We start from the raw sequence: 113,695 nt of genomic DNA, 5'->3' as shown, positions 1-113,695 counted from the left end.
GGCAAAAACAGCAACCCTTATGGTGAAAGGAAAATAACTACTTCAGGGTCTCAGAGGGAGTGACATAACCAGTTTAAATGTTAGCTAGGCCTACGGCTCTTAGTGACGAGCCATTTACACTTCGACCCCAATGGTGGAACCAGCTTCTCCTTGAGGCTAGGATAGCAGAGCGTTTGCTCATTTTCCAACAACATCTGTAGCCCCACCTTTTAAAAGAGTACCTAAAAGTACTCCATCCATTGCCTCAATGAACTGACAACTGCTATGCTGTAGGTATATTATGTGCAGTGATGTCTTTGCAGCATGGACATTTGCCAGTTAATAATTTCAGTAGAACTACTAAGTTATGAAGTTGTTCCACCTAGTTATCTTAAAATGTATTCACTAAATGTAAGACTCACTGGAAAAAAGTGTCTGCTGAAGTGTTAAAATGTAATGTAAAAGGCTGGATAGTGAATATACAGAACATCATTGATAATGAACACAACATGACAGATAATGAATATAAAACATGATGACATTGATCTTGAATACAGAACATAATGGATAATGAATATAGAATATAATTGACATGGACAATGAATAGAGAATATTTAAGCTTTGAAAAGGAAATCATTGCGAGTTTACAGAACACGTTCCATTTTCACAATACTCACCCTAAGAACATGATGGATGGTGAATATAAAAGGTGATGGGTAATGAATGCAGAACACAACTGTTAATGAAAATATAACATGATGGTTAATAAATATAGAACAAAATGAGTGAACAGAACAATGTTGAGGAGCTGGCAAATTAACCATTCTGCTGTACACTGCTATAACATCTGCTTCACTGTATGTACGATTGATTGGCTTATTTTTAATGTTGAACAACACAACTAATTAAATCAAAGATACAATAGCTGTAAAATAATGTAAAATAACATCTGAACTTATTCACTACAGTTCAAAGGTTTGGGGTCACTTAGAAATGTCCTTGTTGCTGGACCGCGTAAGCGGAGCCGGCCAAGAAGAGTGAATGTCTCTTACTGACTGACTGAGTGAGTGAGTGAATGAGTGCATGACTGACTGATTATCCCTTGTTAAATGTTTACGGTGCAACAGGTCCTGCGTCCGACAGCCGTCACAGTCAAAACACATTATGCCTTAGGATTTGTTCAGGACAGACAAAAACTTCGCTGGCTACAACCTTCAGTAGCTGCGTAATAGGAAGCCGAACAGGATAGACAAACACTTCGCTGGCGACACAATTCTCTCGTCTTTTCACTTGACAATAAAGTCAGTTATCGTCACCTATGTTGATAGATACTGTATCAGTGTCATTCACAAATGGCTAATTAGCTGTTAAAACGGCCTGTGGCAAAAGAGGATTTGTTCTGGATAGACAAAAACTACTCTCATCCTTTCACTTCATCCTTTTCAGTTATCATCCCCTATATTGATAGTTAAAACGGCCAGTGGCAAAAGCCATACAGTTCATAGACGCTATTTGTGGTGGAGGTAAACTTAATAAGGAATGTCAGTCAGTTTAACACAATGCCTAATGGTGTCTAGCAACATATTCAAACTCGGTGTGATGTCAATGCGCGACAAAATTATCACATTTTGAAATGCTATACCAACTCTCGGCAGCTCTTTAGCTCTGTGGGGTATTGTTTAAAGACTCAGACTCTTATGTGGGAGACCTGTGTTCGAATCCAGGGGTAGGGCAACAATGTTCATCACCATTTATTGCGGGCTGACTGAACTAGGCTTGCCTAGTTTCTTGTTTTCGAAAGAGAAGTAAATTTTGTGTCCATTCAAATAAATCAAATTGATCAGAAATACAGTGTAGACATTGTTAATGTTGTTAATTACTATTATAGCCAGAAACAGCTGATATTCAATGGAATATCTATATAGGTGTACAAAGGTCCATTATTAGCAACCATCAATCCTGTGTTCTGAATTTTATAAGGCTAATTGATCATTAGAAAACCATTTTGCGATTATGTTAGCACTGCTGAAACTGTTTCTCTGATTAAAGAAGCAACAAAACTGACCTTTAAACAATTCAGTATCTTCAGCATCAACGTTTGTGGGCTTGATTTCACGCCAGAAACAAAGAACTTTCTTATGAAACTTGTCAGTCTATTCTTGTTCTCAGAAATGAAGGCTTTTCCATGCGAGAAATTGTAAAGAAACTCAAGGTCTCATACAATGTTGTGTACTACTCCCTTCAAAGAACAGCACAAACTGTCCCTATCCAGAATAGAAAGAGGAGTGGAAGGTCCCGGTGCACAACTGAGCAAGAGGACAAATACATTAGAGTCTAGTTTGAGAAATAGAAGCCTCACAGGTCCTCAACTGGCAGCTTCATTAAAAAGTACCCACAAAAAATATCAGTGTCAATGTCAAAAGCTAATGACAGCATAGTGAATATTTTGAACAGTTCATGAAAACACAATACATTCAAGTAACCATTTATGAACATTTAAGGAAAGTGAGGAACAGCTTGCAACAACATATTCAAAATATGTAACAGCTCATGAACACAACGGATGAAATTGGCGGAGGTTTTGGAGGTGCTGGATAAAATAACTAATTAGATGGAAGAAAACAAAAGTCATATTAGAAATACAATCCGTTTCCCAAAAGGTTGAGACATATCAAATGTTGAAACTGAGAAATGTTATTGTTCTTGGAAAATAATCAATTTTAAATGTAATCCCAGCAACATGCTTCAAAAAAGTTGGGACATGGGCATGTTTACCACTGTGTTGCATCACCTCTTCTTCTAACAATACTCTGTAAGCATTTGGGAACTGAGGAGACCAATTACTGTAGATTTGAAAGTGAAATGTTTTCAAATTTTTGCTTGATATAGGATTTCAGCTGCTTAACAGTTTGGGGTCTCCTTTGTCATAGTTTTCGATTCATAATGCACTAAATGTTTTCAATTGGTGACAGGTCTGGACTGCAGGCAGGCCAGTTTAGCATGCAGAGTCTTTTACTATGGAGTCATGCTGTTGTAATACATGCAGAATATGGTTTGGCATTGTATGTGCTAAAATAAGAAAGGCCCTCCCTGAAAAAGACTCCAAAACATGTATATATTGTTCAGCATTAATGGTGCCTTTACAGATGTGCAAGTCACCCATGCCATGTGCACTAATGCACCCCCATACCATAACGGATGCTGGCCTTTGAACTGTGCGCTAAAACAAGCCGGATGATCCCTCTCCTCTTTAGCCTGGAGGATGTGGCGTCCATGATTCTCAAAAATAATTTCAAATTTAGATTTTTCAGACCATAGGACAGTTTTCCACTTTTCCTCAGTCCATCTTAAATGAGCTCGGGCCCAGAGAAGGCAGCAGTGTTTCTGGATCTCTTTAATATATGGTTTCTTCTTTGCCTATAGTAGAGTTTTAACTTGCATTTGTGGATGCAGCAACATACTGTGTTCACAGACAGTGGTTTTTGGAAGTGTTCTTGAGGCCGTCCAGTGATGTCCAGTACAATATCGTGTCTGTTTTTAATGCATTGCTGCCTGAAGGCCCGAAGATCACAGCCATCCAATATTTTGGTTTTAGGCCTTGTCCCTTGCATACCGAGATGCATACCGTTTCGCAATTTTATGTTGAGAAACGTTATTCTTGAATTGTTGCACTATTTGCCTGTGTGGTCTTTCACAGAGTGGTGAACACCTACCCATCTCATCCTCTCTGGGATGCTCTTTTTATACCCAATCATGTTACTGACCTGTTGCCAATTAACCAAATAAGTTATGAAATGTTCTTCCAGGTTTTGTTTGCATTACACAACTTTGTTGTTGCTGGCATCAAATTCAAAATGGGCAAATATTTTTTTCAAGAAACAATAGCATTTCTCAGTTTCAACATTTGATATGTTGTCTCTATACTATTTTCTGTTGAATATAGGTTTAAAATGATTTGCATATCATTGTTATTATGTTTTTCTTTACATTTTCCACAGGGTCCCAACTTTTTTGGATACTGGGTTGTAGTACAAGAATCAGTCGACTGAGTATATTGTCTGTCTTTTGGGAGGGTGCTGTCTGTCAGAAGGGGGTGTGTCGTCTGTCAGATTGGGGTGTGTTGTTTGTCAGATTGGGGTGTGCTGTCTGTCAGATGGGGGTGTGCTGTCTGCCAAGTGGGGTGTGCTGTCTGTCAGAAGGGGGTGTGTTGTCTGTCAGAAGGGGGTGTGCTGTCTGTCAGAAGGAAGTGTGTTGTCTGTCAGATGGGGGTGTGCTGTCTGTCAGAAAGGGGTGTGTCGTCTGTTAGAAGGGGGTGTGTAGTCTGTCAGAAGGGGGTGTGTCGTCTGTCAGAAGGGTGTGTGCTGTCTGTCAGATGGGAGTGTGCTGTCTTGCAGAAGGGGGTGTGTTGTCTGTCAGAAGGGGGTGTGATGTCTGTCAGATGGAGGTGTGCTGTCTGCCAAGATGGGTGTGTTGTCTGTCAGAAGGGGGTGTGTTGTCTGTCAGATGGGGGTGTGCTGTCTGCCAAGTGGGGTGTGTTGTCTGTCAGAAGGGGGTGTGTTGTCTGTCAGATGGGGGTGTGTTGTCTGTTAGATGGGGATGTGCAGTCTGTCAAATGGGGGTGTGGAGTCTGTCAAATGGGGGTGTGCAGTCTGTTAGAAGGGGGTGTGCAGTCTGTCAGAAGGGTGTGTGCTGTCTGTCAGATGGGGGTGTGCTGTCTGCCAAGTTGGGTGTGTTGTCTGTCAGAAGGGTGTGTGTTTTCTGTCAGATGGGGGTGTGCTGTCTTGCAGAAGGGGGTGTGTTGTCTGTCAGAAGGGGGTGTGTTGTCTGTCGGAAGGGGGTGTGCTGTCTGTCAGAAGGGGGTGTGTTGTCTGTCAGATGGGGGTGTGTTGTCTGTCAGATGGGGGTGTGTTGTCTGTCAGAAGGGGGTGTGTTGTCTGTCAGAAGGGGGTGTGTTGTCTGTCAGATGGGGATTTGTTGTCTGTCAGAAGGGAGGCTGCTGTTTGTCAGAATTGAGTGTGTTGTCATGTTATGGAGCTCTCCTCTGTCTGAATCTTTTAAATGTCCTCTCCTATCCTGACAATAGTGTCAGGATTTTACATACAGGAAAGCTGTTCTGTATGCATGTATTCATATGTGTTTGTGAGTGTGTGCATGTATGAACAGCAGTAAATGTGTTTGTGCCTGTCTGCTTGTTGGTGTATGAGTGCACTTGCGTGTATGTTTCTGAGTTAGTGTGTGCTTGTGTGCGTGTGTGTGTGTGTGAGGGTGTGTGTATGCTTGTGTGTGTGTGCGTGTGTGTGTGTGAGGGTGTGTCTGTATAGTTTGTGCTTGTGTTTTTCTCTCTGAGCGTGTGAAGCACTTTTGGGGTCGTCCACTCCATCAGGGGAAAGAGGACAGTCGCATCACCTTATTGTCCTGTCTCTGGGACATTTTCAGTTTCTCTTCCTTTTTTCAAATACTTGCATTTAACACAGAGACTGGTTCAGGTGATATTTGTATTTCAGAGAGAAAGAGAGAAAAGACCATAGAAAGGGGGGTGGAGAGAAGGGAATAAAGAGAAAGGGGGGGGGCAGAGAAAGTGAGTGGGGTAGAGATGGAGAAAGGATGGAAAGAGGGAGATACAGAGAGAGATGGGGTGTAGAGAGAGATGGGTGGAGGGAGGGTGTGATAGGGAGGAGGGGGAAGCAGCAGAGTAGGAGGGAGCTAAGCAAAGGAAGGAGGGAGGGAGGCATTACTGATTGGATTGGAGAGAGAGAGCGAGGGAGAGAGAGTGGAGAGAGAGGGGGTGAGTTAGTGGATGCAGTTTGCAGTCAAGTGTTGTGGAATCAAAATACACCGGCAGCAAGGATAATGAAAAACCTTTAACCACTGAACTAAAGCACCAGGAGAACAGGAGAAAATACACTACAGAGAAAAATTAGAAGACAGTCTGGTCTTTCGTCTTATCTGGGCATCAGACAGAGGAAAGGAGAGGAGACAGAGAAACAGAGCGGATGCTTATTCCTGTTTAACATGAACCTACCCAGAACAGACTGCTACTGCAACACATGACCAGAATCGTCACTGGAATACTGCGTTACACTGGGATTGTGTCACCGGTATATATGGTGAGTCTGTGTGTGTGTGTGTGCAAGAGAGTGAGTGATTGAGTGTAAGCAATTACGCGTGTGTGTATCGCAGCATATTTAGATGTATATATGTTTTTTTAAATGTGTAATGTCGTATCTGTTTCCATACAGAAAAAGAGAGAGATAAAAGGGTGACTGGGAGACACGGAGAAACATTTTGACATAAATTAGACAAGGGTTAACTCAGTTTTTTACCTCGGAGAGTCGATATGAAAAGTGTTAACCTCAGAACAGACTTTGTGTGTGTGTGTGTGTGTGTGCATGTGCGCATGCATGCGTGTCTGGTGTTCTTCTCTTCAGTGCCGGTGTGTGTGTGTGAGCTGATCATAGCAGCCCTATTGGTATTCTGAGGAGGGAGCTCCAGGATCTCTCCTTGCTCCTACCCAGGATGGCATCACAGAGACAGGATTGTGCTCGCCACTGGAATGGGTGAGCGTCTACCGTCTACTCCTCTTCCTGCTTTCGCTCTCGGTCTTGTTTCTTCTGTTACTCTCTCTCACTTCAGCCCTTCTGTCTTTTACTCCCTTTTCCCTCTTTCTCCTTTATTCCTCTTTCTCTCTTATTCTCTATATCTACCCGGACCTTCCTACTTGTTCTCTTTTTCGGTATTCCTCCTTGGTCTCTCTTTGGTCGTTTGTCTACGACATGCATCCATCCATGATTTGTTTTTCATCCTCCATTTCCTTGCTTCCATTCCAACATCTTGCAGCCCGTTTCCCCTAAAGCTCTGCTATTTCTCCATTCATCTATCCTTCTTTCCTTTTATCCTCCTTTCATCATCCATACACCCGCCCTGCTCTCTTCCACCACACAGACTGAAACAAGCCTGTCTGGTGTGATGTATGTTTATCAAATCTAAATAGCTCACTTCAAATTGTTGCTCTCCTCTCTTGCCTTGGCTATTCATCCCCTCCCCCTCTTTGCCTCCATCTCTCCGTCTCTACACATTCTATTTGAATCCACATTCACAGATGCCAGGCCAGTCTACACTGACACAGCCAGAACAGTGGCTGTAAAACCTGTGGATATACCCTTCATGTTTGATTTTATGAGAATCATTTTGTGTGTGTGTGTGTGTGTGTGTGTGTGTGAATGGTCTGTGAGTGCTCTGGTGATGACAGAGGATGCTGGGTTTCTGTTCTGTGTTATTTGTTTAAAAAGATGTGATGAGAGATCAGTGGGTGTTACTTGCCTGGTTTGCTTGCGACATGCCTGTTCTCTCGTCTTCCTCCACCTCTGAACCCCAACCAGGAGCCAAGCCAACAGGGTTTATTCTACTAACTGTCCCTGTGTGTGCTGGGTCTCAGCTGGGAAACATCCACACATGGGTATTGATTGGAGTTGATATCCTGACGAGTCTGTATTGTTTCACCTCAAATGAAGCGTCTCTCCCTGGTGGCTGCACGCAGAGAGGAGGTGTCAGTTAGCCCTTGTTAACGTTTCACTGTCAGATAGGCCACTTCAACAGAAACACACATTTGTAATCTATTAAAGGTTTTCTAAAATGTACACGCAGAGAATTGGCTGCAGGCGAATGGGCTTGTTTAATTAAGTTTGATCAAAGCTGAATCAGTGTCTGTAAGACCACATCATGACCACAGTATTTTTACAAAATGTATTACATAGTGTTACTGTAAGACAGAAACACTGCACTCCTCTCTCACATGGCCGTAACTCAACAGTGCATGCCGCAAGGGAAAATACACAGGTAGGCCATGCTACAGTTTAACACCATCTGTTCTAATATCCGTTTGCTGAACGCCACTCAGCACCGTAGGCTATTTAGAAATAGCAGTGAATCATTTAAGATCTAAATGCATATCACTACGAAACAATGGTCACCTTGCAGAATGCTGCTGCATGGATGTTTCACCAGTAAAACCTGAATTTGGGGGTGTCTTTGTCTTAATGTAATGTTGTTATATACTCTTATACATGGTTCTGTTATGTGGAATACTATGATCATTATATGATCTCCAGATATTGATTCAGCTTTTATCTAACTTTAAATAAGCACAATTCAAACCTATTTCCTACAAATATATCAGAGACTGCACATAAAGTAGACAATAAACCAAAGAAAAGATCATGGTCTGCACATGCTCAGAAGCCTGGAAAAAGCCTGATACACAGACACTGCTGATTAATGTAGGGGATCAGTAGACCTAGTTTAACACAAGCTGTGCATATAGAACCCATCCACTGGTGCAGGGCATCCAAAACTGAAGGAACAGAACCGAGGATGGCTTCACAGTGGTACTCAACCCAGTGGTGTTGAGTCAACCAGGGTTGAGTTTTTCCCCCCATTGTTTCCTCTTCATTATTGGTTGTTGTTTTACAGTGGTTTTAATCTGGGCTGAACCACAGTCTGGAAGCCTTATCTGTCTGCCTCAGTCAACTGCATCGGCATTGTCGTGCTTTGGCATGGTTGATACTGTTGGCTTAAGCTATAGCCGATCTGGCAAGCACGGTTAGGTGGGACTAAGGCAGAGCTAGAGTTGATCCTGGATAGAATAAGGGTAGACAGGGGTTTTATGCTGGGGAGAGACAAGGGCTCGGAACATGGCTGCATGTGGAGGTAGTATTTATTTGGTTCAATCTTGGACTGTGGCCTGAATAATGGTTTTAACACGGCTGTGTATGTGGAGGGGCCACAGGGAGGTGCTCATTCTGGAAGTGGAATTTGACAGTACATGGAGCAGGGATTTACTGTCTGGGTCCTGAAGTAATGCGCCCTCGTGTCACGTCTGAAAAGCCATGGTTATCAGTGTAAACCTGCCGTATGGATATTTGGAAGTCAGGGCCATGTTCACAGGCTGACAGTCGGAGGCCTTCATAGGGCAAGGCTACTTAAGTCAAGGGTGAAGTGGTACTGTTATGTCGGGAGTCAGCAGTCAGCCTTTGAGATGTGGAGAGGGAGGTGTTATCTGTTTAGCTAGATGTCTTCACAAACAGAGAAATTGATATATATGGTAAATCGATAGTATATTTGATTTGTCAACTCAAATACAACAGTTTGCATTTTTATTTGATTTGGTGGACTATTGGAATGTAGTCTTTATGGTGGGGAGAGCTGAGACAGATGTTGTTAACATGGCTGTACATATGAGGACAGAAGAGACAGGTGGTTTTAACATGGCTGTACATATGAGGACACAAGAGACAGGTGGTTTTAACATGGCTTTATGTATGAGGACAGAAGAGACAGGTGGTTTTAACATGGCTTTATGTATGAGGACAGAGGAGACAGGTGATTTTAACATCGCTGTACATATGAGGACAGAGGAGACAGGTGGTTTTAACATGGCTGTACATATGAGAACAGAAGAGACAGGTGGTTTTAACATGGCTTTATGTATGAGGACAGAAGAGACAGGTGGTTTTAACATGGCTTTATGTATGAGGACAGAGGAGACAGGTGATTTTAACATCGCTGTACATATGAGGACAGAGGAGACAGGTGGTTTTAACATGGCTGTACATATGAGAACAGAGGAGACAGGTGGTTTTAACATGGCTGTACATATGAGGACAGAGGAGACAGGTGATTTTAACATCGCTGTACATATGAGAACAGAGGAAACAGGTGGTTTTAACATGGCTGTACGTATTGAGGACAGAGGAGACAGGTGGTTTTAACATGGCTGTACATATGAGGACAGAGGAGACAGGTGGTTTTAACATGGCTGTACATATGAGGACAGAGGAGACAGGTGGTTTTAAAATGGCTGTATATATGAGGACAGAGGAGACAGGTGGTTTTAACATGGCTGTATATATGAGGACAGAGGAGACAGGTGGTTTTAATATAGCTATATATACGAGGACAGAGGAGACAGGTGGTTTTAACATGGCTGTACATATGAGGACAGAGGAGACAGGTGGTTTTAACATGGCTGGACATTTTGAGGACAGAGGAGACAGGTTTGTTTTAACATGGCTGTACATATTGAGGACAGAGGAGACAGGTGGTTTTAACATCGCTATACATATGAGGACAGAGAAGACAGGTGGTTTTAACATGGCTGTACATATGAGGACAGAGAAGACAGGTGGTTTTAACATGGCTTTATATATGAGGACAGAGGAGACAGGTGGTTTTAACATGGCTGTATATATGAGGAAAGAGGAGACAGGTGGTTTTAACATAGCTATATATACGAGGACACAGGAGACAGGTGGTTTTAACATGGCTGTATATATGAGGACAGAGGACACAGGTGGTTTTAACATGGCTGTACATATGAGGACAGAGGAGACAGGTGGTTTTAACATGGCTGTACATATGAGGACACAAGAGACAGGTGGTTTTAACATGGCTGTATATATGAGGACAGAGGAGACAGGTGGTTTTAACATAGCTATATATATATGAGGACAGAGGAGACAGGTGGTTTTAACATGGCTGTACATATGAGGACAGAGGAGACAGGTGGTTTTAACATGGCTGTACATATTGAGGACAGAGGAGACAGGTGGTTTTAACATGGCTGGACATATTGAGGACAGAGGAGACAGATGGTTTTAACATGGCTTTATATATGAGGACACAAGAGACAGGTGGTTTTAACATGGCTTTATGTATGAGGACAGAGGAGACAGGTGATTTTAACATCGCTGTACATATGAGGACAGAGGAGACAGGTGGTTTTAACATGGCTGTATATATGAGGACAGAAGAGACAGGTGGTTTTAACATAGCTATATATACGAGGACAGAGAAGACAGGTGGTTTTAACATGGCTGTATATATGAGGACAGAGGAGACAGGTGGTTTTAACATAGCTATATATACGAGGACAGAGGAGACAGGTGGTTTTAACATGGCTGTATATATGAGGACAGAAGAGACAGGTGGTTTTAACATGGCTTTATGTATGAGGACAGAAGAGACAGGTGGTTTTAACATGGCTTTATGTATGAGGACAGAGGAGACAGGTGATTTTAACATCGCTGTACATATGAGGACAGAGGAGACAGGTGGTTTTAACATGGCTGTACATATGAGAACAGAGGAGACAGGTGGTTTTAACATGGCTGTACATATGAGAACAGAGGAGACAGGTGGTTTTAACATGGCTGTACATATGAGGACAGAGGAGACAGGTGATTTTAACATCGCTGTACATATGAGAACAGAGGAAACAGGTGGTTTTAACATGGCTGTACGTATTGAGGACACAAAAGACAGGTGGTTTTAACATGGCTGTACATATGAGGACAGAGGAGACAGGTGGTTTTAACATGGCTGTACATATGAGGACAGAGGAGACAGGTGGTTTTAAAATGGCTGTATATATGAGGACAGAGGAGACAGGTGGTTTTAACATGGCTGTATATATGAGGACAGAGGAGACAGGTGGTTTTAATATAGCTATATATACGAGGACAGAGGAGACAGGTGGTTTTAACATGGCTGTACATATGAGGACAGAGGAGACAGGTGGTTTTAACATGGCTGGACATTTTGAGGACAGAGGAGACAGGTTTGTTTTAACATGGCTGTACATATTGAGGACAGAGGAGACAGGTGGTTTTAACATCGCTATACATATGAGGACAGAGAAGACAGGTGGTTTTAACATGGCTGTACATATGAGGACAGAGAAGACAGGTGGTTTTAACATGGCTTTATATATGAGGACAGAGGAGACAGGTGGTTTTAACATGGCTGTATATATGAGGAAAGAGGAGACAGGTGGTTTTAACATAGCTATATATACGAGGACACAGGAGACAGGTGGTTTTAACATGGCTGTATATATGAGGACAGAGGACACAGGTGGTTTTAACATGGCTGTACATATGAGGACAGAGGAGACAGGTGGTTTTAACATGGCTGTACATATGAGGACACAAAAGACAGGTGGTTTTAACATGGCTGTATATATGAGGACAGAGGAGACAGGTGGTTTTAACATAGCTATATATATATGAGGACAGAGGAGACAGGTGGTTTTAACATGGCTGTACATATGAGGACAGAGGAGACAGGTGGTTTTAACATGGCTGTACATATTGAGGACAGAGGAGACAGGTGGTTTTAACATGGCTGGACATATTGAGGACAGAGGAGACAGATGGTTTTAACATGGCTTTATATATGAGGACACAAGAGACAGGTGGTTTTAACATGGCTTTATGTATGAGGACAGAGGAGACAGGTGATTTTAACATCGCTGTACATATGAGGACAGAGGAGACAGGTGGTTTTAACATGGCTGTATATATGAGGACAGAAGAGACAGGTGGTTTTAACATAGCTATATATACGAGGACAGAGAAGACAGGTGGTTTTAACATGGCTGTATATATGAGGACAGATGAGACAGGTGGTTTTACATAGCTATATATACGAGGACAGAGGAGACAGGTGGTTTTAACATGGCTGTATATATGAGGACAGAGGAGACAGATGGTTCTAACATGGCTGTATAGATCAAAATATTAATACCACACAGCCTTCTGACTTGTTGATGAGCATGTAATAGAAATAAAAGCGTACCTCAGTCTACAATCTACTTGAAATGTCTTGAATCGGGCCATTTTTTGTGGCTCAACCCATTGGAGGATTGTGAAGCAGAGTACCACTGTTTTGACCCCAGTGTCAGGCAGTCAAAGGGTGGAAGAAAGTATATTCTCTTACATACCCATTTCACATGCACATTATTTGTGTGGTGTTGTCAGACAAACCGTATCGAAGCACTGTTCCTTTAACATGCCTTTGCCACATTTAAAAGACAGCATCCCACTCTCTATCTCTGTCAAAGCACAGCTCCTTTCAGACAATCTACAGAAAGATGGAGAGATAGATTAAAAGATAAACAGATAGATATTGAGGGATGGTAAAAGAAAACAGGGATTAAAGGAGAGTTGAGACAGGTTAGATACTGTAGATGGAAGAGAATGAAAGACTATTAGAGGAGACAGTGGGGAGACAATTTTTGGGGAAAACGGGAGACGAGGGGAAAATCGCAACGGAAGGTGAAGTCAGTGGAAGAGTGACAAGGACAGAACAGACAGGAAGAAGACAGGCAGAGTTGAGTTGGATGAGAAGAAGAATGACACGTGTGATAAGCCAGACTGACACAAATGTCACCGTGTTAACCTCTCACATGCTCTCTCTCTCTCTCTTTCTCTGTTTTGGTGTCTCTCACACAGGGGTGAAGCACAGTGACATTACCTTTCTGAATCCTTTCCTCGTCCGTGAAGAGTCCCCGTTCCCAGCATTGGGATTAACGTCCAACTGCTAGGGTGGAGAACCCCGACAATGACCCCACTTTCCTTGGAGGGTGAGCCCCCCATTGGGGATCCAGCAGCCAGGGCTCCCATTGAACCAGTGAGAGAGGTGTCCGATGCACCGGTCTGATTACAACAGCAGCCAAATGGGATGTTGTGAAACCTAGAGGTTAGGAGTTTTGATGTAGAGGACCTTGAGCTTCATGGATGCGTCTCACTGGAAGCAAATGCTCGACAAAGAAACTTTTTCAAAACAACTCGGTGGATTTATTATCTGCACATCCTGTCCAGATTACAACACATTAGTCTGCTCACTCCAAAGTTCGGTGCCTGCTGCAGATTGTTTCCTGAGCTGAAACCAGTCATTGAAATTTGCCCCCCCACACCCGGGAACCTTGATTTGTTTGTTTTTTAAATGAGCGATTTTCAGCCTTCATTTCTTAATTTCTGGCTTATTTTTCAGCTTGTCATCTAGTGAGCTGGAATATATGGTCCATCTTTGCTCATCCTCGATTGGGGCCAGAGAGGGAAAAGTGACAAACTGTCCTGATAATAAAGTGGGAAAGGCAGAGGGATCAGAGAAGATAAGGAGATAAAGAAACTGGTAGAAAGAAAAAGAGGGACAGACAAAAAAACACTGAGATTTGTCAGAATCCAAATTCCTGCCTCTTTGTAATTCCGCCTGTCTGTCTGGTTGTCTGATTGGTTAAGACAATGGGCAGGGTAGGGGGTAGGATTCTGACCGGGGGGACAGCTGTGCGCACTGTACACCTGTAGGCCCGAGCTGGGTGGCAGTTAGACAGTCAGATAGGGTGTGTGTGTGAGAGAGAAAGGAAGAAGCAGTCAGTTCTGTACTGTGTAGGGTGCTGCCTGCCTGACAGCGACTGAGAACGAGCGGCACAGCAATTAAAGGATCTGACTGCTTGCCCCTCAGCCTCGGCCTGCAGGCCCAGACACAAACAGACAGCAGGGGGACGGCTAAAAGAATAGAAGGATACACCGCGGTAGTGAAGAAGAGAGAGAAAGAAAATCAAAGAGGGAGAGAAAGAGAAAAGTAGGGAGGGGATAGGAGAGGGATTGAAACTAGGTGTTGAAAATCCTCTTCATCTGCCTGCCATTTCCTCTCCGGTTTTGCCGTCATCTTCTGGGACATTGGATTTAGACACTGGCACTAAGAGGCACCGAGGCCTTCTCACGGCCCAGAGGAACAGAAAGGCATGGACTGGGGTCCTGTTGGATTGCACATTTTAAGAGACTCATTTTTCACCCCTTGTCTTTTTCAAATTTTATTAAGTGGCTTCTTCTGCGTCTGTGGCGCGACCGAAGAGACAGAGCGAGAGATAAAGAGAATAATAGAGCGACCCAGCCTTTCTCTGTTGCTTTCCTCCCCTGACTACTGAAAGGAGTATTGTTGCTCATTGTACGAGCACTGGAATCTTTCACCGTCCTCTCTCTCAGCCCTCCATCCATTAAGACAATCTGGAACGCTGTGACAGGCCCCCGCGAGTCCCCCAAGTCCCCCTCACCCCACCCCTGGTCTCTGATCACCAGTGGATTCCATCTCTATGCCTGTCCAGGGCTGTGCTAACCAGCCGCTACACTCACGTATGGTGGATGACTGCTGACATCGTCTAACTCATTCTGTAAGTACATTTCTTGTGTGTTAGTTGTGTTGTGTGTGACAGATATTTGTCGCGGCCAAACCTATTGGCATTCCGGCATTTTCTTCAAATGTATATTTGAAAAAAATACGTAGAAATTTACCATAACATTTGGTCTCTGCAATTCTTCATTTCACTGTTAATATTATGGAACCTCTGATTTTGATTCAGAGCCTCATATATCCTTATAAATCCGTACATTTAAATATATCCTATGGCCCATCTTCTGCTGCAACCATCTCCAGTTCTCCCAGATTTGAAGGTTGTCTCAGAACTGATATTTTCAGATCTCTCCACAGGTTTCCAGTAAAATCTAGATCTGTACTTATTGCTGGACACTTTTTTACATTAAACCATTCCTGAATGGCTTTTGAAGGGTGTTTGGGGTCATTGTCCTGCTGGAAGACCTTTGACGGAAACCCAGATTTCTGACGTTGGGTGTGACATTTTGCTCCAAAATGTGTTTGGTATCCTTATTTCATGATTGCATCAGTGATGCCATGTAAACATATAAGTCACCCAGACAGCAAAGCAACCCCAAAACATCACTGAATCTCTGTGGGGTATGACTGTGGGGAAGTTGTTCTTTTCATTTTGTTTTCTGTAAACACAGAGATGGTGTGCTTCACCAAAAAGCTCTAATTTGGCCTCATCTGGCCATGAGAGATTGTCCCAGAATGATGGTGACATGTTCAGATGTGTTTCTCCTTTCTCTCAGCGGTGGGTCTCCTACTATACAACCCCCTTTCATTGAGTTGGTGACAGATGGTGCATGTTGAAATGATCATGCCTTGAGTCTGAAGGTCAGCACACTTTCTCCTTCTCTACCATTTTCCATCAACCTATCTCTTATGGCCACATCCAAGGAGGTTGGCTACAGTGGCATGGTCTTTTTAAACTTCTTGAAAACAGTACATATGTTGGAAACAGTAACATCATGTTTTCTGGAATCACGTTTTCTTGAGACCCTTGGCTACAATCTGACCTCTACAGATAATGTTATTCTGTATTATCATGCTCATCGAAGTTCACACAGTTACAGAAAACACAAGTCCTTTTCTCTATTCAGACTGACTTGAATGAGTGATTTCCCTATTGCAGTCAGGTGAGTTCAGTTCCAAAGTAAAGGACAATCACCTGCTTGAAATCAAATCATTTCTAACTAGAAATTCCCCAAAAAGCTGCGACGCTGTGTAAAATGCTAATAAAAACATAATGCAATGATGTGCATTTATCCTTATATTTAATTTAAAAAAGTTTCAATTTACCATTTAAAACTGAAATGTTATCGTTTTTGGAAGAATACATTTAGAATTTGATGCCAACAAAACATTTCAAAAAAGTTGGGACCGGGGCGTGTTTACCACTGTGTTGCATCACCTCTTCTTTTAACATTACTCTGTAAGGGTTTGGGAACTGAGGAGACCAATTGTTATAGTTTTCAGCTGCTCAACAGTTTGCGGTCTCCCTTTATTTTCATAATGCGCCAAATGTTTTCAATGGGTGACAGGTCTGGATTGCAGGCAGGCCAGTTTAGCACTCTTTTACTAAGGAGCCATGTTGTTGTAATGTGCAGAATGTGGTTTGGCATTGTCTTGCTGAAATAAGCAAGGCCTTCCCTGAAAAAGTCATTGTCTGGATGGCAAGCATATGTTGCTCCAAAACCTGCATATATTGTTCAGCATTAATGGTGCCTTCACAGATGTGCAAGTCACCAAGCCATGTACACTAATGTACTCCCATACCAACATGAATGCTGGCTTTTGAACTGAATGCTGATAACAAGCAGGATGCGGCATCCTAGATTTCCAAAAATAATTTCATATTTGGATTTGTCAGACCACAGGACAGTTTTCCACTTTGCCTCTGTCCATCTGAAATGAGCTTGGGCCAGGAGAAGGCAGTGGTGGTTCTGGATTTTGTTTATATATGACTTCCTCTATGCATGGTTTTAACTTGCATTTGTGGATGCAGTGACGTACTGTGTTCACAGACAATGGTTTTTTGAGGTGTTCCTGAGCCCGTCCAGTGATGTCCACTACAGAATCGTGTCTGTTTTTAATGCAGTGCTGCCTGAGTGCCCATAGATCACGGCCATCCAAAATTGGTTTTCGGTCTTTTCCCTTGCATACAGTGATTTCTCCAGATTTTCTGAATCTTTTATTTATATTATGTAGCGTAGATGATGAGATTCCCAAATGTTTAGCAATTTTACATTGAGAAATGTTATTCTTAAATTGATGCACTATTTGCCTGCATAGTCTTTCACAGTGTTGTGAACCCCTCCCCATCCTCACTTCTGACAGACCCATCCTCTCTGGAATGATCTTTCAATACCCAGTCATGTTACTGACCTGTTGCCAATTGACCTAATTACAGTAGTTGCGTGATATTCCACCAGGTTTAGTTTTTTAGGATTACACAACTTTTCCAGTTCTTTTTCAAGAAACAATAAAATCTCTCATTTTTAACATTTGATATGTTGCCTTTGTATTATTTTCTATAGGGTTTAAAATGTATTGTTTCCCAATCCTGGTCCTCGGGACACAAAGGGGTGCACGTTTTTGTTTTTGCCCCATCATTCACATACCTGTTGTAAATGTTACCCTACCACTAACACACTTGATTGACATAATAAACCTGTCATCAAGTCTTTCATTTGGATCAGGTGTGTGAGTGCTAGGGCAAAAACAAAAACATGCACCCCTTTGGGTCCCGAGGACCAGGATTGGGAAACACTTGTTTAAATGATTCATCATTGCATTCGAGAGCAAGGCGAAGCTCTCGATTTACCGGTCAATCTACGTTCCTACTCTCACCTATGGTCATGAGCTTTGGGTCATGACCGAAAGGACAAGATCCCGGATACAGGCGGCCGAAATGAGCTTTCTCCGCAGGGTGGCTGGGCAATCCCTTAGAGATAGGGTGAGAAGCTCGGTCACCCGGGAGGAGCTCAGAGTAGAGCCGCTGTTCCTCCACATCGAGAGGGGTCAGCTGAGGTGGCTTGGGCATCTGTTCCGGATGCCTCCTGAACACCTTCCCGGGAAGGTATTCCGGGCCCGTCCCACCGGGAGGAGACCCCGGGGAAGACCTAGGATACGCTGGAGGGACTATGTCTCCCAGCTGGCCTGGGAACGCCTTGGTGTCCCCCCGGAAGAGCTAGAGGAAGTGTCTAGGGAGAGGGAAGTCTGGGCATCTCTGCTTAGACTGCTGCCCCCGCGACCCGGCCCCGGATAAGCGGAAGAAGATGAATGAATCATTGCATTCTGTTTTTATTTCCATTTTATGCAGCGTCCCAAAAAAAATACAATTTAGTAAATTATAGATACCAAAAACACATATGTGGATACCAAAAAATGTCAACAATATTCTACATTTATGGGTGGGATATTTAAATAAATGTGCAAGGGTGCCAATACTTTTGTCCACAACTGTTGTTGTTTATCGTCTGTGTGCGTGCTTAATAAATGTCATGCACTTTTTCCGAGCCATAGCTGTTCAGCAGCTTTTCCACTGCCTTCAAAGAGATGTGACTCTGGCTGCCTTTGCAGCCTCAGCTCGAGGGGCTTTGAGTAGTGTGTGTGTGTGTGAGCATGTGTGTGAGCATGCATGTGCAAGAGTGAGATTGAATGTGATCTAGTGGGAGTCGGGCAAGCAGCAGAATCAGCGTGGTGTGACTGCATTTCTGTGTGTGTGTGAGTGTGTGTGTGTGTGTGGACTGGTGGACTGCATATGAATCCTGGGGTTAATTTAGACTAATTAGAGCAGTTTTGGGGTCTATGTCAGTGCATGTGTTCATTCTAGAGAGAAAAAGATGAATAGATTGTGGGAGGGGGAGAAAGAGGGAGAGCATGACTGATTCTCTTTTTCTCTTTCTGGCTAACTCTACACTTGCTTTCCACTGCCCAATCTTCCTCATCTGTGGTAGACTACTATTTCTATGTCCAATATTTCCAAGAGAAAATCTGAAATCTCCTGAGCGCTTCAATGTGTCCATGGTGTTGTTAGTTTCCCTCGTCTGTACCATTGTAACCAGTTTTCAGTGTTGTTATCAGATTATAAGCTTCACAAACACAAACATGACAGCTACATCCTGTTTGTGTATGTTCCCAGGCCCATTCATTTACACAGGCTCCAACACATCTCCATACAGTCCTTCATCCACCCGCTCTTGCCCTGGGCTGAGAGATGCTCAATCAAGAAAGTCCCTTCAAACAGACCAATGAACTGTGAATAACACCATTACACACACCGAGAGAGTAGAGCGAGGGTGAGACAGACTGTTCAGGAAGGGATGTGAGGGAGGCAGAGAAAGGGTTTGAGAAGAAGAGAGGGAGTATGAATAAACTAGGGGGAGGGAAAAAGGACTCTTTTGGCGCTGTGGAGCAGGAAAAGACCTCTGCTCTCTGGGAATACTCTGATGAGCTTAGTATGGCCCTACTTTGTTCACACTGCTGGTCAGCCCATGAGAATTAAGATTACAAAATAATACCATTACTGCATGAGCACAGAGATAACCCAACTCTGCTTCAGAACAGGCTGGAGGGGAAGGGAGGACTGAGCTTTGGGTGGATGTGGCATGGATGTCATGAGGCCTATATGTATTTAATACTTTCAGACGTAGTGTTGTAATTTTGACTTGTGACAGTGTTTAATTCTGGAAGTAGGTTGTCAAGTTGTTTGACAGATGCTCAGTGACATGAAAGCTTCATTCTTTTGGATCAATTTTGGGATCAATATTTTGCAAATTGGATGCTGTTTCTTTTATCAGTTCTTCTGACATCGTTGACAGGCATTTGAGTGGTGATAGTAGCAGTATTATATCTTATAATTAGTGCCCCAGGTTGGGTCTGGTTAAATGGTTAGATAAAAAAAACTTTTATTAATCTCTTCATGTAGGACACATAAGCAAAAAATGCCTGCTTAACCTACGCACAGTATCTCTTTGTGAGATCTCCAGTTAATTCTATCATCTGTGTTTTGACAGCTTTGACACACATTTATGATACGTTCACAATGCAGGTTAAAGTGTAATGAAAACACAACTCCTAGCCATGTTGAATATCAATATGTTCAACCTAAACTTGAGATGCTGATAAAATGTGTGACCAGATAGCCCAGTGGGTAGTTTGACCAGATAGCCCAGTGGGTAGTTTGACCAGATAGCCCAGAGGGTGTGAGAAGAGCACAGCATTGTCAGGGCTGAACCTGTAGCTTACAGAGAAGCTATACCAGTGATGGGTCTTCACCCATGCATCTCTCAGCAGGTCTTACCATTTTTTCTTTTTTATTTTGGTTTACTTTTCTATTAGGATTCCCATTAGCTGTTGGGGTCCAAACATAACATAATACAGGCACAGCAGACAAGACCAGCTCTATGACAGAGCATATGTCAGCTCACCAATGTCATTTTTTGCAGCTTCTGGCCATTTGACTGGGCAGTAATTAAGATAAAAACAGAACTTACAAGAACTTGTTTTGTAGAATGAGCTGTAAAGAAATCAGCATCTCCTTGACACAGATAGACCACTTTCCATCTTTGTCACCATTGAATCTGCATTTTAACATGATTGTCTGCATGATAAAACAACAACAAGCAGTTTTGTCTCTTCTAATTGCTCAACAATCACATTATTCATGGTCATATTTAACTGAGGTCTTGAACTTAAGGTAACGTTTGCACTAAATACAATGAATAACACCAGTTTATTGCTGGTCATACATTTTAAAATGTACTACTATGTTTTGTTTAAGGTTTTGGTTATTTTACAAGCTGTGGGTGCTGAGGTGTAAATTGTTAAATCGTCAGGATATACAGCTCTGGAAAAAATTAATAGACTACTCCAAATGTTTCTTAAATCAGCATCTCTACATGTATGGGAGCCATCCATTTCAGTATCTGTTCAATTCCAACACAGGCTCACCTCATTTTATTTAATGTGGTACTGATTAGGTGATTACCTGAACCAAATCTAATTTAATCAGGAAAAGTATAAAAACCACTGCAAAAACAGTGCAAGTGGTACCTCAAAGGTAATTTAAATAAAAAATAACTATTCAGCATGACAAAAGAGTTGAAAAGAAAAGCTTTGAGTGAGGAAAAGAAGGGTTCAATTCTGGCTTTACTGGCAGAGGGATATAGTGAGCGTCAGGTTTCCTTCCTGAAAATGTAAAACACAGTGCTTTATAAGAACAAGGTCAAGCAACAGACATTGGGGACAACAAAGCTACAGACTGGCAGAGGGCAAAAACAACTGTCCACTGACCGAGGTAACCGTCAACTCATTCGATTGTCACTCAACAACCGTAGGATGACATCAAGTGACCTACAAAAAGAATGTCAAAAAGGAGCTGGGGTGAAGTGCACGGCGAGGACGGTTCGAAACAGTCTCCTAGGGGCAGGTCTGAAGTCATGCAAAACTAGAAAAAAGCCCTTTTTTCTCATTTGCTTCTCAATGAGAAGCAAAGAAGAGCCAGGCTGAAGTTTGCAAAAGACCATATGGATTGGACCGTAGAGGAATGGAGTAAGGTCATCTTCTGTGACATCTAATGGTTAGACGGAGACCTGGAGAGGCCTGTAAGCCACAATGTCTTGCACCCACAGAGAAATTTGAAGGAGGATGGGTGATGAAATGGGGATGTTTCAGCAAGGCTGGAATCGGGCAGATTTCTCTGTGAAGGACGCACGAATCAAGCCAAGTACAAGGTTATCCTGGAACACTTGCTTCTTTCTGCTCTGACAATGTTCCCCAAATCTGAGAATTGGTTTTTCCAGCAGGACAATGCTCCATGCCACACAGCCAGGTCAATCAAGGTGCGGATGGAGGACCACCAGATCAAGACCTTGTCATGGCCAGCCCAATCTCCAGACCTGAACCCCATTGAAAACCTCTGGAATTTGATCAAGAGGAAGATGGACAGTTACAAGCCATCAAACAAACAAATGGGTCAGTGCAGTACATAATGAGTGACCTTGTCTATAGCAAAATCTCCATAACATGTGCCATAACAAACAGACTATATAAACAACAAAAACCTCCCACTTCAATAATGTGCAAGCAAGCTCAACACATAACATCCCATAGACCAGTAAGTCCGTTTGCCAGTTTGCTTCGTCTATATCATTAAGAGGTTTGCGGAGCCATTAATCACTGCTTCCGTCCATGTACAGGACTGACCTCATGTAGTGGAACTAGAAAAGGACTTATGTCGTGTGGTGTTACTGCATTGCTCAGAACTAATCGTTACTTCCCCAGCAGAGACCCTCCAACAACAGCCCGCCGTATGACTCACTGCTTGTTTCACTAATGTAGACGGGGTTCACTGCAGCGCCACCAACCCAAGGCCCTGCAGCGTACTAAACATGAGCCAGTCCAACTGAAGATCACCACCATAGTGTGTACATTAAATTAAAGCTGCGCAGTGGGTGAGGTTGTTTGTTGATTCATTACATTACTGTCACACGCGTGCAGCCGTACAGACTATGACATATGTAATGAGAATGTCTGTCTCTCACATCCACTCCTAGATGAACCCAGGCTGGTATGTTATCTAGCAACGTCTTAATTGCTGTCTCCATCATTAAGAGTACAATTCACCGGTTTTGCGCAATGTCCACTGAAGTTTGACTAACTGTTCACAGGTGGTATTATACTGAGTCATCTAATCTGGCAATTGTTACAATGCAGTATTACAACGGGCAGGACAAAATAATGGAAATGCCTACAAATACATTACTATCACAGACCTGAATGGGACCACCCTTAGCCTTCAGAAAAACTCCAATCCTTGGAATGCTATACTGAACTGTCTGTAGTGGGATATTGCACCATTCTTCAGGAGGAAAAGACTCCAGTTCTTTGAGGAACGAAGGAGGTAGAAAAATACTTGTCACTGTGCTCCTGAACATCCCATGAAGGTTATATTCAGAGTTCAGACCTGGTGGTTTGCCTTGTAAGGTGTTTGACATCATCCTGGCTTTCATGAAACCACTCTTGCATTTGTTAAGCTATGTGTACGGAGGCATTTTCGTCCTGGAAAACTGGAACATCCTGAGGGAACAGTGTTTGCATCATTGGATGCACCTGGTTCTGTGAAATGGCCTCATATTCTTGGGCTGTTATACGACCACACAGAGAAATCATCAGACCCAATGACTCCCACGAGATGGCTGACCATGGAATTATGGATCCCCCACCAGGTTTAACATTTGGCAACAGCCATGTGGGCTGAAGGCATCCTTTGACTTTTTCTAAATGTTTACTTGTCCAAATGTAGGAAAAACAGTGAAAAATTACTCATCAAAACATATTACATTTGTTCCTTAGCTCAGGGGTCCTTGTTTTGTAACCCTTTGTAACACCAAGTTATGCATATTTGTGCGTTACAAGCATTTTTCTAAAGGCAGCCATGTCATTCTTGGTTAGGATTGGATCACAGAAGTGCTGATTTAATTCTGAGAAATGTTTTACGCCTGTACTTTTGAGGCATTGAGCAACTATCATATTAAGTGTCTGGCCAGTTTCAACTTGTGACTACTGTTGCTCATTACTGATGGAATTTATCAATTTTCTGCATATGCCGTCATGATATTGCCCCATGACACATTTAATTACTGTGCAGTTCCCAAAACGTCTTCGAAAACTCATATCAATTTGCTAATTGTCAAACTCTTCAGCTGTGTTTGTAATTGTGATTTTGATACTTCATGTGGGGTTTCCATTATTTTGTCCACCATCTGTATCTACTGGAAGTAAGATCTACAGTATAATACAGAGATGCCTACAGATGTAATAGAGATAGAGATATCTACTGACAGTAAGAGCCATGGAGACATTGAACCAACCTACACTGTAAAAAAATAAATCTTTAAATAAAAGATATATTTCTTGCAGTACAGAAAATGACAGTAAAATACAGTTAAAAAAATTATTTATATTGTAAAACAAAATGACATTATTAATCTGGAGGAATTCGGAAATTTACCATAGTTCAATCAAAGTATATTCCTGTAATTTCATAGCAAGAACCAATTTTTGCAACCAAATTCTCGCTTATGCCGCTGCCATCTATTGCTTTAAAAAATATATATCTTTCAAGGTAATTGCATTTTTACATCAGTTATTTGTATTTTGACAGCTTATGCGTGCCAATGTCTACCATGCACAAGATTGGCAGAAACACAAAAGAGTCAGAAATATGCTTTGTCAGAAAATACAAGAACAGTGCATTAAGCAGCAAATCACACCAAACAGAATTGTCTTAATTTCTATGGTTGGCACACAAATACGACCATAATCCCCCAAAAACATACCAAAGGGTAACACTGTACATAAATTACAAGATGGCACAAAAAACTAATCTCTGTCACCTTCCTATCATTTACAACAAACATAAACATTAACAAAATGAACAGCCGCAAAGCATGCTTGGAAATCGATAATAAAAAAAGAAAACCTTTAGTTTTATAAACATCTGTATACAGTTTATTTTTATAAAATCAGTGTTTCTTGATAACAGACTTTTCCAGTTATTTTACAGGACAAACATTAAATGAAGGTTTTATGAATAATTTAATACAGAATATTACTGTCATTCTGAAATGCCAAAAATGTTAAAAAGTTACTGTAAAATACTATATATAAATATATATATATATATATATATATATATATTCTTTTTTTTTTTACTTTGTATCCATATGGAAGATCCTACAGGCTAATCTGATGAAGTGGATACTAATTGGTGTTGGTCTCTGCGTGGTCTCTCTGCACTGCAATGCAGCGCCTGGCTGCTGTCTCCTGTCAGTGGCACCCTCACAATGCAAGGCTGGCTGTCCGGCGGCCCATATAAAAACCCAGCTTCTCATTGCCTAATGGAGCAGAAGGAATGGGCCTGCTTGTATATCTGGCCGTGAGCTCCTGCCTGGCATGACTTCCTCAGGGAGAGACTAGGGGGACAGAGGAATTTGGGAATGGCCATTAGGACCCAGCACCCTGTAACATGGTGCTCCCTACTCACTGGCTTGTGTGGTATTATGACTGGATGGTGGGCAGCCCGCGCGTGTGTGTGGGTGGGTGTGACTTGGTCGGTATGTCTGTTTAACTATTGGATTTTTAATATGTGGATCAAGAGGAGCATTTTGAAGTAGTGTTTCTTCCAGACATGCCGTGTGCGTGTCTGTGTTAGTTTTTGTTTGTGGTCGTATAAGGGGAGCTGTGCTGTTGAAGAGGTTGTGAGGTTGTGTTATCCTCCAGACATGCAGCAGTACAGTTCATCTAATAAAGCCAAAGCCAGAGGTATATTCTGGCCAATATACCACAAACCCCTCTGGACGGTTATTGCTATTATAAACTGAATCAATCAATCAACTGTATTTTATAAAGCCCTTTTAATATCAGTTGTCACAAGGCGCTAGGTTACCGGCTGGTTGCCTGCATCTGGTCAACCATGTCCATCCTCCCTCAAGCCGTGTTATTTACTCTTGACCTTTGACTTTAACAACTGAAATTATTAAACTCTGGCTACAAAAAGTTTCACTTTTTCAAGTGCTTTGAGATTATTTTAGTGGAATAATATGTGTTTCATAACATTTAGCAGAGTGGAACTAAATCTTCCATTGAGTAGGGAGTTCGGAACGGCACTAGGCAAGCCTTTTGAGACCCAAAATAAATGCATCGGGTATTTCTTTTGATCTTATAGACCTCCGCGGCAATATACAGTGCCACTTCATCTGCCCTGCAAGGCAACAAGAATGAAGCAAACATAAGAGAAGACTAAATACATTTCAACCCACTATTATTGGACCCCTGGGAGCTTTAGCTGGCAAAAGAAATTAGGCCCTTTTGTTATTACTAAAGGTATATGACCATTGGCTATATACTCACGTATAATAATATAGTAATAAACCATGTGTATGGATGTCTTGCTGCTGTAACTACAAATGCGCACTCATTTTGCACAGGCATTGAAATATTTAGGTGGGTACTGTCAGAATTTCTCAGACACGATGAGCATTAAATCAGCATATGTTCACAGAAGTCAAAGGTGAGTTACTGGCTGACAGACTGGGCTGCGCTATGTCAACTGATTAAGTAACTCGTGTTTTTATGTCACGGCTCGGTGACCTCTCTGTGGCCTAGTGACCTCTTTGTGACCCGGTACCTATCAAGGCTCGGTATTTGGAAAGTCTTGTACTAGAAAGCTACAGTATTTGCCTTGGTAACCAAATAAACAGACTTGCTGAAAATAGAATTCAGCGTTTGAGCTTCAAACCTTTTGAACATGGTAGTCCTTGGATATGTAACACGTTTCTAATATCGATGAAACCCACACCTTGTTTGTGGTATACGCATCTTTAAGCCAATCTTCATTCAGACTCCAAACAACCCAGTTAATAATACGTTTATAAAGAACTGTAAGCACGGCTGGTTCCTCTATTAGAATTCATAAAGAAGGTTATTATATAATTAGTTTAATCTGATATTTGCCGAGCTTGCTGGGATAGACCATCTCACTCCAGAATATAGGCCTTATCTCTGTGGATAGATTAGAAAAGTCTGGTTCACTGGGGTCAAGACAGAAAGAGGTTGATGAGTCTAATTCCAGTTTTATGAGGAGAGAATGGGTAGTTGGAGCATTACAGTACATCCTAATGTGGTGACAGTGGCTTCATAGAGTAGCTCATTGGGAGAAAGTCTCTTCAATTTCAAAGATTCAAGAATATCCAAATCACACCAAGATTAAACAAACTGCATTAGAATGGGATTCTTAAATTACAAACAATAAAATAAAAATCATAATGGGCATCATAAGGACCTTGCAGTTATCTATGGTCCTCGCCTTGAGAAAGACACATGGGGTAGTTAAGGTCATTGTGGGTATAAAGGTGTGATGTTTTGGTGGCGGCTGGCCTGCTCCTCATTAGCTTCAAATCAACCAGTGTTTTGAGCCTAAAACAGAGGCGTAAATTAACAATGTCACGGTTAATTTAAAAAGTCATGGTTGGGTCTACAAGCGTGCTGTTACTGCTCGGTTTGTTCAGAATGTATTTTTTTTTATAGAAATGCATACACAGAGGGATCAGTCAATTGATTAGATCGTTAGCGCATTATTACCCAGTGTGGTATAACAACTGGGAGGTTGATTATACACCTAGACTTCCCAGTCTGCTCCGATCTGCAGACATTGATAATGAAAGGACAAAGAGCAGGGCAACAAGAGGCTGATCTCAGGCTACAAAAAAAAACATGTTGAAGAGAAAGTGTTCGCAGGCCTCTGGTTTTAGCAGAGACTAGATGACAGGCAGTGGTTAATAGCTATGCTCATCATGTGGTCCAGAGATACCGTCTCTCTCCGTCATTAGCTTCACAGCTTCACGTCTCCCCGCTCCTCCCTTCTCTTCCCCTTTTCAGGTGTCATTCATAGTCAGATCTCACACTGACCACCAAGCCTCATACTGTACAGCTTTTTCTGTAATGAAAAAGTAAACATGATCTGTTTATGCACTCGTGTGACCATGTCGACAGCATTTCTTAAACCACAAACCAACCCCTGCCCGCTTCGTTCAGCACAACACCGTGCCCATTCAGTTGAAGATTTTAGGGCATAAAAGCAAACTCAAAGCAGCTCTGATATTCGCTACATCCCAAAGGAGCCCCTCCTTCCTCTACTCCACATTTGGCCGTCCATTTGCACGTTCACAAGCACCTCTGTTATTTGCAGAAGAGTCCCCGTTATTGAAAGGGCGAATGATCCAGGGTGTAGGGCTTATGAGACACTTTAGTGACCCCTTAAAGTGATCGTAGGGATAGACCAGCCTAATTATATGAGACGTGCATATGTTTATGTTTTTTTACTTGACACATATGCAAAACAAAACACTTTCTGAATTAAATATTTGTTTTAGAGATGTATTTTTGTATAACCATGGGAGGATTTGTAAATTAGAATGCAATGCCCATTTGAGGCTCACAGATTAAGTTGCCACATTGATACAGGTGTGCCAGCTCCAGAATACCAAAGAGAGGTTTGAAATATCCATATTTTGTGAACACTATGGGTACAAAGGTGCCTGTAGCGTCACCACACCTCCAGATTTACTGAAGTGGTACAAAAAAAGCCTAATGGATTTTATTTCTATAGTGCCTTTCAATTGGACAAAGCTAAATTCCTTTCCTGATATGGGGGTAACTCCTCCCAGTTGTAATGGAGTGGTATAATTGTGGATGGAATGACACAGCCAGACACACTGGTTTGAAAACATTGTATGGGCTATGCAACCCACCCAACCCACCCGCGTCCACCCAGGCAGTCTGAACTGTATTTGTGGGGGTGTGTGTATGCATGCACATTTCGAAATGTGTGAGAGATGCAGTCCATGGGTGCAATCGACTGTGTGTTCTCAGGTGTGTCAGAAAAAGCTGCACAAAACGAGAGTATGGGTGATTAGGTGAACAGGGAGTGTGTGTGTGATTACCATCAATGTGGTGTGTTTCTGCCTGGAAGAACCACCCATCGATTTGTTTGTTGGAAACATCAGTAAGCACCTTTTGGGACATTTAGAAAAAGCACAGTGGACATAGTATTTAGTTCATTTAGATCAGTGTCAGTTGATTCAGGAGGCTGCTATAATGCTATCCACATCTCCACTATAGGATTCTCTGCAGACCTATGAGACGTCTTCACTCTGATATTGTTTCTTGGCAGATCATTTAGAAGATGAAGAGATAACCGCATAAAACCTTCCACATGTGATTTTTTAGGCTGATTATTGTTTATTTACAAATACACTCTCTTTTTAAGCCTAGTTGTGGCAATTTAATTCAATTATATCCTCTGCTGTATGGATTTTGAGGTCCTCTGTTTCCATAGCCAGATTGATTTCTCTTGTTAGATGTGCTCTCGCCAAACCTATATAAGATGTCTCTGATATCTAGGAGATATGGTGGTTATCTGCCGTGTTATCTAGTGGTACTTTTGGCTAGCTATATAAGAATATGTGGCATGTAGGGCTAATATTGTAGACAAAATACCGGAAACACTACATGGAGAAGGACTGTTACTGTAACTAAATCACAATAAGAAATTCAACTGCAGAGGTCATATTAGGTTATCTGCAAATTAGCCGTTCACATGTGTGTGGAACAGAAGTCACAAGTCAAAACGTGACCAACAGGGATAGACAGAGATAAAACAGGAGTAGATCCATCATTTGCCTTCAGAACAGCTCTAATCCTTCATGGAATGCTGTCACACAAGTCCTGAACTGTGTACAGTGGGATATTGCACCATTCTTTAAGAAGAAAAACCTCCAGTTAATTTAGGGATGGTGGTGTAAACCTGCTTCTCACTAGGTGCTCCAGACCTTCCCATAAAGGTTCAATGATGTTCAGATCTGGTGATTGAGGATGCCATGGATGGCTTTGATGTCATCCAGGTGTTCATTAAACCTCTTTTACATTTGTTTAGCATTGTGTGTGGGTTCATTATCGTCCTGTAATATTGGAACATCAAGTGTTTGCACCATAGGGTGCACTTGGCCCTGTAAAATGGCCTCATATTCCTTGGCTGTAATACGACCAAGCAGATAATCATCAGACACAATGACTCCCACGAGAAGACTGAACGTACAATACCAAAATGGATCCCCCACCATGTTTAACCGTTGGCAGCAGACACTGTGGGCTGAAGGCATCTTTTTGTCATTCTCCAAACATAAACCCATTCAGATGTAGGAAACAGAGTAAAATATGACTCACTGGACCATATTACTTTTTCTTCCATTGCTCAGGGGTCCAGGTTTTGTTCTCTTAATACCAAGATATGCGTCTTTGTGTATTGGCCTTGGATACAATACAATTTGAATATCATGACATACATTGAGCAACTATCCTTATTAGGTCCTTGATATTAATATTGTTATGTGTTTCCGTTATTTTGTCTATCCCCGGTATATATCCTGTATATTATCTATACGTAAAGTCTGTTATATCTGGGGTAATTTTTGTTATATATATGAGATGTCTGTGGTATCTAGATTATTATTAGTTTATATATTTGAAAAGTCAGTGAAATGTAAGGTTTGGGAGAGGTCTGTATCTAGGAGGATATCTTAGATTAGATTAAACTTTATTGTCATTGAACAGTACAAGTACAGTACAACGAAATGCAGTTAGCATCCAACAGGTGGAAGGTGGTATGTGCAACTGAAATGCAGGGATAGCAGCAGTTTATGCTATATAGGAGTAATAGATTAGATTCAACTTTATTTTCACTGAACACTACAAGAACAGTACAAACAAATGCAGATAGCAACTAACCAGAAGTGGAAAAAGAAGAGGGAAATGTACAAGTATTAAGTAATGCATATGTTACAACTGGGATGAATAGTTGTGCAAATGCAAGTACAAATGGCAATTCTAAATGTACACTTGAGGCAAATTGAATGGTATAAGGTAGCATAAGCAATGTGATTTATTTATTTATAAAGTCCTCCTGGCTGTGTTGAAGATCAAGACGATACCTGACGATTCCAGCTGCCAGTCTGCTGACCACCCCCACCTCCGGTTGTCAATGTCCTTGTCCATCTGGTCATGCTTCTGACCTGGATTAAGTTTTATAGACCCTGGACACAGCCCAAATGCATGTAATATTTATTACAAATTGAAATGTTCACCTAGCACAGCCAGATGAGGACTGGTCACCCCTCCGGGCCTGGTTCCTCTCTAGGTCTCTTCCTTGATTTCGGCCCCTCTTAGGGAGTTTTTCCTAGCCACTGTGTTCCAACACTGTTGTTGCTTGCTCCTTGGGGTTTCCGGCTGGATGTTTTGTAAAAGCACTTTGTGACAACTGGTGATGTAAAAAGGGCTTTATAAATACATTTGATTGATTGACCTGTAACGCCTGCCTGATGGTAGGCTGACTCTTTGTAGGCTGACTCCTCATTGTCACTGATCAGGCCCACCACTGTGGTGTCGTCTGTGAACTTTACGATGGTGTTGGAACTGTGTACAGGAACTCAGTTGTGGGTTAAGAGGAAGTAAAGGAGGGGGCTCAGCACGCAGGCTTGTGGAACACCAGTGTTCAGGATCAGGGTGGAGGAGGCCAAGTTGTCTAACCTGACAGACTGGGGTCTGTTGGTTAGGAAGTCCTGAGTCAAGTTACAGAGAGAGGGGCTGGTCCCTAGGTCATGGAGATTTTTGACTAGCCTGAAGGGGATGACCGTGTTGAATGCTGAGGTAAAGTCTATGAATAGCATCCTCACATAGGTGTTGCTCAGGTAAAGTCTATGAATAGCATCCTCACATAGGTGTTGCTCAGGTAAAGTCTATGAATAGCATCCTCACATAGGTGTTGCTCAGGTAAAGTCTATGAATAGCATCCTCACATAGGTGTTGCTGAGGTAAAGTCTATGAATAGCATCCTCACATAGGTGTTGCTGAGGTAAAGTCTATGAATAGCATCCTCACATAGGTGTTGCTCAGGTAAAGTCTATGAATAGCATCCTCACATAGGTGTTGCTCAGGTAAAGTCTATGAATAGCATCCTCACATAGGTGTTGCTCAGGTAAAGTCTTGGAATAGCATCCTCACATAGGTGTTGCTCAGGTAAAGTCTATGAATAGCATCCTCACATAGGTGTTGGTGAGGTAAAGTCTATGAATAGCATCCTCACATAGGTGTTGGTGAGGTAAAGTCTATGAATAGCATCCTCACATAGGTGTTGCTCAGGTAAAGTCTTGGAATAGCATCCTCACATAGGTGTTGCTCAGGTAAAGTCTATGAATAGCATCCTCACATAGGTGTTGGTGAGGTAAAGTCTATGAATAGCATCCTCACATAGGTGTTGGTGAGGTAAAGTCTATGAATAGCATCCTCACATAGGTGTTGCTCAGGTCAAGTCTATGAATAGCATCCTCACATAGGTGTTGGTGAGGTCAAGTCTATGAATAGCATTCTCACATAGGTGTTGGTTTTGTCCAGGTGGGTCAGGGCAGAGTGTAAAGCTTTGAAGATGGCATCTTCTGTAGACCTATTCTACCAGTAGGCAAACTGGTAGGAATACCCGTGTTGGGGGGAGGCAGGACTTAAGGTGGGCCGGGACTAGTCTTTTGAAGCACATTTGAAGCATGATTGTGGGGGTGAGTGCGACTGGTCGGAAGTCATTCAGGCTAGAAGCAGTCGACTGCTTTGCACTGCTTTGTTGTTGAAGTGCTCCTCAATCCGCTGTTTGTGGTCATTTTAAATATTGGTTATCTATATGAAAAGTCTATGGTATTTAGGGGTAAAATTAGATATAGACTGTATGTCAAATGTTTTTACTCCGATTTAACATTTTGTTGTTAAAACATTAAATCTAATTGGATTTAATTGGGAGTTTTTGCCACTGATCAACACAAAGAAGTGCATTAAGTCGAAGTCTATAAATTGTTTTAAATTATTTACAAATTTAAAAAAGTATATTCCACACTTTTTTTTTTCTGTTAAGAGCTGTCATTATGGCAGGCAAAGTCCTAAATTATCCCTTATTACTCAACAGAAATGTTGCAACACATATTTGCCTTAAAACTTTTCAACTCAACAGAGTAAGCTACATTACATAAGGTCTAGTGTATAACAGTTATATAGGTATAATAGCTATTAGGGCAGACATAAGTCTATGAAATCACTTCTGAAGATTTTCACTCAAAGCAAATGTTGGTATAATTGCCGTCATCTAACTTCATACAGTATATATTTTTTTACTGCTTGCTTTTAAAATCAGCGATTCCAGCAGCCCAGACCCAAGAAATCAACTTTTAGGGATACTCACTCAATATGAACAGGAGCCTCGTATGGGCGTTGACAAGTGAGGTGAAGTCAGGAGTCATTTCTGTTGAAGCAGTGTGCGGTTCTGTTGAAGAAGTGTGCGGTATTGCTGCAAGATGTTCATCGGTGAGGCTACATCTGCGCTTGGACTTGTTGAATTGTAGTATCGGGTGACAGTTTTTGTATTTCGTTGTATGTTTGCTCAGGAAGTGCCTCTGCAAATTCTACTCTTTAAAAACTGTGACCTTAGCTCATTAAGCAAGTTGCTTTACCTGCGACATCTGCAAATAAATATTTTCCTGTCAATAGTTTTTTAAATACCCTGCTTTCGTAATCAACTTTTCTTAGGCTCATTTCCAGAGATCGCTAGCCATCAATTGCGAATAGTACGTACAAATGATAACTTCCGCGCTTGGATTCAGGTGCTGGACCTGAATCCAAGCGCTTATTACTGAGAGTGCCACGGGACTTTTAATTAGAAAAATAAATATGCAACAGTAAATAAAGTAACGTAATCTGCAGACCTCGTCAGGTATTTTTTTTATTATTTTAAAAGTTTTGGATGTATCGCGAGCCGGATAGAATGACTCAACGGGCCGGATCCGGCACGTTGGCATTATCTTGCCCAGGTCTGATCTAGTTGGATGGGGACCATTGTGAACAGCTCTTTTTTTTGTGTTGTGTGAGGAAATTGTGAAAAAAAAAAACGTATTTCTCTATAACTAAAGGTAAATGAAAATAAATAGTGCCGCAGTGAAATTCCCCTTTAAGCCAAAAAAGAACAGCAATTTTCAAAAATGGGGACAGAGAAATTTTCTCATATTGTGTGATGTTTGTTCACTAAAACATTGTTAAGAAAAATTTATTTACAGACAAAGTCCAGTATTACTAACCTTCTGGGGATGCAAAAATAAAAATCTATTTTCCCCAACTATTACCCTAAACCTAACCCATAATGCCTGAACTAAACCGAGCACTAAAGAGTAACCCTAACTGGAGGTTTCACTCTCAACCGTACCTGTGAGTCAGAAAATAAAAATTTATTATAGTGGGGAAATACATTTTTCATGTTTTACTGTTTGACTTTAAGACTCCAGAAGGTAAGTAAAGCATGCCCCCCCACGCACACACACAGCCAACAAAATTTGGACTCTGTATGTATCCTGGTGTCAGTCATTATCAGTTTCATTGTTCCTGTGTAAAGGAAACCTACAGGCCTTTGCGGTCAGCTGGCAGCTCTGTAGAAATCTCCCATCCATGCCAGTGTCAACATTACGCTCTCATAGTGGAACTGGACACCCTATTTATGTCCATGTAAAGCATGTTGTCTCTGTGCCTCTAGGCCATATCTGACTAATCACATGTCACTACTGTACATTTTCCTGTTTCATCTGGAACACAGCCAATCAGGGAGATGTTGCCGTGGAGATCAATCTGGTGTGTTTTTGGTTGGGAGGGGTTGAGTAGGGAGTTTAATTGGTCTGAATGCTCTACCTGCTCTGGTTTCTGCAGCCCTAGCGACTATATCCATCTCTATCATATTCACCACTCTACCACAGGATCAATTCTGCTGGATCTCACCTTTGAATAGGCAGGCATATTCACTATTCACATATTTCACCACCCTTGTTTGATCAGTAAATCTTATAAATCTTATAAACACTGCATACACCAGTGGAATCTGCTCTGTTGATCTATTTTTATAGAATCTGCTCTGTTGATCATCCTTTTTTTTCTTGGTTACATTCATAGGACAGTACAGGGGACAAAAATACAGAAGAAAATTTGTTTCAACAGTGAGATGGATTTGTACCCACAGCGACACAGTACGTGAGTGCCCTGGGGGGCGGCGCCACTAACCACTAGACCTGCACAGACCACCTGAATGCTGATACAAAAAGATAACACAGAAAAAGCCTACGTAATTCATACTGTCACTGTGCATCAAACCCAAAAAAGCCTACGCCACTTATGCTGTCATTTTGGATCATGCTGTCTGAAACTGTCATACCGCAGACAAAACAAACATTACCCAGCTAACACATAATGTTCGGAGAACCATGTTTTTTACAGCTTGGTGAGGGCATGATTGTCCTATGGTTATTTCACAAGGTTCTGGGGATGGTGCTTGCTTGGGTTGGAACATTCTCTGCATATATAACAAAACTTTATTTTACCAAACATTCCTAAGATGAAATTCCTTCTTAAAACCCACTTACGCAGTTTCCGTGAAGATTCTGACGTTCATTAATGTTTTCTTATTTGGGATTTGTTCTTAGGCAAGAACAGAATCTATGCACACTCAAGAGCAGCCTTACGCACATTTGAGTGCTGACCTGTTTGTGCTAAATAATTGGTTATTGTGTTTTCTCCAATTCTACAGTTATAATATATAGGATTGAAATTGCAAAAATATTTAATCATTTATAATATAATTTTTATAATTTCAATTATTCTTCTGTGTTTGGCAATACTTATTTTGGCCTAAGATTTGAGATTGAACCTATTATTTTCTTCCTCAGTTGTGCACCCTTCTCTGGATGCAGCATTCACTGAACGAATAATAGCATCCCAGGCATCATTTTTATTTTTATTTTATATCCACTACTGACACTACTGAATATGACAACTTGTTTGCTGTTCACTTCCTGCAGGAGTACCTCCACTTTTTTCATCTTTGGACTGCCCTACTAACTTTAGATTGTGGTTTGGGCATCCTTGGCCTCTCAAATTTTCTTTTGAATTTCTATGTGGGATTTCTGTGTGCACACAGTCCTGCAGTCTCATGCCCTTTTATGGGGATTGGTGGGGCTTTTACCTAGGCTAATTAGGAACAACTGGCAAATGCTTTCAATTTACGAAGACAATGAGATTCATCTGTATAAGAACACAGGTGCAAACAATTCTGTGGTTTAAGAACGCGTCATGACATTGACTTTTTTAGTTTTTCTTTTCAAGGATATATTTAAGAAAAAAAATTTACTGCAGGTTTACTCATGGTTTTTATTAAAAGTCCATAAATATTTACTCACAAATTTAGTATTTCCAATTAGGAACCCACAAAAAAAACAGAAGTGACTTTCTCATATTATTTATCCTATTTTAGTGGTCATATAATCTGTCTACTTAGTCTGGGACCTGTAACAGATTTTTGGGTTTCTCATAAGCTGCTTATTCCTACATTGGTAGACATTCATGCTAGCAGTAGTGTTTACAGTCATATGCAAGGAAATGTATGGTTTCCTCCCCACAACCAATATGAAACTAAAAACATTTGTTCCCATTACGTCCAAGGAACTTCCAAGGAAGCAAACACTAGCTAGGCAGCAGGAGTTATTGTAATAACTTTTGCAATAACACTGCCATCTTATACCTGCCTTCTTTGAAGGATATCCCAGGGTTTGTAAATGTAGCCACTGAGAAACAGGCAGGTAGAGAGATAGGGCTGAATCGATTGAGCGTGGAAGAAAAGAGTATGAGAAGGAAAAGCAAGAGAGTTAGAAAGACAAGAGACAGGAAGTGACAGCTCAGCAGAATGAAGTATTGTAGTATCTCTAATCTGGCCAGCTTAGTGGTGGCTCTGTTTCTCACTGTGTTTCTTATTTTCTGCTGGGTGGGAGAAAAGCCCAGGGTAGCCCACCACTTTCAGGCCCACTGGGCCATGGTCAGAGAGGGAAATCCAAACACATTGATTGGCCGTCAGGGGGGAAGAGCCAGTGGAGAGAGGTGAAGTACACTACCAGCACTGGGCTGCATTAAACTAACCTTCTCTCTGATCTAACTCACTGCCTTTCTGCCTCAACAGACCACCCCAGATACCAGGCCTGCACTTTCTCACGGGAACAAAAAACTAGGAGAGAGAATGTATTGTAGGCAGACAAGAGAATGTTCTGCAGAGAAGCTAGAAACAGATACAGAAGAAGGTAAAGATACAGATTAAGGTAGAATAGAGAGATAAAAATGAAGATTGAGAGATACAGTTGACGCTAGAATAGGGAGATACAAATTAAGGTAGAAAGATACAGATAAAGGTAGAAAATAAAGAAGACAGAGAAAGATACAGATGAAGGTAGAAAGTGATAAAGATGAAAGCAGAGACAAATACAGGTATATAAATACAGATAAAGGTAAATAAATAGATAGAGGTAAATGAATACAGATGATGGTAGAGAATAGAGATAGAAAAAAACAGAAGAGGGATAGCCTTGTATTGGTCTTATCATAAACCAGTGAGTGTGGGTATATGTGGTTGTGCGTGGGTGTAGATGGCTGTTATCAGTGTTATTTTGTCGGTGCGTCTGTATGTTTGTCCAGAGTGTGGAGGTAAATAAAGCACACAAAGCAGTGTACTAGCCCCTGACAGACAGACAGACAGTTGGAGGAGGGTTGGCCAGCATAGTAGATGTCTTGCTTCAGTGCTAAATAAAGAGTACAAGAGAGAGAAAATGAGGGTACAAGGTAGCGAAAGGGGACAGAGAGAGAAAAGTGATGGCACCTCTGCACTGGGCCAACTGGACATTCTTTTTAAATATCGACATTGGAAAACACAATGTAATGCAATGCAATGTGGCTTTCCAGTCAATCTACTACATGGAAAATGAAACTGAAACAGAATGCAATGATATACTAATATTTTATTCCTATATTTAATAAAAAATACTACAAAGACAACATATCAAAAATTTAAACTGAGAAATGTTATTGTTTTTGGAAAAATACATGCCCATTTTGAATGTGATGCCAGCAACACGTTTCAAAAACTTTGGGACAGGGCCATGTTTACCACTATGTTGCATCACCTCACCAATTACTGTACTTTTGAAAGTGAAATGTATTCCCATTCTTGCTTGATATAGGATTTCACTGCTCAATAGTTTGTGGTCTTTGTCGTATTTGTCATTTCATAATGCACCAAATGTTTTCATTGGGCGACTGATCTGAACTGCAGGAAGGCCAGTTTAGCACCCAGACTCTTACTATGGTGACATGCTGTTGTAATACATGCAGAATGTGTTTTGGCGTTGTCTTGCTGAAATAAGCAAGGCCTTCCCTGAAAAAGATGTAGTCTGGATTGCAGCATATGTTTCTCCAAAACATGTATATTTTGTACAGCATTCATGTTATTTTGTTCAGTGTTTTTTCCAGATGTGCAAGTCACCCATGCCTTGTGCACTAATGCACCCCCATACCATAATGGATGCTGGCTTTTGAACTGTACACTAATAAGATGCTGGCTAATTAGCCCTGAGGATGTGGCATACATGATTCCCAAAAATTATTGATTTGTCAGACCACAGGATAGTTTTCCACTTCGCCTCAGTCCATCATAAATGATCTTAGGCACAGAGAAGTTGGCGGCATTTCTGAATCTTGTTTATATCTGGTTTCTTCTTTGCATGGTAGAGTTTTTGTAACTTGTATTTGTGGATGCAGTGACATACTGTGTTCATAGAAAATGGTTTTTGGAAGTGTTCCTGAGCCCATGCAGTGATGTCCACTACAGAATTGTGTCTGTTTTTTAATTGCAGTTCTGTTTGAGGGCCCGAAGATCATGGCCATCCAATATTGGTTTTTGGTCTTGTCCCTTGCGTGCCAAGATTTCCCTGGATTCTCTGGATCTTTTACAAAACACCCAGCCTGAAAAGTATTTCACAGAGTGGATAACCTCTCCCTATCTTTACTTCTGAAAGACTCATCTTCTCTGGGATGTTCTTTTTATACCCAATCATTTTACTGACCTGTTGCCAATTAACCTAATTAGTTGTGAGATGTTCCACCAGCATTTTCTTTAGCATTACACAACTTTTCCAGTCTTTTGTTACCCCTGTCACAGTTTTTTTTAAATGTGTGGCTAGCATAAAATTCAAAGTGGGTACATATCTTTTCTTTGGTACTATTTTCTATTGAATATAGGGTGTAATGATTTGCACATCATTGCATTCTGTTTTTATTTACATTTTACACAGCTTCCCAACTTATTTGGAAGCGGGGTTGTATAATATTCACTGTCATTTTGGTTTATTTTTATTAATCTTTTAGTTGTTTGCTTGTTTATAAAATTACAAAGAAACTGTGACTTTGTATTTTTAGTCAACCTTCCTGTGTAGTTATCAGTGTTTAGATGCAGGCAGATAAATACCTATTCAATTTATGTAGAGGTCTATACATTGATGTGGATGGACAAGAAAGTAGCTATAACTGTTATTAAACAAACAGTGTTTTAAAATTTTTAGCTCAGAAATGTAACAAAACTCCAGTGAATGTTTTAATAATAAACTTAGTCTAATGCCTATAAGATACAGGGCCCACATCAATTATGAACAACTAATTAACAATGGCAACTTGGCAGTGCCAATAGTCTTTGTGCTGACCCAGGAATAGTGTTTGCTGTGAGGGGAGGCTCATCCTAAATCACTGTAGGGGTCCTGTCAATCAATGTGCTGTTTTTATTTAGTTATCCCCTTCCAATGCACAAGCCTTCATGTTGCCTTCATTGTTTTCCTAAATAAATGTTAATATTGAAAACTTTAAAGAAATCAGAAACACCCTTATGTCTTTCTGGGGCAGGCCTCAGTGGAGATTATGTCTGTTAAAGGGAAAATGAACAGTGGAAAATGTTTTGGTCTTGAAGACATCTGACAGTTCTGCAATAATGTTAATCCTCTTGAAACAGCTTTATCTCTCACTATCTCACTCTCTCACTCTCTCGCTCTCTCACTCTCTCTTGCTGTCTCTTTCTGTCTCACTTTCGTACTCTCTGTATTACTGTATTCCTTTCCTGCCTCTTCATCAGCTTCTATCTTCTCTTCACTTCCCCTCCCTCTCCCTATCTTTCCATCTCTTTCTCTAGTTTTTTTTCTCTCCACCTGTATCCCCCATCTCTCCCTTTCCCTAACTGCGTCTGAACAGGAAGTCCAAAGTATAAACCCAGACATAGGGCATGGGCCCTTTGATGTGACAAGTGACAAGTTGGGTTCCACTTTGAATGAACCATTCACCGTAAAGGTCTTTGATTCTGTATTGTGACTCATGTGAACGACATGACACCTGTCACAACCAGTCACTCAGCCGTACTTTGGCTTCCATCCAATGCTAATGTCTCAACGCTGTCATCACATAATTTTCTTTGGCTAGCTCAGACTTGCTAACCATTAGCGGGAAAACTAGCTATGATTTGCAGTGAACTGCCAATGGCATGCACCCTAACTCCAGACTGACAGTAGTGTGAACCACTTAATCACAAATAGACTTGTCCTGAGTGAATATAACAGATGTCCCTTCATGTTGGCCTACACATTGCTGGATCAAGCTAATGCCTCCCAACCTCTTTTACCTCGAGAAATGCTGTGTGAATGTTCACAGTGATGAGTTTTATCCAACTGCTTGCTCACTTGATTAAAAATTAATTGATATGTGACATGTCATATCCCATTGTTGAATCACTTTAATATCATTGAATTGACAGAATCAATTTAGCAAGTTAGGGAAACATCTGATGCATAAGTAATGCGACCCCCATCTAATTATGTCCGTCATCAAAGAATCTGGTTGCTCAGACAGCTATTAAAATGGCTAAACCTCTTCGCCTAGTTTTCTCCCTTTTATGTTCTTTTTTCCATCCCCAGGACTATGGCCCTGTAGAGTTCAACTGCTGTTGTTTTCAACCCCCAATCTCTTTCTCTCTCTCTCGTTTCGTCTGGGGGAACTTTCAAAGTAGTAATTGTGTTTTTCTCTCTCTGTGATAATGTAGTGTTCCCGTTTGCTATTGTGTCTGCACTGAAATCTTTATCCTGTCCCAACACACTGTGTATCTGACTCCATATCTAAACAGAGATGTTATCTTCCTCCCCATGTCAATTTGCTCTTTTCTTCTCACTGAAATATCTTTTCTCTCTTCTGGTTCTTTCTCTCAAACTTCCCGTTTCAGTTGTCTTCTTATCTCCCCTCATCTCTTCCTCAGTCCCACAGTCTCTCTCTCTTTCTGTTTATTGACTGTCACAGTTCTCTAAATACCTGCGCCTTATCTTTCTCCCTCAATCAAACCCTTCTCATCTCCTTCTACCATCTAATTTGCTCCTTTTTGTGTCCTTTGGAACGATCTAAACCCCACTTTTCTCCTGGAGAATAATCACAGTGCAACCCGCTAAATTGGAATGTTATGTCATTGCAACACACATGCATGAGGGACCTTTGAGTTAATGGACCATTTAACTCACAGCATTGTTATTGCCTATACATCTATTAATTGCCTTCCTCTCTCGCCGCTTCACTCCTTCACTCTCCATCTCTCCCAGACGACATTTTCTATATTCCTTTCATTATCCTTGTCTATTTTCTTCTCGCTCCTCCTTTCTCTCTCACCTAGTTTTTCTTCATCCATCACTCTCCATCTTTACACATCTCCTGTCCTGGACCTTATCCTCTGATAAACAGGCCATACAATGTTGTGTTGTTGGCTTTTCAGTTACTGTCGACTTCCCCGTTCAATTCAGTCCAGTTGTTTCTTTCTCGTATTGTCAATAGTGAAAGGAGAGTAACGACCAAGCATTAACAAACCAAATAGAAAAACAGCTTGAATGCAGTCTCTCTCTTTCCTTTTCACCTCTGTTCTTTTGGTGTCCTTCACCTTTGTCCAAAGTGGGAAAGGGAGTGAGGGATGGATAGAGACAGAAGGGGTTGATAATGGAGAGAGTGTGTATGGCTTGGAAGGAGGGGAATAACAGGGGGCGGCGTAGAATTGGAGGAGGGGTTCTTCTATGAACCGCTGCAGCTAGAGTCAAGGGGAGAAATAGAGTGTAACACCTACAACTCACTAACATCAAGTATCAAGGTACACAATGCAGAAGTGTATGACTGTAGGCTTGTTATGTTTAGATAACAAAAGAGCATATTTTTATCCATGCACAGGAATTCACGTTTAGTCAAAGTGCGACAGTAATTAGCCAATGGGCTTACAGTACTGTGTTGTGTATTTTGGGTTACATTGTCTATAAATTAAAGATTTGACCGGAGGTTTCTTTGAGATTGAGTTAGACGAGATCGAGTCTGTAACATCATGAACAATAGACTATCAAATGCTGCAATAAATAGTTGAATGACTCTCTCCCTTGACGACCGGGTACGCGATCATCATTTCAACCACTATACGAAACGACTGATTTCTAACAGCAATGACGAGAACTGCTGTCAAGGTAATTTAATGGCCATATACAGTGGGGCAAAAAAGTATTTAGTCAGCCACCAATTGTGCACGTTTTCATCATAGGTACACTTCAACTATGAGAGACAAAATGAGAAAAAGAAATCCAGAAAATCACATTGTAGGATTTTTTATGAATTTATGGGTAGATTATGGTGGAAATTAAGTATTTGGTCAATAACAAAAGTTTATCTCAATACTTTGTTATATTTTCCCCTTTGTTGGCAATGACAGAGGTCAAAAGTTTTCTGTAAGTCTTCACAAGGTTTTCACACACTGTTGCTGGTATTTTGGCCCATTCCTCCATGCAGACCTCCTCTAGAGCAGTGATGTTTTGGGGCTGTCGCTGGGCAACACAGATTTTCAACTCCTGCCTAAGATTTTCTATTGGGTTGAGATCTGGTGATTGGCTAGGCCACTCCAGGACCTTGAAATGCTTCTTACGAAGCCACTCCTTCGTTGCCTGGGTGGTGTGTTTAGGATCATTGTCATGCTGAAAGACCCAGCCACGTTTAATCTTCAATGCTCTTGTTGATGGAAGGAGGTTTTCACTCAAAATCTCACGATACATGGCCCCATTCATTCTTTCCTTTATACGGATCAGTCGTCCTGGTCCCTTTGCAGAAAAACAGCCCCAAAGCATGATGTTTCCACCCCCATGCTTCACAGTATGTATGGTGTTCTTTGGATGCAACTCAGCATTCTTTCTCCTCCAAACACGACGAGTTGAGTTTTTACCAAAAGGTTATATTTTGGTTTCATCTGACCATATGATATTCTCCCAATCCTCTTCTAGACCATCCAAATGCTCTCTAGCAAACCTCATATAGGCCTGGACATGTACTGGCTTAAGCAGGGGGACACGTCTGGCACTGCAGGATTTGAGTCCCTGGCGGCGTAGTGTGTTACTGATGGTAGCCTTTGTTACTTTGGTCCCAGCTCTCTGCAGGTCATTCACTAGGTCCCCCCGTGTGGTTCTGGGGTTTTTACTCACCGTTCTTGTGATAATTTCGACCCCACGGGGTGAGATCTTGCGTGGAGCCCCGGTCCACCAGAGCTGTTGCCCGTGAATTGAATGCTCATTTCTCTACCATAAGCCATCAAATTGCTAAACCATTCCCTTTTTGGGAGTGGTCTTGATGTTTCCATTGCACCTGTTGTCACTTTCATTTGCCACAAAACAGGTGACAGTGATTCGCAACTGCTTATGCTTCCTAACTGGACACATTAATATCCCTGAAGTTTAATTTAATTGGTGTTGTGCTGTGATGATTACGTTTTCCCATAATTTTTGTGAGCGGTTTACACCAATCAGCCATAACATTATAACCACCTGCCTAATATTGTGTATGTCCCCCTTTTGCCGGCAAAATAGCCCTGACCCGTCGAGGCATAGACTCCACTAGACCTCTGAAGGTGTGCTGTGGTATCTTGCACCAAGACGTTTGCAAGTCCTATAAGTTGCAAGGTGGGGCCTCCATGGATCGGACTAGTTTGTCAAGGACATCCCACATATACTCAATTGGATTTGGATCTAAGGAATTTGGAGGCCAAAATTGAACCACCTTGAACTCGTTATGTTCTTCAAACCATTCTTGAACCACTTTCACTTTGTGGCAGGGCTCATTATTTTGCTGAAAGAGGCCAGTGCCATCCGGGTATATCGTTGCCATGAAAGGGTACACATCGTCTGCAACAATGCTCAGGTAGGTGGTACGTGTCAAAGTAACATCCACATGAATGGCAGGACCCAAGATTTCCCAGCGGAATATTGGCCGCCCATGACCCTGTCGCCGGTTCACCGCTTTTCCTTCCTTGGACCACTTTTGATAGGTACTGACCACTGCAGACTGGGAACACCCCACAAGGGTTGCAGATTTGCAGATGCTCTGACCCAATCGTCTAGCCATCACAATTTGGCCTTTCAGGACAAACACTTGCTGCCTAATATATCCCACCCTCTGACAGGTACCACAATAAAAACAATTATCAGTGTTATTCACTTCACCTGTCAGTGGTCATAATGTAATGGCTGATTGGTGTATATATACACACACTACCAAGGATACTAAAACTGTCCTTCTTGGGCTAGTTGAGTATCTGGCGCATCAGAAATATAGTACGTAAGAAGTGTCCATCAAACCCACTTGTGGGAGGTGCTTCAGGAACCATGGGATGAAATCTCTGGGATGAAAGGTCTGCAAGGCTGTAATTGCTGCAAATGTTGGTTTCTTTGATTAATGCAAAGTTTGAAGCACACAATTATTATTTCATTTCTGCCTTTTTCAAAATGACTAAATTTCCTATTCATTTTGCTACATTTATTTTTCTATGTATAACCCATGCACCGATTTGTCCAAAGAGAATGCCCTGCATGCTGAAGCAGGCTTCTCCACAGAGAAAGTCCTAGGTGTTGAAGCAGGTTTGTTCAAAGAGAATGCCCTGCATGCTGAAGCAGGCTTCTCCACAGAGAAAGTCCTAGGTGTTGAAGCAGGTTTGTTCAAAGAGAATGCCCTGCATGCTGAAGCAGGCTTCTCCACAGAGAAAGTCCTAGGTGTTGAAGCAGGTTTGTTCAAAGAGAATGCCCTGCATGCTGAAGCAGGCTTCTCCACAGAGAAAGTCCTAGGTGTTGAAGCAGGTTTGTTCAAAGAGAATGCCCTGCATGCTGAAGCAGGCTTCTCCACAGAGAAAGTCCTAGGTGTTGAAGCAGGTTTGTTCAAAGAGAATGCCCTGCATGCTGAAGCAGGCTTCTCCACAGAGAAAGTCCTAGGTGTTGAAGCAGGTTTGTTCAAAGAGAATGCCCTGCATGCTGAAGCAGGCTTCTCCACAGAGAAAGTCCTAGGTGTTGAAGCAGGTTTGTTCAAAGAGAATGCCCTGCATGCTGAAGCAGGCTTCTCCACAGAGAAAGTCCTAGGTGTTGAAGCAGGTTTGTTCAAAGAGAATGCCCTGCATGCTGAAGCAGGCTTCTCCACAGAGAAAGTCCTAGGTGTTGAAGCAGGTTTGTTCAAAGAGAATGCCCTGCATGCTGAAGCGAGCATGTTTCACTGCATTACCTCACACATAATGGACCCAGAGTCATTACAAAAAAGACAGGTGCTACTGATTTTGCCTAACTCAAATTGTTTCTGTTTCTGGTGCAGCAGCCAGGACAGCTGTTCTAAGGTAATGTTCCTGGATAGAAAATGCAGAAGTGAGGAAGATGTTGTGGGACAGAAACAAGGGGCCACAGGATACAGGAAGGAGGCATTAGTAAGGAGGAACAAGGAGGATGGCTGATGTAAGAGTAGATGTGACATGTACACATATGGACACTCATACACCTGTGCCGACACATAGACTGAACAGTGTTATCTACTTACTGTGTGCAGCGGAGTGGGGCCTAGGGCTTTTATTGGTTTAATAAAGGCAGTCAGCAGCTGGGTTTTTGTCTTGGGTCTCTTACAGTAGAGATGGTGTTCGGTGACAGTTGCTAGGTCGGTGATTATATTCAGGTGAAAATGAACCATTTATGTGGCCTAGAATGGTCCAGCCATCTGGACAACTGCATCCAATACACATGTTATTATTAAAATGTAAAGATATACATTGAAAATATAAATATCCTAACCCATACTGCCAAGTACCATGCCACAATGTCTTTCACACAACACACACACATACAACCACACACACAGACACACACAAATGACCAGAGAGTACACAGTTACTCTCACCACACATGCTAAAAGATTCTCACCCATCTATTTGTTGAGTCTCTGTCATGTGAATTGGACATGAATATACTGCAGAGAGAAGGAGCACATGGATGATGGGAAGGGCAATGAAGATGCATATGGAATGGATGAATGAGGGGTTAGGTGGAGGAGTGAAAATGAAGGGATGGGAGGAGGAATTAAAATTGAGGGATGAGAGTAAGGGGAGGAGAATTGGAGATGAAGGAATGAGTGTATAGGAAGGGAGGAGTGGGGAGGGTTGAGGATGTGTGGATATGGTAAGGATGGAGAAGTGGTGATGGGGACTAAGATAAGGGAGTGGAAAAGTATTGATTAGGTAAAAAGTGTTGGGTATATACAGGCGCTTGGTAATTGTTCCGATGTGAGAGCAATTGTTGTGCTCACTCTGGATACTTCTCAGCATGTAATGATGTGCAGACTGTCAGTTTTGTGCTCTTGCAAGAAATACCCTCTTGGTGCTTTCTTGTTGACCTGATTTCTTCTCTCGTTTTCTGATGGACTCTGGGATGATGTCTAGCGAGTAGCAATTCAACAAGACAAAACGCCTAGCGCTAGATGGTTGACATAGGTGGGCATCAAAACAAAGCATGAGGTGAGTTAGCAAGTGGTAAAACGATCACCAAGTGGTCACAGGGTCTGCAATCGCTGCACTGTGCCACGTCTTAGAGCGGGATGAAGGATGATGAGTGGTGGGAGAAGGGAAGGGATTCAGGCTGGGAGAAAGAATGGAAGGTGAAGGGATGAGGTTAAGGGAGGCGTAGTTGAGATTAAGGGATGAGGGCAGGGAGAAAGAGTGGAAATAAAGGGATGAGGGCTGGGGTGAAGAGTGTAGATGGGAGGATATAGGCTGAGATGGAGTGAAGATTAATGGATGAGGACTGGAATCAAGAGAGGAGATGAGGGGATGATGGCAAGGGACGATGAGTGGAGATGAAGGATATGGTGAGGGGGGATGCAGATGAGGGATGTGAATGGCATCAGAGGACAGGGATAGGAACCAAGGAATGGGGAGGGATGAAAAGGAGGAATGAATGTCCTCTGTAGTGAATCAGAGCAGATAGAGGAGAGGATGGACTGGGTGAGTGTGTGATGGCCTGTGGCAGTGTTCTCTACATCTCCCTCCATTCCTTAATCAAGGACAGAAACAGAACTCCACATGTTATTAAAGATCAGGCCTGCGAGGAAATAAATAAATAAATTATAGAGTCAGTTAGTTATACCCGACTATAAATTTTGTGATATCCTCCAGCCATTCTCTCCTAGCTTTTCTCTCCTATTACATTCCAGGCCATGGAGTATTTTATTTTCTGTTTAATTAATTTTTTCATATGAGAATTATATGGTGTAAGGTTTCCATTGTTCCTTTTCTCTCTTCATTCCTCCTACTCCGATCTCTGCCTGAGATACATGTACCCACTGTGGCTGTTCAGGGTGGATTGGGTGCGTTCAGGGACAGGTGAGGGTGGGTTGCTGCGCAAGGCAGGTGTCAGATGAAGACGCTGTGTCATCTCTAATCATTGTTACTTTTCTCTAAACATATTATCACAGCTAATTACTACTGCTGGGACATTAAATATTTACATCAGTGGATAATTAGAGACACTCCACTGCTAACCCACTGAGCAAAGGACATTGAAAAGATTAATTTCTGGTTGAAACATTGAACGATTTTTTAAAGTCGTTTCAAATGGTTTTGCTCAGTGGGAAGTTCCTAGTATTAATACAGTCCCTTCAATACAATAAATAATAAATAAAATAAAACATGTATTTTGCCTTGGGGACCTAGACCAATATATATGGAACTGTTTTAGCCTGGGGGCCAACATTTGTGGGGCCCTTCCTGGAAAACATTGGTAGCATTTGTTTCATAAAACATGCCTAAACAATAAAGGCATTTACATTTTTTATTTACTATAAAATCTGTGAATTGGTCCTCACTGTGTTTTTACATAACCTGATTTAACCCCTTTACCAAAGAGCATCTTCCACCTGCCACATTCTACTTCCACTGGCTACAATTTAATCCCAGTGGAGCTTTCATTCATTATTCTTTCTACGAGACACAACTTGAAATGCAAAAATATGGCCTGAATTTTATAGGATTTCAAACATGCATATTTTTACCATTCATTTCTGCCAAAGGCTAACAAAACAGAGATGAAAAGTATAAAATGGGATCACATTGCCATGGTCAACATAGGACCAGTTGCATGTGTTTGTTCTGTACAGGCTTCCTGGCCCAGGTGTTTAAAGGACTGGTTAGTGTCTCTCTCCAGGTGTGAGGTGTAAATATGCTGGTAGCCCTACCTCGGAAATGTTTCAAAGAAGACAGGAATGCTATTTTGCAGCAAATAAAGGGGATGCATAAAAGGACACAGCTGTTTTTTTAATTTATTTCCAATCATCTACATGGGACTGAAGAACTTCTGTCTGTTAGTAATAGTGGCTCAGGCTGAATATAGATGAGTATAGATTTTGAATCAGCACTCACCTTCAATGTCCAGATAGGTGCTACATCAACACTAACCTGCCTCCCTCAGTCTCTCTGGTTGATGCTAGAGCTAACTGTTTGACATTCTACAGACAACCCCTCCCTGTTGGGTAATACAGCGTGAAACATATCAACATGCCCTCATTAAAGATGTCTGGAATAGGTGGGGGGAACATTCATGTGTGTTCTTGTTAACCCAATTAGCTTGGTTTACCCCTGCCATGTGCACATTCCCTGCACTTAAAAATCAACAGCCGGGCTGCCTGTCAGTGGGTCTGCTCTGGTGTCAGAGTGCTGGCACCAAGCCACAAGACTGGTCACACAGATGAAGACCATTTGAACTGAATTGAGTTAGGAGGAAGGAAAAGAGACTGATGGGGTTGGAGAGGGTGGAGATACCACCGCGGTAGAAACACCCAGGACGGTAGACACCCAGGAGAGTAGAGACACTCAGGGCAGTAAAGATGCCCAGGACAGAAGAAACACCCAGGAAGGTTAAGACGCCCAGGACAGAATAAACACCCAGGACAGTAGAGACACTCAGGACAGTACAGACACCCAAGTCAGAAGAGACAGCAGGACAGTAGAGACACCCAGGAAGGTTAAGATGCCCAGGACAGAATAAACACCCAGGACAGTAGAGACACCCAGGATAGAAAAACACCCAGGTCAGAAGAGACAGCAGGACAGTAGAGACACCCAGGAAGGTTAAGACGCCCAGGAGAGAAGAAACACCCTGGACAGTAGAGACACCCAGGAAGGTTAAGACGCCCAGGAGAGAAGAAAAACCCTGGACAGTAGGGACATCCAGGACAGTAGAGACACCAGAACAGTAGAGTCACCAATGACAGTAGAGACACCCAGGATAGAAAAACACTCAGGACTGTAGAGACACCCACAACAGTAGAGACAACAGGGCAGTAGAAACATAAGAACAGTAGAGTCACCCAGGACAGTAGAGACAGCAGGGCAGTAGAAACAAAAGGACAGTAGAGTCACCCAGGACAGTAGAGACACCCAGGACAGTAGAGACAGCAGGGCAGTAGAAACAAAAGGACAGTAGAGACACCCAGGACAGTAGAAACACCAGGATAGTAAAACATTTGGCTTTTAGAGTTTCTCAAATGTTTTTCCCTTCCCCTTTGTCTGCCTCTTTTGTCTCTCTCTGTTCTTTTCTCCTCATCACCTCTCACTCCTTCCCTTTTTAGACAGCCAGTTGTGCCTGGTCATCCCTTAATGAGACAGACAGAAAAGCCCACAGACAGGCAGACAGATGGACAGGCAGGCAGGCAGACAGACAGGGAGTAGGAGGGAGGCAGGAAGGGTGGAGGCCAGGGCTTCTGCTGGGGCTAGTCAGCGCGGAGGGAGAGAGGTAATGTCAGTGGTGCTGTCTCTCTGCCTGCAGGCTACACTCTCCTCAGAGGACAGCCGCTGTCCACCATCATATGGTGCTGAATTCTAATTGAGTTTCTCTCCACTTTTGTGGTGCTGAATATTACAGATATTACAGTTTTGGATCATTTTTACTGGCCACAGGTGGAAGAAAAACAACACAGAGTTCACAAAAGAAGATTTTTTGCTAAAGACAAAAAATGCAGAGGTAAAATAGAAACATACATTGCAAAACAACAGCATATGAAACAAAACTGAACCAAAGAAAGGACCCCCACACATCCCCTCCACCCAGAAGAGATATGTTTTGTAGAGCTAATCATTCCTCCGTTTTAGATTTCAAAGGCCATACCTATACTCTGTATTTTATAATCCCAGATAACTGTATTGAGAATTGAATCCAGTTGGTTACAGTATTAAATCATTTACATATGATATACTGGAGTATAGGGATACACTGGGAAACCATTTTAATGGAGTTAACTCTTTCCAGACTGGATAGTGGGAGGTTAAGACAAAATTGTGCTTGTTTTGAGTTTGTTCTTTAGATGGGAAATGTTCCCTTGTAATATTTATGCACACAGACCTGATTGGCTGATGGATGGTGTAGAACTCATCGCCTCATCCAGATGTAAGGTCATTGGAAACTCACATTTCTGACCTCACTGGGAGTTTAAATTAGGTAATTAAAGACAAAGTCTTTAGGGAGGGTCAAAGATGACTGTAAATAGAACTCTATGTCAGCATGTGTCAGGGTGTATCAAGTTCACACCTTTATGCTGTGATGTTATGACTGGTGTCCTTGCTTTTGGCCTAATGTTTACCAGAGGTCTTTCGCCATATTCAGCATTCAGCACATTGCAACAACAGGATGAACACAGACATCTAGACAGATACACCCCTTCACAGACAGACATCTAGACAGATACACCCCTTCACAGACAGACATCTAGACAGATACATCTCTTCACAGACAGACATCTAGACAGACGCATCCCTTCACAGACAGACATCTAGACAGACACATCCCTTCACAGACAGACATCTAGACAGATATACCCCTTCACAGACAGACATCTAGACAGACGCATCCCTTCACAGACAGACATCTAGACAGACGCATCCCTTCACAGACAGACATCTAGACAGATATACCCCTTCACAGACAGACATCTAGACAGACGCATCCCTTCACAGACAGACATCTAGACAGACGCCTCCCTTCACAGACAGACATCTAGACAGACGCATCCCTTCACAGACAGACATCTAGACAGATATACCCCTTCACAGACAGACATCTAGACAGACGCATCCCTTCACAGACAGACATCTAGACAGATATACCCCTTCACAGACAGACATCTAGACAGACGCATCCCTTCACAGACAGACATCTAGACAGACGCATCCCTTCACAGACAGACATCTAGACAGATATACCCCTTCACGGACATACAGTGGGGAGAACAAGTATTTGATACACTGCCGAATTTGCAGGTTTTCCCACTTGCAAAGCATGTAGACGTCTGTACATTTTATCATAGGTACTCTTCAACTGTGAAAGAAATTAATTTGCATTTTATTGCATGACATAAGTATTTAAAACTCAGAAAAGCAGAACTTAATATTTGGTACAGAAACCTTTGTTTGCAATTACAGAGATCATACGTTTCCTGTAGTTCTTGACCAGTTTTGCACACACTGCAGCAGGGATTTTGGCCCACTCCTCCATACAGACCTTCTTCAGATCCTTCAGGTTTCGGGGCTGTCGCTGGGCAATACGAACTTTCAGCTCTCTCCAAAGATTTTCTATTGGGTTCAGGTCTGGAGACTGGCTAGGCCACTCCAGGACCTTGAGATGCTTCTTACAGAGCCACTCCTTAGTTGCCCTGGCTGTGTGTTTTGGGTCGTTGTCATGCTGGAAGACCCAGCCACGACCCATCTTCAATGCTCTTACTGAGGGAAGGAGGTTGTTGGCTAAGATCTCGCGATACATGGCCCCATCCATCCTCCCCTCAATACGGTGCAGTTGTCCTGTCCCCTTTGCAGAAAAGCATCCCCAAAGAATGATGTTTCCACCTCCATGCTTCACGGTTGGGATGGTGCTCTTGGGGTTGTACTCATCCTTCTTCTTCCTCCAAACATGGCGAGTGGAGTTTAGACCAAAAAGCTCTATTTTTGTCTCATCAGACCACATTACCTTCTCCCATTCCTCCCCTGGATCATCCAGATGGTCATTGGCAAACTTCAGACGGCCCTGGACATGCGCTGCCTTGAGCAGGGGGACCTTGCGTGCGCTGAATGATTTTAATCCATAACGGCGTAGTGTGTTCCTAATGTTTTTCTTTGAGAATGTGGTCCCAGTTCTCTTCAGGTCATTGACCAGGTCCTGCCGTGTAGTTCTGGGCTGATCCATCACCTTCCTCATGATCACTGATGCCCCACGAGGTGAGATCTTGCATGGAGCCCCAGACCGAGGGAGATTGACCGTCATCTTGATCTTCTTCCATTTCTAATAATTGCGCCAACAGTTGTTGCCTTCTCACCAAGTTGCTTGCCTATTGTCCTGTAGGCCATCCCAGCCTTGTGCAGATCTACAGTATTATCCCTGATGTCCTTACACAGCTCTCTGGGCTTGGCTATTGTGGAGAGGTTGGAGTTGATTGAGTGTGTGGACAGTTGTCTTTTATACAGGTAAATTCAAACAGGTGCAGTTAATACAGGTAATGAGTGGAGAACAGGAGGGCTTCTTAAAGAAAAACTAACAGGTCTGTGAGAGCCAGAATTTATACTGGTTGGTGATCAAATACTTATGTCATGCAATAAAATGCAAATAAATTATTTAAAAATCATACAATGAAATTTTCTGGATTTTTGTTTTAGATTCCGTCTCTCACAGTTGAAGTGTACCTATGATAAAGATTACAGACCTCTACATGCTTTGTAAGTAGGAAAACCTGCAAAATCGGCAATGTATCAAATACTTGTTCTCCCCACTGTACATCTAGACAGATATTCCCCTTCACAGACAGACATCTAGACAGATATTCCCCAGACAGATATCTAGACAGATACACCCCTTCACGGACAGACATCAAGACCAACACACGCATTCACAGACAGATATCTATACCCACACAGATACACAGATTCACCACGTTTCACAGAGTCACACCAAGATAGACACAAACATGCCTACACAGATAAACACCTTCTGAAACACATCTTCACAAATACACCTCGTCACCGATACACACTTTCACAGATAGACACCTTCACAGACCACACACCTTCCAAACACACACTCATGCCTGCAACACACCGACTCTGTACAGTTACAGACAGTTTCCTCACTGTTTGCCCCCCCCCACAACTCCTCCTCCCTCCCTCGCACCTCCCTCCCTCCTCCCTAACTCTTTCCTTACTCTGTCTTCCCTCACTCTATCATCCGTCCCAAGGCACAACCTCAGCCACAGTGTTTTCACCCAGAGATAACGTGTCTTCCCACTTTCTCTCGCTCGCCCTCTCTCCGCCCCTATGTCCCATTCTTTCCCTCTGTTCATCATTCTATGTCAGTTTTTCTCCTGCTGAAATAGATTCAATCTATTTCTTCTCTATTGCCTCACCTATTTGGTTTTCACCTCAGTCATTTCTCCTCTGAGTTTCAAACAGCCTGCATAGAAAGCTAGTGAAATCTATTGCTTCTTTTATCCCTGTGGCGTCGGCTCACACATTCACCATAGCTGACGTGGGTTGGTTTCAACATCAGAAATGCAGTACAGAAGAATCCCATTTCATCATGTGAAATGCCTTTCGCTTTGTTTCCCTTTGTCTAATCGAAGTAATCATTATACTCAGAATTAGCTTGGTGGCTCAGTTGTGAGGTATGTAATCATTATAGCATATTGTAGTAAAATTATACACGGATGAGCCAAAACATTATGACCACTTGCCTAATGTACTGTTAGTCTTCCACGTGTCGCTAAAACAGCACCGACCCTCCGAGGCATGGATTCTACAAATCCCCTGATTGAATTATCCTGGGGTATCTGAAACCAAGAAATTAGCAGCAGATCCTTCAAGTCCTGCAAGTTGTGAGGTGGAGCCACCGTGAATTGAACTTGTTGGTCCAGCACATCCCACAGATGCTCAATCGGACTGAGATCGGGGGGAATTCAGAGGCCAGGGAAACACAGTGAACCCTTCATCATGTTCCTCAAACCATTCCCGAACAATGTGTGCATGTGGCAGAGTGCATTATCCTGCTGAAAGAGGCCACTGTCATCAGGGAATACCAGCACATTCACATTCCCTCCACCGGCTTGTCACCTTCCCACAGTGCATCCTTGTGCCATCACTTCCCCAGGTAAACGGCACACATGTGCATGGCCGTCCACGTGATGTGAAAGGAAACAAGAGACTCATCGGACCAGGTGACCTTCTTCCCCAGAGCTTGAAACGTGACCTTGTTAGGAGATGATCAATGTTATTTGCTTCACCTGTGAGTGGTCATAACGTTTTGGCTCGTCGGTGTATAAATGTACTAACACTAAAAGTTTTTTTTTTGGAGAAATTTCTCTCTCTGACGCTTTTCTTCACTGCAGTTGTGATTGAATGACAACCATTTTGTTGACATGGTGCTAGTCCTCTGACTCTCCTTCACACCTTCCTGATGCAGGGAGTAGCTGTCAGCACAGAGACAGAAGCAGGGCTTTTCAGTGTTCCTTCAGTAATCATTTGTGAGGCGGTAACATAGCTTTGCATGATTCTAACTGCCAGCCACTCCAACCCCCCTCAGTGGGGCATTGTTGCCTCCCACAACAGCTGAGTGTTGGATGAGAGAGGGACTTTACTGCAGGGCCTATATGTGTAGCTCAGGCTACCAAACCAACCCCTACCTCATTATTCTTATAGCAGATGTCTCTGTGTGTGCATTTGGTTGAAGACTGAGTGTGTGTGACTGTGTGTATTTATGTATAGTACAGCCCTCACATTTTTGTAAATACTTGATTATATCTTTTCATGTGACAACACTGAAGAAATTACACTTTGCTACAATGTTAAGTAGTGAGTGTACAGCTTGTATAACAGTGTAAATTTGCTGTCCCCTCAAAATAACTCAACACACAGCCATTAATGTCTAAACCGCTGGCAACAAAAGTGAGTACACTCCTAAGTGAAAATGTCCCAATTGGGCCCAATTAGCTATTTTCCCTCTCTGGTGTCTCAGGTGTAAATGGGGAGCAGGTGTGTTAAATTTGGTGTCATCGCTCTCAGACTCCTTCGTACTGGTCACTGGAAGTTCAGCATGGCACCGTCATATCCAGAGGTTGTCTTTGGGTAATAGACGTATGAGTGCTGCCAGCATTGCTGCAGAGGTTGAAGGGGTTGGGGGTTCATCCTGTCAGTGCTCAGATCATACGCTGCACACTGCATCAAATTGGTCTGTAAGGCTGTCATCCCAGAAGGAAGCCTCTTCTTAAGATGATGCACAAGAAAGCCCGCAAACGGTTTGCTGGAGACAAGCAGACTAAGGACATGGATTACTGGAACCATGTCCTGTGGTCTGATGAGACCAAGATAAACGTATTTGGTTCAGATGGTGTCAAGCGTGTGTGGCGGCAACCAGGTGAGGAGTACAAAGACAAGTGTCTTGCCTACAGTCAAGCATGGAAATGGGAGTGTCATGGGCTGCATGAGTTCTGCTCGCACTGAGGAGCTACAGTTCATTGAGGGAACCATGAATGCCAACATGTACTGTGACATACTGAAGCAGAGCATGATCCCCTGCCTTAGGAGACTAGGCAGGGCAGTATTCCAACATGATAACGACCCCAAACACACCTCCAAGACGACCACTGCCTTGCTAAAGAAGCTATGGGTAAAGGTGATGGACTGGCCAAGCATGTCTCCAGACCTAAACCCTATTCAGCATCTGTGGGGCATCCTCAAACAGAAAGTGGAGGAGCGCAAGGTCTCTAACATCCACCAGCTTTGTGATGTTGTCATGGAGGAGTGGAAGAGGACTCCAGTCCCAAGAGGGTTAAGGCAGTGCTGGAAAATGATGGTGGCCACACAAAATATTGACACTTTGGGCCCAATTTGGAACTTTTCACTTAGGGGTGTACTTTTGTTGCCAGCAGTTTAGACATGTATGTCTGTGTGTTGTGTTATTTTGAGGGGACAGCAAATGTACACTGTTATATAAGCTGTACACTCACTAATTTACATTGTAGCAAAGTGTCATTTCTTTAGTGTTGTCACATGAAAAGATATAATAAAATATTTACAAACTTTGAGGGGTGTACTCACTTTTGTGAGATACTGTATGTATGTATGTATTTACAGACCTATTCAGTAAGACATTCAGTCTATGCTGTATATAATTTATAAACATTGAAGTTATCTTCATTTTCCTAAGATGTGCTTTGAGACCAACATACAATTCCTTGAAAAGGTATTCCACCCCAAACAGTTATTTAATATTTTGTTGTGTCAGATTAACAATATTAAATTGGATATTTTCCCTAATCTACAAAAAAGCTTTGAGCACTAAGAATAATTCTCAAATCTTTGACATATTCAATGTTGTTGTAGTTTAGAGGGGTGGCTTGATATAGATATTGTTGTTGTACTGTACACAGGTAAAGTCCATTAGCACATGTAGTCCATCAAACTTGGTTAATGAGGTTTAGAGTATGAATTGGATAATGTTATGTTTTGCAGTATTTGTCCTGGGCTCAAGGCATTGTAGATTGTTTGCGAAAAATAAATAAATCCCTGATACTCAAAATCAGAATCTGAGAAAACAAAATAATTAAAAGGTGGTGTCTGAATATGTTTTCCAGGCACTGTGTTGGGTTACAGTGGTCTCGAACAATCTAAGTAAAACATGACACTCCACTCTCCCTCGGAAAGCATCTTGTCTCTGTGGTGTGTTCAGTGCAGTGTTGGTCACTTGACTTTGTCACTGCCGAATTCATCTGCTATTTTGGTTTGCCTCCATCGTCTGAAGCGTCTGCTGTCTGCCTGACTGGGTCTAATGTGTATGATCCAAGCACGTCTAGTCCCTGCCTCTATCTCTGTGACAGCCAACTCCCGGGCAGTTCTCCTTCTCTTTGTTTAGCATGTCACAGAAGCTTAACTGTTAGAACTCTCAGAACCACTGGCCACTGTCATTTCATGGTTTCATCCACTTTGGAATGGAATTTGCTGCACATATTCTGTTCTGTAAATGTGTTTGGCGACTATGAATGGAAATGGTGATTTGCATAGATATGTACATTGTAACAAGACACCCCAGGGAGCAGCAAATGAGAGCAGTCAAATGAATGGCTGTTCTTTTTGATTAACATTTGTAATCTCAAAAGTCTCCAGCAATAAAATATTCTATCTAGAGTGGACTAATATGCTGTCATCACACAGTAGTTCCCAGCTGGTCATGAAAATCTACTGATTTATAGTTTATTACCAAATAAAGAACATGCACTCTGAGTATGACCCCAAACTCATGTCCCCTGTACATGTAGACATATACTGCCCAACTCCCATCATCTTCGTAGGGATGAAGATGTCAGTGGAGGGATGCTAGTAGTGACATCAGACATTCAGTTCCATTGGGATCCTGGCTCAATCAGTTTCAGTTGCTCAGTTCCATTGGGACACTATTTCAGTTCGTTTCAGTCGCTCAGTTCCATTGGGACCCTATTTCAGTCAGTTTCAGTCGCTCTGTTCCATTGGGACCCTATTTCAGTCAGTTTCAGTGGTTCATGTCTGTCGGTCTGGAGAGGGTTTATATGTCTAAAACACACGGAGAGGGTTTTTTATGTCTAAAACACACGGAGAAGGTTTAGATGTCTAAAACACACGGAGAGGGTTTATATGTCTAAAACACACGGAGAGGGTTTATATGTCTAAAACACACAGAGAGGGTTTAGATGTCTAAAACACACGGAGAGGGTTTTTTATGTCTAAAACACACGGAGAAGGTTTAGATGTCTAAAACACACGGAGAGGGTTTATATGTCTAAAACACACGGAGAGGGTTTTTTATGTCTAAAACACACGGAGAAGGTTTAGATGTCTAAAACACACGGAGAGGGTTTATATGTCTAAAACACACGGAGAGGGTTTTTTATGTCTAAAACACACGGAGAGGGTTTATATGTCTAAATCACATGGAGAGGGTTTATATGTCTAAAACACATGGAGAGGGTTTATATGTGTAAAACACATGGAGAGGGTTTAGATGTCTAAAACACATGGAGAGGGTTTAGATGTCTAAAACACATGGAGAGGGTTTATATGTGTAAATCACATGGAGAGGGTTTAGATGTCTAAAACACATGGAGAGGGTTTATATGTCTAAATCACATGGAGAGGGTTTATATGTCTAAATCACATGGAGAGGGTTTAGATGTCTAAAACACATGGAGAGGGTTTATATGTCTAAAACACATGGAGAGGGTTTATATGTCTAAATCACATGGAGAGGGTTTATATGTCTAAATCACATGGAGAGGGTTTATATGTCTAAATCACATGGAGAGGGTTTATATGTCTAAATCACATGGAGAGGGTTTAGATGTCTAAAACACATGGAGAGGGTTTATATGTCTAAATCACATGGAGAGGGTTTAGATGTCTAAATCACATGGAGAGGGTTTATATGTCTAAATCACATGGAGAGGGTTTATATGTCTAAATCACATGGAGAGGGTTTATATGTCTAAATCACATGGAGAGGGTTTAGATGTCTAAAACACATGGAGAGGGTTTATATGTCTAAATCACATGGAGAGGGTTTAGATGTCTAAATCACATGGAGAGGGTTTAGATGTCTAAAACATGAAAAGAAAACATTCCCCTACATGCTCACTGAATTTGTTTTGTTTTCTATTAAAGTTTCCTAACAGTTTGAACTTACTGTTGAGAATGTGGTTGTATACAAATCAGCGTAGAAACACATGCCAATTATTTGTACTCACAAGTCAATATTTATTGATCATACAAATATAATTCAGCTGTAAATTGTTGATAGTTGCAAGCAAAGCCTCTCTGATTTAGGACTAACTTGGATATATAGTACTGTCAATGTGTCTCCATCTTCTCGCTGGCTTTCAGATTAAGGTCTTTGTCTTTGAAAATAGTACAAATCAAATGTAATTATTAACAGCAACATTTTGATGTTGAGTTTTATTTTCTCTACAAACTTGGTTGTTGCGAATGTTTGATTTACACATATTTAAGTTAATAATATTCGTGTTTGTGACGTTATCTTAATGTTGGATGAAGCCCTTACTAGAAAAGTAGCTAATGTTGTGGAAATCTAAAACAGTGTGATGGGAATGTTCCCAGTTTGCTGGGCATTATGATGCATGTATTTCTGTCTGTACTCTGTAGCCTGGAGCTAACCCTTAGGATGGACTTCATGGATTGATTGGACTGTACAGCCTACTGTACCCCTTGGGACACTTATACAAACACAGAAACATACACATGCACAAACACACAAACATGTACAGACACACTCAAACACACAATCAAAAAAAAGAACATGTACTTGCATCATGCTTACACTAACATACCGCTGCAAATGAAAATGTGTCCTTGGTACGTCATGCGAACGTCAGGATAACGTCAGGATAACGTCCACTGTTTACTTGGGCTTTGCTTTCTCTTTTTTCAATCTACTGTCGTGCGCCACTTACAACACCTGTCATCACCATTTTATAGATCGGGTCGGCATTCCAAGCACATTTCTACGAGTAGTGTGTTGGGTGCAGAATCGCTAGTCAGAATATGCACGTTTAACACCACCGCAGAACAACTACAGCCCTAAGATGATCCTGTCCATTCACCACGTAAGGCATTGTCTTCTGGTATATCTCTGCATGGCGGCGAGGCGAGCTCTGGTTTCGCCCCTTACTGAAACTAGGACAGTGCTTGGTCCTGATGACCATATTTGGCTGGCTGCTCTCTCTGGCCCCTGCAGCCATCTTGTCTGCCTGCATGTTGCTGCATACTGAGAGGGCTTCTCTCCTTATGCTACTCCAGCCCCCACTCATCTCCTCTCTACTCCCTATCCTCCCCTCTTTTCTCCTCCTCCCTCCTGCCTCTCTCCTTTCCCTATCGTCCCCTCCATTGGACAGATCAGAGGACATATGTGCTGGGCCATATCTCCCTCTTTTCCTCCAATCTTCCCTTCATCTCAGTCCTTTCTTCTTTCCTTCAACCCACTATCTTACACAGTTCCTCCTCCTCTCTCCCTCTGGTCCTCCTCTCTCCCTCTGGTCCTCCCTCTGCATTGCCCTCCATTCTGCCTCCTCTTAGTTCTTCCACTCATTTATTCCCTCAGTCATTCTATCATTCCTCCATGTTTGTGTCCTTCTTAGCAGGAAGTCATCTGGGTTCAGGTCTTGACTCAGTGACTAAACTGTAAACTGGGTCCCCTGGCCTCTGTCCTAACATGCCTTCTGATGGGACTTCTTAACCAGCCCCCATACACACATTCCAATTAAACCAACATTTTGCCTAAACCAAAGCCTAACCCCTAATGTTAGCCCATAAGCCTTTAACTATTAACCCTACACCAAACCACCGACACTTTTTTACAATTATGGCCTTGCGTCATCACAAAAACTCCACAGCTGTGTAAGACTGTTGAAGTTGGAGAGACATGCTCCCCAGCTTGCCTTTCTTGTTCTTATCATACTGCTCGCTCAACTATTCATTTTTTCGCTGGCCCACATGTGCTTGAGGGTAGCACTTTTGAGAGTGAGCGTCAGAACAGGGTTGCCCACGTCGCGCTCTAGCAACTTGGTCTGGTGGGTGGGGAGCCTACAAGCTCAGTTTGGTGGTTATCAGGAGGGCTCTCATCCAAACACATTGGTTCCAGTCTGCCTCCTGGTTGAGCGAGCAGTGTGATAAGAAGCCGAACAGCTTGGCGAGATCTTCCACTCCCCAGACCATTAATTGGACATTATGAAGCTGGGGACATTTTTTCTGTAACATTGGCATCTTCCACAAGCAGTGTGGTCTAAACTATTCAGTACTCAGATATTCTTGAATTACACAATCTTGTCAGGCGGCTACAGAAAGCATTTTTTTCCAGTCACTTCCTGTTTCCTTAATACAACATCCCTCTTTTCCTCTGTCACCTTGTTTCCCCCCTACTCTCGCTCTCTTTCTGACACCTCTGTTGCAGTTGGCAGGAGAAGAAAAAAAGCAGACCTTTTTTGAGACTCTCCCCCAGTCCTACTTTATGTAGAAACAGTAAAGCCCAGGGCCCTACCCCCCAGCTGGGAGCAGGCCTGCAGACGAACAACCCCTCTATGATGTTATAAGCCTGGTTGTTTTGTTTGTGCTCCAAACCTGCCCCCTTGTGTGGGCCCTTTTCCAGCCTCCTCATAGGGGCTGTGAACTCTCAACCTGCTGCTGTTTTCATCTGCAGAAGGAAGGGAAGACCATGATTCAGGCAGCTTGGGTTTGGTGTTTCTGTGGTTGTATGTGTATCAGTGCCTCTTTGTGGTCTTGTGTGTGTGGGTCTAACTACCCCTTACAGTGTGTCTACTGTATGTATGTATGTATGTGTTTGTATCCATTATCAATCCTGACCAGGGGGAAGCAGTCCTTGCAAGACAGTTAGTGTGGCTGGCGGTCTGATTGGCTGGTGGCCTGGTGGGCTGGCTGGCGGTCTGTGTAATAACTCATAGTAGCTATTCCTGAGTTATCCCTCATTCCCCTCATTCTTTAGCTCTCTCATTCCCCCTCTACAGCCCTGCACACACCCCCCCCCCCCGTCACATGTGTGTAGTCAGAGCAGGAGTATTGATTGTTGGGCAGGCTGACAGGCGGTGTAATGTACGACTCCCGCGGTGAGGGGAGGGCCCTGGCAGTAACTCACCTGGCCAAGCAAGGAAATGGGGAAGCAAAGAAAGCGAGGGACAGAAAGGAAGTGCGAGAGGGGGAGGGCCTGAAGAAGAAAAGAATCGACCCTTCCTAAACGTTTTAGGTCACTGTACAGTGTACTCTGTACAGTGCTGTCCAACTGTTACATTGTGTCCAGATGTCCAGAGATGCAAAGCCATGGTGTTAGAGTCACCTGATCTGAAACACTGGTCCTGTCCCTCCCTATGATGTTCTAGGGCCTGACTACTATCCTGATTGCTAAATGCCGGCCTAAATGCATCTCCAATGACCCTATTCTTTTCCATATAGTCTGCTCGTTTGTTTCAAGGCCCTCTAAAGTCAGGATGTATTTTATGTCTCCTGTAAAATGCTGTACAGTTTGGCCACTGTCGTGTTCCCATGTGCATATAAAATTCACCATATCTTTCTTATGACCAGATGTATTCGGTCCAATTACAGCTGCCTTGCTATAAGGCTAAGCTCATGGCTCCGCCATTGTAATAAGGTAGATTAAATTAATACTTTCTATCTCTATTGCCTCTAAACCCATTTGGTACTTAAATTTTTCTTTGTTTTATTTGGCTTTGGAAAATAGGACAGTTTCTCTCTCCCCGGGCAGTTAGGTCACAGTGTGTTCTAATGCGTTCTGACGGCAGAGCTTTAGTGCTAGTGTTTTGAGCGGTAGAATGAGCTTGTTTCATGGTCCAGATCTAATTGCGAATGCCTGGGACATTTGGGTCCAGGCCAGACAGGACAACAGATACATAGTGTTATAGTACTTGCAAATGAACTGCAAATCCTAATCTGAATTCATACACCCTCATAACCACACTTCCTCAATAGCTACAGTCACATACAGTGGCTTTCTAAAGTATTGACCCCTTTTCCACGTGAAATCAACATGAGTTTTTGACAACGCCTCATTAAAGACAGATTAACAGTTGTGCCAAAGTCTTTCATGCAGCACACATAATATTCCTGCATACATACATACATGCAGCATACATAATACTCCTGCATACATACATAGATGCAGCATACATAATACTCCTGCATACATACATAGATGCAGCATACATAATACTCCTGCATACATACATAGATGCAGCATACATAATACTCCTGCATACATACATACATGCAGCATACATAATACTCCTGCATACATACAGTACAGGCCAAAAGTTTGGACACCTTCTCATTCAATGTGTTTTCTTTATTTTCATTACTATTTACATTGTAGATTCTCACTGAAGGCATCAAAACTATGAATGAACACATATGGAATTATGTACTTAACAAAAAAGTGTGAAATAACTAAAAACATGTCTTATATTCTAGTTTCTTCAAAGTAGCCACCCTTTGCTCTGATTACTGCTTTGCACACTCTTGGCATTCTCTTGATGAGCTTCAAGAGGTAGTCACCTGAAATGGTTTTCCAACAGTCATGCCTTCAGTGAGAATCTGCAATGTAAATAGTCATGAAAATAAAGGAAACGCATTGAATGAGAATGTGTGTCCAAATTCTTGGCTTGTACTGTACATATATGCAGCATACATAATACTCCTGCATACATACATACATGCAGTACCCAGGCACTGATCCGTTGAGCTACGAAACAAGCCTATGTTACTCCTGTATTGAATGTTTGTAGTTAAACAGATATTCCATCTTGGTTATTCCAGCATTGGTTTTAGCATGTGTGTTCTGGCCAAATGGCTGGGATGGCCGCCCTGGGGAGGTGATGGCTCTGTTGCTCTACATTGCACTTAATGAAGTCATGATGACTCAACTGACTGACTCTCCTCAGGTTGTGCAGCAGCATCCTATGGGACATACTGTACAGAGAAGGACAAGCATACAGTACAGAGAAGGACAAGCATACTGTACAGAGAGACAAGCATACTGTACAGAGAAGGACAAGCATACTGTACAAAGAGACAAGCATACTGTACAGAGAAGGACAGGCATACTGTACAGAGAAGGACAAGCATACTGTACAGAGAAGGACAAGCATACTGTACAGAGAGGGACAAGCATACTGTACAGAGAGGGACGATCATACTGTACAGAGGGACAAGCATACTGTACAGAGAAGGACGAGCATACTGTACAGAGAAGGACAAGCATACCGCACAGAGAGGGACGATCATACTGTACAGAGGGACAAGCATACTGTACAGAGAGGGACAAGCATACTGTATAGAGAAGGACAAGCATACTGTACAGAGAGACAAGCATACTGTACAGAGAAGGACAATCATACTGTACAGAGAGACAATCATACTGTACAGAGAGGGACAAGCATACTGTACAGAGAGGGACAAAAATACTGTACAGAGGGACAAGCAAGGCATGGATACATATACTGAGTTTCCCCTTTGCAAAACACATGCGATTTCCACATTCAATGCAGCCTACACATATAACACTGACAGCCTCCATATACAGCATGTTATTTAGATCATTATCTTTTGTTTTGTTTTGGGTAGTTGTGTTTGCTTCATTCGTGACACACAAATGTATCATTTTGTATAATTACACGTGCTGAATTACCATTTTACTACTGTGTTATTGGGAGTGGAGGTTCAACATGTATAGCATTTCTTTCTTGTCAGTCACCACACAATGGGGTTTTATTCTGTGCTCTGGTTGCTGCAGTGACTTCAGTGAGCAGCAAATCTACTCTAAAACAGATGGTATGTGAGCTAGAGTATGTAGTGACTGGACTATGACGACTAGAGTGGCATTTACAGTCTGATGTTAAAGTCTGATGTTATTAGTTTCGATTATATTTGTTGTTATTCTTTATTGCATTCCTCTTCCAAAGAGTTCAGGTTTGAAAGCTACTTCTCTAGTGCAACTTCAGCAGCCTGCTTTTCTAACTGTGAGAGTAGAGCATCCCATTTTATATTCCAGGGGGATCTGGTTCATGTGGAGACAAAAAAAATTGCCTTAGAGGGTTTGGAAACAGAATGGATACCAACCTGCTGTTAGAAGTGAAGACAATTGTCTCACAAAAACATCTGCCAAACCCCCAAACAAATCATTGCACTGAGATTTCTCTGTCTTGCTCTCTTGTCTCTTTCCATCATATCTCTGGTGCACCTCCTCACCTGACCATTGAGCTGTGACTCTGGTGCACCTCTTCGTCTGACCAGGTGCTCTGACACTCTGGTGCACCTCCTCACCTGACCAGTGGGCTGTGACTCTCTGGTGCACCTCCTCACCTGACCAGCTGTGACTCTCTGATACCCCTCCTCACCTGACAGGTGGGCTGTGACTCTGATGCCCCTCCTCACCTGACCAGTGGGCTGTGACTTTTTGGTGCACCTCCTCACGTGACCACAGTGGGTTCTGACTTTCTGATGCCCCTCCTCACCTGACCAGTGGGCTGTGACTCTGATACCCCTCCTCACCTAACCAGTGGGCTCTGACTCTCTGATGCGCCTCCTCACCTGACCAGCTCTGACTATCTGATGCACCTCCTCACCTGACCAGCTCTGACTTTCTGATTCCCCTCCTCACCTGACCAGTGGGCTGTGACTCTCTGGAGCACCTCCTCACCTGACCAGTGGGCTCTGACTCTCTGATGCGCCTCCTCACCTGACCAGCTCTGACTTTCTGATGCCCCTCCTGACCTGACCATTGGGTTTTGACTCTCTGATGCACCTCCTCACCTTACCAGCTCTGACTTTCTGATGCCCCTCCTGACCTGACCATTGGGCGTTGACTCTCTGATGCCCCTCCTGACCTGACCATTGGGCTTTGACTCTCTGATGCGCCTCCTCACCTGACCAGCTCTGACTATCTGATGCACCTCCTCACCTGACCAGCTCTGACTTTCTGATTCCCCTCCTCACCTGACCAGTGGGCTGTGACTCTCTGGTGCACCTCCTCACCTGACCAGTGGGCTCTGACTCTCTGATGCGCCTCCTCACCTGACCAGCTCTGACTTTCTGATGCCCCTCCTGACCTGACCATTGGGTTTTGACTCTCTGATGCACCTCCTCACCTTACCAGCTCTGACTTTCTGATGCCCCTCCTGACCTGACCATTGGGCTTTGACTCTCTGTTGCACCTCCTCACCTGACCAGCTCTGACTTTCTGATGCCCCTCCTGACCTGACCATTGGGATTTGACTCTCTGATGCACCTCCTCACCTGACCAGCTCTGACTTTCTGATGCCCCTCCTGACCTGACCATTGGGCTTTGACTCTCTGATGCACCTCCTCACCTGACCATTGGGCTTTGACTCTGATCTCATTTGCCTACTATCCCTCCCCCACCACCTCCCCCTTCACCTCTACCCCTCTCTCTCTCTCCTTTCCCTCTCTCTCTTCTCTTCTACTCCCCCAGCACCTCTCCCTTCACCGACACTTCCCTCTCAACCACTGGCTTCCACCACTCTCTTCGTTGTTTTCTGTTCTCCCTGTCTTTTATACCATTGTTCCGACTGTCTTCCTTCTCTCTTTTTCCTCGCTCCGTCTATCCTCTGCTCTGTTGCCAAGGCAGCAAAACCTGACCATGAGAGGCAGAGGGAGAGAGCAAATGCCATCTGAGTCATTTTGTCTACAACATGCGTGTGTGTTTCTTTGGGTTTGTATGTTGGTTGAGTGATCACCAACACTGGACAAGTGAGGAGTGGATAAACATTGCCTTGTCCGACAATTAGCAGTTCTGTTTACTTGACTGACATTTGCAGTGCCCAGGCCTAAACTCAATAGAAAATCTTTGAGGTGAAACGAAACGCGCTGTTTGCATTATAACTGTACCACTGTGCAATCTGCAGCAACTGAGTTATTCCGTAATATCAGCGGAATGTTTTTGACCTCTGAATAATTCAGGAAAACAGGGTCTAACCTGGCACTAGTTGGGTTTACCTAATTTATTGGCCACTGAATTTTGAAGAACAGTTTTGAAGGACAGAACATCAGACGTGCGTGTGATGATTTTTTGTGGTTATATACAATACATACTTTTACATCTTGGCCCATGTATTGATATTACATCTTGGCCCATGTATTTATTTAGATATTTATTTAGATATTTCTGTGTGGTTGTGTATGTTTCTACTTTTTACTAATTACTAATTATGACAACTTTGGTCCTACATAGTGTAGAGGTGTGTGCAGCTAATTTGTGTGTGGGTATCTGTTTTGGATGTGTGGGTGTATGTAATGTGGGTATATAGGTGCATTTATTGTGTGTGTGTAACTGACATGTGTGTGTCTACGTGTTGAATGTGTGGAGTCGTTCCATCATACAGTATTGAGAGATCATCGGTAGATATGACAGGCCTATATAGCACCTTATCCTCTAGTGCTGTAGGATTTATTACTTTGACATTTTGCTGAGAGGAAAAGTCTTCAAATGTATCTCATTTTCAAGTGTCCAAATGAAACAAAACAACAAGGTTAACAATACTTAGTAACAAGATGGCAACGACCATGTAATAATAATGCAAACATGAATTAGCAGCATAAAGAGGTTCTAGTATGATTGGATATACGTCTCTGTTATTCTATTCACTGTGTTGTTTGAAGCCAGAGGGTTGACTTCTAGAAAACGTTAGGTATTAATACTCTTCCCTGATATAATACTTCTGTCTGTGCATGATAGTGTCTGCCCTGAGTACAGCTAATTATGCATTACAGACACCTCATTTTGGGATTGTAGTGTATTACCATTTAAATAAGGTTTTGTTCTTCTATTTGCGGTCTTTGTATAATGCTCCCATTTGTTTTAAGAACAAAATGCAAATTTAAGTTGTCTAAACTACCCAAAGGCCAACTGAGTTCAGATAGAGGTTTCTAATTGGAACTTGTGCTTGGTGATTATATAAGACGACAGATCAACAAGTCAGAGGAGCTGCAGCCAGGCGTTCTGAGACACCAAACAGCATATCTGTATTACAAAACTCCTGGGGAGTGTTTGTGCTATGTGTTTGAGTGTGTGTGTGTATGTGTGTTTGTCTCTTGTGTATATTTACTGAGGAAAAAAGAGTGATAGGCCCAGATGTGACATTGTCATAGGATGTGGAATGTGTGTCCCAAAGTGAGCACTGTGAGTTACAGTGATTCTGTATCTAGGTCTGCACTGGAAAGACAGGGGGAAGGACAGATGGTGGGGGAAGATGGATAGGAAATGTATAGTAGGAGGAGAGTGAAATAACACGATAGGTCTGATGATATCAAGAGACAGGGGGAGGTCTGATGATGTCAAGAGACAAAAGGAGGTCTGAGGATATCAAGAGCCAGAAGGAGGTCGGGTGATTTTAAGAGACTGGAGGAGGTCTGATGATATAAACAAACAGGAGGAGGTTTGATGATATAAAGAGACAGGAGGAGGTCTGATTATATCAAATAATAATAGGAGGTCTGATGAAATAAAGAGACAGGAGGAGATCTGATGAAATAAAATGACAGGACAAGTTCTGATGATTTAAAGAGACAGGAGGAGGTCTAATGATATAAATATCTTTAAGCTTGACAATTTACTCACACCTCACTCAATTAAAAACAAACTAAACAAACTGCTAATCAGTCAATTTTCTTGCTGAAACCTTTTTGTACATTTGGATGCTGTATTTTATGTAATTCTATGTTTAATGTTTATTCTATTGTGTGTAGTGTTTATTTGTTTGCTTACATTAATTTGTTTTGTTACATTATTCATGTGGTTCTGTGTATTGTCTTGCACTTGAAAGCCATTGGCCAGGTTGTCATTAAAAATGTGAGTTGTTTCTCAATGGACTTACCTGATTAAGTAATGGTCAAGTGGAGAATAACTTATCCAAGGCTGTGAATGATCTTGAAGATGAGGTAAGAAGGACCATCTACTCTATCAAAACATAAAGCATCTCAATCAGGATTGGGATCTTTCTTAAAATACTTCAGTTAATTATAGACCCCATTGGGTCCCCAAGTATTTGGTCTGATTACCAACCAAGAATTTACACAATAGGACAGACACCCATTAGAGACACTGAATGCAGAACTCAGCAAACGTAACATCAGAGTGCATAAAACCCCCAAAGAGTGCATGTAGAGCAGACACATGATTATACCCACCAATTATCAACATCCAGAACAGAGCTGTTCCATTTCGCACCCACCTAGCCCAATGGAATTCTGAAACGTTCAGTGTCAAAGCTGTTATCTACCTACAGAAAAGCCTTCCAAGCCAGCTGGTCTAGTCGCTCTGTTCACAAACACAAACAGGCTACATAGAGCCCCAGGACAAGACCCAACCGAATCATGAGAAAACATAGACAGTTGCTGTATTTGACAAACTGAAATGAATCAACAACAAAACATTTGGGGAATTCGAATGCTACCTTGCTGTGGAGAAAGTGCGCACAGTAGTTCAACAGAATACCTGACTGGCTGTGATTGACCCAACATTAAGAAAAACCTTTACAGACTCAGTGAGAAATGGCCTGCTTAGGTCTCAAGATTGAGACTTGCCCACAGATTAAGGTGGGACATGAATATGCACTGCCTGTTCAAATGTATATTCACATACTTTTCTTCAATTTTACAGATCTAAGAATTATTTTCAAACTAGTAAAGCCTTTTAGAACTCCAAAATCAGTTTGTCGAAGTATTACAATATGCAATCACAAACAAACAACCATTATTTATCTCTTTTCCCATGTATTTAGTACATTATTTCAACATTTTACATAACTGATAATATTACTTTGAAATTCCTTTATTCTTTTGAAACTTTTGTGTTTGTTTTAGGTCTGCTTAGAATTTCAGATATGAATTGCTGACTATGTTTTTACATCTGCAATGTTTCCCACACCAGAATAGCCTTTCGAACTGAAAGAGAATTGAGACAAACAGATACAGTATAAAAGAAGAGAGTGTACCTGTGGTACTGAGGGAGAGATAAGAGGAGATAACAGAAAACTGAAGACAATTGGCATAAATTTGAAAGAAAGCACCAGAACAGAGATAGCTGTTGTAAGAAGAGTAGAGAGAACTGTTGTAGAAGCAGTAGAGAGGTTGAGCAAACGTGAAAAAGAGATGGCAGCTCACTATTTAAAGGAAATAAAGTATACTGTATGTAGTAGATCACTGTTTGGAAGCAATATACTGTATAGTAGATCACTGTTTGGAAGAAAGATACTGTGCGTAGTAGATCACTGCTTAAAAGGCTGATAATACATCACTGGCAACTCTTCGGCATAAACGCCCCAGGGTACGCCCCAGGGAGAACCACCTGGCCGAGGGCTGCCCTTGAATGCAGCTCAGGAGTTCCCACATGCTGAGTACTTGTTGATTGCGTTTCCTTCACTCTGCGGTCCATCTCAACCCGAACTATCTCAGTTGGTTTGAGCTCGGGGGATTGTGGGGACCAGGTCATCTGGTGCAGCACTCCATCACTGTCCTCCTTGATCGAGTAGCCCTTACATAGCCTGGAGGAAAAACCAATGATAGTCCTAATAAATGCAAACCAGATGGGATAGTGTATCACTGCAGAATGGCAGCCATGCTGGTTGAGTTTATCCTGAATTCTAAATAAATCACAGACAGTGTCATCAACAAAGCACCCCCACACCATCACACACCCTCCTCCATGCTTCCCAGTGGGATCCACACATGCAGAGATTATCTCTTCACCCATTCTGTGTCTCACAAAGACACAGCAGTTGGAACTAAACATTTCAAATTTGGACTCATCAGACCAAAGTCGAGATTTCCATCATTCTAATGAATATTTCTCATGTTTCATTTTTGGTGTCCTCTAGTAGGGTTTCTTTGCAGCAATTCGACCATGAAGGGCTGATTTATGCAGACTCCTCTGAACAGTTGATGTTGAGATGAGCACAACATAGCTACTTGGCTAATACGCTTTAAAAAATTCAACAAATTCACTTTTAACAAGGCACACCTTGTTAAATGCATTCTAGTTGACTACATGAGGCTGGTTGAGAAAATGGAAAGAGTGTGTCATAAAGGCAAAGGATGGTTACTTTTTGTAAGGCTGTCAAAGTTAACGTGTTAATACGTGATACATTTGAAATACTTAATGCAGTTATTTTCTGTTGCCATTTACACATTTTTCTTTTAGGAGCCTCAAAGCCATCCATAATTAGCCCTGGACTTTAGCAGGAGCTCTCAGGATTACAGTACAAGGTACTCACTTATTGTACTGCCCTCACTTATTGTTTAAGTGTAACTTTATTGGCGGTTCACTTGTCCTGAGCACTTCACATGTTTTTTTTCAATGAAGCATTGGAGAGTAGGCATTCATGTTTTAAATCGTGTTTAATCGGCACTAGTTTATCAGTCCTGCCTACGCGTTAGTAGGCTGCACAACCATTAGTACAGTGGATGCGTGGAAATCTGAATACCTGTCCATGTGTCCCCAGTCTCCCTCCAAAAGCTCATTAAACGAGAAAGCCAGCCGAGCCTCACCTAACTCTGACCCTCTTACCAACTGATCCCAAGATACTGTGTTGGGTTAATCCAACTTCTAACACCTTGCTTTGTCAGTCGCGTTTCTCCCAAAACAGATTCTAATAGTGGAATTAACAAACAACTTCCATGCTCTGCAGAAATGACAGATTGCCCTTGATTTATTTTTGTAGATAAACATCTATAGCCACCTTGACTACCTTATTCCATTCCCTATTCAAGTTGCCTACTTTTTTAATTTGGTTGAATTTGGGAGTCATTTAATGACACAAGTATTTGATCGTGGCTAAGCACACAACAGGAAAGTCATTGAACCCCATTCTAACAACATCTCAGCCGAAACATTAAAGGACAATACCTTGAAAAACTTGGTTAAAAGAGGGACTGATGCCTGTTTAAGACAGTAGCATAACGTTGCAGGTATTGAACTTGGTGCCTGAATCAAAAGAATAATGGTATGAGATTGTAGAACTATGGGATCATGACCAGCAACCTTCTCTTGGATTTACATTGGCCACATGAGCTGCCATTTATTGTGGTAAGTTAGGGGCTGATATTTAAGGACTATGTCAGCTTGCATTAATTTAATTCCAAGTCAAGCACTATCCATAGTTTACAATACAATACAGTTTGTCTTTAACATAATTCACAGCTTTTTAAACAAAGAAGCATGTATTAAGGGCAAAATTTGAACACATCCTAAAAAGCAGATTTATCGTAATTAACTTCAGAAAATTATAAGATTAATCACAATGAATTATTTTAATCATTTGACAGCACACATTTTTGGATTGTTGCATGATTCCATGTGTTATTTCATAGTTTTGATGTCTTGACTATTATTCTGCAATGTGGAAAATATAAAAAATATAGAAATACCCTTGAATGAGCTGGTGTGTCTAAACTTTTGACTGTAGTAACAGGAAGGGAGACAGGGAACAGTGCCAGTGTTCTGGGCCCTGAAGGGCATTCATTAACAAAATATGTCAGAGGACAGTTAAAGAAAACATAAAATCTGCAGGGTGGGGTACTGTCTTCTTTCCACTTCTTCCACTACTGCCTAGAGCTGCTTTTCTGGGGCCCTTTTATCCACCCCTCCCAACAAGGCCTGATTGAGAGCATGTGTTCCTCATCAAGGGTTGTCAGCATAACTGCATTCAAGGGCAGCCCTCGGCCAGGTGGTTCTCCCTGGGGTGTACCCTGGGGCGTTTATACCGAAGAGTTGCCAGTGATGTATTATCAGCCTTTTAAGCAGTGATCTACCAGGCACAGTATCTTTCTTCCAAACAGTGATCTACAACATGCAGTATATTTCTTCCAAACAGTGATCTACTACATACAGTATATTTCTTCCAAACAGTGATTTACTACGTACAGTATATTTCTTCCAAAAGGTGATCGCCTACATACAGTATATTTCTTCCAAACAGTGATCTACTACATACAGTATATTTCTTTCTTTTAAATTTAATCTTTAAATCTTTTTTTCCTACTTGCTCACTCTCTCTACTGCTTCCTCTGCTCGATGTCTCTACTGCCAATTTTCAAAATGGGTGCACATTAAAAAATGCTGATTTATCACAAGTAACTTCCGAATTTTTTTTGACTAATCGCAAATAGTTGTTTTATTCGTTTGACAGCACAAATTGTTTTGGTTGCTGCATGAATGAGTAGGTGTGTAAAGTTTTGACTAGTACTGTCTGTATCTATCTAGGATATTTCATTCATATTACCACAAAAATGTATATAGTACAAACATGTGTATATTAGATTAATATATGATATATACACCAATCAGCCATAACATTATGACCACCTGCCACCAAAACAGCCCTACCAAGACGTTAGCAGCAGATCCTTGTAAGTTGCTAGGTGGGGCCTCCATGGATCGAAACTGTTTGTCCAGCACATCTCACAGATACTGAATTGGATTGAGATCTGTGGAATTCGGAGGGCAAGTCAACACCTTGAACTCATTGTTGTGTTCCTCAAACCATTCCTGAACAGTATTTGCTTTGTGTCAGGGCGCATTATCCTGCTGAAGAGGTTAATGCCATCAGGGAATACTGTTGCCATGAAAGGGTGCACATGGTCTGCAACAATGCTTAGGTAGGTGGTACGTGTCAAAGTAACCTCCACATGAATGGCAGGACCCAAGGTTTCCCAGCAGATCATTGCCCAAAGCATCACACTGCCTCCGCCGGCTTGCAGCCCCATACGCAACAAAATGCAATACACTGACCACTGCAGACCGGGAAAACCCCGCAAGGGCTGCAGTTTTGGAGATGCTCTGACCCAGTCGTCTAGCCATCACAATTTGGCCCTTGTCAATGTCGCTCAGATACTTACACTTGCCCATTTTTCCTGCTTCTAACACATCAACTTTGAGGACAAAGTTGCTGCCTAATATATTCCACACACTCACAGGTGCCATGATAACATATCCATCCATCCATCCATCTTCTTCCGCTTATCCGGGGCCGGGTCGCGGGGGCAGCAGTCTAAGCAGGGATGCCCAGACCTCCCTCTCCCCAGACACTTCCTCTAGCTCTTCCGGGGGGACACCGAGGCGTTCCCAGGCCAGCCGGGAGACATAGTCCCTCCAGCGTGTCCTAGGTCTTCCCCGGGGTCTCTTCCCGGTGGGACGGGACCGGAACACCTTCCCAGGAAGGCGTTCCGGAGGCATCCGAAACAGATGCCCAAGCCACCTCAGCTGACCCCTCTCGATGTGGAGGAGCAGCGGCTCTACTCTGAGCTCCTCCCGGGTGACCGAGCTTCTCACCCTATCTCTAAGGGATCGCCCAGCCATCCTGCGGAGAAAGCTCATTTCGGCCGCTTGTATCCGGGATCTTGTCCTTTCGGTCATGACCCAAAGCTCATGACCATAGGTGAGAGTAGGAACGTAGATTGACTGGTAAATCGAGAGCTTCGCCTTGCGGCTCAGCTCTTTCTTCACCACGACAGACCGATACATCGACTGCATTACTGCAGAAGCTGCACCGATCCGTCTGTCAATCTCCCGTTCCATCCTTCCCTCACTCGTGAACAAGACCCCAAGATACTTAAACTCCTCCACTTGAGGCAGGCACTCTCCACCAACCTGAAGTGGGCAAGCCACCCTTTTCCGACTGAGGACCATGGCCTCGGATTTGGAGGTGCTGATTCTCATCCCCACCGCTTCACACTCGGCTGCAAACCGTCCCAGTGCATGCTGAAGGTCCTGGTTAGAAGGGGCCAACACGACAACATCATCCGCAAAGAGCAGAGATGAAATTGTGTGGTCCCCAAACCTGACACCCCCCGGCCCCTGGCTGCGCCTAGAAATTCTGTCCATAAAAATTACGAACAGAACCGGCGACAAAGGGCAGCCCTGCCGGAGTCCAACATGCACTGGGAACAAGTCTGACTTACTGCCGGCAATGCGGACCAAGCTCCTGCTTCGGTCGTACAGGGACCTGACAGCCCTTAGCAAAGGACCCAGGACCCCATATTCCCGAAGCACCCTCCACAAGATGCCGCGAGGGACACAGTCGAATGCCTTCTCCAAATCCACAAAACACATGTGGATTGGTTGGGCAAACTCCCATGAACCCTCCAACACCCCGTAGAGGGTATAGAGCTGGTCCAGTGTTCCACGGCCCGGACGAAAACCACACTGTTCCTCCTGAATCCGAGGTTCTACTATCGGCCGTATTCTCCTCTCCAGAACCCTGGCATAGACTTTCCCGGGGAGGCTGAGAAGTGTGATCCCCCTATAGTTGGAACACACCCTCCGGTCCCCCTTCTTAAAAAGAGGGACCACCACCCCGGTCTGCCATCCCAGAGGCACTGTCCCCAACCGCCACGCGATGTTGCACAGGCGTGTCAACCAAGACAGCCCCACAACATCCAGAGACTTGAGGTACTCAGGGCGGATCTCATCCACCCCCGGTGCCTTGCCACCGAGGAGTTTCTTGACCACCTCTGTGACTTCAGCCCGGGTGATGGACGAGTCCACCTCTGAGCCCTCATCCTCTGCTTCCTCAATGGAAGACGTGACAGCGGGATTGAGGAGATCCTCGAAGTACTCCTTCCACCGCCCGACGACATCCTCAGTTGAGGTCAACAGCTGCCCACCTCTACTGTAAACAGCGTTGGTAGGGCACTGTTTCCCTCTCCTGAGTCGCCGGATGGTTTGCCAGAATCTCTTCGAGGCCAGCCGATAGTCCTTCTCCATGGACTCACCGAACTCCTCCCAGGCCCGAGTTTTTGCCGCCGCAACCACCCGGGCTGCAGCCCGCTTGGCCTGCCGGTACCCGTCAGCTGCCTCAGGAGTCCCACAAGCCAACCAGGCCTGATAGGACTCCTTCTTCAGCTTGACGGCATCCCTTACTTCCGGTGTCCACCACCGGGTTCGGGGATTGCCGCCTCGACAGGCACCGGAGACCTTACGGCCACAGCTCCGAGCGGCCGCTTCAACAATGGCAGTGGAGAACATGGTCCACTCTGACTCAATATCTCCAGCCTCCCTCGGGATCCAGTCGAATCTCTGCCGGAGGTGGGAGTTAAAGATCTCTCTGGCAGGAGACTCGGCCAGACGTTCCCAGCAGACCCTTACAGTACGCTTGGGCCTGCCGAGTCTGTCCAGCTTCCTCCCCCGCCATCGGATCCAACTCACCACCAGGTGGTGATCAGTTGACAGCTCCGCCCCTCTCTTCACCCGAGTGTCCAAGACATACGGCCGCAGGTCAGATGAGACGACAACAAAGTCGATCATCGACCTGCGGCCTAGGGTGTCCTGGTGCCACGTGCACTGATGGACACCCTTATGCATGAACATGGTGTTCGTTATGGACAAACTGTGACTAGCACAGAAGTCCAATAACTGAACACCACTCGGGTTCAGATCAGGGGGGCCGTTCCTCCCAATCACGCCCCTCCAGGTGTCACTGTCGTTGCCCACGTGGGCGTTGAAGTCCCCCAGTAGAACGATAGAGTCCCCAGTCGGAGCACTTTCCAGCACCCCCCCCAGAGACTCCAAGAAGGTCGGGTACTCTGCACTGCCGTTCGGCCCATAGGCACAAACAACAGTGAGAGACCTATCCCCGACCCGTAGGCGCAGGGAAACGACCCTCTCGTTCACCGGGGTAAACTCCAACACATGGCGGCAGAGCTGGGGAGCTATAAGCAAACCCACACCAGCCCGCCGCCTCTCACCATGGGCAACTCCAGAGTGGTGAAGAGTCCATCCTCTCTCAAGGAGTGTGGTTCCAGAGCCCAAGCCGTGCGTAGAGGTGATCCCGACTACCTCTAATCGGAACCTCTCAACCTCACGCACTAACTCAGGCTCCTTCCCCGCCAGCGAGGTGACATTCCACGTCCCTAGAGCTAGTTTCCGTGTCCAGAGATCGGGTTGTCTAGGCCCCTGCCTTCGACTGCCGCCCGATCCACTTCGCACCGGCCCCTTATGGTCCCTCCCGTGGGTGGTGAGCCCACGGGAAGGCGGCCCCACGTCGCCCGTTCGGGCTGAGCCCGGCCGGGCCCCATGGGGAAAGGCCCGGCCACCAGGCGCTCGCTTACGAGCCCCAACCCCGGGCCTGGCTCCAGGGTGGGGCCCCGGCTGCGCCATACCGGGCGACGTCACGGAACTCAAAGTCTTTATCATCATTAAGGGGGTTTTGAACCGCTTTTAGTCTGACCCGTCGCCTAAGACCTGTTTGCCTTGGGAGACCCTACCAGGGGCATATAGCCCCAGACAACATAGCTCCTAGGGTCACTCGGGTACTCAAACCCCTCCACCGCGTTAAGGTGGCAGTTCATGGAGGGGATGATAACATATATATATGAATATTTAGGAGTTGGAGCGATATTGACGAATGACTTGGAGATATTTAGACTGAGATTGTAAGAGAGGTAGCAAATTAGAAACAGAGAGAAAGTGTGAGGGAGAGATTACTGTGTGAGATGCTGAGTCGGAGGGATCTCTCAGTGTGAGGGAGAGATTTCTGTGAGAGACACTGAGTTGAATGGATCTCTCAGTGAACGCTACTGTGGGGCTTTTGATGTTTACCACACATTGTATAAGAAGATGGACGGGTTAAAGTCAGGGCCCTGTAACACACCACCTCTCGCTGTACTGGGGTGAACTGCTCCACAACACAGCGGATTGTCTGGAGGCTACAGACGCACACATGCCGTCCACAAACAAACACGTTCAAACACAAACAGTCACAAACACATGTACACACACGCTCGCACATTATGCACACAAACACGGGAGTAACACAGGCTAACAAACAGTTGGAAAACACCCTTGGCACTTGCATTTTATGAACGTAGCTTGGCTATCAACCGGCACACTCCCCTGAACTGTTTCTTTACACAGAAAATAATCATTTAGCACAATGGTTGCCAGGGCAGTGTTCTTAAATCCACCGCCTATTGAAGCTGTTCCACTCTCACATTCAATTTAGCGGATTGTTCATATTCATGTGACTGTCAGATTTACTTGTTCCTTACAATAAGGAAGAGGGGGAAACAAAAGGCCAATCACCCCATCATCAAGCGTTCCCTCCATTGAAAATATTTATTTCTATGCAAAATTCACTTTTTCCCTTCTATCTTTTGTCTGGTTTCCTCTCTCCTTCTCTCAGCCTGTTTGTGCCCCTGGTTGTAGACAAGATAGCATTCTTTCTTGCCTGTTTTTTCTCAATATATACATCTCTACTTCTTACTCACCGTGTCCTTCTCTGTTGATAATTAAGAGCTCAGATTTTACGCTTTTCACTTTAATAATAGAGGCTGCAGACACCATGAGTAAGCTGCCAAGCACATTCCCACATTAACACACACACAGGTCCATGTGCAGACATTTCTTCTCTACACACATGCCCACTGCGTATGTACACACACACACAGATGAATGCATGCAACAGACAACGACAAACATCCATACTATCACATAGACACTCTTACTCTCCTCTACTAATTCTCCTCTAACTCTTCTCTCCTCACTGTCTCATTCCCTCTCCATTCCTCTTGGTTCTCTCCCTCTCCTCTATTTCTAAGTGGGGCTTGTGTGGTGGTAAACTGTATTTCTATGTGGGGCTTGTGTGGTGGTAAACTGTATTTCTATGTGGGGCTGGTGAGGTGATAAACTGTATTTCTATGTGGGGCTGGTGAGGTGATAAACTGTATTTCTATGTGGGGCTTGTGTGGTGGTAAACTGTATTTCTATGTGGGGCTTGTGTGGTGGTAAACTGTATTTCTATGTGGGGCTGGTGAGGTGGTAAACTGTATTTCTTTGTGGGGAGGGTGCCAGCGACCTGGGTGACTTACAGCTGAGAGCTGAATTCAAGTGTTGCTAGAATGGCGTTATGTACATTGCACACAAACAGACACACACACACACACAAAACACACTGCCAAACAGGGCTGATGCGGTGTGCACAGTTAATAGCAGTCTGAGACCTGAAGTACAGAGTACAACATACACTCATAAAACACTGTCAGTCTGCTACTCTCTACTTCTCTCTCTTTATGTGGTGTGAATACATACAGCTTTACAGTCTCTCTCTGCTTCTTTTTTCATGTGGTGTGAATACATACAGCATTACAATCTCTCTACTTCTCTCTCTTTATTTGGTGTGAATACATACAGCATTACAATCTCTCAACTTCTCTCTTTATGTGGTGTGAATACATACAGCATTACAATCTGTCTCTACTTCTCTCTCTTTATGTGGTGTGAATACATACAGCATTACAATCTCTCAACTTCTCTCTTTATGTGGTGTGAATACATACAGCATTACAATCTGTCTCTACTTCTCTCTCTTTATGTGGTGTGAATACATACAGCATTACAATCTCTCTACTTCTCTCTTTATGTGGTGTGAATACATACAGCATTACAATCTCTCTCTACTTCTCTCTCTTTATGTGGTGTGAATACATATAGCATTACAATCTCTCTCTACTTCTCTCTCTTTATCTGGTGTGAATACATACTGCATTACAATCTCTCTCTACTTCTCTCTCTTTATGAGGTGTGAATACATACTGCATTACAATCTGTCTCTACTTCTCTCCTTTTGTCTTCTCTCCAGGTCATGTAGACTGGTCGAATTGTAGATGTGTACTTATCTTTTCTCCCAGCCCTGTCAATAGCTCTCAATAACAATGAAATAGTATTGGCTCCATCCAATCATTGATAATGCTCAGAGGCTCAGCTAGGATCTTATTGGTCATCAGGGCAATCTGGTCCTCGGTAATAGCCAATCAGAAGTGTCTTGTGGAATGCTGACAGATCCCCCATTGTTTTGATCGACTGCACCTGAGAGCCTGCCACTTCACCTGCCCTCAATCAATATGCCATCACAGAAACACATACATATACACACAAAAAGACACGTACACAAACACACACATACACACACACTGCTAACACTATCGGAAATGTTTTGCAGACAACGCCCCCCCCCTCCCCCTTTCCCACACACACCACAGACTGGTGTTGTGAAGATAGATTGACAAAAAGGGGAGCAGCTGGTCACAGACTCCAAGTCTGACCCTCCACGAGGGTGTTTATTCATCTACAACAATACAGGAAAACACATTTTATTAGTGGACACACTGTATCCGATGAACAGAGTCAGGTCCAGTCAACTGTGTTACAGAGCAGCATGTGGCTGTGGTCTCATTGTGTTTAAGTGAATCATTGTGTTTGTGTGAAACCTCTTGCATAACATATCAGTCGTCAACGCTGCCTGAATCCAATCACAGGGACACTGTGACCTGACGGAACATTACACACCCACGTATATGCACACGCCTGCACATACGCGCATACATTCTTTGACACATGTCGGTAAAGGTACTGACAGGGTTAAGGTGAGTGATGAGAGGGAAAAGAACAAGGAGCTGTAATGTTTAGAGGCGGTGATAGGAGGGCATTGGGTTTTAATATATTACAATCCCCATTAGCTACTGTCAACAGCAGCAGCCCCTCTTCCCGGGGTCCAAACAAAACAGCCAACATTATATAATACTGAACATTACGAAGACAGAACTACTGTACATAGATACATGAAAAGCATTGCAATCCATTGCTCTACTGAGAATTGTTTTGTTTGAGCTGGCCTTGAGCTATTGGACTCTTGTTTGGTGAACATGTGATTTTTTTCAGAGCACAACACACAACTCTTATTCCAGAACACATATCACACAGCTGCAATGCCGTTGATAAAATGGCTGTGAAACAATGACTCTTCCTGGAGGCACAAAACCGGAAAAGACAGCATCATGCAGACCATTAATAGACAAGTATGGTACAAAGACAAAGGAAGAAAAGTAGTGTGAAAGGAAACACTTAGAAGGCCGGGAGGGAACTCCCATATGAACAAATACACAAATCCCATAAGCATTTAAAAATACGTTTCTGGGATGCATATTGGCTGGATGCAAAATATATATATTTTTCCAGTGGAATTTAAAATGTATTTTAATGTGTGGCACAACTCGCTAGGGTCACATAAAGGTCAAATGTCATCCCCTCCCTAGGGTGACATCGAGGTCAAACACCATCACCTCCCTAAGGTCACATGGAAGAAATCAGCCTGGGAAGTTTGGCCTACATGGTCAACGATGACTAGTCTGTAACTCACTCAGATACCAGACAAACGTCACACACATCTCCGTCTCAGAGGTCAAATGGAAGTCCATGGCCAGCTGTCAGTAGATGGCAACAAAGTAATAAATGCTACTCACACACACACACACACACACACACGCACACACGCGTGCTCACACAGATAAACATCCATCATCTTCATGTCTGTTCTCACGCACATATTCAACTGTCACTTTGAATGGGGGTTGTTAGTGTGAGTTAGATGGCGCAGACAGGGCAGAGCCGGGTCTGTTGGTGTTCCCTGCTTAAGTCTCACGTGATCATAGCCATTGGCGATACAGATGTGTCCACCGATTGTGCGCGGCAGTTTTCCTGTGATGTCACTATGGGTGGGTACAGAGTACGATCTGCAGTGGGAAACCACCCGAGGCGCGTAGAGCCGAGTCGAGCCGGTACATAGTGGTGGAAAATCTCCCCTGGTAGAACCAAGGCGAGGCAAGTAGATTTGAATCAGTTGAGCCGGTGCCATGCAGTGTAAAATTGCCATATGTGTTTTTGTCTTTTCGTTTGTGCAAGATTGTGTGTGAGTTTGAATACTACGTGACTGTAATGTGTCCTCCTTTCCTCTAGGTGGCGAGCAGGCAGCCAGCAGACCGTTCTCCATGAGGAGCAGTAGAAGATGCCGGCTCTGCCAGCACTGCTGCTGTCGATACACTTCTCTTCCTTCCTGCTAGTTACCATGGCACCACGTTCTGGAAGCCAGGCCGCTCTACTGTCCTCTGTTCGGATGGGTGAGCAATCTGGACCCAGAGACACTTTATTCACGCAATACATTGGCACACACCCAGAATTTAGTGTTTAGGTGCAGCCAGTAACAGAAATTTACAAAGAATACAGAATCCTCCTTCTCCCAAGTCTCCTTTCTCCTCTCCTCATGCTCTTAGGTAGGCTCTCAACCTCCGTCTTCTCCCCGGCTGTCTTCCCCTTCCCCCTGCAGTGTCTTACCCACTTCCTCCCTATTGCCAACTAAAACTGACCGACTTCCCTGGCCTCCACCCCCTTGTAAATACTCTGCCTGTCCTCTGTACACACCCCCACCTGTCCCTCCATGTAGCTGCAATCCTGGATGACCAGTCAGTGTGTGGCCGTGGGGAGAGGCTGGCATTGGCCCTGGCCAGAGAGAACATTAACAGTGTGATGGAGGGAGGGGCCAGGGCCCGTGTGGAGGTGGACATTTTCGAACTGCAGAAGGACTCCCAGTACGAGACCACTGACACCAGTAAGTAACACCACTACAGTCCAGTATTGACCACTAAAACCACTACAGTCCAGTACTGACTACTAAATTCACTACAGTCCAGTACTGGCTACTAATACCACTAAAGTCCAGTACTGACCACTAATACCACTACAGTCCAGTACTGACCACTAATACCACTACAGTCCAGTACTGACTACATAACCACTACAGTCCAGTACTGACTACTAATACCATTACAGTCCAGTACTGAATACTAAAACCACTACAGTCTAGTACTGACCACTAATACCACAACAGTCCAGTACTGACCACTAATACCATTACAGTCCAGTACAGACTACAAATACCACTACAGTCCAGTACTGAATACAAAAACCACTACAGTCTAGTACTGACCACTAATACCACTACAGTCCAGTACTGACTACATAACCACTACAGTCCAGTACTGACTACTAAAACCACTACATTTCTGTATTGACCACTAATACCACAACAGTCCAGTACTGACCACTAATACCACTACAGTCCAGTACTGACCACTAATACCATTACAGTCCAGTACTGACCACTAATACCATTACAGTCCAGTACTGACCACTAATACCACTACAGTCCAGTACTGACCACTAATACCATTACAGTCCAGTACTGACCACTAATACCATTACAGTCCAGTACTGACCACTAATACCACTACAGTCCAGTACTGACCACTAATACCATTACAGTCCAGTACTGACTACTAATACCACTACAGTCCAGTACTGACCACTAATACCACTACAGTCCAGTATTGACTAGTAAAACCGCTGCAGTCTAGTACTGGTACAGACCATGATACAGACCATTAGAGACCAATATAAACAGGACCACTTACACCAGTCGTTACTGTGTTAGCCCTGTGAGGACAGACACATGCTGCTCTCTTCGCAAAAGGTCACCACCCTGCCACTGGCCACAGCAAGCTGGGGATAGCTGTGAATGTGAATTTAAATGATGTGCTTGTTTGTGTGGTTTTATTAATAGCTTGTATGTGACTGTGAATATGTGCGTGCACGTTTGCGTCCTTGACCAGTGGGCAGGAGACTCTGACAGACTTGTTTGCCAGCAGGGTGTTTGGATCAGAGCCCTTATCTTGCAGCTGTAGCTCACACACACACACAAACACACACACACAGACACACACACATAGGCAAACACACATAGACCCATGGATCGACACACACTTCTACCTGTGACTACATTCGTTTCGCAGACACACTTGTCCAGAGTGACTAACAGTGCTACGTAAGTTTTGGTACCTTTTCTGTAGCTGTGCCCCAGGGTGTCGCAGGCACCCAACCGAGCCAAATGGAACCCTACACACAGACACAACACCACACATGCACACACATGCACACACATGCACACACATGCACACGAACACAGTTTAGCGTTTATGGACAACACCGATGAGGTTGGAGTGATGGAGAGAAATGACATGGAACCTAGGGGGAATGTAAAATGTCTAATGAAGCTTCATCTCCTCCCTGAAGTCACGGTGATGATGTAATGGCTGATTCTTAGACCTCACCCTTGTCCTCGTTCCTGTCTAGGTTTGACAACCAGGCTTGCTATAAAACTCCGCGCTTATGCAGGCAAGACGCATAACTGATCGTTGACTAGAGCTGATCATCAATTTGTTAGGGTTGTCGACTTTGACCCGGATCATGTTGACTAACAGTAAACAAGATGGAGTTTCCAGGATGTTGCTAGGTCCCCATACTTTTCAAATCAATGCCAATAAATGAAAATGGGAAATAAACAGGGAGACCATTTTAGGGTGTAGGCGCTGGCTAGGTTCCACTCTGCCAGCACTCTCCTTTCCCCGTGCCCCTGAAAGAAATGTGTCATGGGTTTATAATGGAATCAAGCCAGAGGGTTTAAGTGAGTAATAGTGCTGAAGTCCACAACCATTTGAAACAATAGGCAGCACTTTAACATTTATAGCCACAGATGAAACAGATGGCAGTAAGTTCCCCCAGAACAACAGAACACCTAGCCACATTTTTGCTGTTTTCTTAACAAGAAATGCACCTACATCCTCCCCCTATCAATGTTACTGGTTGATTTCTCTTTCTGTTTCCCCCCCCTCTCTTCTCAGTGTGTCAGATTCTCCCCAAAGGAGTGGTCTCTGTGATAGGCCCTGCGAACAGCCCAGCCTCAGGCTCTATCGTCAGTCACATATGCGGAGAGAAGGAGGTGAGTGGCACATTCAACTACACACCCGCTCTCTTTCTCCCTCACATACACATCCCTTATTGTTCGTTGTTATGGTACCTGGAGATTCAGTCACGCAGGAGGGCTGTATCTCCACTGTATCTCCCATGTAATTAACCATCAACCTTCTTCCATCTGTTTTCTCTTTGGCCTTTTTCACTCCTCCCTCTGTTCACTTCATCCCCTGGCTCTCCTCATCTCTATTTCCTCCTACCATCCTTTAACCCTGGCTCTCCTCATCTACATTTCCTCCTAACATCCTTTAACCCTGGCTCTCCTCATCTCTATTTCCTCCTACCATCCTTTAACCCTGGCTCTCCTCATCTCCCTTTCCTCCTACCATCCTTTAACCCTGGCTCTCCTCATCTCCCTTTCCTCCTACCATCCTTTAACCCTGGCTCTCCTCATCTCCCTTTCCTCCTACCATCCTTTAACCCTGGCTCTCCTCATCTCCCTTTCCTCCTACCATCCTTTAACCCTGGCTCTCCTCATCTCCCTTTCCTCCTACCATCCTTTAACCCTGGCTCTCCTCATCTCCCTTTCCTCCTACCATCCTTTAACCCTGGCTCTTGCTCTAACTGTTTCTCTATGACGTTTTTCTATGATGTCATTGTCTTCTCCGCTTACGGATCCTTTTCCTGCTGTACCCATCTTATCCTCCCTCCTTCTCTCCTCCCTCTCTCCTCTACCATTCATCCTCTCCCCATCCCTCCCTCTCCTGCCTCTCCTCACTCTCTGCCCTCTCCTTCCTCCCTCTCCACCTTCCTTCTTGATGCTGCTCCTCAGATCCCACACGTCAAGATAGGTCCAGAGGAGACGCCCAGATTACCTTACCTGCGGTTTGCCTCAGTCAGTCTGTACCCTAGCAACGAGGACCTGAGCCTGGCCGTGGCAGCCATCCTGCAGTCCTTCAGCTACCCCTCAGCCAGCCTGGTCTGCGCCAAGGCTGAGTGTGAGTACTGTGCATGTGTGTGTGTGTGTGTGTTTGTGTGTGTGCATTTATGTGTACCTCACACTCTCCTTGTGAGCTCACAGCATCTTGGCGCATTCACATTGTCTGGGCGGATATGACTGTTCCCTGCTGGTAGCCAATCATTCTAACAGGCTGCTCTTAAAGTACAGTAAACTGTTCATCCAAATAACTCCCAGTCCAATTTACAGTTGCTTTCTGTTACTGGCAAGTCTGTAACCACGTGGTATGTGTATTCCTGCTTTCTTTCATCAGTATGACTGATCTTCATGCTCCTGTTACTTTCATCAGATTTTGAGGGATTTCATGTGTCCTTTATGTTGTTTTTATTGTAACTTTCTGCGTTGTCTCTTCTGGTTAAGTGAATTGTTCAGGCTGGTAGAATACCTGAATACCGACACTGTGACCAAAACAAGGATTATACGGAGTCAGAAGGCAAAGTCTTGCTACTGAGTGAGGCTGACGTAGGCAGACCTGGGTCTTGAGAGGTGGATACAGAGCTGCACATCCTAACCTCCTGACACTGTAGGACATTGAGGATATGTTTTTAATTTTGGCTTTTTACTCCGAAGGTTTGTATTTAACATCGAGAAATACTAAGCTCAAACAATAGATTCTCAGCTTTTATGTGAGGATATTTGTATGCATTTTGGTTTCACCACATAGGAGTAACAACTCTGTTTAGTCCCTCTGTTTTAGGACCGCAGAAGTACTGGGACATAATATTAACCTCTGATTAATATAATGTGCAAATTAAGCACTTTTACTTTTAAGTCGCATATCCTTTCTGTGCATTAGGACACTAAGGCCTGTGACCTCTTGACCCCACCAGACGCTTGGTAACTTCTCTGGTGGTACTCTGCCAGGCCTGTACTGTAGCCGTTGTTGCAAGTTTCAAGGTCTTTTTGACTTAAATCTCATCGTCAGCAAAGGAAATCATGTTGAATTGTGAAGAGTGATCTAGAGCCGGTGGCCCCTTGCCTATGTTTCACATAGTATGCTGAGAAAGGTTTTTTCGCACACTTTGCTACAGCCATTGCTCTGGTACGTGGTAATATTTGTCTCAGCTGTCCAACACTTTTTCACAGAACTCTGCAGGCTCTTTTAGGTACTGTAAACTGGCCATCTTGTTATAAAGCTAATTAGGGATTTGCACCTTCCAGTGTAGCCTCTGTTGGTCTACTGGGAAGTCTTCGGCAGATAGTAGTGGCTGACACATCCCGCCCACCTCCTGGAATGTATTCCTTATCTGTCAGAATTATCAATAGTTTTTATTATCAATAGTCTTTATTATAATAAGCGTTCTTTGCTCATCTACTTTTGAATTTTGAGTTTTTCCTACCAGGCATTTTGTGATTGCTGAGCTCAACAGTGCTTTTCTTCTTTTAATGATGTTCCAAACTATTGATGTTGTTAAGCCCTAAGTTTTGATATGTTTTGCATAATTTGGTTCTGATTTGTCAGGCTCACAATGGCTTCCTTGAAACCCCTGTAAACCCAACAATCCCAATATATTTGATAGTATAAAATACAAACAATGCCCTTTAAATACTAGCTGAGAATGTCAAATGGAATCTCATTGTAACAGTTTGCAACAATGTATCACCCAATATGAAAACATTAATAAACACATATCTGTTAGGCTGAATACCACAATGCAATCACAGCAGCAATGTTCCTGACTCATTGCCATGAGAAAAGGACAACCAGTGGAGCATAAACAACATTGTAAACATAATCAATATTTATCACTTTATTTATTCACACATGCCCTTCTTACTTGTAACTATGTGACTATGTGATTATTACAACATAGTAAATAGCTAATAACATAACATAATACCATAATATAAATTCCTATGAAATCCCTATGCCTATTTGAAACTGTGTAATGTTTACTTAAAACTCATTTAATTGTTTTTCACTTTTTTATTTGTTATATCTTTCTTATTTTCCACTTGCTTTGTTAATGTAAATGATATAAAGCAACTCTTTTACGAGCCATTATTTTGGAGTAAAGGGCAGTGACTCCCTGCTCCATTACAGGGAGACAATTAGGGGCCAATCTGCACGACATCTACACATGACATATACACTCACCTAATGGATTATTAGGAACACCTGTTCAATTTCTCATTAATGCAATTATCTAATCAACTAATCACATGTCAGTTGCTTCAATGCATTTAGGGGTGTGGTCCAGGTCAAGACAATCTCCTGAACTCCAAACTGAATGTCAGAATGGGAAAGAAAGGTGATTTAAGCAATTTTGAGTGTGGCATTGTTGTTGGTGCCAGACGGGCCGGTCTGAGTACTTCACAATCTGCTCAGTTACCGGGATTTTCACGCACAACCATTTCTAGGGTTTACAAAGAATGGTGTGAAAAGGGAAAAACATCCAGTATGCGGCAGTCCTGTGGGCGAAAATGCCTTGTTGATCCTAGAGGTCAGAGGAGAATGGGCCGACTGATTTAAGCTGATAGAAGAGCAACTGAAATAACCACTCGTTACAACCGAGGTATGCAGCAAAGCATTGGTGAAGCCACAACATGCACAACCTTGAGGCGGATGGGCTACAACAGCAGAAGACCCCACCGGGTACCACTCATTTCCACTACAAATAGGAAAAGGGGGCTACAATTTGCACGAGCTCACCAAAATTGGACAGTTGAAGACTGGAAGAATGTTGCCTGGTCTGATGAGTCTCGATTTCTGTTGAGACATTCATTTGGTAGAGTCAGAATTTGGCGTAAAGAGAATGAGAACATGGATCCATCATGCCTTGTTACCACTGTGCAGGCTGGTGGTGGTGGTGTAATGGTGTGGGGGATGTTTTCTTGGTACACTTTAGGCCCCTTAGTGCCAATTGGGCATCGTTTAAATGCCACGGCCTACCTGAGCATTGTTTCTGACCATGTCCATCCCTTTATGACCACCATATAGCCATCCTCTGATGGCTACTTCCAGCAGGATAATGCACCATGTCACAAAGCTTGAATAATTTCAAATTGGTTTCTTAAACATGACAATGAGTTCACTGTACTGAAATGGCCCCCACAGTCACCAGATCTCAATGCAATAGAGCATCTTTGGAATGTGGTGGAACGGGAGCTTCGTGCCCTGGATGTGCATCCCACAAATCTCCATCAACTGCAAGATGCTATCCTATCAATATGGGCCAATATTTCTAAAGAATGCTTTCAGCACCTTGTTGAATCAATGCCACATAGAATTAAGGCAGTTCTGAAGGCGAAAGGGCGTCAAACACAGTATTAGTATGGTGTTCCTAATAATCCTTTAGGTGAGTGAATTTATCCATTCATTTTTCATCTTATAAATATACCATGAGCTTAGTCTTACTGTTGTGCCCAACCAGAAACTAAAACATATTCCTGTTTTACTCCAGTGTATGTACACAATTTAAATGCAAAAAAGTTAAAAGTAAATGCTTTAAGAGTGAAATATTGTTTATAGTACCGTATCATACATATTTTTGTCTATGAATCTTAGAGTGGTTACATACCTCCACCCTTATCGCACAGCTTCTTACAGAAATGGGCTGGGAAAAGGATTTGTTGTTTTTTTCATCTGGTGATTCCCACTTTAAAAAGAATGTTCAACATTGTTCCACTTATGACATTAAAAGGACCCACTGATGCAGTCCTGTATCAGCCAATTGATTTAAGGACAGGTCCACTGTAATTATCTCAAAGAGCTGTTATCCTGCTTCGGCATCACAAAATGAAAAGCTCTCTCTTCTCCATTGACTTTCCACTTGTTTGAACATCTGAACCTTTGAAAATCATCAGAAACAGCAAGCTGATAACATCCGTCATTTTGATGAGCGAGATTTACAGGTCTGCTTCCATCTTGTGATGTGAGATGTGAGATGTAGATCTTTCAGATGTGTAACCAACAGGCTGTTTCACACAGAAAGGCCTTTAATAACAACAGGTATGGTTGTCATAGTGATGTAGTATTTGGACATAATGAGACGCTATTTTTGGCAGAGAGGTGATCTTGTCAAAGTTACCATTACACACACACTCTCTTGACCCACTTGGCTCTGGGAGCTATCACTGTGCCGAGCTGCTGGTTGCCATGGCTGCAGAATAGGTGTTAACTGCCACTCACTAAGCTGACTGCCTGACTCCCTCCACCTGAACACAGACTTTGCTGACTGTTTGACTCCTTCCTACTGAACACAGACTTTGCTGACTGCTTGTCTCTTTCCTACTAAACACAGACTGTTCTGACTGCCTGACTCCATCCAACTGAACACAGGCTGTGCTGACTACCTAATTCCTTCCTATTGAACACAGACTGTGTTGACTGCCTGACTCCTTCCACCTGAACACAGACTGTGCTGACTACCTGACTCCTTCCACCAGAACTCAGACTGTGCTGACTGCCTGACTCCTTCCACTTGAACACAGACTGTGCTGACTGCCTGGCTACTTCCACCTGAACACAGACTGTGCTGACTGCCTGACTCCTTCCACTTGAACACAGACTGTGCTGACTGTCTGACTCCTTCCACCTAAACAGATTGTGCTGACTGCCTGACTCCTTCCACCTGAACAGATTGTGCTGACTGCCTAACTCCTTCCACCTGAACAGACTGTGCTGACTGCCTGACTCCTTCCACCTGAACACAGGCTGTGCTGACTGCCTGACTCCATCCAACTGAATGTTAAATCACTGTGCTGACTACCTGACCCCCTCCACCTGATTTTTAAATTACTGTGCTGACTGTCTGACTCCATCCACCTGAATGTTAAATCACTGTGCTGACTGCCTGACCCCCTCCACCTGAATGTTAAATCACTGTGCTGACTGCCTGACTCCATCCAACTGAATGTTAAGTCACTGTGCTGACTGCCTGACCCCCTCCACCTGAATGTTAAATCACTGTGCCCTCTGCCTGACTCCATCTCACTGAATGTTAAATCACTGTGCTGACTGCCTGACTCCATCCAACTGAATGTTAAGTCACTGTGCTGACTGCCTGACCCCCTCCACCTGAATGTTAAATCACTGTGCTGACTGCCTGACTCCATCCAACTGAATGTTAAATCACTGTGCTGACTGCCTGACTGCATCCAACTGAATGTTAAATCACTGTGCTGACTGCCTGACTACTTGAAATAGGTCTGGATATAATTGGCTATCACAATTAGCTGTAGTGGTTGTAATGCAAGGAGTGGAAGACGGTGTCATTTCTTTCTATTGTCTATTTGTTTGCTGCATGCACAAAGCTTTTCAAGTGGATTTCTTGTCTTGTTCCGGTTGATATTGGCTCACTGAAATGTTTTAGTAAATGAAAATATATTAGTGATTTTAAATCATGTTGGAGGTTTGTAGTTATTTATGGGTCACATCCAATTATTCATTTAGTGCCATTGTGCAGTTTTCATGAGATGGATGAGGTTGGAGGAAGGAGATGAGGGGAAGGGAAGGTGGTGAAGAGGGATAGAGAGAGAGGAAGCATATTGGAGACGTAGAGCAGGACAAAGGAATGGAGGGGAAGAAGAGAATGACAAATATAGACAAAGATATAAGACATAATGACTGGAGAAAACAGAGCGAGAGTTCGAGGAGAGGTTAGAGAGAGAGGTAGAGGGAGAAGTTAGAGAGAGCAATAGAGAGGGAGAAGTGAGAGAGAGAGAGATAGAGTGGGAGAATGAAAGGTTAGAAAGAGGGATTGGGAGTGAAAAGGAGAGGATAGTATAATGAGAGAGATGGTGTGTGAAATAAATAAATAGAGGAAGCAAGAGAGAGAGCATTGATTTTTCTCCTCCTTCAAACTAATTACAGTTTTTGGCCTGGTTCAGTGATTACCACACTGCTTACAGGCCCATTCTCCGGGAGGCCCCTGTCCCCCTCCTCCTTCCCTTCCTCTATCACTCCCTCCTTCCTCTCTCCCCTCTGGCTCCCTGTGGAGTTCCCTAGATGCTGGTGGCTCCTCTTATTTACATTTCCAGCAGCGTTTTAACAGCATTTTACTAGAAGATATAGAATTAGAATGGGAATTGGGGTGTATATTGGAAACCCATGGGAGCAGACCGTAGTGTTTGGCGCAGGGACCAGCTACAGCACTGTGCACACACAACAAAATGGCGAGAGAGAACGATTCACAATCATCATGTCATTACTGGATACAATTGATAATGTGATAGGCACTGGTACTGAAGGAAGTAGCTGTTCATTTTGGTGTTCTGATTTGCTTGTCCCTAGAGGGTATCGCCGCTATGTATGTTGCTAGCGAATGACCAGTCTGTCCATAATGCATTGGTGTTTTTGGTTTTCACTTGCTTTGTACTACATTGTCTCCAAGAAGTCCATTGACATAGTGGTTGACCAGATGTAAGACCTGGCTGTCCCTGTGTACTCAGTCTTAATAATAACCAACATGTCGACTTGCACAGGAACAGATTCATTTGTTGGATACCGAATCATTTAGCCCATTCTTTTCCCCTTCTCCCCTGGTCTATCCTGGCTCCTCCCCCCAGGCCTTTTGCGACTGGAGGAGCTGGTGCGGCGCTTCCTTATCTCCAGGGAGACGCTGTCAATTAGGATGCTGGATGACAGCTTGGACCCTACCCCCCTGCTGAAGGAGATACGAGACGACAAGGTTGCCACCATCATCATCGATGCCAACGCCTCCATCTCCTACCTTATCCTCAAAAAGGTCAGGGCTCTTGGCTCAGTGCTGGGGTGGGTCTGTCATGGAGTAGGTTGAACATGCTAGCCATGCTAGCCAGGGCACAGACTTACCTGGGACCATGCTACGAAGCTATAATTACTTAATAAGAGAACCACAGATCTTATATCTTATAACGACTGTGTAAGTCCCATAACCCACAGTATGCTGATCTGATCCCAGATCTGTGGTTTGGAACCATATTTTACAGTGAGTGCTACACCTGGACTTACTTGGCTGCTGTTGCACAGCGGTACAGTAATGCACGCCGTGTGCTCCTATAGCAACAACGATTAAATGATGTTAAACATCTTAGTCATAATGGCAGCCTTCTGACATGCAGTAATCCATGTTCTGCGGCGATAATGGGTCCATTGGTGTTATGATGACTTATACAGCACAGCGACAGTAGTCAGAGCACAGCAGTGACTCAGAGATGGCCTTTATTTAGAACTGCATGTCTTTCAGTCCACACATTAGGACAGCTCCCTGCTCCCTGCCCAAAGCATTATGGTGGAGGTTTGACAGTTGAACACTGTGGTTATTGTATGTTCTCTCTTTCTCTGCTTCTGTCCTTTTCCACATCTGAGTCCCCCTCCCCTGTCTCTTGATTTGTCTTCTTTCTCTCTCCTTTCTTTCTCTCCTCTTTCTTCTAATCTCTCTCTCTTACTCTAATTATCTCTACTTTCTATTTCACCCCATTTTCCTTCTTTCTCTCTCCTCCCTCCTTTCCCTCCTTTCTTCTTTCTTTACTTTCTTTCTTGTTTTCTCTCTTTCCTTCCCTCCTTATTCTTTCTTTCCTTTCCTCCACAGGCATCTGAGATGGGGATGACATCAGCATTTTACAAGTACATCCTCACCACCATGGTAAGAACACACCAACGCCTCTTAGCATTCCCTCCCTCCATCCATCCATTCTTCCCTTCCTCCTCTCTTCTCCTCTGTGTCGTTCCTTCCGCCTTCCAAATCCCGTTTTTTTTTGTGTGTATATGTGTGTGTGTTTCCATTTGAGAGATACACATTACAAGAACAGAAGATATGAAAGAATGGAAGGCTTAGGAGAAAGTCGCACTCGCCTCCTCTTAGGTTCTATCTGTAAAAGTTGTGGATGCCTTTAAATGAATGTGTCAACATATGTTGTACAGGGTTTATCCATTACCCCTCTGGTCCTGACCACACAGTGGCACTCTTCAACTGCTCTCTCTGCCCCTTTTGGTCCAGTCACTCAGTCTGCCTTTTTAATCATCACATTTTACCAGGGAACTTGACTGACAACACGTTCTCCTTTACAGCAACGACCTTGGAGTAATTAAGGTTAAATGCCTCGCTAAGGATAGAACAAAAAAAAAATTCACACGGGACAGAACAAAACATTTTCTCCTGGCCAGCTCTGGGGTTTGATCCTTTTGGTTATTGGTCAGATCCTCTGTCCACTCGGCTACCAGATGCATTTGCAGCTAGATTTTCTCTCTTGTTCTTTGAGCTTCTTCTTCTCATTTGCTATAATCTCTCTCTCTTTCAGTTAAATTCCGATGGGCTTTATTGGCCATACATTGTATATGTTGCCAAAACCAACAAAGAAATACTACGTGAGAATATGTTCCGTCATGTGACTTAGCCAATGTATCCCGTCCTTCACATTTTCAGGACTTTCCCCTGCTGAGGCTGGATGACATAGTGGATGACCAGTCCAATATCATAGGCTTCTCCATGTTCAACAGCACCCATCCCTTCTACCTGGAGTTCATCAGGAGTCTCAACCTGTCCTGGAGGGAGGGCTGTGATCTCATTTACCCTGGACCAGCTGTAGGTTTCACCAGGCTGTTACATTCACTTAAACGACTTTATTCATCCTTGTGTCAGCCAGTGTTAACTTTCTTATAACATCTGAAAAATGTTGTTTCTTTCTGGTATGTACAGTGGATTTGGAATGTTTTCAGGCCCCTTAACTTTCTCCACATTCTGTTGTATTACAAACTGAATGTACACTCACCTAAAGGATTATTAGGAACACCTGTTCAATTTCTCCTTAATGCAATTATCTACTCAACCAATTACATGGCAGTTGCTTCAATGCATTTAGGGGTGTGGTCCTGGTCAAGACAATCTCCTGAACTCCAAACTGAATGTCAGAATGGGAAAGCAATTTTGAGTGTGGCATGGTTGTTGGTGCCAGACGGGCCGGTCTGAGTATTTCACAATCTGCTCAGTTACTGGGATTTTCACGCACAACCATTTCCAGGGTTTACAAAGAATGGTGTGAAAAGGGAAAAACATCCAGTATGCGGCAGTCCTGTGGGCGAAAATGCCTTGTTGATGCTTGAGGTCAGAGGAGAATGGGCCGACTGATTCAAGCTGATAGAAGAGCAACTTTGACTGAAATAACCACTTGTTACAACCGAGGTATGCAGCAAAGCATTTGTGAAGCCACAACACGCACAACCTTGAGGCGGATGGGCTACAACAGCAGAAGACCCTACCGGGTACCACTCATCACCACTACAAATAAGAAAAAGAGGCTACAATTTGCACGAGCTCACCAAAATTGGACAGTTGAAGACTGGAAGAATGTTGCCTGGTCTGATGAGTCTCGATTTCTGTTGAGACATTCATTTGGTAGAGTCAGAATTTGGCGTAAAGAGAATGAGAACATGGATCCATCATGCCTTGTTACCACTGTGCAGGCTGGTGGTGGTGGTGTAATGGTGTGGGGGATGTTTTCTTGGCACACTTTAGGCCCCTTTGTGCCAATTGGGCATCGTTTAAATGCCATGGCCTACCTGAGCATTGTTTCTGACCATGTCCATCCCTTTATGACCACCATGTACCCATCCTCTGATGGCTACTTCCAGCAGGATAATGCACCATGTCACAAAGCTTGAATAATTTCAAATTGGTTTCTTGAACATGACAATGAGTTCACTGTACTGAAATGGCCCCCACAGTCACCAGATCTCAACCCAATAGAGCATCTTTGGGATGTGGTGGAACAGGAGCTTTGTGTCTTGGATTTGCATCCCACAAATCTCCATCAACTGCAAGATGGTATCCTATCAATATGGGCCAACATTTGTAAAGAATGCTTTCAGCACCTTGTTGAATCAATGCCACATAGAATTAAGGCAGTTCTGAAGGCGAAAGGGGGTCAAACACAGTATTAGTATGGTGTTCCTAATAATCCTTTAGGTGAGTGTATAATTGATGTAATGCTGTATATTTGCCATAATTTGAAAGACCCTGAGACCAAATTGAAGTCCAGACCAAAATCCAATTCTAATTGTGTAGAAAAGGTTCCTGTTCACCAAAGCTCCCCATACATCAGGAATTATGAAAAGATGAGTGGGCAAACTTGTGCCCAGATTTGCAAAGCTGGTCTGGACTTAAATGTAATTGCTGAAATTGACACCTCTACCAAATACTGACTAAAAGGTATGAATACCCAAGCAAAAAAATACTCTCAGTTTTGCATTTTCACTTCAAATTATTTTTGTGTTCAATGATCAGTGTCAAAAACATTGCTGTAACACAATAGCATGTGGAAAAGTGCAAGTGGGGTGAATAAGTTTGAGAGCCACTGTATGTATGTCTAAATTAATTAAATTGTAGTGGATGTTTGGCACAATAACCCACCAAATACAGACACAAAATGTAAGGTCTCTGTTTTAATCAACCCTTCCTCCCTCCTGGACATCTTTTCATCTCGCCGCCATACGCGCACACAGTTGTCGTCAGCCCTGATGTTCGATGCTGTTCACGTGGTGGTGGGGGCAGTGAAGGAGCTCAACAGGAGTCAGGAGATTGGAGTGAAACCACTCAGCTGTACCTCTCCTCAGATCTGGCAACACGGCACCAGCCTCATGAACTACCTGCGCATGGTCAGCACACACACACAGTGTAAATGCTATTGATGTTCACACATACGCACAGTGTAAATGCTATTGATGTTCACACACACACAGTGTAAATGCTATTGATGTTCACACACACACACAGTGTAAATGCCACTGATGTTCACACCCACACACAGTGTAAATGCTATTGATGATCACACCCACACACAGTGTAAATGCCACTGATGTTCACACCCACACAGTGTAAATGCTATTAATGTTCACACCCACACAGTGTAAATGCTATTGATGTTCACACACACACAGTGTAAATGCTATTGATGTTCACACACACACACACACAGTGTAAATGCTATTGATGTTCACACACACACACACACACACACACACACACACACACAGTGTAAATGCTATTGATGTTCACACACACACACACACACACACACACAGTGTAAATGCTATTGATGTTCACACACACACAAACACACAGTGTAAAATGCTATTGATGTTCACACACACACACACACACACACACAATGTAAATGCTATTGATGTTCACACACACACACACACACAGTGTAAATGCTATTGATGTTCACACACACACACACACACTCACACACAGTGTAAAATGCTATTGATGTTCACACACACACAGTGTAAATGCTATTGATGTTCTCACACACACACACACACACACACAGTGTAAATGCTATTGATGTTCACACACACACAAACACACAGTGTAAAATGCTATTGATGTTCACACACACACACACACACACACACAATGTAAATGCTATTGATGTTCACACACACACACACAGTGTAAATGCTATTGATGTTCACACACACACACAAACACACAGTGTAAAATGCTATTGATGTTCACACACACACACACACAATGTAAATGCTATTGATGTTCACACACACACACACACACAGTGTAAATGCTATTGATGTTCACACACACACACACACACACTCACACACAGTGTAAAATGCTATTGATGTTCACACACACACAGTGTAAATGCTATTGATGTTCTCACACACACACACACACACACACACACACACAGTGTAAATGCTAATGATGTTCACACACACACGCACTGTGTAAATGCTATTGATGTTCACTTTCATTTGGAAGCTTCATTTGGAAATTGAAGATTGTCGTTCACTTCCATACATAAATACTGTATATTCCATTTACCCACAGCAATCCCATTGTTCATCCTTTCACAGCAACTACAGCACAATCCCTGGTCATGCCTGTCCCACTCACCATTTTCATGTGTTATGATCCAGTGTTGTTGGCAATTGCTGGTTGTGGCAATGTTCCTTATCTGTGTCTGTTGGTCTCTCCGTCTATTTTTCTCTGTCTGTCTTTCGTGTGACTCTTCTCCTCCTGTGTATCTTTGTCATTTCACGTGGCTGGCTGTCGTTATGTTTCATTGACGAGCTGTCTACATGGCTGCCTGTGCTCCATCTCAGTCCGTCACCTCTGCACTGGCATGAGATCTGTCTCGGTTATCACACCGCACAGAGTGTTCTGTCTTCACTACCCCACCATCCCACCAGCTCTGTCAGCATCGTCACACTGTGCACTAGATATGTGTAGTGAACTCTGCTCATCGTCACACTGTGCACTAGATATGTGTAGTGAACTCTGCTCATCGTCACACTGTGCACTAGATATGTGTAGTGAACTCTGCTCATCGTCACACTGTGCACTAGATATGTGTAGTGAACTCTGCTCATCATCACACTGTGCACTAGATATGTGTAGTGAACTCGGCTCATCATCACATGGTGTAGATATGTGAACTCGGCTCATCATCACATGGTGTAGATATGTGAACTCGGCTCATCATCACATGGTGTAGATATGTGAACTCGGCTCATCATCACATGGTGTAGATATGTGAACTCGGCTCATCATCACATGGTGTAGATATGTGAACTCGGCTCATCGTCACATGGTGTAGATATGTGAACTCGGCTCATCGTCACATGGTGTAGATATGTGAACTCGGCTCATCATCACATGGTGTAGATATGTGAACTCGGCTCATCGTCACATGGTGTAGATATGTGAACTCGGCTCATCGTCACATGGTGTAGATATGTGAACTCGGCTCATCATCACATGGTGTAGATATGTGAACTCGGCTCATCGTCACATGGTGTAGATATGTGAACTCGGCTCATCGTCACATGGTGTAGATATGTGAACTCGGCTCATCATCACATGGTGTAGATATGTGAACTCGGCTCATCGTCACATGGTGTAGATATGTGAACTCCACTCACCCTGTGATTGAAGAGTGATAAGGGCGTACGGTCTGCACTGCAGCTCGGACGTCGCATAACATTGACTTTTTAGGAAAACTTTCTGCATTTACACATGCCACTATCCTGTATAAAATAGCCTAAATGCTGAAATCTGTGTATTTTTTAAACAAACTAAACAGCATGTGACTTTAGAGCTGCAGTCTGCATCCACTAATTGCTCTTCAACATCAACTTGAGTATCTTCAGCTAGCCTAGCACCTATATGGTTACTGAGTATTGACTACATAGATCTCTGTATTTGTTTGTCCGTCTCTCTCTGTCCGTTTGTCTGTATCTGTCTGCTTGCCTGTCTGTCTCTCTTTCTGTTTGTCTCTATCTGTCTGCTTGCCTGTCTGTCTCTCTGTCCGTTTGTCTCTATTTTTGTGCTTGCCTGTCTGTCTCTCTGTTCGTCTGTCTCTATCGGCCTTCATGCCTGTCTGTCTCTCCCTGGACCACTAGACCTCTGTAGGCCACATTTGAATTGAATATATTTGAATGCAAATGACTATGTACCTCCCTCCATCCTCTCTCCTACTGTCTGTTAGGTGGAGTACGATGGGCTGACTGGCCGTGTGGAGTTCAACAGTAAAGGCCAGAGGACCAACTACACCCTGAGGATCCTGGAGAAACACCGCCAAGGTCACAGAGAGGTCAGAGGGCACTGGGGTTATACAGTTGGGGAATGTAGTTCGAGACCAAATGGCCACTATGTGGACAGTAGAGAGCCATTACAGCAACAGTCAATCTAGAGTTAAAATTGGTTTACCAGCTGGAGACTACGAGCATCATTGCACTACGGTAGCTACAGAATTTAAATATCATCAACCCTGACCAAATTATTGGGCTTTTTAAAAATGCAATGATGTTTTCATTGCATTTCATTGCAAAAAAAACAGCCTTGCTATTGTTATAGCTTTTTCAATAGCTTTTGTTTTGAAATTGTTGAACCTTCTTGAATGCATAAAATAAAAAATGTCAATTCACTATCAACTATCAACAAGAAAATGTTGCTTCTCTGTAAGGCAAAACACATGCGTGCACAGTGTTTCCGCCAGACCACTGACCTGGAAGGCAAATAAACTCACTGACAATATGGTTTACCTGGCGACTAACGTGGCGCTCTCCAATGAACAACTGTTGTTGACTATAGTAGAATTGTTTCATTGCCAGTGCCAAAGGTTTTTCATTGCTTCCCAAAAAACATTTTGTTTTCTGATTTTGTTTTTACATGGAGCAGGGCCAGCCTTCATACATCACTGCTCATTGCACCTGAAATAGACATCAGTAGCCACAGGGCGTGCCTGTCAGGGAAGGGTACCATGTAACGTAGCGTACAACATTTAAGGTTTCCACCTGTTTCCACCATACAAGATGCAAATCTGTCCAGATATGTCGTTCACCTGGAGAAAACTACAGTAGTCTAAATAAGCTCTAATGGAGAAGCAGAACAATAACACCAAAAGAATAACCAACAGACACACATGACTCCAAAGATGCATACAAAGCACCAATTGCTTTCATGTATAATCAGGAGGGCAGTTTTGACAGGTTGGGGGCAATGAAACCTGTGAACTGATCATTGGGGGTTGCAGTGGCTTGTGGGTCTACATTCTCACATCTATATAAACCAAATTGTGTGAGGGGAGGGAATTTATCTGGAATTGATTTTAGAAGTGGTCTTCAAAACAGGCTGTTTCGGAGATGCCCATCCCTGTTCTATTTTAATATTTTTCACTTTGAATGTATAGGACTTCTACAGCTCAGACATGGACGAACAGCTCAACTCTCCCACATCGCTCTCTTGAACAGTTCTCTAAGCAATACTGTAGTAGTAAATGTCACAAGAAGTGAAAATATAGCTGATTCTATCTACGACACCATTAAATCCCATTTGACCTTTAGAGAGATGTCGTACAGTCTATGTTCACATGGTCTTACCTTTCCTCTTTCCATTCTAGTCCCTTATTTTACACTCATTTGTATTCACACATCTGGCAATTATTATGTAATGTTATGTCTTATTCTCTTTATCTCTGTCCGGCTGTGTCTCTCCACCTCCCTCCATCTCTCAGATTGGTATCTGGTTCTCCAATAACACCCTGGCCATGAACGCCACCAGTCTGGACATTAACGTCTCGGAGACCCTGGCAAACAAGACCCTCATCGTCACCACCATACTGGTGAGGTCAAACCCTTTATTATGACCACCATACTGGTGAGGTCAAACCCTTTATTATGACCACCATATTGGTGAGGTCAAACCCTTTATTATGACCACCATATTGGTGAGGTCAAACCCTTTATTATGCCCACCATACTGGTGAGGTCAAACCCTTTATTATGACCACCATACTGGTGAGGTCAAATCTTTTATTATGCCCACCATACAGGTGAGGTCAAATCTTTTATTATGCCCACCATACAGGTGAGGTCAAACCCTTTATTATGCCCACCATACAGGTGATGTCAAACCCTTTATTATGCCCACCATACAGGTGAGGTCAAACCCTTTATAATGCCCACCATACAGGTGAGGTCAAACCCTTTATTATGCCCACCATACAGGTGAGGTCAAACCCTTTACTTTGACCACTTCATTATGACCACCATACTGTTTATGTCAAATCAGTAATCATATCAGTCTACATTTAATATTATTAATTCCAGATATGCATCAATATGTTTGCTCACTGTATAGGAGAGCCCCTATGTGATGCGTAAGGGGAACTACCAGGAATTTCAGGGGAATGACCAGTACGAAGGCTTCTGCGTGGACATGCTTAGGGAGCTGGCAGACATCTTAAAGTGCTCCTTCAGAATCAAGTTGGTGGACGATGGGCTGTATGGAGCGCCTGAACCCAATGGGTCCTGGACTGGCATGGTTGGAGAGCTCATCAATAGAGTGAGTTCTCATTCACAGGCGTGCACGTGAGTGAGGTGGGGTGCGGGGATTGATGTGAGGGGCGTGAGGGTGTGTGGGTTGATGTGGGTGTGGGGGGGTGTTAGGGTGTGGGGACTGAGATGGGTGAGGGGGTTGATGTGAGGGGTGTGAGGGTGTGTGGGTTGTTGTGGGTGAGGGAGTTGATGTGAGGGTGTGGGTTGAGGTAGGTTTGGGGGGTTGATGGGAGGGGCGTGAGGGTGTGTGGGTTGATGTGGGTGTGGGGGGTGTTAGGGTGTGGGGACTGAGGTGGGTGAGGGGGTTGATGTGAGGGGCGTGAGGGTGTGTGGGTTGATGTGGGTGTGGGGGGGTGTTAGGGTGTGGGGACTGAGGTGGTTGAGGGGGTTGATGTGAGGGGCGTGAGGGTGTGTGGGTTGATGTGGGTTTGGGGGGTGTTAGGGTGTGGGGACTGAGGTGGTTGAGGGGGTTGATGTGAGGGGCGTGAGGGTGTTCACTCTACTTAGCTGGTTAACTCCGGCTCTCAGCTTACAGAGCCGTGATTTAAATAAATAAATAAAATATCCAATCCACTTCTCCATTATTCATTTCTGTTGCATTTTTCATGTATGCTAATGGTGTTATAGTGATTGACTTTTCCGACAGTGATGTTTGTTTATTTAGTTGGTATAGTCACTGGTGGCCATCGTTCTGTGTGTGAAAGACACTTGCCGCTTCAGTAGGGGGACAAGTTGGTGTACTCAGCAGGGAACTCAATGATTCTCTGCTGGCTGTCTGAAAAGGCCTTATGTCTGGTTAATTAGTACCGCACAGCATACTTAAATTACCACGGTGTGGTCCCCATGTGGCTCCTGCCATGGTGCTGCCCTGCTCTCCCCACTCTTTGCTCTCTCTGCACTCCTGACTGATCAAACCAGACTAATTAACATCCCATGTTCATCAATTAGGCTTTAATTGGACTGTCTGACAGGCAGTTCCACAGGGATGGAACCCCCAGCCAGTCCACGGTTCTACTGCATGTGTCTCTGGGTATTGTCTCTCTGACAGAATAATACTACTATTTTCTCTTGGTGTGTTTCACAGTGTCTCTCTATGGGAGGTGCAGGGAGCTCCTATGGCATATAGGTGTTCTACAAACCTAAGCCAGCCGTTAGGACATCCCTAGACCTGTTTGCTGGGTGCATCTACGAGCTTGTAGGGTCTTTAAGTGTCATATATTTCAGACCCTCTCTCTATTTCCCACAGAAAGCAGACTTGGCAGTAGCAGGCTTCACCATCACATCTGAGAGGGAGAAAGTCATCGACTTCTCTAAACCCTTCATGACACTAGGAATCAGCATCCTGTACAGAGTCCACCTGGTAAGATAGACAGACATGTATTTATTTCTATGATGACATCTGACTCATATTGACTGATAGAATGGATAGACTGGATATGGTAAAAACAATACAAATTGTTGTACATCCACACATTTCTGTCTTGTGTGGTTATCTGTTGCATTACAAGATGTTTGATTCTAGAGATGAGGTACAGCTGCAGGGGGAACACTGCCCCTCTGTGGCTGAAAGACAAACTACAGGAAATGTATTATAGAGTAACCGCCAAACTAAATCGTCTTCTATCTTCTAGGGCAGGAAGCCGGGATACTTCTCGTTCCTTGACCCCTTCTCTCCTGCTGTGTGGCTTTTCATGTTGCTGGCTTATCTGGCTGTCAGCTGTGTACTCTTCCTGGCTGCAAGGTAAGAGCAGAGAAAGGACCACATGAACCCCCAGACAATTGGAACAGGCAACAAGTGATGACCTTTGGCATTCAGTTCTATTATACATTTTAAGGGAAATTGTGTTTTTTATGTTATACCTCATTTCCACTTACTTTTCTTCCTGTGAAAGTATCATACAGACAGTTGTTCTGGTCAAAGTTTAATTTCTGAGATATATTTTTCTGTCTAGTTGCATGCAGAAGCTTTGTACTACATTGGCTGGACTCACCAAAATCAATGCTTCACAAACATGCCTAACGTCTTTAAAGGCAATGTCAAAGCAAAACATGTTGTTCTCCATTATTATGATCGTAAATGTGAATCTCTCAAACTGTGTTTACTTCCAGCTTTGCCCTTGTCTTGGACCTGATTTTCTAAATCCACACACTGCTAGTCTTCCGCAGTACCTGGTTCTCAAGCCTAATATAGTGTTGGTGTTACAATGTTTTAAGGATGTTTCAGTGTGTCATGTTCAATGTTTCCTACATTTTCACGACTCCTGTATTTCGCCAGTCAAGGAAACACCACTGAATGTACCAGAGCTGATGTAGCCAGTCCATTTTCTTCAAATGCACAACTTGTGATGTGTGCAGAAAAAAAAAAGTCTTTAAAGTATTAGATGGAGACATACAGAACATGTTTTGGGGTGAGTTTGATCACTGTAGTATGTCTTGTACACTCAACCAGACAACCAAATTAATGTTAGGAATTGTACATTGACCAAAACAACTGTGTGGATTAAAGTAAGTGGAAAATGTGGTCTAACACAACAGCTCAATGGACTCTCTGTGTCACTGTATAGAGCACATAAATACCTGGATGGACCAAAATTGTCTACAATTAAACCAAGATAAAACTTGAGATTATTGTGTTTGGCAACAAAAATAAAAGATCAAGTATTAGTAAAGAGCTGGATTCTCAGGCCCTGAAAACCAGGGATCAAGTGCGTAATCTTGGTGTTTTGATTGACTCAGACCTCACATTTAACAGTCATATCATAGCTGTGACCAAAACAGCATTATATCATCTTAAAAATATAGCCAGAATTTCTCTTGGTCCCAAAAAGACCAAGAGAAACTAATCCATGCTTTTATCTCTAGTAGGGTTGACTACTGTAATGGCCTCTTAACTGGACTCCCGAAAAAGACTGTAAAACAGCTGCAGTTCATTCAGAATGCTGCTGCTAAAATGATAACCAGGACCAAGAGAACAGGGCACATCACTCTGGTTCTTAAATCTTTGCATTGGCTTCCAGTCAGTTACAGAAAATTATTCAAAGTGGTGCTTTTAGTTTATAAATCTCTGAATGGTTTAGGACCCAAATACATTTCTGAAATGTTTGAAGAATATAAACCGAGCAGGGCTCTTAGATCCATGAACACAGGTCAGCCAGTAGAGCCCAGAGTCCAAACTAAACATGGAGAAGCTGCGTTTAGCACTTATGCTGTACACAACTGGAATAAACTACCAGAAGATCTTAGACGTACCCCAAACGTATACATTTTTAAATCCAATTTCTAAAAAACACTTCTCTTCTCACGTGCCTATGACTGAGCACTTAAACTTAACCACACTGTTTAGCCTTATAGCTTCCCACTTTTAATCTTTATGTTTTCTTATTGTATTTTTTATTATTATGATGTATTCATTTGCTTTGAAGTTTTCATTTGAGTATTTGTTTTTATGTCATTGTTTAAACATTTTTTTTTCAAAGCACATTGAATTGCTTCAATGTATGAATTGTGCTATATAAATAAACTTGCTTGCTTGTGTATAGTTTATATGATCTCTCCTCTAGTCCTGTCTGTGTATAGGTTTATATGATCTCTCCTCTAGTCCTGTCTGTGTATAGGTTTATGTGATCTCTCTTCTAGTCCTGTCTGTGAATATGGTTGTATGGTCTCTCCTCTAGTCCTGTCTGTGTATAGGTTTATATGGTCTCTCCTCTAGTCCTGTCTGTGTATAGGTTTATATGATCTCTCCTCTAGTCCTGTCTGTATAGAGGTTTATATGGTCTCTCCTCTAGTCCTGTCTGTGTATAGGTTTATATGATCTCTCCTCTAGTCCTGTCTGTATAGAGGTTTATATGGTCTCTCCTCTAGTCTTGTCTGTGTATAGGTTTATATGATCTCTCCTCTAGTCCTGTCTGTGTATGTTTATATGGTCTCTACTCCTCATTATATATGGATCCATAGGTATCTCTATTCATTATGAATAGGTCTTTATGGTCTCTCCTGAACTCCTCTCCTGTGCTTCCTCTCAGGTTGAGTCCCTATGAATGGTACAACCCCCACCCGTGTCTGCAGGAGCGCAAGGACATGCTGGAGAACCAGTACACTCTGGGGAACAGCCTCTGGTTCCCAGTAGGAGGCTTTATGCAGCAGGGCTCTGAGATCATGCCTCGAGCCTTATCCACGCGCTGCGTCTCTGGGGTCTGGTGAGTCGGTTTGTGTGGTGCACGCACTCACACTTTATATTTTCATTTAAATAAAGTAGCTGGCACTTTTATCAAGGGAAGATAGGACTTTGAATGGGAATAACGTCTTGGATATGGAGTCTGTGTGTGTGGATATGTAGGAGTGTGTCCATCACCCTTTCCTCTCTTATCACTCTCTCTGTCTCTCTCTTCTTCTCGCCCTCCCCATCTGTTTCTCTGTCTCTTCCTGTATGTTTCTTTCTCCTTGTCTGTCTGTCTCTTTTCCTGACTCTCTCTTTGGATTTCCTGTTGTCTTCTACTGTGTAGCCCCTCTGCCTCAGCTTCTTTTCCCATCTTTATCAGTCCCAGTTCTTCTCTTCCTCTTTACGACACTGCCTGTTTTCCCCAGGTGGATGTTCACTCTGATCATCATCTCCTCCTATACGGCCAACCTGGCAGCCTTCCTGACCGTCCAGAGAATGGAAGTGCCCATTGAGTCCCCTGACGACCTGGCCGACCAGACCAACATTGAGTATGGCACCATTCAGGGGGGGAGCACCATGACCTTCTTCATGGTATGACCCAGCACTGGCCCAGGGAGGCCTGATGTGGAGGATACTTTCAATGTGGGGGGGCTAAATGATTTTGTGTGTTTTTATTTTCCATCGTGTCCCAGAATGCACCAGTGTGTGGGGAATTGCTGAGTATTTGCCAGTGTCTCTGAGTTGCTGCTGTGTTCTTTATTGTTCATTTTGCCCTGCTTGCTGATTGGACGGTTGGCATCTGTCACCATCGGCTGTTGTTAGTGTGTGTTTGTAAGTTTCCATTTTCAGTATGTTGTTAAATGTTACGTGTGTGTGTAGGTGTGTGGGTTCATGTCATGTATGTTTGTGGGTATGTATCTAGTAAGCTTTCAGCAGGCTATGTGTTGGCTACCCTGAGCGACTTGGATTATATTAACCCTGAGCCTAACCCTATCTGGCTGTCTTTAATATGGACCTTCTCCTATCTCTCTTTCCTTACCCCTCCATTCCTTCTCATCTCTCTTTCCTCACCCCTCCCCCTCATCTCTCTTTCCTTACCCCTCCCTCTCATCTCTCTTTCTCCACCCCTCCCTCATCTCTCTTTCCTCACCCCTCCCTCGCATCTCTCTTCTCTCCAGAATTCACGCTACCAGACGTACCAGCGGATGTGGAACTACATGCACTCCAAGCAGCCCAGTGTGTTTGTGAAGAGCACGGAGGAGGGCATCGCCCGTGTGGTCAACTCCAAGTACGCCTTCCTCCTGGAGAGCACCATGAACGAGTACTACCGCAAACTCAACTGTAACCTCACCCAGATAGGAGGCCTGCTGGACACCAAGGGCTACGGCATCGGCATGCCCCTGGGTGAGAGATTGGGTGAAATGGGGGGACAGTTGGGAAAGAGGAAGAGATTGGATGAAAATGGGCGATGACCTGGAGGGCACAATGGAGGAATGGTACCATGGGAATAACGTTGAAATTAAACACTACTGTTGTTTGCTCCTTGGGGTTTAAGGCCGGGTGTCTCTGTAAAAGCACTTTGTGACAACTGCTGTTGTAAAAAGGGCTTTATAAATAAATTTGATTGATTGATTGATACCACCCACAACATCTGGATGAGAGGGGGAAGAGACCTTTAGCTTTGTGTCCTCTTCGTCTACATCTTCAATCTCTTCTTTCTCTCATCCTCAAAGGCTCCCCATTCAGAGAGGAGATCACTATGGCCATCCTGCATCTTCAGGAGAACAACCGGCTAGAGATCCTGAAGAGGAGGTGGTGGGAAGGAGGACAGTGCCCTAAGGAGGAGGACCACCGAGCCAAGGGTCAGCCACTACTCCTTATCTAGAGGCTCCTCTGATGAACTATGGTTTGTGAGAGGGGAGACTATCAAGGTCACAGTGTGGTAGGAGGTTATATGGTTTCCTGTATGGTAGGACCCTATCATGGTCTTGGTTTTAGGGGAGACAAGCAGGGTCTCTATGTGATGGGACAATATCAGGGTCTCTATGAGATGGTGGACTATCAGGGTCTTTGTGAAATGGTGGACTGTCAGGGTCTCTGTGAGATGGTGGACTATCAGGGTCTCTGTGAGATGGTAGACTATCAGGGTCTCTGTGAGATGGTGGACTATCAGGGTCTCTGTGAGATGGTGGACTATCAGGGTCTCTGTGAGATGGTGGACTATCAGGGTCTCTGTGAGATGGTGGACTATCAGGGTCTTTGTGAGATGGTGGACTATCAGGGTCTCTGTGAGATGGTGGACTATCAGGGTCTCTGTGAGATGGTAGACTATCAGGGTCTCTGTGAGTGTGTGTATTCACTGTCCTGTCTCTCCTCTCCAGGCCTGGGCATGGAGAACATCGGAGGTATCTTTGTGGTGTTGATCTGTGGCCTCATCATTGCTGTGTTCGTGGCCATCATGGAGTTTGTGTGGTCGACACGCTGCTCTTCAGTGACAGACGAGGTACGCCCACTCCCCTGCCCTCGCCAACACCGCAGACCCATCCCAGTAGGTCCCCATGGCAACACTCCCACCCTGACTCCAAGTCCTCTGTCTTATAGTCTATGTGTTTGTTGGGCTGCTTCTGGCCCTGTGTGTGTGTGTGTGTCTGACTGTGTGTGTAGCCGTGTCTCTGTGTGTTTTCTGCATGGGTGATGTGCCTTGCTGATCCTCCAACCGAACCTGGAACGATGCAGTAGCGATGTATGAAAGGAGATGCAGGATCCAGTGGCATGTCGTGACGTTGTGTGTACATACCGGTGTTGTCATGCTGTAGTCCTAGTGTTGTCATGCTGTAGTCCTAGTGTTGTCATGCTGTAGTCCTAGTGTTGCCGTTTGACCGTGTGAGTGGGTGTTGACTGTGAACTTTTTTATAGGGTGTGAATAAGCCAATATTTTGATGCCAATATTTGCTTGCGTAAGAAGCAGCGTGTGATGATTTTCTCGGCATTAAATGTCATGATGTATCTTCTTTTACATGCCTCACATGTATGCTGGTACTACTTTGTTACCATTCTTGGATCACTCACCTTGCTGTCTGTCCGTCTGTCTGTAACACCTGCCATTCTGTCAATCAGTGTCTGTTTTCTGATAAAGAATACTGTATCTGTTTGTGTAAGAACATTTATCTTGTTGGTATAATGCTGTAGACCACACCGTTTTGGGATTTGTCCTTGTTAATGCATTTCATTGGACTTCTTGTGCCAGTGTGTGATGCTGTCGGAATGCCAAGAGAAGTCTGTTTCAGACTGACTGTGTTTGTTTGGATGTGTGTGTCTGTTTGTCTACATGCACCCCAGTTTGCTGTCCTGCCTGTCAGTCCATTGTGCATTGTGTACCATTATAAAAATGGAATTTGTGATGAACACAAATGTTTAGCATTTTTCTGTGGATTGTATTAACTCTGTGTGCTCTTCGGACATTCTCCCACCTCTATCCGTCTCTGCATCTCCCTTTATTATCACCGAATCATTTCCATGAACTATCAATTGAATTGATCCTTCCATTTCTACCTATCTATACTGCCCCCTGGACTGCTTCTCCTCCTACTCTACCCTCCATCCACCTGCCTGCCCTGTTTCGCCTTTCCTTTCTCTTGTTTGCCTTTTATTTTTTCTTCCACATATCTGTCTTTCTGTTTCTGTCTCTGTCTGTCCATCTGTTTCTCCCTGCATCTTCCCCATCTCTGTCTGTTTCTCCCTCCATCTCTGTCTGTTTCTCCCTCCATCTCTGTCTGTTTTTCCATCTCTCTCTGTCTGTTTCTCCCTCCATCTCTGTCTGTTTCTCCATCTCTCTCTGTCTGTTTCTCCCTCATCTCTGTCTGTTTCTCCATCTCTCTCTGTCTGTTTCTCCCTCCATCTCTGTCTGTTTGTTGTGCTTGTCCTTTTTCTTCCCTCTTTCTCCCCATTTGCGTTCTTTCCTTTTTGGCCCCACTTCCTTCCCCTGTCTCTGTCTGTCTCCCCCTTCCTCTATCCCTCCCACTCCTTTCTCCCCCGTCTTCCCAGGTATCTGTCTGTCAGGAGATGCTCACCGAGTTCAGAAACGCCGTATCCTGTAAAAAGAGTTCCCGTTCCCGCCGTCGCCGGCCCCTGGGCAGCTCCGCGGCCCTCCGCCACCCCACCCGCATCGCCCTGGGGGCTCCGCGGCCCCTCCGCTTCGTACGGGAGATGCGTCTCAGTAACGGCAAGCTCTACAGCGGCTCCGGGCCCCTAACTGGGGGAGCAGGGGGACAAGGAGTGGGTGTAGGGGCAGGAGGAGGTCCAACAGACATGGGTCCAGGGCCCCAGCGAATCCTGGAAGACTCTCTGGGGGTTAACTCCACCGCTCCTCCCCCGGCCCCGCCCCAGGTTGCCGTGGCGCTCCCTCGCAGTTGCACACATGTAAGGATCTGCCAGGAGTGCAGGAGGATCCAGAGCCTGAGGTCAGGGACGGGGTCCACAAGGATACCCCCCTCATCAGCACCCCTGCCCCGCCTGCCTCCTCCCCCGGCCCCCTCCTCCTCCAACACAGACAGTGAGGGGGGAGGAGGGCCCAGCCCCAGGCAGCTTCACCACAGCACCCCCCCCTCCCTTTGGACCCATGCCCCCACCACAGAGCAGCACCAGCACAGATCTCCTGGGCGGACAGGACTAAGAGCGATGGCTTGGGGTGGGGGGGGGGGGGGGGGGGGGGGTTGTTGGGGGGGTGTTGTACAGACAACGGATATTTGTGCTGCTCAGTGACAGACTATTCTGTTGTCCTCCACACCTTAAGCAGGAAATAACGGGGGAAAGGAAGAAAAAACCAGAGATTTAGAGAGCACAAACACATTGTGAGTGTGTGATGGAATCCTTTCCTGTATTTGCACAGATACCAAAATACGTCCATGCAGAAGGACAACGACTTAGAGACCCGTTGCCTAGCTGCTTCTGATGTTGGCCTACTCTGTCCACAGAACCGGGCTCTGTAGAGTTCTAGTTCAGTGATGTATTTCAGGAAGGCTGCTTCGTTCTTATCGTACCTGTGGACCTGTGCAATCAAGTCTGAGTGACACTGGATAAAGCAGTGAGGTGGAAATATAATTTAATGCCAGACTTGTGGACCTACTGGTTTTTCATTTTGGTCTCTATGTTCCCTCTTCCTTTCCCTTTCCATGTCACCACAGAATCTGAACTAAACAGTCCGCTCTTTCTCTCAGGGCTGCCGGGGGTAAGAGCACAGACTGACCATGTAGAACCTTTAAAATATGTGACACAAAAAAGAAGACTATACCTGACTGAGTGAATTAAAAGATTTCCTTGTTTTTCTGTTGTTGTCTTTACCATTTGGTTACCCTTGTTCTAAGTAAGAGTTATGGATTAATAAAGACTATTTATGTGACTATTATGGTGGATCACAACAAATGATGAAGACTCCCCTGAGATTTACTGTGTGGAGGAGGTGTTATGTCCCTCCACACACCAAGTAGCGGCTTTTAAAACAGCATTGAAAAAGGCTGAACTACTGTATGCGTGGAGTGTGTGTGTGTAGTGTGTGTTTGTGTTTGTGTGTGCGGAGGTCTGCAGTAATTACAAAACGTGAGAGGAATCCTGCAAAAAAGGATCACACCCTTTCAGCCTAAGTGAATGATAATCAAAGGCTTTGAGAACTGAGAATGAATTTTCCCTGTTATCCTGCAGAACACTTGCCAAGCCTTTACTTCTCTTTACCTCTGTTCACAGCTTAGAGAGAAACACAGAGAGAGAGAGGGAGAGACTCAGAGCATGTGAAAAAAAGAGAGAACCAAAAAGAAAAAGGGAAAGAGAGACAAGGATGCCACAGTATCAGAATGACAAATCCCTAAATGAACTACTTCCATAATTAATTCTGGGCAGCATCGTGCTGGGGGCTTGGTCTGGCCGCCTGGAGGCTGCCAGAAGGCTGGGACTAAAGCTTCCCTTCTGTATATCACACTGAGCTGACTGTCTGCAGCACAGACGCCTGCCAGATCCTGACTCTGAGCTCCCTCCTCCCTGAATCCTCTCCTTCTAGCCTGTAAAGCTCATTATTCCCCTTAATAAGTAATAACCACCCAATGACTGAGGAGGAGATGGAGGTCATGGATTACAGTGCAGACAGAGGGACTAACGTTACAGAGTTGAAGTCAATACTTCGCTGGATCTCTGTAGCCTTTCTGCAGTTTCTGCTGCCTCTAAGGTGTATCTCTCGGATGCACTACATGGATGGCTTGGTCCTAATACACCTCATCCCTTTCCTCGCCTCCTTTCCTACACAACAGCTGATCTGACAGGACAGGTGAATCTCTATCCTCTTTGATCACCTATCTTTAGTGAAGAAGGAAAGGAGAGATGGAAATGTAGGCTTTAGTATTCAGAAGTATATGAATGTCAAGGGATGGAGGGAGGGGATAGTTCACAGTGACACCCCTGTGGTCTTCACCTCTAAACCGGAAATAAATCAGAGTTTGATGGGAGGTCACTCAAGACTTTTCTGCTCTCTCTGTCCTTTTACATTTTTCTATACTAGAGCTAAATGGACTATTAAAACAATGATGTTGAATAATATGATTCAATTGTTATTATTATTATTGACGTATGTCCATTCACCCCATAGACATCACCTTAAAAGCTACCGACAAACTTATTTGGAATTAAAAAAAAAAGATCCAACTGCCCAGTCTGGCGTTATGTATCGTCTGTACTTGTGTTAAAGTGCTCCGATGTGTGCGCTTGTGAAGCTGTGCACACCTATGCACGTGTGTTTGTCAGTGTGTATATGCACCATCCACCAATAGTGGGCCACCTGAGTAGTATCGTTTTTAACCCTGACAGCTAGGGTTTTAAATCCGCCTGTCACTATCTTGACATTTTGGCTTCTGCAGACCCTCAGCTACATGAAGGATGTATTGAAAACAATTTTAGTAATAATAAACTTACATTAGTAATAATGTGAAATAGTCGGAAAAACTTAAAAACATATTTTGGTTTTACATTGAAATAAAATCTTAAAATATAATGGGTAGCCTGTTTTACATTACATTTGGATACCCCCAGGGGTTCAGAATAACTACAAGTTGAATGGTTTTGAATTTATAAAATAATAAAATGAACATGGAACTTTTTTTTACTCTCATCCACATTAATTTTTTTTTCTCAAAAATTCTGATTATCAATAATTCTGAAAATGCCCACATGACTTATTCTGTCTTAGTGTACTTCCAAAAGCCACCACTAGATGGCAGTCCATTTTTTTAACTCAGGATTTATTTACATTTTTATGCAGTGTCTTGAATTGGGGGTGCCTTTGGAATTCCCTACATGTGCCGTATCTGGAAGTGGTGGAGATTAGAACAGGGATGTGTCCAGTCTTCCTTTGGATGGTTATATCCACAGGTGACACTACACAACACAGCATAGGCCCACATTTGACCACTGGGTAACGTACCGTTATGTCAAGTTATCATATAGGCCTAGTAATTCCACTAAAACAATGCAAATAATAATAAACATAATCATATTATTGCATTTAGGCTACACTCTATTTTACAAAAGGGTCGATTCCAAATGGGTTTATGTATTGTAGACTTCTAAACAAGAGAAAAAGATCAAGTATAATTAGTTAGGGCTGCTGCTGAAATCCTGAAGGACTATAGGTGATCAATATTTGTGATCACAATTGCGGGGCTTCTGGTTTACGAAAGTACACAAACGAGACGTTGCTATGATCAGCCGAATGTCGTTGTTCCCGTGAGAAACACCTGGCTCCTCCCTCCCTCACCGTCTCTCGAGTCGTCAACATCATCTTACTTGTAACAAATAAATAAGTCTTGACTTAATGTGTTTTTTGATTTCTTTTTATAATAATTCAAACTACATATAGATGATTGCCCCCATATATTTTTTTGGCGGTGGGGATCACCCAGTCGGTGGCCACCCTGCATTTGGCGCCCTGGGCTAGAAACGCCCCTGCTTACAATGGCCCGGGAAATCCCATACGGAAAATAAATATATTCTTTAAATCATTTGGAAAATATATTCCTAAATATGTTTGGTAGATGTACAGTGGATATTAAAAGTCTACACACCCCTGTTAAAATGCCAGGTTTTTGTTATGTAAAAGAATGAGACAAAGATAAATCATGTCAGAACTTTTTACACTTTTAATGTGACATATAATGTGAACAATTCACTTGAAACACAAACTGAAATCTTCAAGGGGGAAAAATAAAAACCTTACAATAGGCTGGTTGCATAAGTGTGCACACCCTCCTATAATTGAGTATGTGGCTGTGTTCAGAATTAACAAATCACTTTCAAATTCATGTTAAATAGAAGTCATTACACACCTGCCATCATTTAAAGTGCCTCTGATTAATCACAAATAAAGTTCAGCTGTTCTAATAGGATTTTCTTAGTTGCTTCTCAGAGCAAAAGCCATGGTCTCCAGAGAGCTCCCAAAGCATCAGAGGGATCATCAGTTAAAAAGATATCAGTCAGGAGGAGGATACAAAAGAATTACCAAAGCATTATATATACTATGGAACACAGTGAAGACAGTCATCATCAAGTGGAAAAAATACGGCCCAACAGAGACATTACAAAGAACTGGCCGTCCCTCCAAAGTTGAGGATAAGATGAGAAGAAAACTG

At 43.4% G+C, this 113,695-nt stretch overlaps 1 protein-coding gene across 1 annotated transcript; it reads left to right on the top strand.

Annotated features, from left to right (window-relative positions):
- The first annotated feature begins 5,746 nt into the window (after positions 1–5,746).
- grik5 (glutamate receptor, ionotropic, kainate 5) lies at positions 5,747–109,218 on the top strand. The gene is made up of 22 exons (XM_013139457.3): positions 5,747–6,536; positions 13,269–14,989; positions 81,216–81,376; positions 81,700–81,864; positions 83,993–84,090; positions 84,895–85,060; positions 91,591–91,769; positions 92,595–92,648; positions 93,429–93,587; positions 95,504–95,656; positions 98,518–98,622; positions 100,045–100,152; positions 100,671–100,874; positions 102,114–102,227; positions 102,499–102,608; positions 104,893–105,066; positions 105,455–105,620; positions 106,208–106,433; positions 106,763–106,891; positions 107,411–107,532; positions 108,147–108,183; positions 109,074–109,218. Exons 3-22 carry the CDS (start codon positions 81,265–81,267, stop codon positions 109,124–109,126), a joined length of 2,634 nt encoding a protein of 877 aa, XP_012994911.1. The 5' UTR covers positions 5,747–6,536; positions 13,269–14,989; positions 81,216–81,264; the 3' UTR covers positions 109,127–109,218.
- Positions 109,219–113,695: the final 4,477 nt, after the last annotated feature.

Source organism: Esox lucius, chromosome 20, assembly GCF_011004845.1.
Source record: "Esox lucius isolate fEsoLuc1 chromosome 20, fEsoLuc1.pri, whole genome shotgun sequence".
Taxonomy (NCBI): domain Eukaryota; kingdom Metazoa; phylum Chordata; class Actinopteri; order Esociformes; family Esocidae; genus Esox; species Esox lucius.
This window is presented reverse-complemented; position numbering and strand designations above follow the sequence as displayed.

What these genes read in the sequence shown, in the direction of transcription:
- grik5 (XM_013139457.3), top strand. Translation starts at nt 81,265, where the DNA reads ATGCCGGCTCTGCCAGCACTGCTGCTGTCGATACACTTCTCTTCCTTC. An exon ending in AGTACATCCTCACCACCATG is followed by an intron (nt 92,649 to 93,428) that starts GTAAGAACACAC and finishes TCACATTTTCAG; the next exon opens with GACTTTCCCCTGCTGAGGCT. An exon ending in GCTCTTCAGTGACAGACGAG is followed by an intron (nt 107,533 to 108,146) that starts GTACGCCCACTC and finishes TCTGTCAATCAG; the next exon opens with TGTCTGTTTTCTGATAAAGA.